Source organism: Lutra lutra, chromosome 6 (genome assembly GCF_902655055.1).
Source record: "Lutra lutra chromosome 6, mLutLut1.2, whole genome shotgun sequence".
NCBI classification, from domain to species: Eukaryota; Metazoa; Chordata; class Mammalia; order Carnivora; family Mustelidae; genus Lutra; species Lutra lutra.
This window is the reverse complement of record NC_062283.1, coordinates 129,477,226-129,609,424: the sequence shown is the minus strand read 5'-3', so window position 1 is coordinate 129,609,424 and position 132,199 is coordinate 129,477,226. Positions and strand designations below refer to the sequence as shown.

At 45.1% G+C, this 132,199-nt stretch overlaps 1 protein-coding gene across 8 annotated transcripts; it reads left to right on the top strand.

The window, feature by feature from the left end:
* The first annotated feature begins 15,202 nt into the window (after positions 1–15,202).
* Positions 15,203–125,343, top strand: SCML4 (Scm polycomb group protein like 4). 8 transcript variants are annotated; one of them, XM_047734001.1, is made up of 11 exons: positions 62,309–62,383; positions 63,704–63,758; positions 73,180–73,394; positions 74,352–74,450; positions 88,731–88,860; positions 90,530–90,730; positions 95,035–95,229; positions 110,810–111,100; positions 119,033–119,178; positions 119,894–119,965; positions 121,701–125,343. In XM_047734001.1, the coding sequence occupies exons 3-11, from the start codon at positions 73,239–73,241 to the stop codon at positions 121,824–121,826; spliced, it is 1,416 nt and encodes a 471-aa protein (XP_047589957.1). In that variant the 5' UTR covers positions 62,309–62,383; positions 63,704–63,758; positions 73,180–73,238; the 3' UTR covers positions 121,827–125,343. The 8 variants fall into 8 exon arrangements, with proteins under 8 accessions (XP_047589959.1, XP_047589961.1, XP_047589956.1 ...); XM_047734003.1 differs by lacking the exons at positions 62,309–62,383; positions 63,704–63,758 and adding an exon at positions 15,203–15,224; XM_047734000.1 differs by lacking the exons at positions 62,309–62,383; positions 63,704–63,758 and adding an exon at positions 26,057–26,242.
* The last annotated feature ends 6,856 nt before the right edge of the window (positions 125,344–132,199 follow it).

The window sequence follows — 132,199 nt, the reverse complement described above, 5'->3', positions numbered from 1 at the left end:
GAGGGCGATAGGGCTACAATTTTCATTAGCAAAGACTGGTTTAGCTTGTGGGACTAAACCAAAATTAAAGACATGCTTTGTAATTTATTCCTATTTCCACCTTCTAGGATTACCTCCTTCCCTTTACTCTTTTAGCTCTATCTAACCTTTGTCTTTCTTACATGTATCCTTTCATAGATTATATTTACTTCTCAGTTTTTTAGCTGGAAATGCTAGGTCCCTTTGCAACAAAATCCAGAAGACAATCTGTATTTATTCATTGTGCTGGAATTGTATTAGATCATTTGCGAGAGAGGTGGAAAATTAGGTCGGACTAAAAATCCTGTTCTATGAAATTTAAATTTGGGAGGTAGTTGGTATGAAGAACAATGAAGGGTCTGAGATGCCATGTGCAGCCTAATGAGTTCACCTGCCACAGTTAGGCTCCTCTCTCAGACAGGAAAGTCCGGGGTCAGGGGCACCGCAGGCTGTGTGAGCTTCACACTCCCCATCTGCTCTTCTTGTCTCCCCACTTCCGCGGGGCTACAGGAGCTGCCAGCCCAGGCAGATACTGCACATAAATATGCTTGAGTCACAGCTGAGGAATTTCTAGCTCAGGAAGCCTAGTCTTTTAAAGACTATACAAGCAAAGCTGTCCAAAAGGAAAATATTCTGTCCTCCAAGCTAGTTTCCTATATAAACATAAAAAGTCTGGTACAGGGGCACCTGGGTGGCTCAGTGGGTTAAAGCCTCTGCCTTCGACTCAGGTCATGAGCAGGGAGCCTGCTTCCTCCTCTCTCTCTGCCTGCCTCTCTGCCTACTTGTGATCTCTGTCAAATAAATAAATATTTTTTTAAAAGTCTGGAACAAAAGCTCAGTGCTTCTGCTCACAAGTTGTGCAGAAATAGGAGACCCCTGTGGAAAACTGTCTCTCAAAAGTTGGAATTCAAAATACATAGTACCTCTACCTACGGGGAGTCTTTGGACCTTTGGTTAAAATTGAGGAAGCTCTGAGATATTCTGGACAGTCGTGCTGGCATTTATGATCATCCTTTGAAGGAAGACTAATGTTTGGTTTTGACTGTGAAAAGTTGCCCAGAGATGTTGCAGATACATGGTGAGGGTCATCAAATTTGGTGATAGCCATTTTGATCAAGAATTAGGCATGTGACTAAAATTCAATGAGAGACTTTAAAAATCTTGATCCCTAACTGCATTTGAGGCGTCCAGTATTACCAGGATAACTAAAGCCTCCCCTCATGTATATGCATTAGTCTGCATCGATATCTTTGTAAAATTAGTCCACTTACTTTATAATCACATCCAAAGTTTCTCCAGCTTTTTCAAAAAATTCCAGTGTAATTTACATACAGTGTTATGTTAGTTTCTCTCTAGCTTTTAAATTTCTTGATTCTCTGCCACATTCTTAGGATTTCAGTCACTGGCTGTGCCCTATGTCACTTTCCAAATTTCTCCGAAAGCCTATAGTTCCTCTTCTTGATGTGACAATATACACAGAAAGAGGGGAGAGCACCAGAAGGGGCGCCCTAGCTGAAGGGAGGCAAGGAGCCCCTTCCAAGGGTCTTGGAGTTCCAGCTCGCCCCACAAGCCTCTCCTGTTTGGAACTCTGCAGCTACACTTCTTCCCACCATCCCAAGGAGCTCTTGCCCCACTACCCCAACACTTGATCTGGGCCCATCATCATGGAAGTTAAAAGGTTTAATGTGATTTTCATCAAAGTGCTTTTGAGAATTGGAGATCAAACTATAGTGTTCTGATTCACAGCATTATTTCTTTATACACCAAAAGCCCCCACATCTTTCAAGTCTGCCGACTTAATGACAGGGTATCTCAGTAAATGTCAGGAGTGACACGTCAGGCACAGCACATTTCATACGAAAACAGAGTTTTGAGTAAAATTTTGAATGTGTGTTAAAAAGAAAAACTTTCAGAGCAAGGAAAAAAAATCTTTAAGAAGCCTTCCTCCATCTCAGTAGGATTTGTCAACTTTACTTTGCATTGGATACCAGGGTACTGCCTCCCAAGCCCTCCACGGAAGCCAGAGCTGGAATGTAGGGCTGGGAGCGAAATCCCTGGAGTGCTGTGTGGCGGCATGGGCGTGGGAAGTTAGGGATGGTCTGCACGGAGGTGCTGGGACCTGGTGAGATGCCCTCTCTGCAGGGGGAGGAAATGGCACTCTCGGTTTGACCCACGCTGCTTCCTAGGGCAGAGCTGGCAGCGGGAGCCCCATCGCGGAGCTCCTTGCAGGTGCCAGCTCTAGGGGGGGCTAGGGCTGGAGAGAGGGGCTATTGCTTCCTGGCCCAGGTGCTTGGAACCCAGAGAGAACAGGAACAGTGGATAAAGATCCCTGTTCTACATTCTACAAGGGGGAAAAGAATGAACAAGAAACACTATCGATAAGAGGTGTGAATAGTACATTCGAGCCTGGTAGGTGGAATGGAAAAAAGGAGTAGAGAAAGGTAAAGAAGGTAGATAGAGGGCAGTCTTCAGGGTCAAGATGGAGACTCCTCTTAAAGCTGACACTGGGGTCGAGGCTGGAAGGGATGAAGTTAGTGGTGCAGGTACTTGGGGGCGAGTGTTCCGGACACGGGCTGTCAGGAGCTGTCTGGCCTGTTGGCAGATCACCAGCGGCGGCATCAGAGTGAATCAGGGGAGAGAGAATGAAGCCACAGCAGGCTGGGCCTTGTAGGTCCTTGTAAGGACATCCGCTTCTACTCTGAGGGAAGTGGGAGCCATTGCACGTTTTTGAGCAGGGGAGTGATGGGATCTATTCCTGTCTCAAAAGGATCCCTCCTGCTGTTGTGTTTAAAACAAAGACAGAGTGCCTGGGTTTCTCCGTTGGTTAGGCCACCACCTTCAGCTCAGGTCATGATCGTGGAGTCCTGGGATAGAGTCCTGCATGGGGCTCCCTGCTCAGTGGGGAACCTGCTTCTCCCTCTGACCTTCCCCCTTCTGGTGCTTTCTCTCTCTCTCAAATAAATAAAATCTTAAAAAAAAAAAAAAAAAAGAGAGAGAGACTGAACCAAAAACTAGACTAAAGAGAGAGGGGCTGAAGCAGGAAGACCCATTAAGAAGGTTATTGCAGAAATCTGGGAGTTTTTACCTATGTTAAAGGCAGCAGGTGCTGTGCGTTTGTCCATATGGAGGCTCTGAGAGGACGGCAGCTGGGGTGGTGGGGTGCGGTGTTTGGATTTGGGCCGCGCAGATTTGAAGGTAAAGCTGGCAGGATTTCCTAACGAATTGGATGTGGTTAAGAGAGAAAAGGAAGAGTAAGGATGCTGCTAAGAATGTTCCTGAGCAAGTGGAAGGATGGAATTTGCCACCAGCTGAGAAGGTAAAGGCAAGATATGGAACCAATCTGGGGGGAAAGATAGAAGTCGGTTTGACATTCTTCAAATGGAAAAGTTAGGGAGGCAGCTGGATGGACGAGTCTGGAGTTTGCCAACAAAATCTAGTTAGGAATACAAATTTGGGGCTAAATGACATTACCATGCTGAATGAGAACCCCAAAGAAATAAGGAGGTCTGGGCCCCGAGGGGGGTTGACATTATCAGACTGTGGGGGGAGGGGAGGCAAGGGCAGAGGAGTCAGAGAAAGAGCACACAGTGTGGTCACAGGAAAACCAAGCGTGTGGTGACCTGGAAGACGATGTGTCAGGAGAAGGGGTACCTCTGGTGTCACCTGCTGCAAGTGAGGTGACAAGTGAAGGCAAGTGAGATGAACATTGGCCTTACCCAGGAAGAAGTGTTGCTGATCTCCCTAAGAGGAATTGCAGGGGAACAGTTGGAGACAAAACCCCGTTCCAAATGGGCTTGAAAGAAAATGGGAATCAGGGCAGTGTGGTACTGGGACAAAAGCAAAGAGGTCAGTAACACAGAGTGGAAATCCAGAAACAGGCCCACACATGTGGACAGACTCACGCACAGGGTGTATATGACAAGTCGGCATTGTAGTACAGTGAAGGAAAAGAAGGCACTTTGAAAATATGGTCCTAGGAACAATGGGATACCCATTGGGAGGGGAATGGGAAAAAATGCACGGACCCCGTCTCATCCTTTATGCAACAATTAATTCCAGGTGGCTTGGAAGTCTAAATTTGAAAGGCAAAACAATAAAAGGTTTTAGAATATAGGAGATATTTATGACCTTAGGGTAGGCTACAAAGATCATGTCTAAAAAGGAAAAACATTTTTGAGAAATTGAATTACATCCAAATGAAGGACTTTGATTCTTCAAAGACACAATAAAGAGATGAAAAATGGAAGCTCTGGCGTGGGAGAAGAAATTTGCCACACACACAATTGACAAAGCACTTGAATCCATACTAAACAAAAGACTCCTACAAACCAGAGAGAGAGAGAGAAAAAAAAAAGACAACTCAATGGGAAAATTGGCACTAGGCTTAAAAAGACACTTGGTGTCACAGATTGGGTCCTTCAGAAGCAGACACTGAGAGGGGGTTTGCAGTGTCAGATGTTTATTAAGAACCAAGATGTTTATTGTGAACAAAAGAGGGAAGAAACAGGATGGGGCAGAGAAAGGAGCTCAACTTCAACGAACTTCGACGTAGACCTAGCAAAGCCTGGGCCAACCCAGGAGGGTTGCTCAGTAGTGAATATTGCTCATTAGTATATCCCGTGCTGGGCTGAAAAGGCTGTGTTTCTATAGTCCCACCTTGCTCAGTGAGCTTGGACTCCTCAGGAAGAGCATGACCTTGCCAAGGTGGCTCTCTGTATCAAGGTCAACCCTGAAGGAACCGTTGGCTGGAGGCTGTCTGGCGACCACGCTCCCTGCTGCCAGGCAACATGACCTTCCTCGAAGGAGGATCTGAGTGCCATATCTACCCCACAAAACACTACATCCGAAGGGCAAAACAAATACATGAAAAGCTGCTCAAGTTCTTTATCCATCAGGGAAATGCAAATTAAAGCCACAATGAGATATCACTGCCTGTTCACCAGAAGGCAGAAGTTGAAGAGTTGGCGATACCAAAGAGTGGACACATAGCACCTTAAACATCTTACCTGCTCCCAATAAAAATATAAATCCTAGACCGCTTTGTGAAGCAGTGTGCCTTTGTTACTCAAGCTGAAGTTACGCACAGGCAGGGGCATAATAATTGTAGTTTTGGGTATTTACTGGACAGAAATACATGCCCGTATATACCAGTAGACACGTATTAAGAATGCTCATAGAAACTCTATTCGTACCAGTAGAAACAACCCAAATGTGGACTGATAATAGACTGGATAAATAAATTTTTCTGTGTTTATACAAAGGTTATGATAGGTTTTCCAGTGATCCCCTGCCTCCCAGTGCTCACATCCTGGGCTGATCCCATCCCACACTGGACCAGCTTGGTCTGTGTGGTCATTAGCATACAGCAACAGTGGTGGTGTGTCACTTCTGAGATTCGGTTATAACAAAAATTGCAGCTTCCATCGTGAGATCCCTGCCTTATTTTCTCTTAGACTATTTGCTCTGGGGAATGTGTCACAAGCACTCCTACGGAGAGGCCCACATGGCGAGGACCTAATCTCCTGTCAACAGCCATGTGAGTGAATATGGAAGTGAGTTAAGGCTTCAGAGATTATGGTCTCGGGCAACCGCTTGACTGCCACCACTTTGAGAGACTATAAGCCAGAGCAGCCAGCTAAAACACAAAGGATTCCTGACTCTCAGAACGTAGGTGATATAATAAATATGAAAACAGATGAAATGCAGTTACATATGTCAACATGGGTGAATGTTACCAGCACAATATTATCCAATCACCGAAACCAATCACCGAAGACATTTTTCATCATCCCATTTTTTAAAGCTCAGGAAACAGGTAAAACCAAGGTACAATATTTAGGGATGCACGCCGACATGGTAAAACAATCAATCAGGAAAGTGGTTTTCCTAAAAGGATGATGGTTACCTTTGAGGGCAGAACGGGGTCAGAAGTGAGAGGCGGTGCGAGGAAGGCTTCCGTCCTCTGGATAATGTGCTGTTTCTCGACCTGGATGGTGATAGCAAGGGAATTTGTTGTGGATAAATCATTAAGTTGTATGCTTTTGTTTTTACCCTCCACTCCACCTTTTTGTCTGTGTGTCAGTTTCACAATGAATGGGCGAGCAAAGAGGATGAGAGAAATTAGGGACAGAGAGCACAGATAACTCGTTAGAGGATTGTTGCAAAAACGACCAAAGAAATGGGATGGTATCCAGAAGAGAACTTCTAAGATTTCCAAAGCGAGACTTTTTAGAAGATGAAACAACAGTATGTTTTATGCAGAAGGAAATCATCTACTGGAGAGGAAAAACTGGTAAGGCAGAAGGAGGGTATTGCTGGAGCCAAGTTGTGAAGTGGGTGAGCGACGGGTCTGGCCTGAGTTGGGGACACTGTGATAGAGTTCTCTAGAGATACAACCAAAAGAATGTATCTACTCACATCTATGTCTATTAATAAACCTATATCTCTATCTATCTATCTATCTTTAGATTTATTTTAAGGAGTTTATCGACAGTGTATTTTAAGACTCACGTGATGGTGAAGGCTGGCGAGTCCCAAATCTCCAGGGTGCGCTGGCAGGCTTGGCAAGTCTTACACTTGAAAAGATGGGATTCTCCTATCACACACACTCGAGGTGATCCCACGGCTGGGGCCGGCAAAGCATTAAGCTACCGAATCCCTGCAGAGGAGACAGGCAAAGATACCCTCGGGAGGAATGAGGATCTTCCCTGGGGGACATGCAAGAGAGAGCTTAGTTCCGCCAGCAGATGTGGGTGACAAGATAAGTCCTTTGGGGGAGTCTCAGCTGTTCCTAATCCGCGAAGACCCTGATAGAGGTGCCTTCGGTGGAAATGGTCCCTTTCTTTTTCCCTGTCCCGGGGGGGGGGGGCAGGAGCTGCCCCAGGACCCTGCCTACCCCACCCGTCTCTCGCCACCCACCCGACCCGGTCCCCACCCAACCCCCCACCCCGAACTCCCCAGTGCAGTCCGCGGGCGGGACTGCGGCGGGAGCGGGCGAGCCTGCTGTGGCCGCCAGGGGGCGCGAGCCGGCCGAGGAGGGCGGGGGATAGGCGGTGCCCCTTCCGGGAGGGTCCCAGCGGGGTGGCTGGAGCTCTGCGGCAGGGTCCCCGCACCCCAGCTCCGCCGGGCCCCCTCGGCCGCCGGCCAGGCCCCAGGCCCTCCGGAACCCAGGGAGGCCCCGGGCCTCCCCTGGTTGACCGACCACGGCCCCTGTGCCCGCTGCCAGCCCTGAGCTGCTCTCCTCGGACCCTGGGCGCCGAAGGGAGCTCGGGCCGCTGGCCCGTTTGACCTCTCAGATGCGTCGAGGTGTGCCCTGCTTCGTGCTGGGCCCTCCCCCTGTCCCCAGGCCACCGTGGGGGAAGGGGACAGCTACCTACGTTCAGGCCTCAGAGATGCCCACTGAGCTTTCGGGGTCTGTCTCTAGAGCAGGGTGGGGTACAGCTTCCCTCACCCAACAGACCCCCTCCTCCTTAGGACCCGCCGCACGCCCGGCCGAGCTGTCTCCCACTTGCTGGGCGACCGGAGCAGGGGTGCCGGTGCTCCGCTCCTACTGGAAGGACCCCGGGGTCCATTTGAATTTCGGATGAACAGCAAATTTTTTTAGCATAAGTGTGTCCCAATATTTGACACATACTTACGTACTTGGGACAATACTTAACACATATATCTATATATAGGTATCTCTCTCTATATAATAGATATATCTTATACATTAAATTATATTTAATTATATCTAATTATATATTATATAATAATTAATAAATTTAATTATTTAATATATCTATGATATATAATTGTGTTATATTTATTAATATATTATATATAATTATATGTTTATAATTATATACATATATATTATATAATTATAATTAAGTCTATAATATAGATATAGATATTTATATTATAGATATATGTCTAGTTAAAAAAATCCGACTTCTCTCTTTATTTCAGTTAAACAAAAGTACATTCCCCCCCCAAGGGCACCCGCTTTCTTAACAGATTTTAAAAAGAAGCAATTTATCCTTATAATCGTGGGATTCATTCAGCTAAAGCTGCTGCCCTTTATGTCTGTGGAACCTTGGCCTTCAAGGATCTTAATGTTTTAGTGTTAATTTATTTTTATGGGCAACTCTGTATTTTGCTGTTTTGGCATGGGTTTGCTTTCTGGCTGGAGTCCACTCTGAATAGGAACTGTTGGGTGGGACAGATTATGGAAATCGTGATAACATCTGTACATCACCCTGGACAAGGCCGGGTGAGAGCCTCCTGGGGACGTTACTTCTGGGTAACCATTTCATACCTACTCTCCTACGGGAATGGGACACACACACACACACACACACACACAGTCTGTGTGTCCATTACATTCAGATTTTGGGTCAAGAGACCACTACCTTGTAAGGAACCAAAGCCCTTACAATATTCCTAGTAACACTGCTTGGCCCTTGTTGAACTCATTTCCCTCATTCCACTGTGGAATGCCATCCCAAATCCAACTGGCTCAGATGTAGATATGCTCCCCCTTGGTCCTGCCTGACCTACTTGTCTGGGTGGATAGGAAGCCGAGGACATCAGTCTCCTGGGACCGCTGTGACAAAGTACCACAAAACTGGATGGCTTGAGCAACAGAAGTGTAGTGTCTCCCAGTTCTGGAGGCTAGATTTCCAGAATCAAGGTGTCAGCAGGTGATTTCCTTCTGAGGGCTGAGAAGGAGAGCCAGGAACTCTCCTTGGTTTGTAGATGTGTCTCTTCACATTTTGTTTTCTTCTGTGTATGTATGTCTCTCTAAATTTTTCCTTTTAATAAGGATACCAGTCATATTGGATTAGAGACCATCCGAATGGACCCTATCTCAAATAAGGTCATGTTCTGAGGTCCTGGGGGTTCAGATTTCAACATGTCTTTTTTGGTGGAGGGACATAATTCAACCCATACACCAAGGAAATCCTGATGTGAGGGAAGGTGCAATTCGTTGGTATCTGAGTATGACTCTTTGAGGGATCCTATCAATATCTCAGTAGACAAGAGTTTGGCCATCAGGCTGGAGTTTTGGTCAGGAAGTTTCTAGAACCAGGAAGTGCTGACTTCATGGGAGAGCCATGTTCTCGTTGGACACCTAAGCTTGGTCTGAGAGGCCGGCTGAGCTCCCAGTAGGAGAGATGGTTTCCTCTCTACAGGAGCCTCAGGGAGGGGTCCTTGTCTTCACCAGTGCAGAGGCCCACTTGCCTTCTCTCACAGCAGGTGGGAACAGGACTGTGAGCAGAGCATTCTCCACAGACGTGTCCAATCCATGTGGCACCCGAGTTCAATGGGGAGCTGGGAATTGGTCCAGGAAAGAAAAACAAGGGCAGGCATTTGGAGGATTTGAGGTAAAAATTTAATAACATGTGTGGTAAATGTTCATAGTAATTTGGGTCTCATAAAACCCTGCCTTCCCACACTGTATCCCCTTACTCGGACAATAAAACTCTCATGTTTTCACACATAATTAAAAGCTGAGGATTCAAAATAATACCTTGCCTATTTCTTTCTAAGGCAGCACAGTCACTGAAGAGTTTCAAACTCAGATTTTGGTCACCTTATCATTCTCATAAGTTTTGTTTTTGTTTTTGTTTTTTAAGAGAGAGAGCCAGTGCATGTGCACACAAGCAGGGGCCGGGAGGAGGAGCAAAAGTAGAGGAAGAGAGAGAATCTTAAGCAGGTTCCACATCCAGTGGGCAGCCCAATGGGGGATTCGATCTCACAAACCTGAGATCATGACCTAAGCCTAAATCAAGAGTTGGATGTTTAACCAAATGAGCCACCCAGGTGGCACTCTAATAAGATCTTATTTCTTTATTTTTAAAAGATTTTTTTTAATTCACTTGACAGAGAGAGAGAGAGCAGGCAGGGTGGTAGGCAGAGGGAAGGGAGAAGCAGGCTCCCCACTGAGCAGAGAGCCTGATGTAGGACTCGACCCCAGGATCCTAGGATCATGACCTAAGCCGAAGGCAGACACTTAATGCACTGAGCCACACAGGTGCCCCTCTCATAAGATTTTAATATTCTATTTTTTTTAAAGATTTTTATTTATTTATTTTACAGAGAGATAGAAAGAGCACAAGTAGGCAGAGAGGCAGGCAGAGAGGGAGAGGGAGAAGCAGACTCTCCACTGAGCAGGGAGCCCAATGCCGGTCTCAATCCCAGGGCCCTGGGATCATGACAGGAGCCGAAGGCAGCCGCTTAACCGACTGAGCCACCCAGGCGCCCCTAATATTCTATTGAGTAATAGGAAATCATGCAAGCAAGTGAGAAAATCCCAGTCCCTCTACTGATTCATGGAGAAGAAAGACTGAATCATTCTGTCATTTCCAGAGAACCATCACCTCTTCAACAGCTGCTAAGTCCAGTGTGAAAAGAGGCTAATAGCCCCTGTGATCTTTCAGCATTCCTGGCCCCATGGGAGAGAATATCCAGTCTCCGACAACACTAACCTGGCAGTCAGGGTCATCACGTCCTGCTGTGTTAGGACAGATTTTTTTGACAACCCTCATACCCCACCCTACCGGCCCGTCCCAAGCCTAATTTCAGACGGTCTTTTTTTGCCAAAGTGAGATCCCTTGAATCACTATGTTGGGGATATGATTTCTTAACCTCTCCAAAATATATGGTGTGTTGGAGGTGCGAAGTTTGGCACGTGAGCACATGGGATGGAGAATTGAGCACAGGGAGGGAGTCCCCCTACTGTGACTGCCCGTGCCATTTGGGGCTTCCGAGTTAGTTGCTTGGAAAATGAATTAGATTCTGTCCTTAAAAAATAAAGTTATTTAGCAAAGTGAGGAAACCTTGATCCAGCTGAGAGCCACGGGAGCAGCTGGGGGCTTAACACCCTTCCGCACACCTCTAAAGACATTTGAGGTGTGTGGCTGCTAGTCCGGACCTGCAAATCATTTTAATCATCAGCTTCTGGATACATGGTGGGCACATGAATAATTTTTTCTCAATGTCTTTAAGGGAAAAAGAGATTGCCAGGAGAAGCCTGTTTAATCTGATCACCTGCGTCCCTGGGCACCAGCACCCCTTCCTCTGCCTTCCTTCCCTGGCAGCCTCTGGCTACGACCGATATCCATCATGCACATGTGAGTCAACCTTGTGCCAGAAGGCCCGCTCGCCCTCCCGTACCCAAGTGGTGCTTTCTTTCTGCTCTTCCTTTCCTCTCCTCCTTGCACATGCTCACATCTGTTTCCCATCATTTAATTATTCTGTGTCGTGGTTTACATTTTATTTTTTCAATTTTCCTCCACCAGCCCACCTCCAGTTTTCCTTCAGCAAACACATACTCATTTCATTCTCTTACTGTGTCCTGGTAGTATTCCCTACTTGGTTCGCTTTTGTTGTTTCTTTTCTGTCTTTATTTTTTTTTTTAAGATTTTATTTATTTATTTGTCAGAGAGAGAGAGGGAGAGAGAGCGAGCACAGGCAGACAGAATGGCAGGCAGAGGCAGAGGGAGAAGCAGGCTCCCTGATGAGCAAGGAGCCCGATGTGGGACTCGATCCCAGGACGCTGGGATCATGACCTGAGCCGAAGGCAGCTGCTTAACCAACTGAGCCACCCAGGCGTCCCTTTTCTGTCTTTTTTTAATGTTTTTTGTTTTGTTTTGTTTTGTTCTCTTTTCTTTTGTTTTGTTTTTCTGTTGCTTTGGGTTTTTTTCTCTCTCTCAGGGCCAGGGAAACCAGGGTACAGATGCAGAAGCTGGTCAAGAGGGCATCACCAGCAGCCCCGGGGTTATACCTGCTCATCTCTGTATTGGTGGTCTCTCTACTGCTTGTGAAAGCAGAGTGTCATAAAGTCCCCTTCCCCCCACTTCCAGGCCAGTTCAGGAAGTTTGGGTGGGTCCTCCCCACTTGGCAATATATCCAATCTCCTTCTTCCCCAAGGTTGAGTGTGCCTGTGAGTACACTGTTTTCTACAATCTCCCTCTGCAATGTCTCCTGTGCTGGGGGCAACATCCCCGATGTCACTAGCAGGGTCTGTAGGCCGAGGAGGTGGGTGGATGAAGAAGTCAGTGAGTGACAGAAGGGTACTCGTGTAGAGGGAGTTGTTTTCCCATGTTTACTTTGAATAAGGTGCTTCTCTGTACTTTGGAATATCTGGTGGTCAAAGGGGCTGCTACTGAAAGTTTAAAGATTTCAGCAGAATAGAATGCTCTAAGTTTGGTGAAGTCAATTTTAGATTTCTTTTTTCTTTTGTTTTTAATTTTTGGATTGATGATCTTCTGAAAGGGCAGGAGAATGATGTTTCTCACGACTCTGTGAGAGTCTCTTGCCTTCCTCAGGGAATGTAATTTGCCTTTTCTCTTTGGCTGCCTTCAAGATTTCCTTTTAATATTTTATTTTCAGCAGTTTAAAAATGATATACCTCGGGGCGCCTGGGTGGCTCAGTGGGTTAAGCCGCTGCCTTCGGCTCAGGTCATGATCCCAGGTCCTGGGTTCAAGCCCGGCATCGGGCTTTCTGCTCAGCAGGGAGCCTGCTTCCTCCTCTCTCTCTGCCTGCCTCTCTGCCTACTTGTGATTTCTCTCTGTCAAATAAATAAATAAAATCTTTAAAAAAAAATGATATACCTCAGTGTGATTTTTTTAAAGATTTTACTTATTTATTTGTCAGAGAGAGAGAGAGAACGAGCTCAAGCATGAGGAACGGCAAGCTGAGGGAGAAGCAGGCTTCCCACTGAGCAAGGAGCCTGATGTGGGACTCAATCCCAGGACTCTGGGATCATGACCTGAGCCAAAGGCAGATGCTTCAGTGACTGAGCCACCCAGGTGCCCCATGTGTGTGATGTTTCTGCTCGTTTTCTGCTTCATGTTTTTGTGCTTCTTGGATTTGTAGTTTGGTATCTGTCATGAACTTTGGGAAATTCTCAGCCATTAGTTCTTCCACTATTTCTTCTGCCTCATTCTCTCTTTTCTCCTTCTGGTATTCTAATTGCATGTATATTAGACCATTTGACATTGTCTCACTTAAAATATAAGAACGTAGATTCATTATGGCTAAAAGGATGAAAAATAAATACCATGCAAACACTAAAGAAAGCTGGAGTAGCTGTATTATGTTAATATTTGAAAAAGTAGACTTCAGAATAAGGAATATTTTCAAGGATAAATAGTGACAGTGTATAATGATAAAGAGTTTAATCCTCCAGAAAGATCTAATGATCCTAAATGTGTACATACCTAAAAACAGTGCTTAAAAAAAAAACACAAAGCAGGGGCACCCGGGTGGCTCAGTGGGTTAAAGCCTCTGCCTTCGGCTCGGGTCATGATCTCAGGGTCCTGGGATCAAGCTCCATATCGGGCTCTCTGCTCAGCGGGGAGCCTGCTTCCCCCCACCCTCTCTCTGCCTGCCTCTCTGCCTACTTGTGATCTCTGTCTGTAAATAAATGAAGAGAATCTTCAAAAAAAAAAAAAAAACAAACCACAAAGCAAAAACTGCTAGAACTGAAAGGAGAAAGAGACACATCTAGTTAGAGATAGAGACTTCAATGATTCATAGAAAAAGGAGGGAAAATCAGTAGGCATAGAAGATCTGAATAATATCATTAACCAACTTGACCTAAGTGACAGAATACTGTACTCAACAATGGCAGAATACACATTCTTTTCAATTGCACACAGGAGAGTCACCAAGACAGACCATACTCTGGCCCATAAAGGAAACTGACCAACATCTGAAACTGGACATCTCTTCTTGACTCCTGGAGGTGCAACCTGTGGGTAAGCGTAGTGGGGCCTCCCAGAGAGAGGGCAGGGTACTCCTCCTGGGTTCAAGGGCAGAGGGCAAGAAGAAAGTTAAAAAAAAAAAAAGAAAGAAAGAAAGAAAAAAAAACTCTCAACAAAGCATGTTCTTAGAGCACAATGGAGTTAAACTAGAAATCAATAACTGTGAGATATCTGGAAAAATCCCCAAATAATCAGAAATTAAACAATACACTTTTATATAATCCATCGACAAAAAAAAAAAAGCTTCAAGACAAATTTAAAAATAGTTTGAACAATATAAATATGAAAATTTATTATATCTAATTTGCGGGTTGCAGCTAAAGAGGAAAATGCATGGCACTAAAATGTTTATATTAGAAAAGAAGCAATGTTTCCAATCAATAATCAAAGCTCCTACTCTAAGAAACTAGAAAAACAAGAGCAATTAAACCCAAAACAAGCAGAAGGAAGGAAATAATTAAGAACCTAAATTAATGAAATCGAAAAAAAGGGAAAATCTTCCTCCCACCCACCCACACACCCTCTAGAAGAGTCCTATGTCCGTATGTACATTACTGGGTGCAAACAGAGACGCGTGGAGGAGGAAGAATATATTGAATTACTCAGATCAGACTATGAGTCTTAGCCCTGTCCTACCTAGGACCTCTGTGAAAACTACATATTATGAATGTCTTTTAAAAATATTATAAGTGGGGCTCCTGGGTGGCTCAGTCGGTTAAGCATCTGCCTTGGGCTCAGGTCGAGATCTCACAGGCCCTGGGATCAAGGCAAAGCTCAGAGTTGGGCTCCCTGCTCAGCAGGAAGCCTGCTTCTTCCTCTCCCTCTGCCCCTCCCCCCATTTGTGCTCTCTCCCTCTGTCTCAAATAAATAAATAAAATCTTTTAAAAATATTATAAGCTGAGGCACCTGGGTGGCTCAGTGGGTTAAACCTCTGTCTTCCACTCAGGTCATGATCTCAGGGTCCTGGGATCAAGTCTCGCATCAGGATCTTTGCTCAGCGGGGAGCCTGCTCCCCGCCCCCACCCCGCCTGCCTCTCTGCCTACTTGTGATCTCTCTCTCTGTCAGATAAGTAAATAGAATCTTAAAAAAATTTAAAAATAAAAAAAAATATTATAAGCTATATATGTTATTTTAAAAGCTAGCACCTATTGGGAACTTATGACATCCCAGGTACTCTTGTAGGCACTTGAAATGTTAGTTTACATCATCCTTACAAGTTTTCTATTTTTACTTCCATTTTAGAGATGTGGAAACTGAAGCTCACAGAAGTTAAATAATCTGGTAAAGGTTACTCACCTAATGAATGACAGAGTCAAGATCTGAATCCAAGCAGTGTGTCTGTAGAACTCAGATGTCAAGGAGTGTTTTTGTTGGTATCTGGGACTGTGAGGTCCGTGATCCAAAAGGCCATCTTTGTTTCTCCCCTGTGCTTGGCATACAACAGCTCTGGGTAAGTGTCAGTTGGCTGATTTCCTGCTTGAGACCACTGTAGAATAAAAGGGAAACAGTAGTGACTTCTTAGAAAGGTAACTTCAAAATTGCTAAGAGACTAGGTCTTCAATGTTCTCACCTCAAAAAAAAAAAAAAGGATCAGCAGCAGAAGAAGTAACTATGTGACATGACAGAGGTGTTAACTAAAGCTCTCGTGGCAATCATTTTGCAATATATAAATGTATCAGATCAAGATGTCATACACCTTAAACTTTCCCCATGTTATAACTCAACTGTATCTCAAAAAACAAAAAAGGCGAGGACTACAACTCAACGTTTTAAACTGTATGTACTGATATTCATCAATATAGATGACTCTTTATTGTTTGATGCTATATAGTGGGGGAAAGAAGAGAGATGGTGTGTTTGTGGATTGAGTAGATCGGTGGGGAGTGCAGTTTCTCTGATAACATCACAAAAATCCAGAGGAGAGCAGATAAGTTCAGTCTCGAAAATCTTCATTTCTCTTCTTCAGGATAACTTCCATTATGGCCACTCTGAGGCGCCCAGACAGAGATCAGGTAACTTGTCCGGGGTTCCTCTGCCAACATGCAGTGGGTGAGGGTCCCCTAGAGCGGATCCCCCTGCTCGCCTTCTTTCCACTACGCATGGTAGTAGAGTTCTTGAATCTCACTGGGCTCTGCCCCACTGCCTGCTTTCAGGTCCATTACATATTTGTGGAATGAATGAATGAGTGAAGATTCCCTTGTCGTTTCACCTGTAAGTTAGGAGGACATTCTAAAGTCAAGACTCTGTGGACATCTGATAGGATAGGTAGCTCAAAAAGTGCCATGTTAATGAGAAAATCCCTGCTTATGACAAGGTGTGTGGTGGCACAGAGTGGCTCATGTTATTTCTCTCAAATCAGGACCCACAGATAAATCTGAAGCAGCCTCTGCCTTCAAGGAACTCTCTCCCACTCATTCAGAGTTCAAGCCAGGATATTAGATGTTCACAAGTATGAAACAAATTAGTATTTCTCATTCATTCATGATCATTTGAGCATGCATAAAACGTTTTATTTAAAGCTTTTTACAACCAAAATTATGTGTGCATATATGTACATGTGTAACTATTGAGAAAGATTTAAAAGGGAAATATTTCTATAAGATTTATATAAAAAATAGTTGTTTCCTGTTCCCCCATCTCTTCTCTCTAATGACAACCATGGTTTTAGCTGTTGCTTCTGGTATTTGCCTCTCAGTTTCTAATTAACCTGCATATATTGCAATTTCTTGATTATTTTTTGGTTTAGATATAGTCTATTGATTTCTTACTTTGAAGGTGTGGGTTTAGTTGAAAACCTCATCTCACCTTTTCCTCCTCCATCCTCCCAAAAAAGTTATAGCATAATTTTTAGTGAAATCAATACTTAGTGATAATATTATTTTGAAAATGTGCATTTTATTTAGACTTGAGTTTGTGTACTATGGTTATGTTTTCTCCTCCTCTGAGTTAATGTCTCATTCTCTTTTTTATTTGTTCACTTGCTTTTCCAAGTAACTTCCATAAATTTATCCCCAAATTATCCACCAGCACTGTAACACTTTCATTATGTTTAAACATTACTTTATCTCCTACTTTTGTTTTTTTCCTTTGGAGACATTCCTCTAGGATGGACAATTCACTAGGTCCATTGATAACTTTCATTCTGGAATTTCTCCTCACCCTTATTCTGGAATGAAGCACTACTACCAACTGCCCTCTGATGATTTCTCCATCTTCAAATACTCCTGAACCAAGCCTTAGAGGACCATGGGGAAGAATTAAAGATGAGCCAGATCTGACATCATGTTTCTCTTACCACCCCTGGTATATGAGTTCCTTGACCACCGTCGCAGGCATGGCTGAGCCAGAATGCCTGTTCTGAGCCACTGGCTTCACCTAAAACTTGTACATTTCTTGTTAAATTTTCTTTTTCATTTTAGTTTTTGCTATTTCTAGCCCCTTTAGTGTTCCTATAAGGATTGTACTCCTTCCTACAATCTGGGAAAATAGGGTCTCTCTCTCCGGAGAGTCCCTCAAACTCTCTGGGTTTTGTTCTTCGTCCAGAGAGGTCATTCCCGGTCTCCATCACTGGAAGGTCAGTAAAGGGCCCGCTTTTAGATGGTGCTGTCTTGTCCTGTTGCTACCGGAGTCCCCTCAGTGTCCCTGGAGCCCCAAGCTGTGTGATGCTTGCCCACCAGCTCCTTCAGTCACCATCCCCCCTCCCAACCCTGGCCATTTTCCTAAGGCTTGCCTGTACCCGCGAAACGGTCTAAGAGTCCAGAACCGACCGCCCCGCAATTCCCTTCAGGCAGGGCCTGGCTCTACCCTACTCCACTCCACACCACACCACACCACACCACACCACACCACACCACACCACACCACACCACACCACACCACACCACACAGGTACGCATGCGCAGACACGCCCTCGCGGCCAAGGGGCTGACTGCGAAGCCAGTATTCTCTTAAATAACTCATCCGGAGAGTACCAATTCCAGTCAAGCCTTCCCCTCCAGAAGATCCCTCCCCTTCATTAAAGGGCACAATATAGCTACATACACACTCCACTTATGTGGCTCTAGCCCCTTTGTCAGCTGGCTGCCTTTCTGCCCTTTAAATTTCTGATTTTCACATCCTGGAAAAGTCCAGAGTCCTCCTCGTATGGCCACCGACTCCCCCAGGCTTGATAGTTCCTAAATACCTTTGGTCTTGGCCTCTGGCTTCTCATGAGCTATTTGGTTTCACTTGCATCCACCCAGGATGCAAAACTCAGCCTCTTCCACAGTTTCTGCAAAAAAATTCAACAACATTAAGCACTTCACGATTCTTGTGGTCTTTCCCGAAGATCTGTGTCTGAGAGCACTGTAGGGGTGAGGGTCTCAGGCACAAAGCACAACATCCTACCATCTCCTCCCCACCCCCACCCTGTGCTCTTCTCTTCTTCTAGATCTCCCCGTCCCCACCTTCTAAGAGTCAGTAGCTTCTTGCTGATTTAAGTCTTTCAGCATCCATTTCTCTTCCTCTTTGCTAAGAGTACTGCAATTATTCAGGCATCAAGCCCTTTCTTAAATAACTCATTTTCCTGGGGGAAAGCAGAACTCTTCTCCTTCCAAAGGTGGACTTAAGCCAATCAGCATATCCTGGTGCACTGGTTGGTTCTAGGATAGGGCATCGTTCCCAGGAGATGAGAGAGATATTGGTAGGAGACTCTAGGAAGGAAACTTCCTAGCTCCTCTGCAGAAAAGTACCTGGAGAGGCTCTCCCTTGTGTTGGATGTCAGTGGGTAAGGATGGACGCCTGGAAGCAACTGGCAGCCATATTGTGACCATGAGGGAAGCCAGGCATAGAATGAGTCTGACCATTTCTTTGGTGACATCACTGAGTTGTTAGATCAGCCTCACCGTAAAACTCACTGGACACTCTGCCAATGACTGATTTTTATTTTTAAGCCATTTAGAGTTGTTTTTACTGTTACTTGCAGTCTTCCTTCTTCTTCTTTCCTCTTGGTCCAGACCTAGTTTTTTGGGGTTCAGTTTCTGCCCTAAGTGAGCTTATCAAAGACATGGTCCACACTAAAGTTGGTTGTCCTTAAGAATTCGTCAGCTGGTTGCTTTTTACTCACCAACCAGCTGCTTTTTGTTTTTTATTAAAGAGAGTGAAAAATTTCAGACTGTGTATAATCTGCATCCAGACTCAAGTTTTAGTAACTAAGAGGCTTATCTTGAGGCTTATCCCTCAAATAAAGGGAGACAGGGTGCCCGGATAGCTCAGACAGTTAAGCATCTGCCTTTGACTCAGGTCATAATCCCAGGGTTCTGGAATCAAGCCCCACATCAGGCTCTCTGCTCAATGGGGAGCCTGCTTCTCCCTCTCCCTCTGCCTGCCAGTCCCCCTGCTTGTACTCTCTTTCTCTGTAATAAATAAATAAAATCTTTTAATTAAGTAAAATAAAGGGAAACTAAGCCTCAGGTGATCCAGGTGACTTTATTCTAGAAACTAGAAGTGTAGGCAACCCTAACAGAAAATATCTAAGTGAAAAAAGAAAAAAAGTAGTCTCTCTTAGCTGTACCCCCTGCTATGTCCTTCCTACTTTCATGTGAGCGCGCGCGCACACACATACACACGTCTTTCTATAGAAATTTGGCCCAGGGGTGCCTGGATGGCTCAGTCAGTTGGGTGTCAAACTCCTGATTTTGGCTCAGGTCATGATTAGGTCATGATGTCAGGGCCATGGTTTCAAGCCCCACATCAGGCTCTGCCCCCCTCCCGCCCCCCTGCTCAGGTGCTTTCCCTCATGCTCTCTCTCTAAAATAAATAAATAAATCTTTAAAAAAAATAATTAGGGGCACCTAGGTGGCTCAGATAGTTAAGTGTCTGTTTTCAGCTCAGGTCATGATCCCAGGCTCCTGGGATCGAGTCTTGCATCCGGCTCCCTGCTTTGTGGAGAGCCTGCTTCTCCCTCTCCCTCTGCCTGCTGCTCACCTTGCTTGTGCATTCTCTCTTTGTCAAATAAATAAAATCTTTTAAAAAAATTTTTTTAAATTAAAAAAGTTAATTTGTTTCAAACAAACATGGCTCAGAGCAGAAGTAATCTGAAGGAAGTAACATTTTAAAAAGTATAAAGGAGGAAGAAGATAGGAACTAGAAATCATCCTTTCAATTTTAACAAATTAAGATTTTTTTCCCCTTTGACAGACATCCAAAGTCAATACTTTTATCAGGGAAAAGGACTAGTGTCTAAAAGCTTATATTAAAATTGATTAAGATTAGGTTATTGTCTTTAACCCCTAGTTTCCTTTATTCATCAGCAGTAATCCTTTGTTGACTTCCTCCTCTAGAACAGACACGTGTTACAAGCTCCAGACATAGTGGAGTGCAGGATTGGTGCCCTGCCATCTTGGAATTTACGGCCTAGTGACCAAAGAAAAAGCCCCTGCTGTTGTCCCCCTTAGATCTCCCAGTTGTCAACACATGCGCTCACCACATCACCCCTGTTAACAGATGCTGCCCCTGGGATGAGGGTCTCTGGGCTTTGCTGCTACCCGCACCGCCAGACCTTGAGACAAATATTTCCACTAAGTCAATCCCTGAATATCAGCCAGGGCTACAGGCCCAGAGCCACAAAGAGAGGAGGCCCCACCTGAACGGAACCATGTTTTAGGCCCAGGAGAACTTGAATGAGTCACTTTTTCCTTGGGCAGGAGTGATTTTCACTTTATTCCATCACCTTCCCCACTCCCCGTCCTCTGGCATCTTTAGTATGTGGCTTCGCTCTACAAGACTGAGTATTACCCGCCTGGAGAGGACCCCACAGACCGTGGGAGCCCTTGGGTGGGGAAGGGTAGGGAGCCCGTCACTGATTTTGTATAGGCTGTGCTGAGTACCCGGTGTGGCTTAAAGGTGCGAGGAGGTGGTAAGGCCCAGCGTGGAGGACAGCAAGGACAGCTTAGTGAGGTGGGACGGTCTCCATGATTGAAATACCACCTGAAGGCCATGGCTGAATGTGGCCCACAACCAAGCATGAAACAAAGGTTTTATTTTGATTCATCGCTTAAAAGAAAAAGAAATTTGAGACTTAAGATTCATGAGAATTATAAGAAAATATGTTTGTAGAGGTGATAGGAAAAATTCCGTTGCTAATCCGTTGATTCACATACATTTTTATTATCACCAAAACGTAGGTCTTCTGTTGTAGAAAATATAAAAAAGGAAGATTAAGGGCACCTGGGTGGCTTATTTGGTTAAGCAACTGCCTTCAGCTCAGGTCATGATCCTGGAGTCCCAGGATCGAGTCCCACATCCAGCTCCCTGCTCGGTGGGGAGTCTGCTTCTCCCTCTGACCTCTCCACTCTCATACTCTCTCTCTAAAATAAGATAAGATAAAATAAAATAAAATAAATCTTAAAAAAACGGAAAGATTAAGAAGGTACAAAGTACTCATAATCCAATCACCAAGAGAACATGACCGTTAACATATCTCCAACATTTTGCAAATTATTATTTTTTTCTAAGTGAAATTCCATTCTGCATATTACTTTGTAACCTACAATTTTTTTTTTAACAATTGTATATCAAGAACACTTTTTCCTGTCATTAAATGGTCTTCTATGAAGTCCTTTTTGGTAGTTACATTGTATATCTATGGTGTGGACACAGGATACACTTACTTAAACACTCTCTCTTTTTTAAAGATTCTTTTTAAGTAATCGTTATACTCAAAGTGGGCTTGAACTCACAACCCTGAGATTGAATCACATGCCCTACTGACTGAGCTAGCAGGTGCCCCATTAAGTAATCTCTTTTCATTGGACATTGAGGTTATTTCCCATTTACCTTCACTCCGAAGAATAATTCTGTTTTTAATTTCGAAAGATCCCTGCTTGCATTGTTTAGACTAAAATCTGGCCCTGTGGCAGGCGGGGCTTTGAGTTGAAAGAGACTCAGATTGGAGGAGTCAAGGAGGCTGGCGTCCCCTTTTTGTTCTGCCTCTCTTGGTCTGACTCATCAGGTTAATCATTTGCTGCCTTGATTTTTCCCTTTGGCAAAATGGTCACATAAGCCTCGTGACTTCCATAACCCTGAAACTTCTGAAACTCTTGAACCCTTAAGGAAAAGTCCATGTTGAATGATGGGAAGCCAAGTCTTGTGGCCACTGAATGTGGGAGACTGGTCTCCCTTTGCTACTTCAGGAATGGAATCTCAGACTTTACGAGTCCCCTGTTTTTTCTCCATGCTCTCTCCCTCTCCCTTCATCCCAAACTGGTGTTCCAAAGCAACAGTTTGCAGGCTCTTATTCTATTGAGAGAGAGGGTGCATTTTGTCCCATAGTCCTCACGGCCATAGCCACAAGCACAGCTGAGTTCTCCTCCAACCCAAAGCACTGGTCTGTCCCTGCAGATAAAGTAGTTCATCAGACTGTAGAAGGCCAGCACCATCAGGAACCACAAAGATGATAGTCACCTATGTAAGGACCTGTTTAGCCAGAGCGACTCCATCTTGGTTAAAAGCCATTTTGTTGTTTGTGCAGTAAAACTTAAACTGACCCTGCCACCCCCCACCCAGAGAAACTTACTTAAAAATAAGAAAGAAACCCGCAGAATGTGGCCAGCCAGTTCCTAATAACAGAGACCAGAATACAAGGCCAGGTGGGCCAGTTCCTGATAACAGAGCCCAGAATACAAGGACAAGTCAGGCCAGGTGGAGACATCCAATTAATAAAAAGTACACATATTGTCACCCTAACCACCAAAGAATGTAAACTCTGCCTTTTGGGCGCCAACCTTGAGCGCCAGTTCTGACCAGAGTAACAGGTTAATTCAAACAGCTACTATAGGGTAAATTGTAATTCAATTGGCCACCTGTGTGTGACCTAACATGACTACAATCTCGTTGGCCACCTATGTGTGGCCAAACTTTTGCTCTATAAAAGGTAGTCTGTAAGATGGGGAGGGGTCGCCCTCTTCGGAGGCGGCCCTGACCGATCAGTCAATCAATTCTTAAGCCTGTAAGCTGGGGGTGGTCACTCTCTTCAGAGACGGCCCTGGCCAATCAGTGTGACTTCTAATGCTAGTGTAGAATAGAACTTTGAATAACTTTAACTTTGTTTCAGTCTCATTCCCCTGGCCAATCAGTCTGACTTCTAATGCTTAGCATAAAATAGAGCTTTGCATAACTTTCACCTTGTCTGAGTCTCGTTCCCCTGGCCGATCAGTCTAACTTCTAATATTTATCATAAAATAAAGCTTTAAATAACTTTCACTTTGTCTCAGTCTCGTTTCGTTTAATAACGGACCTAACAACCTACCCCTGTACCTCTGTGCTGTGTAAGGACAGTGATTTGACCAATGGCTTTGGGCTAATGGCAGAGCTGGAACAGGGGCAGTGCCAGGAGACCATGTGGCGAAATGATTCATCATGTGTCTTTGGGGACAGACTGGCTGAGGCAATCCTCTCTATCCAGCACTTCTGAGCTGTGTGGGCAACTTAGCATCCCTGCCTCAGTTTCCTTATCTGTAAAATGGGGATGGTCCTCATAAGGCTTACTTCGGAGGGCTGTTACCGAAGAGGCAACATATGAAAAAGATTCCTACATAGTATTTCCCTAGTAAATGTTAGCTATTATTATGCGAATATGGTTGTTTTTTGCGGCTGCTTTCACCACCTGATGCTTGCGTTGGAACCACAGCTTTTTACCAGCAGCTGACAGGGATTACTCTTCAAATGGATACTCCTCTGAACAGGCTTGCATTTGGGATACCCCCAAATTCACCTGCTCCCTCTGGCCACCTCTTGCCAACCGCCAACCCAGAAGCATTGGTATGGAGAGAGCAGAGTGCGCTGCCTGTGGTTGGAGACAGAAATGTATCCACAGCGCCAAAGAAAATTGACAGCGTGGCACAACAAAGCGTCCTGACTCAGCGCAAGGGGCACAAGACTGAGAGGTGTGTTCGCTGGGAAGGGCCCCATTGCTGCGTAGCACACCCCTTAGCCGGTGTGCAGCCATCCCCCCCCCCCCAGATTTCTTTTCCCTTACATGTTTAACTTAATTTTTTCTTGGAATTAAAAACATTTAGGATTTTTACAAACATGGATTTCATTTCTTAAGGCCCACGTCCTGGTGCATAAAGAAAGAAATTCCAGGAGATATCTATCTGTCAATTATCCATCATCTATCTATCAATCATCTCTATCTATCTATCTATCATTTTTTAAGCAAGCCACCTTTTAGTTAACTTCCGTTTTAAGCCTCACTGCACCGCTGACATGTGAAGCCGATGCCTGTATTCCAGACACTCCCGACTTAAGGACAGGCCACAAAACAGCACGTCAGGGAGGAGGTGAGGAAGTGTGGGCTTCAAGGATCCTAATCCCAGACTCTCACAGAACTGGGTTGGAAAACTGGAAACTCCTTTCTTTCTTTCGGGCAGTTTCTGCCCAGCTCCTCCCTCCTTCCCTTCCTCCTTTCCTCTCTCTCTCTCTCCTCACTCCCTCTTTCCCTTCCTTCCTTCATTTTACAGGATTTGACAAATATTCTGATTATTTAAGAAAGATTTATTTTATTTATCTGAAGAAACATTTAAAAACGAACCCTGGTCTAACATCCCAGACCACTTGAGGCGTTTTGGCGATCGTGCTGTGGGATCATGCTGTAGGATGTGTCGTGAGGATCACACACAGCGGCTGGGACAGAGATCCAGGCAATAGAAATCCCCCTCTAGGTCCTGTTTTCTTTCCTCCACCTCTTCCTTTTCTTCCTGCTTCCTTTAATGAAATCAACTTATATTAAATAACCGATGTGAAAAACTACCAAACTTGCCTTCTCTCACACAAAACAAAACAACAAAATTAGAGGATTAAAAGAACTAAAGTAGTTGATTTCATTCTTTTTGTTAATTTAAGGATTTATTTATTTAATTAGAGAGAGAGAGAGCACAAGCAAGAGAAAGAGAGCACAAGTGGGGGAAGGGGCAGAGGGAGAAGGAGAGGGAGAAGCAGGCTCCCAGCTGAGCAGGGAGCCTCATCCAGGACCTGATCCCAGGACCCCAGGACCACAACCTGAGCTGAAGGCAGACCCTTGACCCACTGAGCCACCCAGGCGCCCCTATTTCTTGCTCAATAAGTACAGTGCTTTGTCTTAAAATTTTTTTAATTTTTTCCTATGTTCATAATTCGAGGAGAGAGATTTCTTATTTCTTTCTAAGGTGACTCTGTGTATATATTCAGAAAAACCTCAAACTGTAATTTCTTTTTTGTCACTCTCAGTAACTGTCCAAGTTGTGGCCTAAGCCTTTACTGGCCCAGGGTCATGGTTAGTCCTAAACATTTGCTAACTTTGCTTGTTGCTCATCCCCAGGAGCAAGCAAGCGGGTGACCCCATATTTGCTGAATGGATCTTTCATCTTGTAGGAAGGACTTGGGAATAATACCCCAGAACAGGTGGAATGAAATGGGTGATGTGGAGTTTTGCTGCACTTTCCTAAAAAAGAAGTGGGGGGAACAAGTCCCTTGGCCAGTGTAAATTGCTTTGCCACAAAGAAAACAATGGGGCACAGAGGCTGAACAGTAGCCTTTCTCCTGCATGAGGTCCATTCGAGCCCACGCACGCTCTGATCATGGTCACAAGTGGACATGGGCTTCTGTGCTTACACACGGATCTAGAGCCCAAGTCCTGGCTACGTCCTCTGACCACGTGCGCTGCACACAGCTGTCAAGTCCATCCGTGTGACTATGGTGTGTCCATCTGTGTAAGCAACACTGTCTGTGACAAACACATTCTCTCCCGCACAGTCATGTTATTAGAATATTTTTGTCGTTGTCGTTTTATTTGTTTAACGTCAAACACTCACTCATCCAGATCCCCACTATCTTAAAAGCCCAGCGCTGGCCCACACTGCTGCAGGACTGGGACAAAGAGATGATGTTACAGTCTGGTTTCTATGGCAACAGAGGAGGGGCAATGAAAACCGAAATGTTGGAAACACCCATTCTGACAATTGTGACATAATTCAGGTTATTACAAGGACGTAACTACTAAAGAAGCAGAAGTGTCATTACCCTGCAGCTCATGTCGGCAAACAGCTACACCACACATTTCTCTGAGTTGGGCTGCTAAGAGGAAGGAAACACGAAACACACACACACACACACACACCTCGTTTTCTGCATGTAAAATGTGTGTGTTCTTTAAAAGCCAGTGGTTGGCTGGTTTTCCGGACATGATGTGGTTGAAGCTGTCATCGTAATGGAAATTCATTGCTGTAGCTATGGTAAATCGAGTTTTCTGCCTGTGCTGAATGCATTAGTCTAATGAGATGTTTGCAGCCGGAGAGCGGGGCTGCTGGAGACTCACTGTGAGCTACTAACACACGGGTGGAAGATTAGCTTTTGTAATACTCGGTTTGCATGTACTGAAAGTCATCTGTCTTCTGAGTCAACATTCCCGGCCTGGTCAAGAATCTGATCAGGGCTCCGGTGAACCAGCCGTAGGTAAGGGAGATGCATAACTGGAGGGCGTGCCATTGACATGGGATCCTTCTCTTTCTACTGTCAACATGACAGGTGACCTGTTCCAGTGTGTCTGGCTTGCATGCCTCCCTCCATGGCAATGTCCGAGTGTCCTGCACTCAAACCACTGAGGCCAGCAGGTAACTTCAGTTCCTCCTACGCAAAACAAAAATGTTTGATTTCTTAACCAGATCGCAGAGAGGAAGAGGTAGTCTAGAATTATATAGTTTATAAATTTGGGGTACTTACACGTTCATTACTCTTTAACTCTGCATTGAAAGACATAGAAAGTTGTTTTTGTTTTCCCCAAATATGAACTCAAGTAACTGTTCTACTTTTTTGCATGATGATTTTGCTTTGCTTTTGTTTGGTTTGGTTCTAATTCAAAAAGTGTTCTGTCTTGGGATAAACATATTTACTAAAATTTAATTAGTAAAATTAATGTGTTGTGACTCACAAGAGTAATTTTTAAAATTGAGTTTTATTATTTCTATCCCAGGTGGAATATTTTACAATGTCTTTGTAAATGTAATTTTTTTTTCTTAATTTATCAAGATAGATGAGAATACTCTTACTGCTGGTAGTGGGTACTGGTTAGTTTTGGAGGGAAAAAAAAAAACCAGGTGTCTATGGAGCGTCAGGATCAGTTTTCCCAAGTTCAAATACAGAGTCACCTTCTTCCCAGGTGGGGTGTTGTGTGACTACGACCCGGTGCACAAATCTTCCTCTCCAGGTTGCTTGCTGAGTAGGACAGGACAGTGGACGAGGGTGGTCAGCTGTGTGGAAATCATTTGACCCATAATTGAGGCACTAAGTCCAAGTTCTTTCCGCTACCCCTAATAGTAATGGAGAAGCGCCTCATGGTGTTGTCTTGGTATCCTCTGACCATCTCAAGAGGGTCAGACAATCAGTAGCTTTCTGGAAAGTGGCTCTTGGTTGGTCTCAGACACTGTGGTACTTGAGAAAGTGATCCCGGCGACACGTCAGAGTCAGAATCGAGACGTTGTATACTCTCGTGTTTTTCTTTCTTTTCAACCAGAGGAACCATTTTTGAAGGGTGGAAGACATAGTTGTTTTTTTTTTTCTCAAGACTTAAAAAAAAAAAAAAACAAACGGAATATTTGGAGTGAAAGCACAAAAATAACTATGAAGGAATTTACAATGTGGTAAAGTAAACTACCTAGGGGCACAATATTTGTGTGGAGCATTTGTGTGTGTGTGTGTGTTGCTTGGTAGAACCAGACTGAGAAAATAAGGGGGTTAGTTACCGAGGAGTAGCAGTTGGGTGAAGATTACCTAGAAAGTCAGTAGTGATCAACTCAAACAAAACGTTAACATGGAAACTTTGGTTTTAGGGAAGTTGTTTGATGGCTTCAGATCTTTACCTTTTAAATCTATGCGTTTACGCAAATATATATATATTTTTTAATGTGAATATGTTTTCTTCAGCTCTTTAAATTGTGTATGTGGACAGTCTCTGTGATATTTTGGCAAATCTCTCAGTCGGTTTGCTTTGTCGAATCACAAGAGCAAATCCCACCCAAAAACCCAGTTCTTCCGTGCTTAACACGTTTACATTTCCTTGTGGCTCCAAAATGACTTTTATTTTACCGCAAAGGAAAAAAAAAAGTAAATGAATGATAATAGAAAGAAAACAATAAGAGAAACAGGAGTAACTTACTTGCTTTTGGTGGTGTGTTTTCAAGGCAAGTGAAACCAGCAGAAGCAGTTTCGCTTTCTGGTTCTCGGCTCCGGGGGGCTGGGGTCGCGCGGGGTGCTCGCCGGCAGCAGGTAGGACTCGCGGACCAGCTGCTGGGAAGCCAGCCAGCCCCACGTGCTGTCGTCCCGCCGCGGGAACTTTTCTATTGAAAATTCAAGAAAGTCATGACTTTTTCAACGTGGAGTCGTTCGTATTGGCTTATTCTAAAGATCCGAGCGATGCCCCAATGCACAAAGATCGAATTTAAACATTTTTTTTTTTTTTTTTAAACTTGCAATGATGTGAAAATCACAAGCAGATGGCATCCAGCCTCTCTTAACTTGGTGGATGTATTTTTGCCTCCACCTCGATCGTGGAGCTCACACACTTCCAACCCATTGAAGGCAACATCCCATCCCTGAAGTTCCCCGAAATCCGAAGGAGGCACGCTCGGGAGAGGAATACCCATTCGTACGGTTGGGGGAGTTCCCTTTCAGGCTGTTTTGCAGATCGGGGACGCATCACACACACACACAGACCTCGACACGCTTGGGTCCAGGCAGGGGTGGGGCGGGCGGAAGCCGGGAGCGGGCTCCCGGGGGCTCCCAGGCGCGGCTCGGCCGGGCGTCGTCCCTCCCCAGCCCGGTGCCCGCCGGCAGCCTTGGCCGCGCGCGGACGCCCGGGAGCCCGGGGCGCGCCCGCCGCAGCCCGCGCGTCCCCAGCCGAGCGGGAGGCGACGCTGGCCGGCGCCGGCCTGGGGCTTCCCCTGCCGAGTCCCCTCCAGGTTCAGCCTGCGCCTCTCCTCTTCCACCCAGCCACCTGCTTTGACTCGGGGACACCGAGGAGAGAAGAGAAACGAGGGGGCATCTCAGTGCGTCTCACCACCTCAGGGTGTAAAATTCGGTCTCACATTTTGGAGCCGAAGTTTGCGAAGGGACAAGCAGTCCCTTTGGGTGTGAGCGTCCGTGCTTCGTCGTGGGGGTGGGCGCCCTGGACCTATCTAGGAGGGAGCTTTGTTTAAGCGCCTCTTTGGACATCTTAATTCAACCAGCTCCCCAAAGGCTGGTTTGAGATTTACGCGTTTTTAATGTTTTTTGTTGTTGTTGTTGTTGCCTCCGAAGGCAGACAGGTGAGGAGAGATGAGGGGGATTAATAACAGCCCCCGGGAGAACAATCAAATTGTTTGGTGTGGAGATATATATATATATGCACACACACACATACAGAAGCCACCACTGTGTCTGGTAAACGACTCTAAATTTTAATTAATGAGTCACAAAAGCCACACCATAAGCTTTAAAAATTACCCCTTTATCAATAAGGTGATAATTAACTTTCTCTGGAATTAGCAATTCTCTCAGCCCCGGGCAGTATGCAGCCTAGTAAGTTCTCTGGAATGCTGCCAATTTTAAACAATCGGTCTTTTGGCAAATCTACTGGATTTTAATTCAAACATCTATTGTGACATTTTCCAATGAGGTTCGAAGACCATTCGGATCGAACCACGGTAACATTTCTGAGGTTGAAAGGAGTGGCTCAGACTGTTGGGATTGCATGGGAATTTGTCACTTTCTCTTTCTTCATTGTCCTTGTCTACCTCCGCTCCCCCCAACCCTCTGCATTTGCAAGAGTGCCACACTCTAGTCTCTGCTGTAAATCTCTGTGAGCTTTAAATCGCTGTGGCGAAGCCTGCATTTGTTGGTAGTCGCATGCTAGGTTCCAGGCTCTGGCTGCAAGCCCAGGAGGTTCCGAGTGCTTTTCTATTGTTGATTTCATCTCGGTTGGTTTCAGTTCTGGCAAGGGTTCCTCCCTAATATTTCTGCAAACTCTCACCCGTGGCTTGTCAAACGTTGAGATTTAGGTCGAGATTCAGGGAAGAGGAGCTGCGGGCAGAAGGGCCATTTTGGCTATGCTTGTGGCCAATTGAAATTTGGCTTCTTCTGACCTACACATGTTAGTGTCTGAAGAGGTACAGGAGCACTGGGCAGACAGAGCAGCTGGCTCCACAGTGAGCCCTTCCCCACAACGCACACAAGTACTCCTCAGTGCTGCTAGTCACTGCTGGGTGACATCCAGGGGAAGCCCGATGAGGGATGCTGCTATGTGGCCACAGTGGCCAGAAGGCAAGCAGCGATGAGTGCAAATCACTCCTCCGGAAGCCAAACCTCCCACTCCTCCTTCTGGGTCCTTCAAATGTTAGCATGGGTGGGCTTCTGCTTCTCTCAGCCAAGAGTCTGGCGAGGATGGCATGCTGGTGATAAAGTTTGCTGCTGGGTTCAGCTAGCAGCGTTGATGCGGTCAAGAACATCCTTCAGGAGGGTGGGATGGAGATGAGCAGCGGGCAGGAGTAGTGCATTTTGGGATAAATCAGCGCTTTTCAATCAAAAGAGGCACTTTGCCACCACCGAGGAGATGGAACACCTCTCGCTTCTTGCAATGATGACCTCGTGGACTACTGTTTTAGGACAGAAAGAAATTTATTACCCGGTGGCAATTCTCACTCTGTATTAAGCTGAAAAGCATTCCACTGGGTCTCTGGGACGCCCTGGACCAAGGGGGATATATTCAGAGACCCACACTTTAGGCTTCCCTGCGATGGCTGTTGTTATCCTTGGACCAGGTGTGTTTTAGAGAGAATCTAGTGGCACAGAACCATGGGAAACCCTCTTGACTCTCCCACGGATGCAGGCATGTTCCACCTAAATTTTCATTTGTGGGGAAGCATGTGTGCATTTCTTTTTCAGCAGCTGCCTTGATGGATGGGATAAACAGAACCTGGTCCTGGTGTTGCTAATTTTCAAGAACGATTGCGTACTCCTGCTGGCTGGCTGTGCCAGCCCTTTGAGGGAGGGGCTTGGCTGAGGAGTGGTGTCTTTACTTTCTCCAGAAGGCATCCAATACAGAAAGAGTGGAGTTGGCTGTTAGGAGAAAATTGACGTGCCAGGGAAAGAGAGTGTCAATGCTGTGTTTTGCAAGGTGGTGACGTTGTCTAGTTAGCCCCATGAGAGTGACTCAACTTTTGGGAGCTCAGTATTTGGTAACAAAAGCCTTTGCCCTTTTTCTCTCTCTCTACTGATCGTTACAGAGCAAAAGCCATCGTAGTTTCAAAACAGAAACATATGGCTTGAAATTAATCTTAAAGAAACATGGAAACTTTCATGAGGATGGTACTAAAACTTGGGAACAAATACTGGGCTGGCAGAGCAAAGAATTACCCTCACTGGGTCCCAGTCCAGCCATCGGAAAATGACCCTTAACAAAGAAGTAGTGAGATAAAACCCAAAGGAGAGATCCTGTTCTGTGGCCCTTCCAACGAGTTCTTGACCATCCCTGCCCACTGACCCTCCCACCCCTGGTACCCGCTGGTGCAGTTCAGACCAGACTCAGTAATGGCCAACAGGTAGCACAGGACTGTCAGCTTACAGGGTTATTTCCTTTTAGATGGAGGGAAAGGTTTTTTTCTTTTTCCTTTCCCATTTGTCCACAAGTCATCCTGGGACATCATCGTTCTGATGAGAAAACCAGGGTCAAACACCAAGACGTCTGCTTTTCCCTGGTGTGCGGAGCTGGGCCCGAGCCCTGCCTCCAGACCAAGGCTAAGATCACAGAGGCCTTAACTGAGGGTCTGCCCTGGATGCAGCCTTCGAGCTGGCTGGGGGGGCCGGGTGGCAGGATTTTATCCTGTCTGATAGGCAACTTTGAACAAGGAAAGTAAGAACCAGAGAGAAAACCACAGGCAAAAGATAGCTTTGGTGCATTTGAGCTTTTTGCTTTGGAGGTCACGTGAGGAACAATTCCTTTGGGCCTAGCCATTTCTACACTATCACAAGCCAACAGGAATTATTCTCTTTCTTTGCGGCCTTTTGAGAAAGAGCCTGACTGCTTTTCTTCACAGCCCATTGGGATTTGGTATCCTCACTTTTGGGAAATTATGGTGATAGCAAGACTTCATCTAACAATTAGCTATTAAGCTATGCTGTTCATCCCAAAGGGAATAACTCAAAAATGTTGTGGGAGGCACTAGGCTTATTGATCAGTAAAGAATGCCACTCCGGGAATAGATTTTGATCATTTTTCAGTCTTGAAAAATGTACGTCATTGGTTCATGTTGTTGCCATTGTTGCCTATGCTAGGGGAGTTTGCCATGAGATTTGGGGATCAGTACAGTATATGCCCATCTGTGCATTTCCCCTTATGTTGGGAATATAATATAATATAATATAATAAGATAATATAATCCCATTCAGATGTCGTGAGATGCTCCAGCATATTTGATTGTATCCCTCTTAAGAACTCATTTGTAAAAATGCTTCAAGAGGATACCTGTAGATAATTGACATTTGGGTGCACAAATTACAAAGCACAGAAAGAGTGGGAGAAAAAACCCCAACTAGTTCTAGTGTCTGAAATCACTACCCACAGTATGAAAATACAGCATTTGTTTTGAGTGTTTGTAACATAATTAACATTAAGGACTTGACATAAAGAAGGAGAGCAAATTGCACGGTGTAGTTATGTTGGTGTCTGATAGGGAAATAGTTAATTGGTCCCAGAGTGGGACCTTTACAGTTGTGTGTTGCCTTAATGAGACCAGGTGAATATAAACTCTCTCCAGGGAACTGAAGTTGTAAAGTCAAGTTGGGTGTGATGTGTGTGCCAATGTATGGGGCCAGTGATCTGAAATAGTATGGAGGACTGGCCTTTTCTTTCTATCGCCCTCCCTTTCAGTTAGAAGTCATTTGTCACAAACCTGGTAACAAATAAAGGGACTGAAATTCTCTGTTAGCAGAGTAAGGGAAAAGAACGTTTAGAAAAGTTTGTCTCACAGATGTTTCCAAATCAGCCCCAGCCTCTGCTAAGGTTAAGTGCTGAGTTTCTACTAATTGGATCGAGACCAGAGTGATGCAGAATAAACTGGAAATATAATCATTTAAAAATATATTTCTGGGCATAGGTTAGGTCACTGTTTTTAGGGACTATATTTCATATTTTCATGCTTGAAGAAAAAAAAAAATTCCATGGGACCAAAGACCTGGCTGGTCCTTATAGATTTCTAATAGTGGATAGTGTAGGTTACACAGCTTCCTGGACAAAGTCAAGCAAATCCAAGGCCTCCTTCAGCCAAGGTTTCCTGTATTCTGCTTGTGTACTTGGTAGATTATCAGTTTCCAGGGGGCTTTCTTTCTCTTCCCTGAGAATACAGATTTAGGGCAGGTTAAGAAGAATTTACATTGGGACCATGCAATTACATGTTCAAGTCCATTCACCCCTCTTTGGAAGCTGGAAGGTTAAAATGTAACCAAACTAATGAACTTGAGGGAAAAAAACGTTTATCTGACATTTGGAGGGATAAATTGAAAGCAAAACCCTATACTCTGAGAAGTGGTCTCGAAGTGATTCCTAGATTCTTAGATTGAATGGATTATAAAGGCCTTCCTCCCTCCCAGGGCAAGCTTCAGACTCTTCCCCAGGGTCTGCAAAGGATGCAGCCAACACAGACTCCATTCTTAAGAAGCCATCTCCTCTGCCATTGTTGGAAACTTCGATTTTTTAGCACGGACATTTTCCCCTCCAGAACTTCCCCTAGCTCTCTCATTCAGAAACTTCCTCCTGGGGGTACTTTTGTCCTCAGAGAGATAGAGAGTAAATATCCATGGAACAGCATGGATTCTGAGTGTGAAAAGTCAGGTGAACGGTCACCAGTGTGACCAGGGCCAATATGGTGGCCACCCTGGGCCTCCCTTCCTCCCTGGGAATGGTATTCCCTGTCGGTCCCCACTGCTGAGCCCCAGTGGTTTGAATGTGGCAAGTCCTCAGTAAACACTTGTTGCGTGAGCGATGGCATGAATGATAATGCCAGCCTTGGTGAAGACAGCAAGGTGTTGTGGAAAGAACATGCACCAATTTTGGTGTCACCCTGAGTTGATCAGATCATGGGATACAGTGCTCTGGAAGTTGTTAGGAAGGCTCTTTGGGTTAATGCAAATAAAATCCAAAGGAAGCAGTATATGGAAAAGGTCTTTGTAAACTGTAAAGTGCTGGAGAAATGGGAATAAATACGTTTTCCGTTTATTGAACCACGTATGCTCGGGGATGCCGAGAGAAGCACTTGCCATGCTTTATCTCATTTGCCTGACTTAAACCACACAGGAAGTCACTATGAGGCTTTTTTTTTTTCAATCTCCATTACACAGGTAGGGAAATTGAGGCTCACATTAAATAATTTTTGGAGGGTCACATGGCCGCGTGAGGCCTGCTGAGTCTTTCCTTCAGTGTTGAAAAGCCAGTGGGGCATCCATGTCTCTTCACCTGTGAGGGCTGAAGAGAAAGAGCTCTTTCATGCCCCAGACCCAGCTGCTGCTGCTCAGCCTGGCTGGGCTGCTCCCAGGTCCAGCAGGTTCCAGAAAGGAAATGATTCCCTGGTGTTTCCACTTGGAAAGGCATTTTGGATCCACAGCAAACTTCTTTTAAAGCAGTAGGCTCTCAGTCCTGTCAGACTCAACCCTCCCTTTCATTACAAATGTTTTTAATGCCCTGTTTACAATCCCAGAGTGAAGTTCCCAGATAACACAGCCCTCCTGCATCCCATATCGGAGAAAACCCAGTGTAATGTCATACCTGAACTATAAAGAGGAGTAAAAGCAAAGTAATTTATAATTACTTCCGGTGCAGGTGCTCTGCTCTGGGCGCCATAATGACGTGGTTCGGGGCTTGACACCCGCTGTCTACACTGAGGCCTCAAACAGGGCTCTCGGCAACTCGGTTAACACAAGCTGGTCCTCCTGCCAGTGACGTTTTATTGTAAACAACCCTTGAAATCCTAAACAAAATAGAGACCAGGCTTCCCTTGATCTATGTATTATTTGCATTCCTGGAAAATACAGTATATATTACAGCTAAGTAAAAATATATTTGTATGCAGAATGAGGTGAACTCTAGGCTCACCAAAACGAGGTTTTCACTCATGTGACCATATGGGGAGATAGTGCTCCATTGTGTGGGCAGCTCCATTTGTCCAGCATCCTTGGTCTCTGCCCTTAAAGGTCAGGAGTGCTCACAGCACCCCAACATGGTACCAGGTAAAACCATATCCAACACATTTCCAAAATGCCCCTCTGCGGGGAGTGTTGCCACCACCGCTGAGCACCTATGGGTCAGAGCATGCCAACCTGTCATGAATTTTGCTTTCTCCTACCTCCCCAAATGCCTGATTAATGGTAGTTTCAGAAAGATGGTGCTGTCCTGCCAGTTCCGTACGTGATTGCTAAGTAGAGCGTTTCGAATATCATGGCAGAAATTCGGGGGTAACTTGCACATTCCATGAAGATGCTTGTAGTGGATTTCCTCTAAAAACTGAAGCTTTGAGGGGCACCTGGGTGGCTTAGTGGGTTAAAGCCTCTGCCTTTGGCTCAGGTAATGATCCCAGGGTCCTGGGATCGAGCCCCGCATCGGGCTCTCTACTGAGCAGAGAGCCTGCTTCCCTTCCTCTCTCTCTGCCTGCCTCTCTGCCTACTTGTGATCTCTCTCTGTCAAATAAATAAATAAAATATTTAAAAAGAATAAAATAAAAACTGTAGCTTTGAGCCTGAGAAGATCTTTTCTGCACTTTTCATTCTCTTTCAGATTATGCAGAGGTTTTATTATAAATACAGTATTTTAAAAGCACGTTGGTGAAATCCTCACTATTCTCTGGGTCTGCTTAAAAGCATTAAAAGCCACTGAGGGACCTGGATGATGTAGGTTTTGTGCGAGTTATCCACACAATAGTCCTGGAATGTAGGGCTATTCTGCTTCACAGACAAAACTTCAGTCTTCAGTGAATTTAAGCAGTGAGTTTCAGTGCCTCAGGGTCATCCATTAAGTCCTATAACTGATTTCAAAGCCAAATCTATGCTTTTGCTCCTGTATCAGTTTGGGTATATGGTATACACGTTTCTCTGATGTGGAAATCCCATGTGTGAGAACTTTCTCCTTGTTGAGTATATAAAAATGCGGTAGAGGAATAAACAGGACCACAGATTCTTTGACATTCCTGCCATGAGGCTGTGGGGTCTCATTCTCCTCTCCTTGTCTCTGGGCTGTTCTAAGTGACTTGCTTGGTTCACAGAATGGCCGAAGTAATGTTCTAGGACTGACATCAGGAGTCTTGCCGTTCCCCTTGGGGCTCGGAATGCTCACGCTTGGATCCCTGAGCTGCCACAGAAGAGGTCAATGGCCCCAAGGCCGCTGCCAGGAGCCAAAGCTCTGTAGAAGACCCTGAACAAAAAGACATCAAGGTGGGGGTGAGGCGGGTAGAGAAAGAGGCAAGAAACATAGAACTACTCAGTGTGTGGATAAAGAAACCACCTTGGAAAGCGGATCCTTCCATCCCAGCCTCCCTAGCTGATGCTACACAGATCAGAGACAAACTGTCCAGTCCAGCCTTTCCTGAATTCCTGACTCACAAAATGGTGAGCCAAAATAAGCCACACACTTTGGAATAGTTTTACATGTGCTGATAACCCAAACACGTGTGAATGGCATTCTTTCTTTTGTAGTGTGCATTGTGGATTATTTTTGATGCCTAAGAGAGAAAGATTTCCCACTTCATTTTTTAAAAGATATTTATTTATTTATTTATTTATTTATTTATTTATTTATTTATTTATTTTAGAGAGAGAGCATGGATGGGGGCGGGGAGGACAGAGGGAGAGAGACAAGCAGACACCCTATTGAGTAGGGAGCCTGGTACAGGGCTTGATCCCAGGGCTCTGGGATCACAGACATGAGCTGAAGGCAGACATGTAACCAACTGAGCCACCCAGGCACCCCAAGATTTTCCACTTTAAAAAGGAAGGTAAGATTCACTATAAAATATAACTGATGTTGGGGTGCCTGGTTGGGTCAGTCTGTTAAACATCCAACTCTTGATGGTTTGGCCCATAAAATAAGTCTTAAAAAATAAGTCTTAAAATATATACAGTTGATCTCCATTTGCTAGGAATCAAAATGAGAGAAGTTTTATTCCATATAGAGTTACCATCAAAAGCATGTATTTTCAGGGGTACAAAGGCTGTACCTAAGGGATCTAAAGTTTGATTAAGCACTGCTTTGAGCCCTAGGCTGTCTGTGACTCCAGTCCAGGGGTTTAGAACTAAAATCCAAGGTGGTATAGTTCCTTCACCCATAGGGACATGGTCCTCTGAGTCCTTCCCATAAAGTCTCTTGAAGTTATCCTTTGGTTTGCAGAGCAGCTTTTAGAGAATGTCCCTGGAGGTGACTCTAATTCTGAGGAAGTTTGAGCTATCCTTTAGATTTCTGGCCGCCCTCTCAGGAGTGGCGGTTTCCCAGCATCCCACAGCTGGCCGCCATGTTTACTGTCAGTGCCTTGGGCGGCCCACAGTTCTACAGCTGCAGCTCAGGCTCCCTACAGGCTCCCATGCAGGGTTGTATGTCACAGCAGACTCAGTCCTCTAGTGAGAGAATGTCTGCCCTGAAAGTCCAGGTCACTGATAACCCTGTCTCACTACTTAGTGTTAAGTCCGGCTCAGTGGTGACAAGGAGCTCAGATGTGATGTATACAATATGACATCATAGGAGCTGTGATCGGTCTATGTCTCATGGCCATGAAGGCAGCTAGACATTTTCATGTCCCCCTCTGGCCCATGCTTGTTTAGATGATGTTATGCAGCACCATCAATTTCACTTACCTTCTGTCCTATCTCTGTGGATTTGTGTCCAAACTGCCCCCAGAAACGGGAAAAATCTTAAGGTCAGCAATTTCATCTCTGGCTTCTTTGGCTTAAAGTGTCATTGCAGAACAGAAAATCAGTGAGTCCTGCATCTGCATGAGGTAGTCAAGCTTCATGGCGAGGAGACTGAGGGGCTCTAGTTCAATGTCTTGCTCCAGGATCATTGGGACAAAAATCTTGCATTCTTGAATCGTCAGCCACAGTCATCGTCAACTGGCTCTGACTGTTTTCCTAAAACAGCTATTAGCAACGCATGGTGTCTGAGCATGGGGAAGCTTGAAAATATTTGCTTTTAAAATTCCAACACTTGGGGTGCCTGGGTGGCTCAGTGGGTTAAAGCCTCTGCCTTCGGCTCAGGTCATGATCCCAGGGTCTCAGGATCGAGCCCCATATCCAGCTCTTCGCTCAGCGGGGAGCCTGCTTCCCCCTCTCTCTCTGCCCTCTCTGCCTACTTGTGATCTCTGTCTGTCAAATAAACAAGTAAAATCTTAAAAAAAAAAAACTTAAAAAAAAAATTCCAACACTCTCCTCACTCACATTTGGTGATGTCCCAAGTGTCAAGAGAAAGCACAAATGAGAACTGCCTTGCCTAGGGGTCAATGGATTTCCTGGGGGCTTGGTTGGCAACTTTCTTTATCCATATGCCAGTGCCCCCACCTGAAGATTTCCAGTGGATTCTGGGTCCTGATGTGGCAGACAGTGTGGGGAAGGCTGTAGTGAGAGGAGTGAGAATGAGTGCCCTTGCCTTTGGGTTCCTCACCTGATGGAAATGATGGCATCAAGATCGTTGTGTCAACCTCCAGGACAGAGGCCAATGGCCAAGTAGCTAGTGCCAGGGATCAGCTTTTTCAGCCCAGAAATGGCCTCTGCTTGTTAACAGCCCTTGCCTGCTGACACGTGAGAATGGGGCCTCGCATAGAGAGGCACTCCTTGCGTTTTCTAGATGGACTGAAGGACACAGGGGGCAGAAAAGGAGATGGGTCCCCATGTAAGGGGGTTATGTACTCAAAGTCTTACTTGGCTAGTTCCTTGGGTTCCAGGCTGGAATTCCAACTGTTTCAGTGGCTACCTCCACCGACATGTTCTATAGGCACCCTAAACTCAACGTTTCCAAAGCTGGACTTCTCATTTGCCCTCTTCCCCATGGTTTCTCCTTTATTCTGTCTTCACAAAAGCTATCTCTGCTACTCCTCTGAACGTAACCGTTTCAGAATCCCAAACTTTCCTTACTTCCAACTGGAAGTCCTACCTGATGCTACTTTCCAAAAGAGTTTCCTGTACTTGCTCCTTTTCCGGCCTCCACCCTCTCTGTTGGCTTTGTCCAGGTTCTCACCAGCACCCTCCACCTGGACCATAGCTGTGGCCTCCAGCTCCACTTCTCTGCCTGCAGTCCTCCTCCCAACCCCACCTCATGCATCACACAAGGTTACTTTTGTAAGACACCCATATGCTCTAGCCACTCAGTTGCTTAGAAATCTCGGATAGATTCCCTTATGTCAATGGTTGCCAAATATTTGGATCGTGTTCCCTATTATAAATAATTCCTCGAGTGCACATCTCCAATGTATGTATCATAGATTATAAACATACTAATACCTTACTATGCTATATATAGCATAAAACATGCAAAAATAGAAATGAAAAAGGCCATGTGAGCCTTTTGCCCTTCCCCATTGATTCTTGAAGCCTCTGTGTTTCTCCACTTTCTATCCCCTGGCTCCTAGAATTCTCTTCCTTCACTTCTCCAGGTGATGAAATTCTTCGTGTCTTTCAGGACATTGCTTACACATGACTCCCCTGCCTTTGATTCTCCACACAGACGGCCTCCATGCCCCCTTTTTATATAATATTTACATTCCGCCTCTTCTCCTGCGGGATGACTTGAGAACATTTTTCTAGTGGGCAAGCGGAAAGAAGGAAGGTATCAGGATATATGTCCCTGTTGTTGCCAAGAACAAAATTGTAATGGTACATACTTTTCCTTCCTTGTCAGACATTCCAAAGAGGTGTTTTGTTTGGTATGGTTTTGTTTTCTCCCTTTTTTAACTTTCTTGTTACTCAGGGTAAAATACTTCTCCCCCAGAGGAGCGCAGACGCAGGCAGCCAGACAGACACAGAACCGGAGGGGGAGGAATTGAAAGTAAACTTAATTCTGCATATCAAGCAATTAGGCTAATGCGATTTAGAACAACGTGATGGGTGAAGTTTGTGTTTGTTTTCTCCTCAGTGTGTAATTAATTCATGGTAGTGTTGTAGGTTGGTACATTTTGGTAAACGAATAAAGAACTGTTCTTCGATGTAAAAGCGGTGAACAGCCTAGTCCTTTCACAGTAGAGTGAGTGGAAGATAATTACAGTTTGAGGGACCGTCCCCATCCAGCGTGAGAACTCTGGCGGCTTGTCTTGGGTGGAGGGGGGAGTTGCTGCCAGCTCGAGTTGCACGGTTGATGTGCTCCACGCCAAGGAGAGGGCTTAGCTCAATTTTTCGATATTCCGCCAGGGTCCTACAGGGAACTATGCTAATAAATATGACAATAACGCTGTAATGGGACAAGAAAGGCTGACACAGCATTTTGTTAATTTGTGTTCAGCATTAGCAGGGAGTTTGGCAACCCCTGGGCAATGAAACAGGAGCTACCGGTCGACTGTAGGCATTTTAATTAGAGGTCTTGGGAGTATCCGTGCGCTATGCCCGCGGAGTGAGACGTGGCCCTGCAAAGTTTAGCCAAAGCGAGCTTTCCTTCCTTGCCCTAGGCAGCCATCAAAAGGTCTTCAGGTGGCAGGGGCTGGGGAATGGCAAGAAAAAGTTCCTGAGAAGGGGAGGACTCCTGGTGGGCCGACGTCCGACACCAAGCAGCTACTTGGCTGTCAGCGCCCACAGTCCTTATTTTAACAGAGTGGTGGCAGAGATGGACAGAAATGGCTTGACCCAGTGATGGATCCAAAGCGTTTTTAAAAGGCTCTTTTTACTCTTGCTACCTTTCCACAGTTTGGTTTAAATACAATGCAAGAATAAGAACATCGTAAGTCAAAAGCTGTTACCGTATGTGACCCTTGAAATTTATGGGTATTAAGCAGAAAAAACTTAGGAACGTATCACCAAATAATTTTTCAATCCCCTAAGACTCCTTTAAACTTACCTCCTCTCCACCCACTGTTGCTGAAGTTTATTTACTCCAGGGAAGCCTCTGAGCGCCAGAGTGGGAGGAGCCCATAGTGGGAGGGGCCCATAGTGGGAGGGGCCATCTAACATTGGCACCGGAGGGGCAAAGAGCCAGGAAGCACGAGAAAGAAATGGCAAATGCCCTCGGTCAGTGATGCAGCCTTGGAAATGGCAGGGTATATCAGTGCCACTCTCCTTCCCATTTCTTTCACCTTCAGTTCTGGCACTGGTGGGGCGGGGGATCTTCGGTGGGAGATGGGAATAATTGGAGGTAAAGGGCCCACTGCCAAGCTAGGATGGGGACTTCGACGGAAAGCCGCCACTTCTGTGACCTTTCATGGGTTGGAGGCCCAGTGCTAAGGTCAGGAAGGCAAGATGCACAGCCGTGGGCCACCGGACACCAACACGAAGGGGCAGAACCACCAGGTTACGCCCTGGATGGTCGTTACCGGGTCTCACTGTGATCGTGGAGAAGTAGACACCCATTGGTGGCGTTACTTAAAATTGTCGGTCACCTTGACAAATAATCCTTGAGCCCCTCTGATGGGCAAGTCATTGCCTCTGGCCAAGCAGACAGACAAAGTCAGGTGAGTAGCCCCTAGGGCCAGAAGTGGTTCTCCAGCCCTCCAAGGATCACTTGTTCCAGAAAGCCTCGTAGCCTTCCTCCAGCCCCTGTCTTTACTCTTGGAGGGCCATTCAGGTCGTACCTCAATCCTGCTTCCTTACATTGGGGTTTCACTGGGGTGTGTTTGTGTGTGTGTGTGTGTGTGTGTGTGTGTGATTGTGTTTTCTTCTCAATTAAGGCAAACTCTGAGGACAGCTGCTGCCTCGGACACAAGGCTCTGTGGTTCACCATTGGTGTCAGGGCAGCCTAGGCTCTGCCCCTCAGTCCTGCCATTGCCTTATGGACACGTGGTCTCTTTTCACCTCTCTGAGCCTCAACCTTCCCACCGTGAAAATGCAAGACATTAACACCTGGATCACAGGTTGCCATTAGGAGCAAATGAGCTGGATCCAACACTTTGTATATTGCCTGGCCCATAGGGAATACACAGTAAACTGAAGCTAATAACATTATGTCATTGAGTACATGGAGTGTCGTCTGAGCCTCTCTGTTCATTGTCTAATAGGAACAAAATCTCATTTGACTGTCTTTCCTTCTCAAGATGAGAAGGGGCCCTCTAAGTTAAAAGCTGCCTAGGAAAACTAGAGAAGGTGGTGGGCATACGACTCCATTGTGTCACTTGGCCCTGTGACAAATCCTATTCTATTCCACGAGGAAAGGAAGAAAAAGGAGCCCATCCTTAGACATTTTTCTGAGGCTGGTGGGAATATACATGGTTATCTACCAAATAATCTTGGCCTTCTGCATATGAATCCCTGGGCTCTCATGCTCTCCGATCCCCCCACGAGTCCTGGTTCTCCCTGGAGATAACGTCTGTCCATTCCAATGCCATTGTTCTTCTTATAATTAGGAATATGATATTTCAGAACTGGGCTGATTTCTCATCAGGTCTCATGGCCAACATCAGAGCTGCCATGTGCTCTTAGATAAGAGGGCCTATAAAACAGCCCACCACATATGTGAAACTTTATGTCATTCTTCCTTGAGCTGAGTTGGAAAATTTATAGTTAGAAGAACAGAGTCAAGTTGAAAATGTGGCTCTGGCCACATTTCTCTGGGTATAATTGGAGTTTTCAGGTATAGTTAAAATCAGTCTGGTTTTAACTGAGGGTATCAAAATGGCAGGATACAATGCTTTAAAAAGGCCACAATCCCCATCTGCCTCACAATGAGTGAGAATAGCATGCTGTTGAAAAAGGTGCTGCCTGATGTTTTCCTATTTATTCATCTTTTCCTGATATCTATTGACCTCCCTGTATTTTAGGCAATTTCCTGTAATAGAAAAAAGAGTAGGACGTGTCCGAGTCCCCAGGCAGCTGAGGGAGTACTAGAAGGGTCAGCAAATATTTTCTGTAAAGGGCCACATAGATAGAATCTATTTTATCTTGGGGGCCATGTGGTTTGGATGGCAATACCCACCCCAGAAACTCCAGGTGTTTCCCACAGCCCTCCACTCTCCATTCCTCGTGCTCTCCCTCATGCCTGCTGAGCCCTCTCTTTTGTGCTGATACCCGTTGCTTTGACACCTGGAAGAGATACCCTAAGTCTTACAGCAAAAGCTGATTGTGAGGACAAACTGAGCTGACGTGTGCAAAGCCCTTGCTCAGGCTCTAGCTGTCACTGACAAATGTTAGTCTGCCTCCCTCCTGTCCTTCCAAAAGAATCTGAGAAAACAAAATCCCTCCTGCCTCTTCCAGGTTAAGCCATCTACTCATGTCCCAACTTGAACCCAGACATCTTCTCCAACACCTCCACTCTTTCTCTCAAACACCCAAACCACCTCTCTGTCTTGTTCTGCTTTGCCTGCAACACACTTAGTTATCTTCTATATAAAAGCCAGTTTTAAAGAGAAGGAGAAGGAAGAGGAGGAAGAAGTAGAGGAGGAGGCAGGAGGGAGGAGAAGAAGGTGAAGGGGAAGAGTAAAACTCTCTCTGACCTTACAACCTCCTCCAGCTACCATTCCTTTTCTCTTTTATTCCAGGGGTCTCCAACTGCCTTCATTTTCCCATTATTTCTCTTTGTTCATTTCTGCTCCTTCCTTATGTTTTTCCTTCCCAGAGGCATACTGGGCTGTGGAAAAGGAGTGCTCTAGGGTCAAGCACACATCTCCACGATTCTGTTTGTGGTGTCACAGACCCCAGGTAGCTTACACAGCACCAAGGTCCTCATCTGTGAAATGGGACCAGTGAGGCCGCTCCAGGAGAGGATTATGAGAGATCAGGGAGGTAATCGGTGAAAGGCACCTTGTCAGGGGTTGGCATGTGACAGGTGCCACTCAATGAATTCTGTTCTCTTTCTCTTCTACAAGCTATTTAGGATGGGCAGGGACCTCTGTCCTTAGGGAAATGAGGAGGGAGTGGATTGAGACTATTTTTTTGTTCCAAAAAGTACCCATTACAGTCCTTTGAGTTGGGAAAACTTGCCTAGACATATTCTTTTCCTTTTTCTTCATCTTTAATAAGACTTGCAAAAAAGTAATGTGGGATTCTAGTCACATAAGGGTGGGCAAGTGCCCAGGTTGATTTCATTTGTTAATTAATCACTCTACTCAACATGTATTTATTCAGCGTCAGCTGTATGCTCACCCCTATGAGAGGCCTGGTGGCTCCTGCCTCAGAGAAGCTCTCAATCTGACTGGGGTACAGAGAAGTGAGTCAAGCCAGTCACACAGAATTCCCGTGCTTTGGGGGATGAGCTATAGGAGTGCCATAGGGAAGGCAGGCAGGGAGAAGCCCTCTCTGCTGGACGAGGCAGGGAGTCTCATGAGGCAATGAGCCACGTGGAAGGATGTGGCAGGGCAGAGATGGCTGATGGCTGATGGATTCTAGGAGGCTGGACATCTCTTGTCTGTAGATCAGTGACAGCCGGTCCTCAGGCTGGACCAGAGAGAAATGAGGTGAGAAAGGCAGGCTGAAGGTGTGAGTCTTGTCTTGATCCTCCTCTAGAAATGTAGAGACTTCTCCTTCCGTAGGAGGAGAAGAATGGACTTTCCCATCCAGGAGGTAAAAGGTAAGGCCTGAGGAGAGTAGTTTCTGGGAGGCAGAGTTCAACTCAGGATTAGGAAGAATTTGTGATCAGTCGTCTTCAGCAATGGGGCAGGCATGTGCAAGCAGGAACCAAGGCATATGGGGGCAAGGAATGTGGGGAATCTAGTAATGGGACAGTCAGGAAAGATGAACTTGATTCGCAGCCCATGCCTGGGCCATGTCCACCCTACCCCAACCCACGCAGAGAGCTGATGCTGGCTCTTACACCACAGGTCTCCTTCCAGGAGAGGGCTCTGGGTCTAGCTCAGCTTGTGACGGCCTCAAGAACTCCAGCTTTGCCACACATTTTCCCCCTAAGGGATAACAAAAAGAAAGGGACAATTGGATAATACCTTCTGGTAGCAGGAGTTTACAGAGCTAGCCAATTTTTAAAATTAAATGGTTGTGTATGTGCATATGTGTGTGTGCAGACACACACGTATACACATTTACATAGGCATAGTATAAAATATACGATTTGATTCCAAATATTGTTATTCCAATAATACCAATCATTATTATAATAGCATAATTGTTTATTTTTACATATTTGTTGTTTTTATATTTCATTATATAAGAATAATGATTATTATTGATATTATTCCAAATTTTAAGTCTGTTTAGAATGTTTAAACAAATCACGATTTGCATCTGGCCCATATCTCCTCTGGACTCCCCTTTGTGTACGCTAAATCTAAAAGGTGGAAATTAACATGGAAAAATGGAACCCCAGATCCTATCTTGTCTTCCTGTGGGGCCTGGCCTCATGCAACTGTGACCGTTCTGCCAGGACTTAATTTTGTAGCATGCTGCTAGGGTTATTTATTTATTTTAAAATTATTTTTTCGAGTTATACAAGTTGTACACACACATATTCTTGTTTACAAAGAAAATTAGTAAATCAGGACAGAACCTCCAAAGTTGTGCTCTACTCCCAGCCACTAGAATAAGTTTTTTAAAATGTGAGTCAGATCATTTCTCTGCCAGGCTCCGAGAAAGAAGCAGTGATCTTAAGTGGCCTAAGGGCCCTCATGCTCTGCTGCACCCCCCACCCCCCGTCTTATCTCATTTTTCTCCCTCCCCTGCTCTGTCACACTCTGTTCCATATCCTTACTGTCTTGTCACACAGCTGTAGTTAAAATCAGTCACACACCCACCACAGGACTCCTGTAGTTGCTTTCTTCTCTGCCTGGAACATCCTTCTGCTCACCCTCCAAGCTCCTTGAGGTCTCTGCTCAAATATTCTTTAATGAGAGAGGTCTTCAGACCATCATTATGGAATAAGACCATCTCTACCATCACGCTTTAGCTCCCTTAACCTGATTTTGTCTTATTAACATTTATCATCACTTGGCATATTATATATTTGATTACTTATAGTCTGCCTCTCCTTACTAGAACATAAGTTCTGAGAGAATGTAAGTTCCTTGACTTTATGTTGTTGTTTCTACTATATTCTTAGTGCCTGAAACAGTGGCACACAGTAGGTGCTCAATAAATATTTATTGACTAAATGAATGAATCCATGAAGACTATAGTAAAAGGTAAGAATTTCTCTCTCTTATGTGCTCACTCCCTTTCCACATTTCTCAGTTCTTAGCACTGTAACTGTATCCTTCTAGAAATTTTCTTTGCATGTGAAGCATACCTAGAGGTATCTGCTTCTAGTCAGGATGTAGTAGGATGTGAAAAACTTCTGGTCATGGGAAGAAGCAGTGTTTTTCAATGGGACTAACAAAAAGTGGTGGGTGCAAGGAAATCCTGATGAATCATATCTAGAGAGAAATGATCCCTTCCCAGGTATAGCAGGAAACTCTAGCTTCCATACCTGGGGAATGGGCAGATACAGGTAGATGTAGAATTGGGGAGTTTTCCCAGATGCAGATGCCCATCTGGAAGGATGACTCTGAGTGAGGGAGGTGGGGAAGGGATTGCAGGAGTTGGGGATAGTGTGTGCAAGGATTGTGCTGCCTTGGGACCATTGAAGGTGTGACCTGGGTTTGGAATGGAGGAGTGGACCAGCAAAAGGCAGAGAACCGACAAGGAGAAATCAATTAGGCTTCATATACAGTGTGAGCTGGTAGGAGGGATCAGAATCTGAAAGACCCTTGGGTTCAGTCAGAAGATACTAGCCATAGGCAAAATTTGAACAAGGAAGATTTTTTTTTAAAGATTTTATTTATTTATTTGACCGACAGAGATCACAGGTAGACAGAGAGGCAGGCAGAGAGAGAGGAGGAGGAAGCAGGCTCCCTGCTGAGCAGAGAGCCCGATGCGGGGCTCCATCCCAGGACCCTGGGATCATGACCTGAGCCGAAGGCAGAGGCTTTAACCCACTGAGCCACCCAGGCGCCCCAAACAAGGAAGATTTAATATAAAGAATTGCTAACCACATGAAAGGTGGTTAACTACTGAAAGAGATAAAGGAGAACTCTAAAGTAGTAGCTACAGGGGTGCCTGAGTGGCTCAGTGGGCTAAGCCTCTGCCTTTGGCCCAGGTCATGATCCCAGGGTCCTGGGATCAAGCCCCACATGCGGCTTCCTGCTCAGCGGGGATCCTGCTTCCCCACCCACCCCACGCCCGCCTGCCTCTGCCTACTTGTGATCTCGCGCTCTCTCTCCCTCTCTGTCAAATAAATGATAAAATCTTTAAAAAAATAAAAATAAAGTAGTAACTACAGAAAGCAGTAACCAGTCCTAGAGCTGACAGAAAAGTTAATAATCAAGGAACTTAGACTGGGAACCACTGCCAGGGCCCTGGCATGCCTATCAATTTGCCACCAAGTAGAGAGACAAAACAGTGGAAGAAAAAAAAGTCCCTTCTTTCTCTTTCAGATTTGCGATGTCTCTCCAATGCTTTCTGTTGACAGGGCCTAACATCAACCCAACTGTCAAGGGAGAAATGTAGTCTGCAGAATCACCCCAGGATCCCAGAGTAGGGCAAAGAAAGATGGATATGCTGCTGAGCAGCAATAAATTAATAAATGGCATAAAAATACATATGTAAAAAAGACATAAAACCACCACAAATTCATCTCCTTTCTGATCTTTGCTGAGACAGTACCAGTGGAGGAGGGACTGGTGAGCAGAGAAAAATCATGTAGTTTCCAACATTCTCCTGGTTTTTGGATTCTGGGGGCCCTATAAGTGTTGAATTCAAAGATAAACAAAGAATAGAGGACACTGGCTAGGAGCTGGGCGAATCAGCAGTTAACTCGGTCTGCATAAAGGTACTGCTCAGCACCAGGCCAATTCGACTTTAGGTAAATGTATTCCATTTGCTACTGTTTTTCTATACACAATTCCTGGAGTACGGTTTTATTTTATTTCTTTTTTTTTAAAGATTTATGTATTTGAGAGAGAGAGAGACTGCACGTGTGCCCATGTGTGCACAATTGGGGGCAGAGGGAGAGAATATCCAAGCAGAAGACCCATGAGATCTTGACCTGAGCTGAAACCAAGAATTGGCTGCTTAACTGACTGAGCCACCCAAGTGCTCCTGGAGTACAATTTTTTAAAAGACCCATGTATAAATAAACAGGGAAATGTTACTCATGATTGAGAAAAAATGCAGACAATAGGAACATATCCACAGGTGGCCCAGGCATTGGACTTATCAGCTAAGTACTTGAAATTAACTATTATAAACATGTTAAATAATTGAAGAAAAAGAGATGGATATTAAGGAAGAGAAATGGAAACTCTAAAAATAAAAACAAGTGGAAACTGAAATTCTAGAACCAAAAAATAAAATACAAGACATAAAAAAAAAAATCCACTGGATAGGCTTAATAACAGAGTAGCCATTGGTGAACAATGGATAAGAGAACTTGAACACAACTAACAGCAAGAAGCCGAGAAGACAAAAGCAGAGATAAAAATGGAATTCTTAAAAAAAAAAAAAATCCACTCAGTTAATACAAAAGAAGGCAGGATAAGAGAAATAAAAGACAAGTAGTGAGCAAATAGCTCACTGGTAGGCTCAAAGTCAACTCTTTCAATAATTACATTAAATACAAATGGCCCAGGGTGCCTGGGTGACTCAGTCCGTCAAGCAGTTGCCTTGGGCTCAGGTTATGATCCCAGGGTCTTGGGATGGAGCTTGGAGTCAGGCTGTCTACTCAGCAGGGAGCCTGCTTCTCTCTTTCCCTCTGCTGCTCCCTGTGCTTGTGCGCGCATGCGCGCTCTCTCTCTGTCAAATAAATAAATAAAATCTTAAATAAATAAATAAATAAATACAAATGGACCAAATACTTCACTTAAAGGCAGTGATTTACAGACTGCATAACAACAACAAAAAACTTCACTCTGCTGGCTACAAGAGACGCATTTTAATTATAAAAATTAAACATAGGTCACAAGTAACAGATCAATAAAAGAAACCATGCAAACAGTAACTAAGAGAAAGATGGAGTGACTATATTAATGTCATTGAAATAGACTTAAAGACAAGTAGTTTTAACATAAATATAGAGAGTCACTCTTTTTTTTTTTCTTTAACATTTTATTTAAATAAAAGAGAGGGAACACGAGCAAGGGAAGGGGAGAGGAAGAAGCAGGCGCCCCATAGAGCAAGGCTCCATCCGGAGATCATGACCTGAGCCACCCAGCTGCCCCAGGAGAGTCACTCTTAATGATAAAAGAGTCAAATCATCAAGAAAGTATTAAAATATTAAATTTATTTGTACCACAATAACAAAGCTCAAAATACATGCAACAACAGCCATCGGAACTAAAGGGACAGATAGACAAATGCACAATTTTATAGTTAAAGTCACAATTAGAGTTGCAGATTTTAATATTACACATTCAGTAATTGATAGAACAGCTAGAAAAAATTTATAAAGATACAGAGAATTTAAACAGCACTATCAACCAACTTAACCTAACTAGTATTTCTATAACATTACATCCTACAACTGTGGGATACTCATTCTTTCCAAATATACGTGGAACATTCACCAAGATAGAACGAGATCTTGTCCATAAAACCAGTCTCAATAAATTTCGAAGGATTGAGAGCATACAGAATGTTCTAAAAGTCAATAACAGAAACATATCAGGAAAATGTCAAATATGTGAAAATTAAAAACAAGCCAGCAAATAACCCTTGGATTAAAGAAGAAATTATAAGGGGAATTAGAAAATACTTTAAACTGATGGAAAATGAAAAGAAGAAACCTAACATACTCAAAGTTGTTAGATGTGGCTAAAGGAGTTCTTAGACAGGAATTTATGTTTTTTAATATTCAAATTGGAAAAAGAAGAAAGGTCTAAAATCATTAAACTTCCACCTTAAGAAGCCAGAATAAGAAAAACAAATTAAACCCATAGTAAGTAGAATGAAGGAAACAATCAAGCAAAAATCAGACAGTGGAGAAATATTAGCAAAACCAAATGTTGGTCCTTCATAAAGATTAATGCAATTGATGCTCTCTAACAGGATTGATTAAGAAAAAGAAAGAAAAGTGAAAATTATCAGTAGAGGAAGGCAGAGAGGACAACTCTACAGATATTAAAAATATCAAAATTATAATACAGAAGTATTATGAATAATTTATGCTAATAGATTCAACAAATTCTTCAAAAAACCCAACTAACAAATCTAATGCGAGATGAAATAGAAAACCAAAATAATTCTCTTTTAAATAAATTGAATTTATAATTAACAACCTTAGAACTTCCCACTTAGATTACTTTACTGGTGAATTCTATCGAATATTTAATTAAGAAATAATACCAGTCTCACCCAAGTTCTTTGAGAAAAAAGAAGAGGAGAGATGACTTCCCATCTTGTTTTTTGAAGCCATTCACCATACCTGTTTCCAACCTCGACAAAGATATTATAGGAAAAGAACATTATAAATCAATATTCCTCACAATAACAGAATAAAAGAAATTTTATGATCATCTCAATAGATGGAGACAAAACATTTTACAAAACTTCATGTCCATTCATGGCAACAAAACAAAACAACAACTGCTAGGAAACTAAAAATAGAAGAAACGTTTTCAATCTCGTGTAAATACCTAAAGATAATACCACACTTAAAGATAAAATATTGGAAAATTTCCCCCTAGGGAATTGTTTTATTTATTTATTTATTTTATATATCATTGTTAATGTTCAGCATTCTCCCATAGGTTCAAGCCACTGTAGCAAGGAAAGGAGAAGAAATTAAAATAATTAAAAGGCAAAAAGATTGGAAAGAAATATAATTTTTAATTCACAGATCAGATTGTGCATATAGAAAATCTACAGATGTGTACAAAAAGCCTCACGAGGTCTGGTCGTTTAGAAGTAGTTTCATAGCAGAAGACAAAGTCGATGTACATATGTATTTCTATGTAAAAGCAACAGTTGGAAAATAGAGTAAAAGTACCTTTCCAATAGCATCAAAAAACAAAATATACTTAGTAATAAATTTAATAAGACATGTGCATGATATCTACACCAAAAACTACAAAATGTTTCTGACAAAAAACCAAAGTCATAAGTAAATAAAGAGATACACTACATCTATGGATTCTAAGACTCAGATTTCAATTCTGCCAAGTTGACTGTCAGCAGGTTCTTGGCACTTACGTGGAAATTCAAATTGTAAATTATGAAGTAATCATGAAAAAGGAAAACAAAGTTGGAGGACTCACATTACCTGTTTTTGAGACTTATTATAAAGTTATAGTAACTACAAGAGTTTGATATTGACATAAAGATAGACAAATACATCAATGAAATAGAATAAATAGTCCAGATAAAAAACTAAAACTCCTCTGGTTAATTGGTTTTGACAAAGGCACCAAAGTAATTAAATGGAGAGAGAAAAGTCTTTTCAACAAATTGTACTGGGTGACTGGATATCTGTGTGTAGGACTTTCTCACACCAAACACAACAGTTAATTTGAGATAAATCATAGGTGTTTTTTTTTTCTAATTTTTACATGGTGGGATTTAATTTAATTTAATTTTAATTCAAGTTAACAAATAATGTAGTATTGGTTTCAGGAGTAGAATTTCGTGATACATCACTTACATACAATACCCAGTGCTCATTACAAGTGCCCTGCTTAATGCCCATCACTCATTTTCCCCATCCCCCACCCACCTCCCTACACCAACCCTCCATTTGTTCTCTATAGTTAAGAGTCTTTTATGGTTTGCCTCCCTCTCAGTTTTTATCTTATTTTTCCTTCTCTAGCCCTATGTTCAACTGGTTTTTTTGTTTGTTTTGTTTTTAAAGATTTTATTTATTTATTTGTCAGGGAGAGAGAGAGACAGAGAGCACAAGCTGGGGGAGTGGCAGAGTGAAAAGCAGGCTCCCACTGGACAGAGAGCCCAATGTGGGACTTGATACCCGGAACTTGGGATCATGACCTGAGCCAAATGGCAGACGCCCAACCGACTGAGCCACGTAGGCATCCCTGTTCATCTGTTTTGTTTCTTAAATTCCACATATGAGTGAAATCTTATGCTATTTGTCTTTCTGATTGACTTATTTTGCTTAGCATAGTACACTCTGGCTCCATCCATGTTGTTGCAAATGGCAGGATTTCATTCTTTTTGATGGTAGAGTATTCCATTATATATTATATATGTATATCATTATTCCATTATATTCCATTATATATGTATATCACACCTTCTTTAGCCATTCATCAGTCAATGGACAAATATTTGGGCTCTTTCCATAATTTGGCTATCGTTGATAGTGCTGCCATAAACCTTAGGGTGTATGTGTCCCTTCACATCGACATTTTTGTATCCTTTGGATAAATGCTTAGCAGTACAATTTATGGGCCGTAGAGTAGCTCTATTTTTAACTTTTTGAGGAAGCTCCATACTGTTTCCCAGAGAGGTTGCACCAGTTTGCCTTCTCACCAACAGTGCAAGAGAGTTCCCCTTTCTCCCCATCCTCACCAACATCTGTTGTTTCCTGAGTTGTTGATTTTAGCCATTCTGACTGGTATGAGGTGGTATCTCACTGTGGTTTTGATTTGTATTTCCCTGATGCTGAGTGATATTGAGCATTTTTCATGTGTCTGTTAACCATCTGGATGTCTTCTTTGGAGAAATGTCTGTTCATGTCTTTTTCACATTTCTTAACTGGATCATTTACTTTGGGGTGTTGAGTTTGAGTTCTATACAGATTCTGGATACCAGCCCTTTATCTGATATGTCATTAGCAAATATCTTCTCCCATTCCATAGGTTGCCTCTTAGTTTTGTTGATTATTTCCTTTGCTGTGAAGAAATTTTTATCTTTAAGAGGGCCCAATGGTTCATTTTTGCTTTTGTTTCCCTTGCCTCCAGAGATGTGTCTAGTAGGAAGTTGCTGCGGCTAAGGTCAAAGAGGTTGCTGCCTATGTTCTCCTCTAGGATTTTGATTGTTTCCTACCTTACATTTATGTTTTTCATCCATTTTCAATTTATTTTTATGTATGGTGTAAGAAAGCAGCTCAGTTTCATTATTCTGCATGTTGCTGTCCAGAGTTCCCTGCACCATTTGTTGAAGAGACTGTCTTTTTTCCATTGGCTATTCTTCCCTGCTTTGTCGAAGATTAGTTGATCATACAGTTGTGTGCCCATTTCTGGGTTCTCTATTCTGTTCCATTGATCTATGTGTCTGTTTCTGTGCCAGTACCATACTGTCTTGATGACTACAGTAATACAGCTTGAAGTCTGGTATTGAGATGTCTCCTGCTTTGGTTTCCTTTTTCAATATTACTTTAGCTACTCAGGGTCTTTTCTGGTTCCATACCAATTTTTAGGATTATTTGTTCTAGTTCTGCGAAAAATGCTGGTGTTATTTTGATTGGGATTGCATTGAATGTGTGGATTGCTTTGGGTAGTATAGACATTTTAACAATATTTGTTCTTCCAATCCATGAGCATGGGATGTTTTTCAATTTCTTTGTGTCTTCTTCAAATTCTTTCATAAGTGTCCTATAGTTTTCAGAGTACAGGAATAAACTTCTGTGGTTTAGGTTTATTCCTAGGTATCTTATGGGTTTTGCTACACTTGTAAATGGGATGGATTCCTTGATTTCTCTTTCAGCTGCTTCATTATTAGTGTATAGAAATGCAACAGATTTCTGTACATTGATTTTATATCCTGTACTTTGCTGAATCCCAATAACAGTTCTAGCAATTTTTTTGGTGGAGTCTTTTGAAAAACCTTTGCTTATTAGCAGACACTACTTAGAGAGTGAAAAAGCAAGCCATGGACTGGAGAAGAAGTTTTGTAGTACATATATTTAACAAAGGAATTGGATCCAGATAAATAGATATAGAACTTCTATGGCTCAATAATAAAAAAGGTTAACAACCCAATAATAAATATTTGGGCAAAGGACTTGAACAGGCACTTTCTTTCTTTTTTTTTTTTTTTAAAGATTTCATTTTATTTATTTGACAGAGAGAGATCACAAGTAGACGGAGAGGCAGGCAGAGAGAGAGAGGGAAGCAGGCTTCTTGCCGAGCAGAGAGCCCGATGCGGGACTCGATCCCAGGACCCTGAGATCATGACCTGAGCCGAAGGCAGCGGCTTAACCCACTGAGCCACCCAGGCGCCCCTGAACAGGCACTTTCAACAGAAGATATGCAAATGGCCAATATACACATAAGTTGTTCAATGTCTTTAATCATCGAGGAAATGCAAATTAAATTCTACCTGGTAGAATAGCTAAAATGAAAGACTGACAGCACCAATGTTGTGATGATATGGAGCCCCTGGCCCTCTTCTATGCTGCTGGTACAGCAAAGACGGTACAACCATTGGGAAATTGTTAGGCAGTTCCTTACAAAGTTAGACTGAAACCTATCCTATGACCCAACATCTCCAGAAAATGAAAACGTATATCTGCAAAGGACTCATACATGAATGTTCCTAGCGGACTTATTCAAAATATCTTAAAACTGGAAACAATCCAAATGGCTATCAACAGGTAAATGAATGAACAGACTGTGGTGTAGTTATCCGACGGGATACTACTCAACAATAAAAAGAAATAAACTTCTGGTATATGCAAAAATAGGTTTATGGACTAATGAAGCCAGCTGTAAAAGAGTACAAATTGTATGATCCCATTATGAGGCTCAAGAACAGAGAAAACTAATGTATGGTGATAGAAATCAGAACAGTGGTTTCCTTTGAAGGAGTGGTGTTGACTAGAAAGGGGTGTAAAGGAATTTTCTGGGGTGATGAAAATAATCTATATTTGATAGGTGTATGAATTACATTAGTGTATACATGTATCAAAATTCATTTAACTCTACCTATAAGACCTGTGTATTTCACTGTATGTAAATTATACCCCAATTAAAACAAATATTTTTATTTGGACAATGTAGATTTAAATGGAAAACTTTATTTGCACAAATTAGTCTGGGGATAAAAAACTTAGAGTAGTATTACAAGAAAAGGCTATCACATTTTCTTCATTTTCCCAGGGGATACAGGAAGAAAAATGCCTTTATTTTATTACTATTTTTTAAAGATTTATTTATTTTTATTTGAGAGAGAGAGTACACATGCGTGCAAGCTGGGAGAGGGGTAAGAGGCTAAGGGAGAGGGAAAAAGAATCCTCAAGTAGACCCCCTGCTGAGCAGGGAGCCTGAAATCAGGCTCCATCCACAGACCCTGAGATCATGACCTGAACTGAAACCAAGAGTCTGATGCTTAACCAACTGCGCCACCCAGGTACCCTACAAAATGCCTTTAAATGATAGCAAAAGACTTCTGTAAAATTCATATTTGAGTTAACACAACCACCATAGCTGATAAGGTGAAAGACCGTATTCTCCCTAATTGAAAAGGCATTCCTGGGTGGCTCAGTCGGTTAAGCATCTGACTTCGGCTCAGGTCATGATCTCAGGGTCCTAGGATCGAGCCCTGCATCAGGCTCCCTGCTCAGCATGGAGCCTATTTCTTCTCCCTCTGCCCCCTGGCTTGTGCTCTCTCTTTTGCTCACTCTCTTTCTCTCAAATAAATAAGTAAAATTAAAAAAAAAAAAAGAGAGAAAGGTTGATGAATACTACTTGTGCTAGGTTGAATAGTGTCCCCCCCCATTCACGTCCATCTGGAACTCCAGAATGTGACTTTATTTGGAATTAGGATTTTTGTACATGGAATTAGTTAAGGCAAGGTCGTCCTGGATTACGGTAGGCCCCAAATCCGATGACTAGAGTCATTATGAGGAGGCCATGTAGAGATGCAGAGACGACAGAGTGGGGGGAAGGCTATGTGACAATGGAGGAAGAATCTGGGGAGATGTTGGATTGCTAGCTAGGGAATGCCAAGGATTTCTGGAACCACCAGAACCGAGAAAGAGGCATGCAACAAATTCTCCGATCTCCCTCGTGGCCCCAAGAAGGAATCAACCTTGCTTGAAATCTTGACTTCAGACCTCTAGCCTGCTGGACTCTGTGAGAATAACAGAATAATTTCTGTTGTAATCCACCGCGTTTGTGGTAATTAATTATGATAGCACTAGGAAGCGAATGTACTGCACATTAAGTTATCAAAGAATAAAGCTTGAAGTATTCAGCCATCTGTTTGTTGTGCTCAAGTAGACTTTAATCAATAAACTAAAAATATGCTCTGGAAAACATATGCTTTTTTTTAGTAGACATTCAGATGACACACACCTGAGATAAGTGTACCTATTTTTTGGCTACTTCATATTGTTATTTTCTAATGCTACAATAAATCCTGAAGGCCTGTCCCTGTTAGCACACAGAGAGAAGCCTGTCTATGCCTCTCTTGCTTGCCCTGGGACCAGGGAATTCGTCTTTCTAAAGACTGAGCTGTATTCCAGGATGTGGATTTGCCATGATTTACTTTGCTCCTCCTGAGATCTTCAATTTAAATCTGTTCGATTCACTCCCATCCCATGCAAGCCAATTCAATAAGCATCCACAGAGCAGCCTCTCTGTGCCAACCACTCTGCTACGATCCCATTCTGGTTTCATCTTGATTGACTACCTCTACCCTTCAGGTCTCATAGCAAAGATACTTCTTGAAAATCTATTACGAAATAAAACACAAGAGACTGATAATATAACCATAGTAGGGACACCTGGGTGGCTCAGCTGGCTGAGCGTCTGCCTTTGGCTTTGGTCATGATCCCAGGGTCCTGGATCGAGTCCCGCATTGGAATCCTTGCTCAGTGGGGAGTCTGCTTTCCCCTCTGCCTGCAGCTCACCCCTGCTTGTGTGCTGTGTCTGGCAAATAAATAAATAAAATCTTTTTAAAAAATCCTAAAAAAATAATACCATAGTAAAAGGGATTGATGTTTGGGATGGATAAAATATTTTTCTTTTCCTCTACCGACTTTCTTATTTTAATAGGCTCTGATGTCCTTACCTAATCAGGCTTCTTGGGATTTGGAATTTGTCCCAGATAGCAAGGTGCTCCTCAGCCTAGGAAGAAGTGACAGAACTGCAGAAAGTGTAAAAGAACGGGATCCGATCGGATTTACCTGAGAAAAACACAACCCTCGGAGCCGTGAGGACAAACCCAGATGATCTGCAGTTGCTCAGCATGTACTGGTCCTGTTCCAGGTGCAGGCACCGGCTTCCTGGCCTGTGCAATACACAGCCACTGGCTGTAACAGAGTATCTCATTTAGTTCTTGCTGCTGATGTCAGGAAGCACCTTAACTGTTGCTTTCCTGCTTTTGAGTTAGACTGGCCCTTACATAGTGAGCATTCGGAGTCATCATTCCTTTAATTAACAATTCTTTTTGAAAGATTTTATTTATTTACTTCAAAGAGAGAGAGAGAGAGAGAGCAAGCATGAGTGGGGGGAGGGGAGGGAGAAGCAGACTACGTGCTGATGTGGGACTCGATGCCAGGATTCTGGGATCATGTACTGAGCCAAAGGCAGGCGCATAACCGACTGAGCCAACAAGGCGTCCCCAATTTAAATCTTTGGCTCAGGGTGAGAAAGATGACCCAGGAGATGGGGATCACAGGGCACCGTCTAGGAGGCTGCCCTCCTAGGATGGGGTGATCCTGCTTCTGCCTTGCCGGGCCGCCTGGAATCATCGGTCTCTTCTCCAGGCCACATGTCCATCATTTCAACTGCTCCACAAAGGAAAGTCTCCATCTGCCTCCACTCTCCTCCCATTCTGGAGGCAATATTTCCTTTAATTCTTGCCCTGGAAACAAGTGTAAGACTCCAGATGATCTGGAGACAACAGAGTTGTTGTTTCTCTCGATCTGGACACCACGTGATCTATATTCCTGTGAATTTCTTGCTAAAATGGGTCTCCCCAGCGTCTAAAAAAGACTCGTTAATAACAACCATTCCTAGATGTTTTTCACGTGGGAGGCCTTTCCTGTCTAATCTCTCCTGTACATCTGTGAACGAGGTGTTAGCTATTTATCTTTCGAAACTTTCATTTGTCTGATTTGGTCCTTCCAATGAAAACATTTTGAATCTCAGTTCTGTAATCTGCGGGCATTAGCTGTCCCTCCTAGACTCGTGTCATCTGCTCACTCGCTAAGCCTGTCCTCTAAATCTTTAGCCATGTCACCAGGGAGAGTATAACAGAGACTAGAGACCTGGGGAGACCATTAGAGACAACCAGCAGATGGCTGCTATACCGTTAGTCATGCAACTTGGAAACTTGCTTATGATTTTCCCCCCAAAGTATTATCCCTCTGCTCATGTGGACTATTTGATCCATGAAATAATCTTGGGACATTGTGTCAAAGAGTTTATTATGGTAATCAACACAGGCCATGGTGATGGCAGTCCTCTGATTTCCAACCTAATTTCCACCCCCTCTCACATCTAGCTAGGGTAAGCCGTAAGTGTAAGGGGAATTTGCTCTGAGAAAGCCAGTGTTCTCAGATGACCACTTCCTTTGATAAGAGCATATTAATTTCCACATCCAGAATCTAACGTGCTCTGAAAACCGGGACAAAATAGGCACCTGTGTTCTTCTAGAGCTTCTCACCTGCCCGTGATTCTTGGAAATTTCCAACCACATCTCTGAGACCCTCTGTGTAAACTCCTGCTGCACCCAAGGGAGTGTTTTGTCTGAGCCTGGGGAGATCTGAGCTCACTGAAGCAATATGCGTCTTGTCCATTTCCCTGTCTCCCCTCTCTGTCCTCTGTTCGTGGCTTCCAGTTTGAGATTCTTTGCATTTTGGTGCTAAACACATAGAAACAAATCGTTCCTGGCATCTCACTGCCACTTGTGAACTCACCAGTCTATTTTGAGCCGTGGGTTAATTCTCTCCTTGTTCTTCTCGCTTCGAAAAAGAAAAATTAACCCAACAACAGCTCCTCACTTTCTTTAGTGTTTTTTGTGACTGTCAGCCCCTTCTGTGTTTTGACTTCTGCGGAGACTTTTCTTCCTTCCTCCTCCAGTTAAGTATGAAAGGTTGTCCCTAGATTAGGCATGCCTGGAGGCTGCAAGCATCCCCCTGTTTGCACGCTTCTCCCAATGCCCCCTTTCTATCTCCAGGGGCTGGCACAAATGTCTTGCACCTAGTAAGTGTTTAATAAATATTCATATATACAGATTTTCAAAAGGTAAACTTTGAAAGCTAATTAAGAATTGATTTCACTGTTGTTCCATGGCCACAGGAAACCTTTGGAGAGGGGATGGGGTTTGGAAGATGATGCTGGCGGCTAAGCCCCTGGAGAGGAGCAGGACAAAAGAGGGTTAGTTTTTCCTTTTTTGACCTTTCCTTTAGCAACCAAGAAGTGGAAGACCGCAAGTGCGTTGTTTCTAATGCACCCCTCCCTTTCTTTTTTATCAACCAAATTGTATTTGCTGAGGATTCACTGTGTGCAAGGCCCCTAAGAGGTCACAGAAGCTTTCATCCAGCCCAGAACCAGCGCTAACAACCTCATCCCCCCCATCTCAGGATGTGCGCATGGCTTCTCGCCTGGAGGAGTTCACTTTTAAAATGCAGCATCTCCCAGCCAGAAACAAAAGCCTTGGGAGATGAGCTCCTTGGGTCTCGGCAGCTAACATCTTGCTAACCACCTGCCTGTGGAGACAGGCTGGCCTGGCCTTAGCTGTGTGACCTCTGAGAAGACAAGGAGCCCTTCTGAGCCCTCATCCGTGTAGATCTGACGGACTCCTCATCTGTATAATGGGGGTACCTGATAATATTTGCCTTAAGGGCTTGTAGTGAGAATCTAACAAAACAATGTGGGCATGGGTATGTGCTTTATTAGCTCATTTGTTTATTTATTTACTATTCGTTGCCTTGTTGGTCCTGTCAGCAGGGCCCTCTGCCTAACGGTGTCCACCAGAGACAGCCCTGGAAGCAAGGGGGTGCGGGTGTGAGGCAAGTAGCCCATGAGGGCTGGAGCGATTGGGAAGCCTGTGTGTCCAATGTGCTCCGGGGGGAGAAGGGGTTGCCCAAGGGAGACCTGAAAGATACACTTGGCCGTTTTGCCATGGGCTGGTAGGCCTGGCCAGCAGAGGCTCTGTCTTTGTAGTCATTGCCCAGCCCTCCTTGTCTGGACTGAGCATGTGCTGTGACAGCTCTACCTTTTCGGGTGACCTGCCAGCATCACCAGGCTCAGAGCTATCCTGGGGAAGACTGAGACCGAGGAGCTGTGTGTTGACAACACAGGCACGGAGGACTCAACTGTGGGGTTCTCTTGGAAGGGGACACGTGGGCATGCGCATGCCCGTGGAGGTAGAGGGAGGCCTGCGTGTGGGGAAGGGCTGGAAGAAAGAAGGTGGGGTGACCTATGTGCTTTGCTTCCCTTCCCCCCTCCTGAGTGTGTCTGCAGAAGACATCATTCTGGGCTCATCTTCACGTCCCCGGTGGGCTCTGCACAGGGCCTGGCCCACAGCAGGTGCTCAGGAAATATTTTCCAAAGATTGAAGGGATGAGACAGGTGGGAAGAGTCCATTTCTGGCCAGCGGTTCCTTTTTGAGGGCCTCAGAAGTTGCTGTGGGGCCCGGGTCTTCTAGTGCCATGAAGCGTGTGGGGGCCACCAGGGGCCACTGGTCAGAGAAACAGCGACTTGTGCCTGCCGTGTCCATGATGGAATGATGCTGTGACCACACATCCCAGCATAACTGAGAAGACTCTGTGACGCTTGGTGGTCAGACGCAAATTAGGACCGCAGTTCGTTGTCCTTCCTTTAAGTGAGACAAAAAAACCATCGGGAGCTGAGTTTTCTGGTACTCCTTGTTCCAGCCCTCCCCTCCCTTTATCCCTTCTCTCCACAACCTTGGTGATAGTTGGCACTCCTAATGTTTGAAGGCCCTGGGATTTTATTTTGTGAAATAAAGGGGGAGAGTGAGACAGTGGGCAGGGACTGCGTGTGTAGGTGATGGATGGTGACCCACCCTGCCTCTCCTCCTCCTGGCTTTCCAGAGAGCTGTGGAAACTCCCCAGTGGCGATGGCGGCAGCTGCACCCTCATGGTGGGGGGAGGATCTAATCCACAGGGAAGGCAGCCCTCTGTGACGCCCCGAAGGAAGCAACGAGGAGTATGGTGTTCTCCGGTGCCTTTGGGATATTTCTTCAGTGTGGTAGACCAAAATGTGGACTTTTGTTGTGGGCCGTCTTTGGGGACCCTGCGAGCAAGTGGTTGGGAAACAGAGTTCCTATTGACAATCTGTTCTTTGCAGAAGGAACAAAAAAAAAAAAAAAAAAGAATTATTTGTCTGACAACAGCCATAATTTATGTCACGTAAGGCTTTGCAGATTATGATGGATTCTCGTGGCCATTTTTTCTTCGGATCCTCATGGCAGCCTGGTGGTTGGCGTGAACCTGGCGAGTCCTGGTGTCTCCGTTGGCCGGGTCAGGACACTGAGGCCCAGGAGTCACTCTGCTGCTCTAATTCCTTCCTGCCGTGACTCAAAGGTGGCTCTCCTCATCCTTGCTGGCTGATCCCTAACCACCTGCTCCCCTCACTGACCCCTCAATGGCGGGAACCTGCTCCTTCCTACTGGGGAAGCCAGGCTCTCAGTTACCAAGCACGGAGGACTAAAACTGGCATCGGGATGATCTGCTCTTGCTCTTGCCTTTTACTTCGGAAAGGTGTCTCTCTTGGACTTGCACCGGTGGTGAGGGTGTTAGTTCCGGGTTGTTTTCATGTTTGTTCTCTGCTGACCACTGTACCTTGCATCCGTGGGGCCAGAGCGCGCAATGTTCTTAGACGGTGTGTTCTTCGAGGGCAAATGCTAAGTCGCTGCACTCATCGCATGGCACTAACCCTGGGTCTAGGGTCTCTGCAAAACATCAAAGTTTTGCAGAGAGTATCCCAATGAAGATATTACAGTTACACGTTTCTGTGCTTCAGTATGAACGACCTCGTGCCTGGAAATCTGTGTGAAAATGTTTGGGCTTGGAAAGGTGACTGCGTCAAGAAGCCCTGGGGAATTCACTAATCCCCAAGGCTGGTGAATGGATTTCAGTTCCCTGAGGCATTGACTTGGAAAGATGAGACTTGTGCTGTTTGAATCTTCCTGTTTTATCGTTAAAGCTTGAAGAAGAATTTTTCTTAGCAAAGCCTTTGAAAAGAATCTAGGTCTACTGTTGGTTTACATTACAGAAAGTTATTTCAAAAAGAGAGTCAGCTTTGTAGATAAAGACCGAACTAGAAACAACCAAAACACCAAACCACCAGTGCTTTCTCAAAACTAAATGTAAAGTATAAATAGAGAACAAAACAGGAAATGGTGGTTTGCAAAAAAAAAAAAAAGGAGAGAGAGAGAGAAAGAAAGAAATATTTGTAGCTGCTCTAAAAAGTGCCTTTCCTTCCACTGTAGGACCTGAGTTCGGAGAAAGCCGCTGGCTCTAGCTCTGGCTCGTAGTAGAAACAAGAATCTTCCAGCAAGCAGTGCCCTCCTTTACCTGCGACTACTCCTTAACAAGCCCTTAGAAATACGTGGGTCGGTATCTATGTTGCAGGTGCTGATTCAGTAAATGTGCTCTTCTCTTCATCTGGTCATCGTGGACTGGGCAACTTGATTGGGTTGTCTCGCCCACCTACACTTTCACTTTGGATCAGTGCCTTCTCTTGATGTCCTAAAAGACGTGGAGGTGTGGCTTGAGGGTCAGGTTTCCCTCCTGTCCCCCTAACCAGCCCCATGGCCATCTCTTTATACGTTACCCAGAGCTGACCCTGGGAGGGAGCTGAAGGGATTTGGGCAAGGAGCCCAGGGCTGGAATCTGAGTTCTGCCCACTAATGAGCCATTTCATGCCACCTTTCTGGGCCTCAGAGCCTCATCTGTGCACCAAGGACAGTAATGCTTGTCTTTTTTTTTTTTTTTTTTAAAGATTTTATTTATTTATTTGTTAGAGAGAGAGAGGGAGCGAGCATGAGCACAGGCAGACAGAGTGGTAGGCAGAGGCAGAGGGAGAAGCAGGCTCCCCGCTGAGCAAGGAGCCCGATGTGGGACTCGATCCCAGGACGCTGGGATCATGACCTGAGCCGAAGGCAGCGGCTTAACCAACTGAGCCATCCAGGCATCCCAGTAATGCTTGTCTTAATAGAGATGATGGAGCTGAAGGTCTGTCTTGGTAGCATGTGGTGCCCTGTGTCTTGCTGGAGTGGCCTCGTTGGAAAGTGGCCCATGGGCTGATCCTGGGGAAGGCAAGTGCCCTGGGCTGGATCCTGCTGCCTCAGTGCTGGGGAATGAGAGGAGTCTGGGAAGAGGGGTTGAGTGGCTGATCATTCATTCATTCATTCTTCATTTATCTGATAAACACGTGTTAAGTCCCTAAGATGTTCCAGACACTGAAAAGGCAGATTATGTTGATCAAGACAGCGTCTCCTTCAAGGAGCTCGAGTATATTGGGAGAGACAGACAAGTATACGAACAAGTGGGATGCAGGTTGCTGTGGTAGAAATCATTCAGTCACAGCCACAGGGGAGGTTGTAGAACAGAAGCATTCACTGCAGGCAGAGAAGTGGGGAGGGACCCTTTGGGAAGCCACCTCCTTGAGGCACACAAGTCTTTGAAGGGGATTCCTTTCCATCTGGCCAAGAGGAAAGGCTTCACATTTTGGGTAGAAGTTGCTGCTTTTGGAAGAGAGGATAGAGATAGAGCTCTCTTGAAGAGCTGAGCAGAGCTCAGGTAACACCACTTTCCTGACTCTAGCCTTGGAGAAAACTGTGAGTGGAGGCACCAAAGTAGGGGTGTCTGAGGAGAACCTTCATGACTAACTTACCTTGAGTTCTCCTTCCTTCTACCTCTCCTTCCGATAGGAAGCAGGCCACTTTCATTGTCAAGTTCAAGCCCTTGAAAGCCTTCTGGAGTGGGGTAGGTAATGTGTGGTAATCTTCAGGGGCTGCACACAGGGGAGCACTTCTGCTTGGATATCTTCTAGGGTCTGGAGCAGATGGGGAGGATGGTGTACAAGATCCCTCAGGGAGTGCCAGGCTGCAAGGACCTGGTGAGGGTGGGGTGGAGAGGAGCCGGCAGTCTCCACACTCTGGCTTCCCCTTCATCATCCTGCGGCCCCGAGAACCTCAGGCCCAAAGGACCCCTCCTCTCCGAACATTCTGGGCTCTTGGGTCCTCACCCTGAGGATATGCATTGTTTCAGAGCTGTCCTCCTGGCAGATCACGTTCAACTGTCTCTTCTCCCCTTCTAAGGTAAGCTTCTCAAAGCCAGAGGGGAATGCAGCGGGCGGGCTCCACCGTGTTCCTCAGAGACAGGCTACTCAGGCAAGGCTTGATTGCAGCTGATCTAAGTCTTGGCAGAATCCCTGCGCCTCCAGGAAAAATCCCTCCCAGAGCAGGACAGCACGGGAGGCTGGTGAGGAGCTGCTTCCAGATCACCTGCCCATGACCGCACCTGCCTAGGACACATGTTGTAGGACAATTTCTCATTGCCTCCAGGATGCTGATACAGGCCCTCGCTTGGCTCTCCTTCAGGGCACAGCTGCAGACTCTAAGACTGCTTCTCTGCAGCCTGGTGGGAAGAGTGGTGCTGGTGGCTGCTTTGCAGGGGCTGTACCTCTTCCAGTGCAGTCATCTCGCCCCTTTTGTTTCTATGTTGTCCTGTGGGAACGAGGGGTGCCGGGGAGCTGATACTCCTCTTGCTTTTGCTGTCTATGTAAGCAACTGAACAAGGGCTTGTCCCTTTACTGATTGAACCTGTCAGTTTCCCTCCACAGGGAGGTTAGCGATCTAAACCTGTGCAGGGACCCAGAGAGGTGGAGAGACTCATTTCCTTTGCTCAGCTGATAAGGAGCAGAGCCAGGACTGGAGACCAGCCTTCTAAGTCTGGAGTCATCTCCACCAGTGCCCAATACTATGCTTTATGTCCTATGAACACCCACTCAAGTGGTAGCAGATCTGATCAGTCAAGTCTTCAGGGTTATGGGGTGTTGCGGTGCCCAGTGCAAATGCACACAACCGTGGCCCTGTGAAGAGGGCCATGCCCACGTGTTGGAGCACTGGCTCCTCCCACCTCCTCCCTGCTGGTGCAGCTGGTAGGGGCTGATCAGGGTCTGCACGTGACAGGGACACTTTCTCCTTTCTCTAGAGTAAGAGGTTGTAGATGGAGTTTATTTGTTTGTGTTTCTATTTTTGAATACACACCAGATATGAAACCAGAAACCGGCATGCAGAGCACAGTCCCTTTCCCTCTCCAGTCCCTGGAACCCAGCCCTCCCCCACCCCCACCACTGAGAGATGACTCCTACCATTATTAAAATTTTCCAGAGATTTCTGATGCATGTGGAAGGGTGTATGCCTGCCTCTGTGTGTATATACTTATGTGTCTTCCTCAGCCTCCATGTGATAGCGGCTGTACACGCGACTGTGTAAAATTCAACCTTTACCTTGAAGATCATTGGCTCTCACTTTATATAGCCACAAGTCTGCTGACCACGGCAGTGGCAGAGAGCATCCCCTCTCCTGCCTCCCCCCAGCTTCTTCTCACAGCCCATGGAGGTCTGCATGTAGGCATGGCCCCAGGTGTGTCAAACACGAGAGTCAATTCTCAAAGGAGCCTGAGTATTTAATGGAAACACTGAGTATTTACAGAGAAATGGTGATGGAAGAGCCAAAACAGGAGAACGGACAATTAACCCCAGTCCCTGTGGTTGCCACCCTCCCTGGGCTGGAGAGACAGAGGGAAGGGCTGCTATTGCCGAAGGCAAACTAGGTTACCCAGCCGGAGCCAGAACCATGGGAGAGAGGTTCCTGGCAGAGACACAGTGGAGCAAAGCAAGAGGGTGTTAGATTCCCTTGATTTTACCCCTGCCAACCACCACCCTTCAAACTCAGACAAGTGCCTTCCATTGGGCAATCCAGCCAGCAGCCAGCTGTCATGAAGCCTTGGAAAACCGCTGGGGGTGGCAATTAACTCCCATCACATAGAGAATTGCAGGGGCAGGGTGAGGGATGGAGCTGAGGAAGACAGGCCCAGGGCCAGCCACCAGGAACTCCAGAGTGCTGTCTTCTGGAAGGACGGCACCTGAAGGGGGAAGGCCTGTCAGTGTGCAGGACTTGATTAAAGGAAAGACATGGGCATCTGGACCAAGGAGGTGATGACTAGTCCCTCCCAGCCTAGTCCTCTCCCATGTTCCCCTTCTGAGGAGCCACCCCAAGTCCATGGGCCCAGAGGGGGGTGTTGGAGTTAAAAGCAGCCTCCCTCTTCTCCTGCCCACTGAGGGGACAGGCAGGTGCCAGAAAATGGGTAGATTCAGGCTCCAGCTGAACAGCTACCCCACCAGTGAATTATTCATACCTCTGGGGTGCCCATCTCTCACGTTTCAAATGCCCCAAAGTTTTTCCAAATCCTGCAGATCGGAATGGTGTTTTCCCCACATCCCTGTGTATATTCTGGGCTCTTGCTCGATGCAGCTTTCCTCCCTCCCCTTAAATATGCGAATCTTGGCTCTAGATCACCTTGGCGGCTGCACCCTTCCTGGATGTGGGCGAAGGTTCCAGTGAGATGGAAGGGAGGGGCTTTTGTAAGTTCAGCCAAGGGTGGAATGTATTTGATAGACTTTTAGAGTCGGCCCTCACTGCAGATGGCTGCCTACAGGGGACAGGAAGGCCTCCCACCCCACTCCACCCATTGCCACTGCACCCCAGCACCCCGCATCCCTTCAGCGCCCCCCACTCCCTACAGCAGATTTGGGAGACACCCATGTCCTGAAGTCTCCCTCTATGTGCTAAGGAGTTCCCTTCTATATCTAGAAGCTTGTTTTCCAGGGTTTGATGGAACAAGTCTGCACGTCACAACTACTCTTAAGACATTTAACAAACTCATCACCTTTGAACATTCTGTTCAACCTGCTTTCTACCTGGTTATTCTGTGGGACAACTGGGACTAACCCGTCCCTTTTGTTCCTGGACCAGTTCCTATTTTTCCAGGACAAGTTGGCTTATTTACAGTTTCTTTGTACTCACCCTTGTCTATTTCAACAGGTAGAGACAAGGGCATATCAGTATATAATGAATGGAATAAAATACCTACAGAAAAGCTCTCCCATATTTTAAAAAATCAACAAAAATTCATTATATGTTATACTATTCACCCTTCTATTGCAGTGGAACGATTGCTGGTAGAGTTTGGGCCACCTCAAAGGATGGCTGAATTTTAGAGAAATGCCAAGGCACATCCTTCTCCCTGGAAATGACCTCACGTAGAGGGGCTGCCTCACCTAGGCTGCCTGAGAAGCCGTGGGGATGAGGGTGTGTACGATGCTGTTTTTTCCCTTGATGAAGCCCCGTTAGCTAGGACCTAGGTTTATGTTTTGGATTTGCAAAGCTGACAGGTAAAATGCCCTTCCCAAGTTCATGGGCCAGATTTCAGTTTCTCTTGGTTGAGTTGTAACATTTCCAGCCAAGCCTTGTTTTGATAAGAAGAGGGAGATTTAAGAAACCAGCAGTAAATCACTTGATTTACTATGTCAAGCCAGGATTTGACAACTGTTGAAAGGTTTATAACTTGAAGATTTATAGACTTGAGGATGAGGCTGTTCTAGGGACAGAATCTTTTATGTTCACTAAAGCTCTTTGTTCCAAGATGGCTTCCAAATCTGACCTGAACTAGGCTGTCTGTATTCGCTGAAGTCTGCAGTCGGAAGCAGAGAAATTCAGATGTACCCTATAACACCTCCAGGATTTTGAGGGTTCTCAAGTGATATACATGTTGGTTGTATCAGTTCATGAGTCCATGGAAAGGATGATTTGGACCGCATTTGAGGTCTTTAAAGGTCTTTGGAGATGAGGGAAGTCATTGGGGGGAGGGGCAGTAACCTGACTGCCACCTGGTCCCTCAGTGGAAGGGGCAGGAGGGAGGTGGAATCAAGGAGGGGGCAGGCAGTGAGCTGTTTGTCTCTTGAGAGCTGGTTCTCTCTCCCTGTCTACCATCTGTTTATGACATTTGAAGTAATCTCTACGCCCAGTGAGGGGTTCAAACTCACAACCCAGACATCGAGGGCTGCACGTTCTACCGAATGAGCCAGTCAGTTGCCCCTTATTTACAGCATTCTTGTTAGCTCTGAAATAACCTTTTCCATTATTTTCAGTGATGAAGTCCTTTTTTTTTTTTTTTTTTTGGTCACAATTCGTTAGGATGTTAAAGCAGTGGCACTGATGTGTCTGGGTGGCTCAGTTGGTTAAGTGGTTGCCTTTGGCTTGGGTCATGATCTCAGGGTTCTGGATTGAGCCCCATGTCAGGCTCCCTGCTCAGCCAGGAGTTTGCTTCTCCTTCTCCCTCTTCTGTTCCCCTTGCTTGTGCTCTCTTACTCTCTCTCAAATAAATAAATAAACTCTTAAAAAAAAATAAAACAGTGGCCACTGATGTTCTATAGCTCAGGAACCAAAACCATGAGAAAACAAGAAAACAAAAGGCCATCTAAAGAAGCACAGATTTCAAAAAGAAAAACAACAACAACAACAAAAACACCAGAAAACCTTCCAGACAATGAGAATTATTCATTCATTGTTTATTTTTCTATTTATAGTGTTTTCTGCCTATGGTTTTAAAAATTCAAACGATGCAGAATGTTACAAAGACAGCAAAAACATCTTTCAATATCTTTCCGCCCAGAGACAACTACAATCAGCCTTTTGGTGATTATCTTTCCAAGACCTCTTTCTGTGCCTAATGCATGCAGATTTATCTATATCCATATACATAAAGAAGATAGGAATAGAATCATACTACATATGCTAGGAGCATATGTATACATATACACATACACATATTTAAATTTAGAACTTATGAATGTGAAATATCTTATTCATAAAATATCCATTTTATGAATGTGAAATAATTTACTTAACTAAAATGTTTCGAGAGACATTTTGATTATTTCAGTATTTCACTATTACAAACAACGTGCAAAGAACATCCTTGGTCATGTATCTTGGTGCTCATCTCAGATTATCTTCTTAGGATAAAGCCTTATCAGATTTATCCTAATACAGCCGGATTAGGAAGTGTGCATGTGAAAGTTTTTAAGTGATTTTCAATTGTTCCCCCAAAAGGTTAGCCAGTTTCCACCCCTCACCAACCTGAACTATTGATTGGGTTACTCACATTTAGCAATCCGATCAGCGATAAATGATACATCAGTATACTTTTGGGGGAGGTTACCAGTAAAGTTTAGAGTCTTTTCTTTTGATAATTGACCATTTATTTCCCTTCTGTCCCTCCCCCCGCTTGCTTCCTTTCTCTCTCTCTGAATTATCTGTGTCTTTTGTTCATTTTTTCTATTTCAGTGTTTATTCTTATTTTAATAATTTGAAGGAGTTTATTTTTAAGATTTTATTTATTTTAGAGACAGAGAGAGAGAAAGAGTGGAGGTAGGAGCAGAGGGAGAGGGACAAGCAAAGGCCCTGTGGTGGAAGGAATTGTGGCAACTATAAACACTGGAAAAAAAATAGTCACTATGGTGACTCCATTATTTTTGGACTAAAGATGCTATAGAGAGCTAGCTTGATTATTTTCCCCATTATAAATGATCTATTTGTTCTGCTGAAGTGCTTATTTTTTTCCTTTGCTTTTGAGTATATCATTTTCATTAGGATTTGTTGCTGTTGTCCATTCTTAAATAACTTTTCTTAAGACACGGTTGGTTAGGCTTCTAAGAAGATAGCCTCTTCTTATTTTCCTCTTCTATTAGTTTTGATATTTTCATTAAACATGTGATAAATGGTCATTGTCTATCTTCCATGGTTATGTTCTCCCTAAAAAAATCCCATGTCTTCTTTCTACTGTATTCCAAGACTGGGATCCTTCCTTATTTTTAGTATTAATCTTTGTTATTACTTTTTTTGAGGTTCGTATCTTAGTTTTGGAAAGGGAGGAAAGGGAGATTTTTGGGGACCTTGAACTTTTGTCACAATTTGTCACAATTTCCCAAGTGCATGGGTCTGTTATTAAAATACCACTTTGTAAGCATTTTCCCCCAACTCTTTAAAATTATTCCAAGGAGACTTCCAGAGAATTCTCCCATAATTAAAATAACTTCTTCAGTTTTTAAAAGTCTCTGTCTTGTTACTTACTTCTGTATTAAAATTGTATTGATGTGTGAGAAGGAATGGCAAAATAGTAACTTCTTGATCAATGTTAGAGCTATGTTCACGTCCCCCCAATTACTGTCTGCTCCAGATGCACCAATAAGAGCTCATTGCTGCTCCACCAGCATGAAATTCATTAATCATATTTAGTTTTTGGGAAAGTTCCTTTATACCCTAAGATAGATGTACTTCTCTGGAAGTGACGTAGAAAGTAGCCCCAGTCCTGTTCCTTCCTCACAGTAGAGAAAAAGAAGCAGAACAACAGAAAAGCCCAGTTTAAAAGATGACTAGTTTTCTAGGAAATATTTTTTCCTAACGCACTGAGAAATTTGGGGTAGTTCAGTATAATTTTGAGTGATACAAATTCCTAGGATAATATGTTAATTAATTTGTTACCTTTCCTTTACTCCCCAAAACCTATTCAACGAGAAGACTTTTGTGAGGGAGAATCTAGGTTAGCAGAGAATCACAATTCACCAGGGAAGGACAGCAACCAAATAAACCTTCACCTGCCAGAAACAGATTCGATGCCTTACTCTGGTCCTGGGTTTTCTCTTACTGACTTTTGATCTTCATGTTAGATACGGCGCTGACTCACTAGCAGCAAAGTAGAAAGTTAGAGAAACATGCCCTAGACTAGAAAAAAATCTTATTTCCCAGATAGCTAATAATACTAATTACAACTAATTAGTATTAGTATAGTACTAATACTAAACCTGCAGAAGCAGGGATGTGATCGTAATCATGAGAGTTCAGAATCTCAGATCAAGTTCTGCATAGCAAAAATAGTAACGAATAAGTGTTTGTGGGTTTTCGATGTTTTGCAAAGCCCTTTCTTTTTTTTTTTTTTTTTTTTTTTTTTTTGAAAATGAGGGTTTGGGGTAGTGGAGTCCTGACGCCAAGTCTAGAAATGGAATGATAGCTCTGTTCACATGTTGATGGGCTTATCTTCATTGATCATGATTCATTGACTCTAAGATGCCCTTGATAATAGCACTGTTTCATGTACCACAAGAAAGAAAAATTGCTCCTTATGGAATTCTTATGTGCTTACAGCACTTTATGGCGCATTGTGATTTCAGAGATGTTAATGAGTGATAAAGCATGCATCTTAGAATCAATGATACATGATATTTTTCTTACATAAAAAACAGGGAAAATTGACATCTCCAACAGCTTGTCTATCTACCTGAAATATTTAACAATAAATTCATGCTTTAAAACTCTGTGTACGAAGTGTGATATTTCCAAGAGTGATCAAGATTATTGAGAGAATAGTGTTACTATTTAGAGAATTAACAAAGTGAACTTTTGTAAAAGATGCCCCCAATTTTCCCTGTCATGTTTTCAGATCTTAAGTATCGACTATTCGTATTTTCCTTCTTGTGCAAAGCAATGTGGTTCCTGTAGTGTTGCCTAGGGTAGGGTAGGGAGGGTAGGGATGGTTCCTATCACCTTTCCCAACTCTTTCTGTAGCATTTTGAGCAAAACTTCTCATTTCCATTGTTGGCTACCACTTGGGCTCAGAAATAAATTTTATCACTTAACATCCCGCCCGCATTAGAGTCTAATGTTCTGTCCCACTTGTCACAATCCTGAATGTTCAAGGAAATCTGACCCCTGAGCTCGTGATACCATTGTGTTCTCTGGGCTGGAGACGATCGACTACCTTTTGCTGCAAGATTTAGGCATCTCTACCTGAAGAAGCTCATTATTAGTATTTTTTTTAAAGATTTTATTTATTTACTTGAGAGAGAGAGAAGGAGTGAGAGAGAAAGCATGAGAGGGCAGAGGGTCAGAGGGAGAAGCAGACTCCCTGATGAGCAGGGAGTCTGATGCGGTTTGAGATCCTGGGACTCCAGGATCATGACCTGAGCCAAAGGCAGTTGCTTAACCAACTGAGCCACCCAGGTGCCCCTCATTATTAGTATTTTTAATGCTATGAATATCATATGTGGGGTATCTGTGTGGGCGAAAGGATGTGTTCAGAGTGAACAATTACCCACAGTCCCACTGTCTTGGCCATTGGTGGCATTTTAGCATGTTTCCTTTCACTTTTTTACCACAGAAACTTTTGTGTAGTGGTGATAATTTTTATGTGTAATTTATGAGATGCTTTTTCACTCAACCTCATGTTATTGAAATAGTATTTTTTTCTTAAGATTTTATTTATTTATTTGACAGAGTGAGAGAGAGAGAGACAGTGAGAGATGGAACACAGCAGGGGGAGTAGAAGAGGGAGAAGCAGGCTCTCCACTGAGCAGGAAGCCCAATGTTGGGCTCTATCCCAGGACCCTGGGATCACCACCTGAGCCGAAGGCAGACGCTTAATGACTGAGCCACCTAGGTGGCCCTAGAAATAGTATTGTTAAAGGTTTTTAACTAGTTGATTGTTTTATTCCCCTGTTGCTTATTTTTTGGGCTCTATCCATCTTATTTTTGTAATTCTAAATCATGTTAAAATGAACATCTCTGTATATAAATCTCTCTCCATATTTTGATCAAGGGACATACTTTTTTTTTTTTTTTTTTTTTTTTTTTAGAGAGGGAGAGAGAGAGATTGAGGCAGGGAGGGGCACAAGGTAAGAGAGCGAGCCTTAAGTGGGCTCCATGCCCTGAAATCATGACCCATGCCGAAATCAAGAGTTAGATGCTTAACCCACTGAGTCACCCTGGCGCCCCAAGGGACAGAACTAATACAACTGATTTGTATTATTAAATATCTTTCACAGGAAACATAAAGGTCACAACCATTTACAACCCAGCCAAAGGGACAGGAGTGAATGTGGGAGGAGGGTTGTATTTATTTAATACTATTATTCTATTACTTCAAAGTTAAATTAACTGGGGAAACTTGAGACACACACTGATGAAGTCATCTCATGCTGGTGACACTTTCAGTTGTGTCTGGAGCTGGGAAGCTATTGTCCTCTCCCCTCTACTATCCTCCCTACTTCATCACAGCTCTGTGGAAATTCGTTCTCCTGGAAATTATTAAACCAGAAGCCCAACAGCCCTGTAAAAACTCCTCGAGGTGCCTGGTTCTCTCGTATTTGCCCCCCCCCCCCCCCCCCCCCCCCGTGAAGGGTAGGGTAGGTAAGGCTCCAAACGCCAAACTGGATACATGCTTACCTTGCAAACCAAACAAACCCCTCTGTTTTTGTTTTGCTTTGTGTCTGGACTAATCTTAGCACCTCTTCTGCCTGTGAGCGATTTGTCACTTCCTTCTGTAAGACTGGCACCGGCAGACATGCAGTCCCAGAGGATCCCGGGGAGAAAGCGAGGCCGACCCCCACTTCACTCAACACCTCTGAAGATGGCGGTTCGTAACCTTTATTCCGCTTCAGCTGGCGCTTTGCCAGCAGTGAAGATCCCCAAGAAAAGAGGGCGGAAGCCTGGGTACAAGGTACGGCTCCATCATCTCCTTTCTCCTCAGGGACGTTGGGCTGGGGCACTGGGGGCTTGGGCAGAGCGGCTGCTGCTCCCTGTGAGGAAAGGCTGGGAGCTGGGGGACAACGGGCGCAAAACAAGTTTCTCTCAGGGAAGCGCGTCACGGACAGGGCCTCATTCTCACGCCGCGGCCCACAATGCATGCTGTCCCCGTCGTGTGTGTTTTTACAAGTGAGAAAGCAAATTGCACCAGATGGGGAAAGCTGTGAGGCGAGCAGATTTTAGGGTCAGAGCTAAACACGCAATATGAAGGCTCGCATCTAAATTAGCGTTTCAGGCACCGAGTTTTCCCCTAACCGTGCCTGCTAGGGCGGCGCTCGAAGCCACTTTCCAGAACTTCTTCGTCACTTATTTTAGTAGAAGCAGATGATGTTCCTGAGACATTTAAATTAATACTAAGGGCAGGCTAGTGTCAAAGGACCCAGGAGCGTTTTCCCAAACAGAGGCCCAACAAGGGGACTCCTCAGGAAAATTCAGGGTGTTAATTCATAGATTCCTGCTTATAAAAAGTGCTGATGTCAAGTTTGGCTCCAAGGAGGCATAGCAGGCAGAATTCAAATCCTGTGACCCTTTGAAGACTTACCAGTTTGGAGTGGCGGGGGAGGGGGGGGGTGTGTGTGGAAAAGAAATTCTCTGATGTAATTGCAATCACATAAAGCAATCTGAACTGGGAGGAGGGAGAGCTTCTCCTCCAAGAGGTTTCTGAAGAGGCTTCTAGAGAAGAAAGACTATTGAGTCTGTTCTCCATGAGCCTTTTGGGCATTTAGAAAACGAGCTTCAGAAGTTTCCCTTCAGTTATTTTTCTTGAAATAAAGAGCTTATGTTTCCATCTTGAGACCTGAATACTTGAACCAAAATGCAAATTGGCAATTAACTCCCATATATTTAGGAAAATGTATGGAAATTATTTCAGGTCAGCAGAAAGACAGAGCTTCCGGAAGAATTGGTAATGAATTCAACCTTTATCCCTTTGGTTCTCTGCAGTTCCTCCAACTGCTGGAAAATAAAAATGGTAGGTGGGGTGGGGGAGGTGACTCCGAGTTATTTGGGGATCACGGGCTTTAGTAAAATAGGCTTTTACTCAGCCATCTCCTAAAGTAAAGTCTTCTGTCACTGGTTATTTTTCTAGCAAAGAGAGCCTCCTTTTTCTCATGGGCACGTCAGCTTTAGAACTGTGTCTCTGAAGCAGGCACAGGGCGGGTCTTCTGAGCTCGGCTACTTGCGCTATTGCTGAGGTGTGGGAGTTGCTTCTGGAAGCCTGGAGCAGGGCAGCCTTCTATCAACAGAGAGTTGATGGAGCCAGGAAGCAGATCCAGGATCTGAGGAAACACACTGAACATTCCTCTCTCCTAGTTGGCCTTTCTCCTACTCCCCTGGGAGCTGTGACCCAGGAATGAAAATTACCAACAGACATAGCATTTCTGGGGCCAGGAAAAATGGTAATTCAGTCCATGGAATGAGCCCAACTTGGCAATTGTCCTGTGTCCTAAAAAGGGCAGTTTTCAGGGTTCCTAACACGGGGCAGGAAGAAAGCTTTACGGTGTGGTTAGCTGACAGTCTGGGTCTTACAACACGGAAGACAGGCCTCATGCCCACGTCTCACAGGGGCAACAGGTCCCAGCTCTTGCTCGAGTCCACCTTCCACGTATTTGGGGAAATGTGTGGGAATTATCTCAGGCCTGCAGCTCCCAGACAGCTCCCCATGCAGTGGGTTTGGTGTTCGGGAATGGCTCCAAACCAGGTGTCATCTGCTGGAAGGGCTGACTCTCTTGTGGTAACGCAAGAAAAATAAGAACCAGGTGAAAATCTTCATAAAGCTAAAATGGTTCTGCCCAAAGGATCATCCTTTATTCTGAAATATCTGCTTCCTACTGTTTTGGTGTTAAAATTTATTTTATTTAAGTGTCATACGTGGTCAGGAACTTGGGGATTCTAAAAAGCATTTTATTAAATGTTGTATATTGTCAGGATTTGGTAATTCAAAAAATATCCTTACTTGGCAAAATAAATTTGGCAACCTGTTCGGTTTCTTCAGTTTTATTCTGACAATTTCTGAGACCCAGAAGCCCCATTTTACCATTAATGAAAAGATTTTAATCGTGGGGAGACCAGCAAGGAAAGTGTAGAGTTTCATTTAATTTACCAAATGGCCACTAATTTGGCAATTTTAACTATTTGAGACGCAGTTGGGGAGACAGAAGTTGTTAAAAAAGAAATCTTGAGCAAGCAAAATAAGATATTTCTATTTCTAATATAATTCGATATTTCTATATAATAAGAATTTTTGTTTTAACTAAATGGTATTTTATTAATCACATAGAATAAAAATACAATAACACGATCAATATCATACAATAGTAACAATTGTTATATCAATAATAGCATCATTATGGTATATTTATGCTAACAATATTGTCACAATAGAATAATCAGTATTTGAGTGTTCAGAAGGCTCTTTCCCAGGAGATTCTGAGGATGCCTGGTGGTGCTGATTATGTCAAGGTCTATGGTGGTGGCCGTTTGTTGTTTCTTGCCTGGTGCTCTCCCACACTGCACTGCCCATCACCTCTGTGTCAATCACATGTGGAAACTCCCTGGTCCAAATATGGGCACAAGGCTCTCCGTTGAAGACCCATGCACAGCTAACACGGGGTGTGATATTTAACCCCTTCTCTGGGTCTTGAGAATAATATGAGTGAATTACAAGCAGAAAAGGAAGAATTCAACCGGTAGTCAGATGTCAGCGCCCCAGAGTTCATAGGTCATGCCTCCTCCCGGGGCCCATCTGCCCATGTCTCTTGGCCCAGGCCAGTGGCCTCACTGCCAGGTCATGCTCACTGCTGTGAGAACACCATGTGATGGCCTTACGCCCCCTTCTCACCCCACTCGAAGGAAGCAGAAACCTCTTCACATCATATTTTCTTTGAAGAGCCATACGCTGACTGCAACGAAAACAGCCTTCTTCAACCTGGAACAGAATTTGTATCTCAGTTTGAAGCCTCTGCTATAGGTTTAGTTCATAGACAACTCAAGGTCAACAGAGAGATTTTCCTTATATCTCATGACTAAAAAGACCATTAAGCTCGTTTTAAAGAGATAAAGAGAGAGAGAGAGTCTACATCAAGGAGAAACTCTAGCTTCCATTCTGTAGATGCGGCTGATTATAATGTCACCGAACAGTGGGATTTCCAGCTCCTGTGCCTTTATGGTTGGGATTATGATTGAAGCGGGAAGAAAAAAGTGTTGAGTTTTGAAAATAGCTGTCTGTTCCCTCTACATAATTGTATTAATAATACTAGCAACAACAACAACAACAACAACGATAATAACAATAACAGTCATAGAACATTCATTGACCACTTCTGTGTTTGAGGATCTGGGCCAAAATATTGTGTATATTTTCTTATTTGACTCCTGATAGCAAGGGGAGTCAGAAAAACGGCAGGAATTAGGTATGAATGAACCAAGTCCCACAGCCTGAGGCCACTTACTGATGGGCCAGCAGCCCCCTAGACCTTGGCAATCTCTTTGTACTATTGTTCAGAATAGTAATTATGCTTTCCCATTTAGTCTTTCCAAAAAAGAGTAAATTATGTTCTGTCTGCTCTGTTTCATGAGCTCAGAAAATTGTAACATGTTTAGAAAGAATATTATCCCTAAAATACTAAAAACAAATGGTTAACATGTTCTAACATGTTGGTAATTATATTACTCAGAATACAGAAGCCAGCTGCTGTAACAAAGGCCAAACAACAGTGGCCTAAAGAAGGTAGAAGCTAACTCCCCTGTTGTGTTAAAGTCTGAGAAGCTCATCTGAGGATGTTATGATGTCTCCATGGTTTTGGGACCCAGGCTCCCTTTCCATTGCTCTGCTACTCTTTTTTTTTTAATTTATTTTTTAAATCTATTTTTATTATTATTTTCAGTTAGCCAGGATATAGTACATCATTAGTGTTCTGCTATTCTTAACACAAGTCTCTACCTCATACTCTAAAATAGCTTTCCACTTCCCACTACGGCGCTAGTCTAGGCAGCGGAATGGGGACAGAGGTAGTAGAGGCCTGTCTTTCCCCTTTAAGGACTCAACCCTCAAAGCTGCACACACCCCTTACAATTGGATCTCACTGGCCATAAACTAGTCCATTGGCCACAACCTAGTCCATTGGCCATACTTAGTGCCAAAGGAGATGGGGAAATGCAGTGCTAGGGGACTAGGGGATCAGGTGGCCAGCTAAGTCAATGAGTCCCATTGATAAAGAAAGAAGGGGGCATGGAAATTTGGGAATAGCCAGCAGCCTCTGCTAAGTTCTTAAAGAGCAGTCTTTTTCTTTTTCTTTTTTTTCTTCAGATCGTATTTATTTATTTGTCAGAGAGAGAGACTACAAGCAGGGGGAGCGGCAGGCAGTGGGAGAAGACTCCCCACTGAGCAAGGAGTGGGACTCGATCCCAGGACCCAGGGATCATGACCTGAGCCAAAGGCAGAGGCTTAACTAACTGAACTACCTGGGCATTGTAAAGAATAGTCTTCTTTTAACTAGAAGATTCACTCTATAAAGAGAGTGATTTTCTAATAAACATAAGTAATGCTACATTATGTTTAATTTCCTCTTTTTTATTGCCATCCTTTTCTTGCCACCCCCACCCCCCGCAAAGTATGTGTCCTTGGCATTGTGTAACAAGGAAATCAAATTCACAGAAATCTCAATTAAGAGAATGTTCGAACTTAAGCAGAAAGGGTTTTATTTGTTCCAACACTTGCTCAAAGCCTCTTTCTAAAATGTGTTTTCATTAGAACGGTTGAATTGGCTTCTACTATTCTTTGATTATCCAGATCTTGTATTGTCTTAGAGTCCTATTTACGAACGTCAAATGCAGCATGATATTGTATGCAAGGGAAGAATAGCTATCTAATGAGCCTTCCTGAGCTGATCTTCAAGGTCCCCCCCTGCTGATGGTGGGCATGGCATGCCCCTTGCATCCTTATTTTCCCATGGGGAAAATCATTACACAAGCACAAGTTGGCAGGAGTCATTCCCTTAGGATGAGTGGTGTGCAGAACTCAGGGTGGGGACTGTCTCTCCTATGGTTTTCTGTGATACCCCCACCCCCAGGGCTGGAGCAAGCGCCAAGGCTGAGGCTCAGTGGGAGGTGGGAGGCAGAGGTATGTTGGCTAATGTCCCCCCACCAGCTGAGAGTGAGTCCAACATGAATGCTAGTTGATATTTTCAATTATGTTAAGAAGTAAGAAAGTAAGAAAGGTAAACAGTGAAATCGTATGTTGGAAGTTTGCTCGTTTGTTGAGCACGTGATGAGCTTCTTCGCTGAACTGGGTGATAGTTTGTGAAAACCAAAAATAGTTCAGTTTTTTGTGCTATTCGTGGTGTAACAGTCGCAGAGAAGGCCCACTTTTAAGTTTAATTTGTGGGGGGTTTTTTGTTTTATTTATTTATTTATTTATTTATTTATTTATTTATTTATTTGACACAGAGAGAGAGAGAGAGATCACAAGTAGGCAGAGGGGCAGGCAGAGAGAGAGAGAGGAGGAAGCAGGCTCCCCGCTGAGCAGAGAGCCCTTTCAGGGCTCGATCCCAGGACCCTGGGACCATGACCTGAGCTGAAGGCAGAGGCTTTAACCCACTGAGCCACCCAGGTGACCCTAGGTGTAATTTAATTTGTGTTTTTAACATTTTCTCCATCACTTTCTCAAGTCTGTGAGTCAAAGAGTAAATTCGGCCCTAATTTGTAGCATTCAACAATTTCCAAGGCATATATTCCCAACATTTCCAGTTCCAAGATACCAAAATGGCAGCCCTGAGCGTGGAGTTGCTCAGACACACTCCTGCCTCTCTACTTCCCTAAGGGCATGATAACAAAATAATTAGAATAATTAGAAAGTGATGAGTTTTTGAGTATCAATTACCTTTGTTTTTAATGTTTTTTAAATTAATACTCTGTAAATATATATACTTCAATGTTCAATGATCACTGTGTTTAATGAACAACTTGCAATATTCCTGAAAATCTAAGTCATCCTTTATGGCCCAGTTTAAGCCAGCTCCAGCTTCCCACTGCCCTGAGTTCTGCTAAGCACACAGTCTTGTTCCTGGATGCACCCTGTTTCCTCTCCATCTGTAGGGTCGACCCCATGCAGGCTGATGCAGAGAACTTGGCCTCCTCACTAGTTTCTGTAAGAAACCCAATCACACCACACATTTCTTGAAATATGTGGTCTCTACTAAAGATTGTTGGGGGCACAGGGCGTCGTGAACAGCATTTCATTAAGTAATTCTCCCAAGTAGATCCATTTTTCTGAATTTCACTTTACCCAGTGATGGTGTTTTGTGTTTTCCCTTTTCTTTCTTCTCTCTCCTGGTACCCTGGAGTACTGGCTTCATCGTCTCCTCTCTCAGCTTCCCTCTGTCTAGGAGGAAACTAAGCCCTGTCCTTAGCAAAGCGGCAGCCCCCCTCCTCTCACCTCCACTCTTCACGGGTCTCAGGGATTCTCTGGGTCCAGAGGAAAATCTGAACCAAGCACAGAGATGGTGGGAGAAAGCTCCAGCATCCCTACCGTATCCCCACCCTGTCCGCACCCCTGAAAGGCATTAGTGAGCTGGTCCATTTCCGTCCCAGCTTCAAGCATTCCCTTCTGTCTTCATTGTCATGTAGGCAGTTTGTTGTACTGGGGTAATATTATTTTCCTAAAGAAGTTTTAGTTCAAAGAAAGCTTAGCTAGCATCTCAGATTTAACCAACGGGCCTGTTGCCAAAGAAGGCCTCAAGGCTGAAGGATAGCGGCCCCTCCATCCGTTAGGTGTTTCATCTCTCCTCTAAGTGTGGGGAGAAAAAGGTATGGGTGGACCCAAAAACAAGCTGACACCTAGGAATGGAATTAGGTCATTGGCTACAAACGTCTTGTTGTTGGAGCTGATATGCATTTTCAACAGGCACGTTTTTAGACTAAAGTCTGAGGTTAAACACAGTGAGGTATTCAATTTTTCCCTAACTCTGCTCCCCGCAGCATCTCCTCAGAACCCAGAGGAAGTTTTGTGTGGAGAAAGAGTGTGAGGCTAAGGGAGAATGTGCCCCCAAGAAAAGCTGTGGTAGGGAGATGAGCAAAACTATTGTCAAATACAGGTGGCGAGAGGAAGGAAGGGAGGGAGAACATGATTTCAAAAAATAAAAAAAGCATATTAGGTTCCTAGGGCTGCTGTAGTACACAAACTGGGTGGCTTAGACAACAGAAATTTATTGTCTCACAGTTCTGGAGGCTCAAAGTCCAAGTTCAAGGTGTATGCCTTGGGTTGGCAATGTTGTCCTTCCTGTGTCTTCATATTGTCTTTCCTCTGTACTTTTCTGTCTCTGTCCAAATTACTCCTTTTATAAGGATATATAGTCATATTGGATTAGGACCCATCCTAATGACCTCATTTTAACTTGATTATCAGCAAAAAAGATCTGGTTTCCAAATAAGGTCATATTCACAGGTCTTGGGAGTTAAGGCTTCCATATCATTTTGGGAGATACATTTCAACCCCTAATGTCCAGTATAATAATCTTTGTCTTTCAACCAGGCATTTAGTCCATTTATGTTTAAAGAAATTAGTGGTAATTTTTTTAAATTTTTAAAATTGTTTTTAAAAGATTTTATTTATTTATTTGACAGAGAGAGATCACAAGTAAGCAGAGAGGCAGGCAGAGAGTGAGGGGGAAGCAAGCTCCCCGCCAGGCAGAGGGCTCAAAGTGGGGCTCTATCCCAGGACCCTGGGATCATGACCTGAGCCAAAGGCAACCACTTAACTGACTGAGCCACCCAGATCCCCCTAAATTTGGGTTTAAATACATATCTTATTTTGTGTATTCTATTTGTCCCACTGATTCTGTTCATTTTACCCATCTCTCCTGCCTTCTTTTGGAATTTTTTTTTTTTTTTTTTTTTTTTTTTTTTTAGTATTTAATTTTTTTCTACTCCTTGAAAGTTAAGCACTCTGTTTTCTATTGTATTACTATCTGGCTTAAGGCAGTATCTTTTCAGAGAACTGCAGTCTCTCCTACCCCAACATTAGGGCAGCTTTCCTTATTGTCAGGGATGGGTGGAGGTCAGGTGGGACAAGTTTTCAACTGGCTCACCCTTCCTGGGTTTATGGCCCTTTGGATGAGCCCTGACCTCCATACCAATTCCCAAGGCCTAGATTTCACTTATATTTTGGCCTGATATTTTTTTAAAGATTTTATTTATTTATCTGAGAGAGGGATTTTATTTATTTATTTGAGAGAGAGGGGAAGATGGAGAAGGACAAGCAGACACCACACTGAGCATGAAGCCTAATGAAGGGCTCAATTCCACAACTCCCAGATCATGACCTGAGATGAAATCAAGAGTTGGGCATTTAACTGATGGAGCCACCCAGGCACCTCTGGCCTGATAATTCTTTATATATTGTCAGCTCCTCTATACTTTCATTAATCTTACATTTATTGTTCATGGCTGTTTTCAATTGATCCAAAGAACCTAGTTTTCTATATTTCCAGAAATAGAATTCCAAAGAAATTCAGGATGGCACGTTTCTTCTAATCAACATTCAAAATATGGCACTGACACTGGTTTTGTTTCAAATGCTTTCATGTTTTCAGACGTAGTCTAATATAGGGTATATATGTATTATGGATTGGAAGAGAATTTAGAAACCCACAATCTACTCAATCTCATGGCTTTGGAAGATGAAGCCTAGAAGCACTGAATGAGCTGCTCAGGGTCCCATGTGAGCTGGTGGCAGACCCAGGATTCAAACCCCAGCCCTGCCTCCAAGCCCTGTGTTCCAGCCCCTCCCCTGTGGGGCATCAGCGATGTATAGTTGATGACTGAAGTCATGCAAGTTCTCAGTGTCCATCTCCCGGGGGAGGAAATATGGGTCCATTTCTCCTTCTTGTCATGCCCTCCCCCAATACTATCAGCAAGAGTGATAATGAACATTTCCTGAGTCCTCATTTGCACTAGCCCTATGTTAGATGTTTACATTTAAATCTTGCCACATCCCTGTGAGGGGATATTATTATCTTCACACAGCTAAAGAAAGGCAGGCTCCAAAACCCTAAGTTACAAGAGCTCCTCACACTGAGTGGCTGAGCTGGACTTTGAGCTCAGATCCAAAAGCTATGTTCCAACGTATGTGCCCACTGGGACCCCGAACTTATTTTTAAAATTTGCTTTGTTCCTTCATCTCTGCTGATATGTATGTCGTCTCTACACATCATACTCTCTCAACAACATTCTCCGTCCTCAGATGACCAACCTATTGCTATCAGTGTATAGTTAGTACTTCTGTTCCTGCCACACTTGAAAATTTCTAGAATAATACTTCAATTTTTGGAGCAGTTAACCCCTTCTCCATTAGTGGCCCCTGGTCACACATCTCAGTTTGCAAACAGACCCTCCCCTTCCCCAACTCTTTCCAGTGGTTGTTTAGCAAATGTCTTAGAGAAGGTCTTCCCCGAAAGACAGCTGGAGTGAGAAACTCTCCAGGCTCTTATTTTGGATCTGTAAATGGAAAAGAAAGATGAGCTGCTCCCACATTCTCCAACCCCCTTTGGTGGAGACGCCAGCTGGCAGGGACCCACTCTCTACTTTTCTGCGTCACCCATCACGATACTCTACCCCAGCAAAGCACAGCCCCTTGGGCAGCTGCTGGCAACCACACCCTGTTGGAGGGGGTGACCACATCCTTTTGATTGAAGTTTTGAATTTCAGGTGAAGGTGCCAACTTTGCCAGCATCTGTACAGGGCTGTTGGCTTTGAAGGCCAAAGATTAGCTCCAGTATATGTCAGAGCATGGCGTCTCAGGCACCTAATCTCTCTCTAGACTTACGCTTCCAAGAAAGAAGCTTGCCTCCCTTCTTCCCTTCCATTTTATCCAGTGTATTCTGCCAGATCCTGTTTTTAATACTTTAAAAATAATCAATATTTTAGAATAGGTTTAGATTTACAGGCAAGTTGTGAAGCTAAAACAGAGAATTCTCACATACCCCATGCCTACTTTCCTCTATGGTTAACATTTTATATTACTATGATACATTTGTCTCAACTAGCGAACCAATAATAATACATCATTATTAAATCATGTCCGCATTTTATTCAGATTCATTAGTTTTTCCGTATTCTGTTCCAGGATCTAGCCAGGATATCATATTAACATTCAGTCATCTTGTCTCCTTAGGCTTCTCTGGGCTGTGAAAATTTCTCAGAGTTCCCTTGTTTTTTATGACTTTGGCAGTTTTGAGGAGTTTGGGTCAAGTGTTTTGTAAAATGTTCATAACTTGGGCTTGTCTGATGTTTTTCTAATGATTAGACTGGGGTTATGGGTTTTGGGGAAGAAGATTCCAGAGGTAAGGTGTCATTCCCATCATGCCATGTCAAGGGTATGTACTATCAATGTGGATTATCACTGTGGATGGTGACCTTGGTCACCTGTCTGAGGTGGTGTTTGATGGGTTTCTCCATGGTAAAGTCACTTTCCCCACATTTCCATGCTGTCCTTTTTGGAAGGAAGTCACTATGTGGAACTCACACTTAAGGAGTGGGAGGTTATGCTCCACAATAACTATTTGGAATATTTATGCATAAGAGTTTTGTCCATTCTCCTCCATGTATATAGTCAGTCATTCATTTATGTCAGAAGGGAGTCATGGATATTCATGGTATACTTTGAATCAGAATCCATTACTCATGATTTGTTGCTCATATTGTTCCAGATTTGGACACTGGAAGCTCTTTCCATTGACTCTTGTGTTCCTATGACCCACAGTCATCATTGTGTATGTGTGTGTTTAGTACTCTCACATTCTGAGACAAGATGTCGCAGGCTCATCTTGAATGTTTCCCTCACTTGTCCTTGAATCAGCCCTTTCTCCAAAAAGCCCTAGCTCCTTTTATTGAAGAATGGTATTAGATACCAAGATTGGACCCTTCTGTTTTATTTTGTGCATTTAAAAAACAAAATGCAACAAAAAAGCTATTTAAAAAAACAGCACTTTTTAATTTTGTCCATTTAAAAAAAATGCAACAACAACAAAAACAAACAAACAAACAAAAACACACAAAAAGCCAGCAATAGCAAAGGCAAATGACCTGCCAGAGAATAGCATCCCTGTATGTTGGGTCATACAGGGAGTTCCTCATTCCACATGTAGGAGAGGCACTGACAGAGGGGCCCCACATCACACCAAAGTACATTCCTAGCCACTGGACTCATTTCTATCTTAGAAGCCCTCCAAAATCGGATGTGACTCCCTTTCCTAGGCCAAGTTTTTTCCTTTAAGTGTTGAGATAGAAACTTCAGCATGCTAGGTCAAAGGTATGCTTCCTGATGGTCTATTCTCTTACCAAGAAGAATTTTTAAAAAGTCATGGACCACCCACAGGTGCATGAGATTTCTGCTTTGTTCAAAAGTCCCAGCAGTTGCTTGAAGGGTAGGATGAATGCCCATGGTTTGCCCTGCAACTGGCTGACTTATTCTAATTCCTTCAATTGCTTTATCTGACCAGAAATGGTGGGCAGTGGTAAGAGCCAACTCTATTTGTATTACTTCTTCAGAGGTGGATTCAACAAACAGACCCTTTTTTAATAAATATTAAAATTGCGAGCAAGCATTAGGTCTTAGGGTTATTATACACTCATGCAAACAGGAAACTCTCCACCATCACTATCCTCACCATCATCACCGTTGTCACATCACCATCCTTCTAGGGAAGGGTCACGAGGATCTTTGTGCGATTTGCTTAAAGACACAGAGGGAACATTGGTGACTTGCCAAATCTTACTTTTCCCCCACCAAAAGCATTATCTGTATGTTGGTTGGAGGGCTCTAAGCCTGTAATGGAGAATTTAACCAAGGTCCTTCTAGAGACCATTGCCCACCGTTGTTGGAGACTGCTACCACCAGCCTCTCCATCACAAGCCATGCAGCACAGCATATCATTCCTAGAAGGACTGTCAGGGGGACGCGTGGTGCACGACCTGGGAGGACAGGCAGGGTAACATGTAGCCCTTGTCACACTCAGCAGGTGAGGGAAACGTGCTAAAGTCACGGTCACTGAGTCACAGCTGGTTTCTGGTCCCCTCCTTTCCACCACTGAGTTGTCTTTGAGATTATTTCTATAGTATTTAGCACAGCATAACTAATTTTTCAAATGCTAAACACAGAATAAGATGATATCTCTGTTGACTGTAGCTTCTGACTAACATTGGGTCTCTTGCCAGAGCCCCAGATTCTGCATCCAGATAGCCCTGGGCAACCAGGGTGCTCACTTTTGACTGATTTCATTGTAAATTCATTTCAGTGAATTTAAATTCATTTCCACACGTCCCACTGCACCCTCAATGCCGCTCAGCAGCCACACCTTAGTTCATGAACACGGCCTCCTCTATCCTCACACTCAGGCTTCTGGCATCATGGAGAAATTAGAAGCCATCAGAAGAGACCTTTTGTAAGTTCCCATCTCCACATCCACCCCCCCCCCACACACACACACACCAGATCCGGGCCATTATACTCTGCTTTGCAATAAAATAGATGAAAGGTCTGAGTTTCCCTGCAGCCTTGACCCAACCCTCCCACCCACCCGCCTCCATTCACTAAATTCATCCCCTCTCACCTTCTAAAGTCCTGATGCTGCCAGCTCTCCAAGCATGCCCTGAATCATCCTTCTTTCCCTCTCTGCTGGATTATTTCCCTCAGCATTAAAGTATGTCTCTCCTGTCTCAAAATATATATATGTGTGAATGTGTGTGTGTGTGTGTGTGTATAAATATATATATATAATACATAAAATTATATAATATATATATAAAGAAGTATTTATATATATAAATACTTTTTAAAAAGCTTTAATTGTGGTAAGACACATGGCATAAAATGTACCATTATACCCACTTCTAAGTGTACAGCTCAGTAGCAAGTATATTCACATTGCTATGCATTCCATCTCTAGAACTTCACCTTGCAAAACAGAAACTCTGTCCCCATTAAACAACTCCCCATTCCCTCCTCCCTCCAACCCCTGGAGAACATTATTCCACTTTCTGGTTCAGTGATCTTGACTCTTCTAGGTACCTTAAATGAGTAGAATCATGCAATACTTGTCTTTTTGTGTCTGGCTTATCTCACTTAGCAAATATGTTCAAGACTCCTCCATGTTGTAGCATGGGCCAGAATTCCCTTCCTCTTCAAGGCTGAGTAATATTCCCTTGTGTGTACATATCACCTTATGTTTATCTATTCATCTGTCAATGGACCCTGGTAGTTGCTTCCTTGTGGACTATTGTGAGTTGTGTTGTTATGAGCATGAGTGGACAAATACCTCTTGGAGATCTTGCTTTCAATTCTTTTGGATATAGACCCAGAAGTGGAATTGCTGGGCAATTCTATTTTAAATTTCTTGGGGAACTGCTCTACTGCACCTTTTTACATTCCTGCCAATGGTGCACAAGAGTTCTGATTCTCCACATCCTTGCCACACTTATTATTTTTTTCATTTGTTTTTGATAGTAGCTATCCTGATGGGTGTGAGGTGATCTCCCATTGTGGGGCAAAAACTACTTGATTTGACTTTTCCTTCTTGCTATGGCTAATTTTTGGCTCCCCTTCCAGACAAGCCTCCTTGAAAGAGTTGACTTAAACTCCTGATCCCAGTTCTTCCCCTCCCTTTATTTCTTGAGCTAATCCAGTCAGGATCTCATCCCACTGACTGCACTACCCCCTCTTTGTTGAGAAGTTGCTACATCTAAAGGCCACTTCTAGTCTTCCTTGTGATCAGAGCTTTTGACATGGCTGACCACTCTCTCCTTCATGAAACACTTTCTCTGGCTCCTACAAGGACCCACTCTCTCAGTTTTCTTTCTACTCAACTGGATGTCTTTCCTGGTTTCTTTTGCTGGTTCCTCCTGGTCTTTCCAAGACTCTACATGTTGGAGTCTTGCAGAGCTCTGTGCTTGAATTTTTCTCTTCTCCATCTGTACTCCTTCTGTTCTTCTCTGATGAGCTCACCCATTACCATGGCCTTAAATATCAACTCCATATTGATGATTCAATATGGGGGGGGTCTGCATATATGGGTAGGGTCTGCAAATATATTAACAACAGAATACACACCCTTGCTACTAAAAATATGGCCAATGGACTAGCAACATCAGGACTGCCTAGAAGCTTGTTAGAAATGCAGAATCTCGGGCCCCACCCCAGACTTTCTGAATCAGAATTGATATTTTAATCAGATCCCCCAGGTGAGTGATTGCACCTTAAATTTGAAAAACAGTGGAGTAGTGGCCTCAACCTTAATTACATACTAGAATCATATGAGTACCTTTTAAAACTCCTGATGCCTTGGTCCCACTCCCAGAGAATGATTTAATTGGTCTTGAGTAGAGAACAGACACAGGTCAGTGGTGAAGAGGTGAAGTGACTGAATTATTCATTATAATGATGATGATTATATATATATATATATATATATATATATATATATATATATAATATAATGATGAATAATGATAATAATTATCATTAATTATTCATTATTTTTGGGTGGATTAGACAATTTTCTGTCAAACCTTGCTATGGAGAGTGACTTGTTGGCATTGACATAATCAACTGACCAGTCATCTCTATTTTATTCCATATCAACAAATTTCAGCTCCTCATTTTTTATTTCAAACAAGTCCTTCAAGGTGGCTGCTTCTCACCACCAGAGAATACACTCATGTCCACACTTGGGCTGCCCTTGACAGTTTCTGCTGTAGGAAATAAGCGCTGAGTAGTATGGCAGCCTCTTGGAGGAACGGTTTCTGGTCTCTTTTCCAGCGATCTTTGTGAGCTGATAGCTCAGCAGAGAGTGAGGAGAGCTTCCAAATTGGTCCCTGGGTACCTGTTGGGAAAGCTCTGTCCACAGGATTCTAGGGATTTGCAGCATGGGTACCGTCCCCTCCCCTAAATTCTGCACTCAGACGGCTCACAGGCTTCAACAGTCGTACCTCTTGTGTTCCCACACTCACTGCCTGACACCAGTCATTTCCTGGGTAGATCCACTCTAAGGGTAAGGTGCAGAGCTGATCTCTGAATTTGACCCCAGACATGAATCTCTATCACAAACTTGAATCTGAAGTTCAACCCCTTAGCTGCACAATAGAAAGTTGTGGAAACATGATAGAGTAGCAATTGGTAACCTGATGTCCATGAAAAATTGGGGGCAAGTGTAGAGTGTATTTCTAGATTTTCCTTGACCAAATGGGCTCTGTCTTGCAGCTCAAGTCTCGGGTTCTTATGACTCCTTTAGCCCTCTCACCTCCGCGGAGCACACCGGAGCCCGACCTCAGCTCCATCCCTCAGGATGCAGCCACCATACCCAGCTTGGCGGCCCCACAGGCTCTCACAGGTAGGTCAGTTGAATGACCTCTAAGGCTGTGATGGCCAGCCCGCTGTCTAGTAGATGCTTTGTGAACTGGAGAGCTGCCATTGAGATAGCTCTAATGAAGGATTTAGTCCTTAGCTAGACAGCAGGGAGGACGACCAAATTCTCTGAGAACATTAGCTTAAGTGTCTCACAAATAGGATTACTTGAAACTTGGTTTTCGGGGCGCCTGGGTGGCTCAGTGGGTTAAGCCGCTGCCTTCGGCTCGGGTCATGATCTCAGGGTCCTGGGATCGAGTCCCACATCGGGCTCTCTGCTCAGCGAGAAGCCTGCTTCCCTCTCTCTCTCTCTCTCTCTGCCTTCCTCTCCGTCTACTTGTGATCTCTCTCTGTCAAATAAATAAATAAAATCTTAAAAAAAAAAAAAAAAGAAAAAAAAAAAAAGAAACTTGGTTTTCAAGGCACCTCAAACTTGGTTTTCAAGGCACCTCAAATTCAACCCGGTTGCACTGGGATGGGACTAGAAAGGGTGGTTTGGTGGCCCAGTATTTTCTTTTCAGAGCCACGTTTACTTTTCACCCAGAGTGAATCTGCTTACCTTGAAGAGTTTCCAACCCTGTGTTTGTGATTCCAGATCTCCTAAGGATCCTAACCTCCCTTAGTCCTACCTGGTGTCTCCAATACAGTCAGAGTAGAATTCAGTCCAGTCTTTCTTATGGGGTGTCCAGCAACAAACATTTCTATTGTAAGAGTACCAGCAGTAGGATGGCATCTCTCTCTCTCTCTCTCTCTCTCTCTCTCTCTCTCACACACACACACACACACACACACATACACACAAACACACAAGTCCCTTTTGAATACTCCTTTGCCCTAGTGGTAAGATCTTCAAGGTAAGATCCTCATAACCTGGGATGGGGGGTGGAATAGAAGAGAAGTCATTGCCATGGGGAAGAAAATGTGACACCTGCCATTAATATTTATTTTTATCTCATCCTTTAAAATTTTCTATTTCTTGGTTATGTTTTAAGATGCATGCAATATATTAAAACAGTCCAGAATGTATATATCCTATGAATAAATAAGCACATTTTGGGCATGTGCTCAAATATACAGATGGGGTCTATGACTTTTAAAAGTGTGGGGACCATTGGTTGGGCTCACCTAAATGGGCAGCTGCGTATTTAATATCTCTGAGATTATAAATAACATTCTCTTTAGAACTTCTTTGAGTATATAGTCTTTGGAGTAATCAGCATCATTTGAATTTTTTTTTCAATGCAAGTTAACAACAACAAAAAAAAAATCAGCAAACATTATGTGTAGTTTAACAGCTCCTTTGGGGGGGGGAGATTTTGTATGTGTACCTGACCAGGATGGAAATACATTTATACACATGGTCCACGCTGATCTCCATAATTGTTTCAATCCCGACTTGAGTACATTGGAGGGGACCCACCTGCCTATCTGTTTCCAACCAAGAGGTTCTCTTGATAGTGAGCCCCGGAAGTTGGGGTTGATGGGCTCTTTTGCCTCTTGTTCATCTCAAGTTGGGAAGAATCAGTCCCACCTTTGTTTTTTCCAGCTTTTCCAAGGGCCAGGAGGGCACAGCTGAGGCATCCCTCATGCACACAGAAACAGCCCCCTGGCCTGACAACCGATGCTGAGGGCTTTGTGGGTCTCTGTTTCCACAGTCTGCCTCTACATCAATAAGCAAGCCAATGCAGGGCCGTACTTGGAGAGGAGGAAGCTGCAGCAGCTCCCCGAACACTTCGGGCCCGAGAGGCCATCGGCGGTCTTGCAGCAGGCTGTGCAAGCGTGCATCGACTGTGCCCACCAGCAGAAGTTGGTCTTCTCCCTGGTCAAACAGGGCTATGGCGGTGAGATGGTGTCAGGTAAGGCCCTGGGGCAGGTTTTGTGAGGAGGGTGTGGGTGTCTCTCTGAAGAGGGAAGAAGCCATAATCAGGCTTGGGGGACAGTGGTTGTAGCCAGGGTCTGTCTTCCATCTGCTGGGCTCTGGGGGCCTTAACAATAAGCCTGTGTGCTGGAGGTCTCTCTCTAGGCTCAAGGAGAAGATGCTTCCGGACCTGGACAAGAAGACTGAGCATCTGAATCCTCTTTCACTGCCCCCTACTTCCAGGTCATCAGTAAATCCTATTGCTCTTACTTCAAAATGTATCCAGAATCCAGCCACGTTTCACCACCTAGAGCAGCCACTCTGATTCTTTAAAAGTCAAAGTCAGATCATGGCCCTCCTCTGCCCTACACCTTCCGTGGTTCTCATGTCACTCCAAGAGAAAGCCCACGTCCTTTTGAGGACCCAGAGGTCCTAAGTGACCTGGCTCTGGCGATCTCTTTGATCTCCTAGTCAATTCACCTGAGTCCCCACTCTGCTGCAGCTACAGTGGCCTCCTTGCTGCTCCCTCTGCTATCTCCAGCCACGCTCTTGCCTCAGGGTGTTTGTCCCTGCTGATCTATCTGGAATGCTCTTCCATTGGCTGTCCACGTGTGACTTGCTCCCGGAATTTCTTCAGGTTTCAAATGGCGCCTTATCCAAGAGCCTTATTCTGACCACTCTGTCTAAAATATCAGCCCTTGTCACTATCTGTTCTGCTTTACTCTACCTCATTTTTTTCTTCCTGTCATGTATCACCACGCAGGGCGGTGGGGAAGCTCATGGTTCCAAGCACCTCTCAAGGGCTGGGTTGTTGGTTTTTTTAAAAGATGCTTCAAGGTCATTCTCTTCTCCCATTGTCACCACTGTCCTCCAGTTTCAGCCCCACCCAAGGCTCTCTACACAACTGTTGTCACCACCTGCCATTAAGCCCTAGAACACCGGGTCTTTGCAAGATGTCTTGGTTACAGACTGGTGTTGTCTTTGGCCCAGCCTCAAGGTCATGGCCTCCATATCACCAGGGAATAGGGAGAAGATTCCCCAGCAATTGGGGTGGTGCAGGTGACCCTGCCAACTGTCTAAGGGAAGGGGGGAGGGGTGACTTTAATGTCTCTGGGCATTTTATTTAACCCTAGATCTCCAGGGCTTTGGGGGCATGGAGGTTGTCCAACACAGCTTCCCCAGCTGTGATTGGTTCCGCCCACCTTCTGGCGCTCCCTCTGAGCAGGAAGCTGGGTCTGACTTGCTGGTAACTGATTAAAATAGAACTTGGCAAGGTTCAGGTGCCATGTGTCTTACCCAGGGTGACTTTTAAGAAACTTTAGCAGAAGCAGAGACAAGAGGAAGAAGTACTGCACTGGGAGAGGCCAGGAGGAGGGTCTTGTCAGCCTTCTGAGAACCCACTGGCCATTCTTCTCCAGATTCTTGTCTGAGAGCCAGGTTCACAAACCTGGGCTGCCCTCTGAGGTTGAAGGCCTTGTTCTTTTCCTTGATGAGTAGCAAGTGTCAAGACACAGACATGGTGCTAAGAGAAAGCTGTTCCTGTACCATGTGCCCATCCTCTTGAGCAAATCCCATCTAACTGAGCTCTTTGCAGCTCCTCTCCCTAAGCTGGGAGAGTCAACCCCATCTTCCCTGCTCTCCTGCTCAGTCTTTCTGTGGCCACAGGGGCCTTAGCACTGGGGGGCAGGTTCTGCAGTGCCTGGTGCCAACACAAGCCTGGACGGAGCCCTGCTGCCGACTTTTCCTTGGCTGAGGGATTCCCAGAGTCCAGAGCTCAGCACGTGGTCTTAGTGTCTTGGAGAATGCAGTAGCCCTGGGGAACTCCTTATGCTACCTCCTTGAGGTTGCAAAGTGGCAAGGTGGTCTTTCACATTACCAATGGTGGTATGGAAGCTCAGAGAGCCTATGATAGCCCCAAGATGGCTCAGGGAGGGACTCAAGGAGAAATAGTTAGACTCTCCCACTTTGTACTTATCCTTAGTACTCTCCCACTTTGTACTTAACCTAATCCTTAGGGCACTGCTTTCCCAATGTTCCCATGGCACAACACAGGAAATGGTGATGTTGGTGCTGGCACAGTGGGCAAAAGGAACCAGACTGCCATGGGTGGGCTTAGGGCCATCCCAAAGGCTAAAGGAGCAGTATTGCAGTTCCCCATAAGCCTCGTGCTTTGCCCGAGCCACACTGTCCCAGAGGGGTTGACCTCATGGTGTCATAAATGCCACTCTGCTTTTAGCAGGTGGCCCTTCCAGGCACTTCTGGGGTATATGCACACTGATCTATGGGACGGACCCAATGACCCCAGTCTCTCTTTTTGTGGGTTCAGTTTCCATCACGCTTGGTCTTCTAAAATATTGGAGGCCAACGGCAATGCTCACACTAAGAGGGAATTTCCAGAGTGTCTGAGTGGCTAGGATAAACCCGTTAGGTGGGCACATGGCAGCTCTTTGCTGGCTCTCCCAAATAGAGTCGCCCAGAGTGTTAATGTGACAGGCAAGTGCCACTTAGAGGCCATATGAGCCGGAAAAACCACTCTATGCCCTCTTCTCAATCTCCTCACCTGTAACATGAGGTAATAACCTCTCGTCTACTGTCCTCACAGGATAGTCAGGAGGGCTGAATTAGGGGATGAATATGAAGGCTCTTGTCAAACTATAAAGAGCTATACACACACACAAAAATGGATTCTTTTGATTTCCTAATTAAAATGGGCTGTTTTGTTTTAGTTCTAAAATCAAAACTAGTCCTAGTGTTACCCTGCCCCAGCCCCTGCCATGCTCCTGCCTTTGGGAGATACAACATGAAAAACAGGGCTGCCCTCTAGGTGTTGGCAATGAGTGGCCAAGGCCTGGCTGGGAGCAGAGTGTCCTCTTAGGGTCTGCTCTAGTGTTCCTCACCATGCAGCTGGTACACAAGCTTCATGGGGTGAGAGAGACCATGAGGACAATTACAGAAGTTAACATATTTCTTCTAAAGTTAAGTTGGAAGTAACATATTTCTTCTAAATCTGGAAGTTAACATATTTCTTCTAAATCCCAGTAACCCTGTAGACATCGAATTTCATCTAGATCACCATGGAAAGATTATTGTTCTTTTTGAAGACACCTTCCCAGAAGAGCAGAAAGAACCCTGAATTCTGTGTTGCTGGGTTAGATCTAGAGACCTCAGCATGGACTCAGGTTTATTTGGATATCTATCTATCTAGATCTAGACCTACCTATCAGTCTACTGACTGACCTAGCTCTCTCCATCTCTCTCTCTCTCTAAACATATATACAGAGAGAGACATAATCATAATAGGTTGTATACATGCATATATTTCTTAGCTCTCTCCATTGAAAAGAACCCAGAGTTACTGACACTCCTGTAACAATGAGCATATCCAGTGCCCAAATCTTGATTTCTAGATATCACACTTTCGTAACAAGGAATTGGAGCCATTGGAGAAATGGCTGGTTTTAGGGCAGGGGCAGGGAAATTGAAGATGAATCTGAAACATATTGAAGTTTCAGTAACCAACAAGTTGTTAAAAAAAAAAAAATGGGGGCATGTCATAGGGATACAGAGCACTGGAAGTCCCAAAGACAAAAGATGGAACAATTTGAGCAACAAAATAAATAACATAGTATTGTGTAACCTGGTACAAAATAAATATATGGGTCTATACTGATATCAATAAATGATTGAATAAATGAATGAGGGAATGGAGGAAAATGGGCAGTTCTTTCTTATAGAAGAATTCTGAATGGTAGAGAGACTCTTCCTTCCTCAGGAGGTAGAGCTTAATCCTCCACTACCCTTGAGTGTGGGCACAACCTTTTGTTGTTTGGAATGGAATATGGAAAGTACAGTGGAGAAGTGCAGCAAACCCCATCTGGCCAGGTGATGAAGGCTGACATCCCAGGGATGTCATGTGGACATCACGTATCTCTGATCTGATGCGATAAGAGGGGCACTTCCTGTCTTCCCCCAAAACATTAACCCCAGTCAGATCATGAAAAAACATCAGATAAACCCCAACTGAGGGACATTTTACAAAATACTGTCAAGGTAACTCGAAACAAGAAAAGACTGGGAACCAGTGCCAAACCAGAGGAGACTCAGGAGACATGACAACTAAATGCAGGGTAGGCTCCTGGGTGAGATCCTGGAACACAAACAGGGCAATGAGTGAAGAAACAGGTGAAATCTGAATAAAGCTTAGTTAAAGCCAAGGCACAACTGCACAAACAAAAACCTCCTCCCATGGCCCTGTGGCTTTCTTGTGCCCCACTCTGAGTGGCTGTCTCTGTGGCTTTCCAGTCTCAGCATCCTTCGATGGGAAACAGCACCTGAGGAGCCTGCCTGTGGTGAACAGTGTTGGGTATGTCCTTCGTTTCCTCACCAAGCTGTGCCGAAGCCTCCTGTGTGATGACCTCTTCAGCCACCAGCCCTTCTCCAGGGGCTCCAGTGGCTCTGAGGAAGCCCAGGAGAAGAAGGAAGGCAGGATGGAGTCAGGTAGGCTTTGTTTGTCTGTCTTCCCTGTCCCTGAGGTGGTCCCAGGTGTCCCTGCCTTCCTGGGAGCTGAAGGCTCCCAGACTGCCTATCTGCCATCCTCCACCCCGGGAGAGCTCAGGCATGGCCAGGACCCAGGGTATCTAGACAGTTCTCACCCAGGCTGCAGTGGGAAGAGATTGCCCCAGCTACTGAGAGCTGACGTTATAGCTTTCAGACTTATGTTGCTAGAATTTAGACAATGAGACCACATCACATATAATGAATTATTTTCTTCACTCTTCTCTAATTTAGACTCCTGGGCACTTATCCATCACTGTTGAGTCATGGAAAGACTATGACACTAAGGAACTCAGAAATCCTGAAAAAACTAGGGCTAAGAAATAGAGTCTTGCCTGGGGGCCTTGCCTGGGGGCCTCAGGTACCCACTCATGTCAATAAATAGAGTGATTGTTCCTGCAGGGATTGGACCAAGTCATGAATCAAATAAGTTTTTCAGTAAGAGTTAGTGTTTCTCTCTCATCACAGGATGGAAAGTGATCCAGGGGCTGAGTGCTTTTTGTTGCAGAGTAGCTTAGCATGGGAAAGTTGGAGGAAAGGATAGTAAGGGCATGTAGGGGCCACACATTATGTGCTAGATACCTCCACTTAGCAGCCCTGAGTTATGGGTTTGTGAAAAGTTGAACATGACTCTAGGCTCTGGATTTCAGTTTACCAAGAATGAGCCAAAATGTTGCCTTTCTTCTTTCTCTGGAAGCAGTATTGTTGATATATAAAGAACACATAGCCAGTGAAACTGGAATCTAGTCATTATGTCATTCTACAAACATTTGCTGAACACTCTTCTGTTCCACGCACCTTCTGTTCCAAAGTCTCTACAAGAGACCTCGTATTGTGTTAAGACAAATACATGAGCTAGGGAAAGTTTTTGAATTATAAAGTGACCACTACAGATAATGAAAAATAAATACATTTGCAGGTATGTGCTCACAGATAGACTTAGAGCCTTCAACAGAAAGATGCTTATAATAAGCATGGCTATATTTTGAGCTTAAGAGGACAGCAGGGAAGGATAAATCTAGATTCTTAGCATAGATTTTTTTTTTTTTTTAGATACTGTTAAGAACTCCATTTACAATTTTATCTGTCTGAGATCTGGGAAACAGGAAGAAATTTGGCCTTTGCAATGAAAGCTGGCTAATTAAATATAGTCTATGTGAGCCAATACCACATGCATTTGTGGTTTTTGTTTTTGCTTTGTTTTGTTTGTTTGTTTGATATCTCTATATGTGCAAGCTTGGGAAAATCTTTTCTTCTCTCTGGGCCTCCATTTCCTAAATGAGGTGTTGGGGTTGCTTGTGCACAGTGTTCCTTCTAGTTCTGACAGTAAGAATCTGGCCTCTCCTGTAAGTCTTAGCTGACTCAGGAACATATCCTAAAGCTAATGTATTTTCTAGTGAATCTTGTAATGAGAAGAGCAGAATGGTCTGATTTTGCTGTGCAATCCTTAAATCACTGTTACATTGAATAAGCAATGACCCATAAGATATAATCATAAAGCCATGTCTCTCATGCTTTAAATATATCCGGTGGGACCACTTTGTTCCTATCCATGGGTGAAATTTTGGACAAATCTTGTAACTTTTCTTGCTCCTTCAAGTAACAAGACATTCTCTAGTCAATAACTGATATATCTAGGTCAGTGTAATAATCAGTTCGGACCTGCTTAAGGACAATTGGCTTCTCTCTCCACCTCACACCTAACGTTGTGTTTTTGCCCCCTCCCACATCTAACTAATAATGATTTTGAATCCTTCATGACCAGAGTAAGGGAAAGAAGAGAGGCAAGAGGTAGGAGAGTTTTTACTCAACTAATCCTGCTGTGAGTTGGCATCATACTCCCAAGTTCTAGCAGGTGTTGAAAGCTGATTCTTCATCCTATGGGCTCTTACATGGACATTTTGGTGATCCTACCATCTCTCACCTGCACTTTCCCAGACATGGACAAATATAATTCTTCTCTGGTTGGGTACCTGCTCACTTACAGTTCCTTCCACAGCCCCAAATCTGCAGGTAGATCTCTAGCTTCTTTCTGCAGAAGCCCCCTTGTGCCACCAGACAGTCCCACAGAAAGAACCTCAGATGATCTTACTTTTTTTTAGAAAAAGGGGAGGGGGAGGGAAAGGCAGAGGAAGAGGGAGTGAGAGAATCCCAAACAGGCTCCACACTCAGTGCAGAGTCCCACATGGGGCTTAATCTCATACCCTGAGATCATGCCGGAGCCAAAACGAAGAGTCAGATGCTTAACCAACTGAGCCACCCAGGTGCCCCAAAATCTTACTTTAGATCTCTCTTCTGATGGCCGACATCTGGTCCCTGAAAAACACTACACATCCTTTGGCCAAACAAACTCTGGGCATGCAGACTGCCATCGGAGTTGCCAGATTTTTTGATTTCTCATGGGAATCAAAAATAATCCATTGTGTCTCTCAAGCTCCAGGGACAGAAATCAAGCTAGTCACATGGCCACACTGAAGCCCTTGGGAATACATTAGAAAGTTCTCTCCATAATTCATCTCCAAGTTAACGTGTTTCTCAACCTCTACATTTCTTTTGCAGGCTGGATGTAGGTGGTCACCTATAGGTATAAAACTGGCTTTCCACCATCTTTTTTTTTTTTTTTTTCAAGATCTGCACACTTCACTCTACCTTGGGGTGTCTGTTGTCTTGCAGCCTCAGCCAAAACTGAAACTAAAATAGTTTCATTTCAACATCCTGTCTCAGGAGCCTCCCTTCAACTTTCCTTACATGATTACTGAGGAAACTCTTGCCTTGGTTTCTACTATAGTCTCTCCCAAGTTCACCATGCTGGAGGAAGTTCCAGAGCTTTCCCCGGAGCAGTGTTGCTGCCTCACCTCTTCCCTTGATTGAAACAGTTATTTCTACCCCAAAGCTGCTTTCCTTCCTAATTGGTCTGGCTTTGGAAGCAATGACTCGAATTGTCTTCATGAGCTCTTCCCCAGCCCATGGCTGATTTGAAAAAAATGAATTGCTCCAAACGAGCCAACCTTGTGGACATTGTTTCTCATGCCCTAGGTGCTGCAGAACCGGAGTGTGTCTCACGTGTCTGGGAGCCTCAGGGAAGGTGGAAGAAGCAGCTATGTCACTATAGGCTCTAAATGGCCCCCTTTCCACATGTCTTTTCCACCAGTCAGCCTCAAATGACACCAGTAGAGAGTTTGCCTTTAGATTAAGACATTGCCTCTTTAGGACTGCCTTGTACAATTTCCTTTAAAGGATAACACATCAAATTATTATCACTTCAGATGAAGAATTAGCTTCTCACCCCCCCCCCCTTTCTCACTACTGTGGCAAGAAGCACACATATAAGAGGGGAAGGATGGAGGCCATAGTTGATTTTAGGCTCCACATCCCTCCAAAGGACCCCATTGTTCCTAAACACAACTGCACAGTCTTGAGTTCATTTGAACCAGGTGGTTCTCTGCCCCAGTGCGGTTCATTTAGAGCTGTAACCTATCAGGGTTTGTCCACGCTCATTAGAGCATTTCCAGAAGACAGTTAATCAGACGATAAGAAAAGGAAAAACCATGACAGCTAAGGAACTAACAAAGAAACAAGGTCTGTGGCCAAAAAATGGACAATTTGGTGGAAGCCATGATTTTCCGATACACTGTATGACAGCAGGTCATGCAGACCTGTTCTCGGTGGTTCTGCTGGTAGATTTAATCAAATGTAAGGTCTTGCCACTCAAACTCTGGTCAGTTCTCACCTGAGAAGGGCAAAAGCTCAGAGGTCCTCCTACACTCTTGGACAAGAAACCCCAGGTGTTTTGAAGATACATGATAGTTTGAGAAGCAAGGATTTAGGGTAATGCTCTCCCAGCTAGACAACGTGGCAGCTGAAAAGCCAGGTGGAACTCCTACCAGACGGCGCCCTAGGGGTCAGGTGCGGTTGTATTCGTAAGGAACTTGGCAAAGTCAAAGCCATTGAAGTAGAGATCTACTATTCTAGAGATCACTACCATTCAGTGAATGCTTGAATGGTAGTGATCTCCCCATTACTGGTGACAAGGGCAGAGGCCCACTTTTTAGGGCCATGAGGGGGAACGCCAGCAACCCAAAACAGAAGTAGGAGCAAGATGTCACTGCAGGAGTGTTAGAGGCTAGCTTTGGGCAGAAGGGGCCCCAGAAGCACCAGTGAGGGACACCCCACAGGTGAAAGTGAGGATACCAAGACAGAACAGCTCACATTGGAAGAGATAGAGGCCATCTTCCACATCTCTTTCTCAGAGAGTTCAAATAGAAACTTTCTCCTGTGATCTTTTTCTTATGTCTGAGGAAAAACCAGACTTCCTACTAGGCTGCCTGCATCCAGTCTGGAAGGTGTCAAGTTCTTGGCTTGAAATCAGGAACTTGGGTCATTTCCCTTAGTTCTATTACCTGACAGCCACACGTGGTGTGTGTTTTAGTAAGTAGAGCAGCTTTCTGGTGCTTTAGGAGAATGGAGGGAGAAACGCAGATTTGATAGCACTTGTGGTTCTGTCAAAAGCGTGGGATGATCACAGGGAAATTTTACCTTACCTCTGAATCCTGAAAAGAAAAGCCCGCAATTATAAATACACTTTCGCCAGTGTTTTCCAGACTTAGTGTGCTCAGGAACCACCTGGTGTTTTGTTAAAGTGTGGATTCTAGCCTCGGTGGGGCTGGCCTGGGGCCCGAGAGTCTGTGTATGTAACAGGTGTGCCCGTGGACTGGTGTTGCCGCCGGTCAGCGACCACGCTTGTAATGATAAAGCGTGGGCTGGCGGAGTTCTGGCTGCCTAGGGAAATGTATCATTTATTTCAGGTTTTTAGTAAAATAAGTCTATTTGCACTAGGACAATGACCACACACACACTGTACAACTGTTGCCACCAAAGATGAACCAAAGCCCATGGAAAGGAGAGGGACAGAGTGGTCAGGTGAGATGGCAGGGGAACAAATGCAGGTGAGAAAGAGGAGGTTTGCTGCACTGATGAGAAGGGTGAAAAGAGCTAAGAACCATGTCAGGCAAAGTCCTCAGTAGGGCCTAGCCACCTTCCACAGCAGGGTCCCTGCCGTCCTCTAGGCTTCCCCGAATCCTGAGAAGATGTCCACCTGTTCTCCCAGACCCTTGTTTACCTGTCCTCTGTGGCACTTAATTTTGCCTTATATTGCAAGCATCTGGGTCCAGATCTCATCTCCCTGCTGGATAGATTGGGGGGCAGAGCCTGAGATGGAACGAGTCTGCGGCAAATATTTATGACTTGAATTTCTGTGCAACACAATGGAATAAATCGTCCGCTCACCAAGAGTAGAGGAGATCTCTGGAAACCACAGATGTGATAGCTGAACTCTTCTGCAAGATCTAATTTAGTGATTGGTTTCCTGCCTTTTGAAGTTTTAACGCAATGGGAACAAACTGTTTACTTTTTCTCAAGAAGCTTTCTCGATACACAGATGGTAGGGGTGGGAGATGAGGAAGGACATTTGTTCTTGAAGCTTCGTGTTTTTGGCCTTGGCTGGTGGTCTTTGAGCCAGGCATCGCGCAACTAGCGGCAGAACAGCCATTCCCAGTGTGCTCCATTACGGTTCAACCTATGTACCCAGGCTTTAGAAATCAAATCAGCTTCCTTGTTAAGCTACAAATTCATCTAATATGATAGCTCTACAGAGAAAGACTATACATGGAATACTTACCTTTCCAAAAGATTCTAAAAGGAAAGAGAGTTTATCAAGAGCCATGAGTTAGATGACATAGAAACAGCCACTTTAGTCAGTCAGCACACATTTAGTGAGCTTTCTCATTTGGGATGCACTGAGGCCCGAAAGGTCAAGGCCACACTTGGCTCAGAGCCACAGAGAAAGGCTACAGCAGGGAGGAGATTGTGCCCAGGTCTTCTCTTCCCCGATCCTTTGCTTTCCTCCCAAGCCAGTTGTCGCTTGGGTCCTATTACCTGTCACTTGCCAGGGAGAGTGTACATCCCGTGTGCCCCCAGCTCAGAAGCCTGAATGCACACAGTGGTGCTCACACATGGCTTGGGGTACACCTGTGTCACTTCATCCCACGAAGATAGAACAAAACAAACCCCAATCGCCACTTAGCAAAATCCAGGCAGAAACTGTACTCCAGGTATATCAATTCGCTTTTCTCCTTCTGGGTTTCCTATCTTGGCCCCAAGGAGTGTTTCCTCCTTGTCCCCAGGCTCTGGGCACACCCTTGCTGGAGGACATCCACAGGACAGGCAGAGCCCATCACTCCAGACACCAGGAGAGCTCTCTCATCTTCACAAAACTCACACGGAGTGGCCTGCTCCACCAGACATTAGGCATCATTTGACCTGGTACTTTATTTTAAGGATGTACTCATTTATTTTGAGATAAAGAACACATGAGTGAGTGAGTGGGGGGGGTGGGGCAGAGGGGGAGAGAGAGAATCTCAAGCAAGCTCGCCGCTGACCCTAGAGCCAGACGTGGGACTCGATCTCATGACCCGGAGATCACGACCTGAACTGAAATCAAGAGTTGGAAACTTACCTGACTTAGCCACCCAGGCACCCCTCTACCTGTTATTTTATTATTTTTATTTTATTTGACAGAGATCACGGGTAGGCAGGGAGGAAGGCAGAGGGGAAAACACGCTCCCTGCCGAGCAGAGAACCTGACGTAGGGCTCCATCCCAGGACCCTGGGATCATGACCTGAGCTGAAGGCAGAGGCTTTAACCCACTGAGCCACCCAGGCGCCCCTTGACTTATTTTAAATAATATGTGGAATGAAGGAGGCAAACAAACAAAACAAACAACAACAAAAAACAAAGGAAGTTGTGTTACACCAGATTCCCTTGCAGCTGCTTATCTCCCAATGCAGGCTGGTGTCTGGAGCTATGTTCACCCTGTCCCAGACAGGGGGACCACGTGAGCAAAGCGAGCTGTTCTCTTCTCAAGCTCCGTGTTGGAAAGAGGGTCATTTGGGAGGAGAACAAAGTATCAGTACCAAGCTCAGGTGTTAAGAACCTTCTGAGAATAAATGGAACAAGATGGGATCAGGAGGGAGACAAACCATAAGAGACTCTTAATCTCACAAAACAAACTGAGGGTGACCGGAGGGAGGGGGTTATGGAGAGGGTGGTGGAGTTATGGACAATAGGGAGTGCATGTGCCATGGTAAGTGCTGTGAAGTGTGTAAACCTCGAGATACACATACCTGTACCCCTGGGGTTAATAGTACATGATATGTTAATTAAAAAAAAAAATCCTCTGAGTAAGTTTTGTTGGAAAGGTTCAAAGAGGAGTGTCCACAGGTCTGCAGCAAATACAAAGGCCTTCCTATATTTTCAGACAGCTAGGTTCATGGGAAGCCTGGCCAGTGCTCCCACGGCAAAACATGGGGAGTGTTTGTCAGAGCAGGACTCCTAATCTTAGCTCTGGCCCTGGGCGTCAGTATGAGTTCATTTAGGGAAATTTATGTATTGTGCTTCCAATTATATCATTCATTAAATGATAATGTCTGTACACATTTTAAAAAAACCGCACTAGGAACGCCTGGCTGGCTCGGTCAGTAGAGCATGCGACTCTTGATCTCAGAGTTGGAAGTTTGAGTTCCACATGGGGTGTGAGATCGCTTTAAAAAAATATATGTATTTTTTTAAATTGAGCTAAAGGGGAAAAATAGAACCTCATGAAAAAGGCCTGAGTTCTGTGGAGTTTAAAATTGATTTTTTTCAATGTCCAGCAACTTACTGAACCTCTTTGCATTGCAAGCCTTTTGTTCTCTTTTGAGTCCTGTAGATACGGAGGAAGCACGAGATAAGTGTTCAATAATGATAGTTCAATGCACAAATGTTCCAGGTAAGCCAGGATACAACCCTCTGAGATAAACTTCACGAACTCTCTTCTATTACCGGGTAGTGTGTTGGTCTCATATGTAAGCGTAAACCGTTGGCTGAAAAAAAATCCCATCAACTTTCTGGCAGAGAACTGAACAAGCATTCTGAGGCCGATACATCATAGCTGTGACTGAATTAATCATTATAATTTCCAAACTGACATGCGGAGTCAAGAGCAATGAAGCAAATGCCCTTTTCTCATCTGTATTAATTATCTATTGGTGTGCAGCAAATTACCCCAAAACTTAGTGGCGAAGAATAACATTTACTACCTCAGTTTCCATGAATCAAAAGTTCAGGTGCAGCTTAATTGGGTCCCCTGGCTCTGGGACTTCCACCAGGCCATATCTCAAAGCTCAACCAGGAAAAAGGTCAGCTTCCCAGCTTATTCCTGTGGTTACTGATTTCCCATGAGCTGCTGGTTTCTTGCCACAGGGTCTTTCCACAGAGCATCTCACAACGCGGCAGCTTGCTTTACTAGCGTTAGGAATACTGGAAAGTGTCATGAGCCATCCTGAAAGTCAGGATGTCTATTCAAAACCAAAACTTACAAGGTGTCCTGTATTCTGCTGACTCCAACCTTTTCCTAATCGAAGACCATTTTTAATTTCCGAAAGTTCTAGAAAGACCAAAAAGTGTGGGGGTGTTGAGGAAACATAAGGTTACTGTGGAGGGTGCCCCCCCACCTGTTCTCCCTCCCCCACCTGTTAGGAGTTGCCCTAAGAACTTGGGGTACAGATGTGGCAAAGCTGCAAGACCGTAGGGAAAATATTCTGGAATCTGCTCTCCTCTTGAGACAGGAAGGGCATTCATTATCCCGAATGGCTGACTGTGGGCAAAATTGCCTTTGGGCAAAATTTCCACAGGAGGAAATCAACCCACAGACTTAGAACAAAGTCTTAGGCACACCAGAAACATTTGAGAGGACTGTTGAAGTGCAGGTGTCAGGCATTAAAATTATGGCTGGTTTCTGTGTGTCTCATTAGGGGAGAATAAATAAATGTACTTAAATGGACCGGAGGGGAGTCATAAGGTTGATTCTGAGGGCTGAGTGATTTGAACTTAGAGACAGGCTTAAAGGGAAAAATCTATACTGGCCCTAGACCAAGTTAATGGAAAATTTAATTGAAGCGAATGAAACGCTAAGCGTCCTAGGTGGCGTGGCCTGGTGCCCTTTGAACCGGGAAGGCTGGGACAGGAGGCCACTGAGGGCCCGGAGGGAAAACGTGATGAGCTTATCTGAGCAAGAATAAGGGCGGGACTGGGCCTGAGCAAAGAAAGTCCTCAGACCTCCACCGGGAGCCTCGGTGAGAGGCAGCCTTCAGGGCTGAGAGGAAATCTGCTGATTTCTGCCACCGAGAAGTCCTCCCAGGGCCGCTGCCTCCCACAGCAGCACTGGGCCCTGAGGAGCCTGCCGGCCCGCCCGAGGTAGGAAACAATGGCCCCTCAGCTGGGGAAGGGCAGCCCTTCTGGGGACCTGCTATTGTTTTCCAGGGTCTCCTCCCTCCTGCCCACTTCTGCTCTCTGCTTCTCTCCTGGCAGCTCTTTCTCTGCCGCCCAGAGCTCCTTGGCTGCACCCCCGGGGTGGGGGGGTGGGCGCCTGGTCCGCCATCGGGCAATCGTCCTTCCTCAGCTCTTGGGGCAGCAGCCTGTGGGGCCCACAGAGCCACTTCCTTTTCAAATCTGGGTACCGGAGCTGGGATCTGGGGAGCTGCCCTCTCTTCTAGCCGTAGAGCCAAGCTGCTCACGCATGGAGCCCTCCAGACCCTGCTGCAGGGAGGGGTTGGCCTTTCGTGCCAGCCTGGGCAGCGGTGCATGGCCGCTGGCCTGCACAGTCGCTCCCGAGCAAGGCAGCGGCTCCCAGCCCCGGGGAAGGGGGCGGCGATGATTATAGGAAGGGTTCACTGTGTGCAGCAGGTGCCGCTTCAATGGAGAAGTTACGACTGATGTGGGGAAACAAGGCGGGAGTGGAGGGGTGTGTGGGTGGGTGTGGGAGCGTGTGCACGCAAGAGAGAGCGGGTGGAAAGAACTATTTGTACTGAAAAAGAATCGTTTCTAAGGCTCTGGGATTTGGGGGTTATTATTGCATGAAGAGGTATTATTTGAGACTCATTTTGCAGATGGCGGTATTGTGGCTTTGCAGGGACTTCATTTGGTTAAAGAATCCAAGTAAAGTGCCGGCTTCACTTTTTTGGTAAAATAAAGAGGCAAGTTCACTTAACTAGGAGCAGCTCGGGCTTGTGTCCTAAATGACAAGGAGTCAACCCCAGCCTGAGCTAAAAGTCTGTCAGGAGTGTCTGCACGTTTATACATGCGAGTCCCTTTTTCCTCTCTGTGCTGCTCCTGCTGCTTCGGAACTTTCTTTTATTGTTGTTGTTGTTATTATTCTCAGTTAGCCACGGTATGGTACATCATTAGTTTTTGATGTAGTATTCAATGATTCATCGTTCCATTGGCTTTTTTCTTACTGCTTTTCTTTGGACGTTCTCTGCCTTCTGAGCACCCTTCCCCGACACTTCAGGAATGGGGCTGCATCGGGCGGGCGATCTGGAAGGCTCTGCAGGGGTGAGGGAGGAGGGAGGTGCCCACACACGCCTGGCCCTCGGATTTGTTTCCTGGACAGCGAGGCTTAGACACAGTTCAAACTCAGAAGCAAATGGCCATCCCTTGAGGCTCGAGTGGGGTTGAACTCTTCCAGAGTGTTCTTTGGCTTCAGTAATGGACAGGTTTTCTATACAGCAGTGGGGCGACAACGTGGTTCACAGATCATATTGGTGAAAAAGGAACACTGGGCTCTCCTGAAAGTTCCTGAGACATGAAACCCTGAACGTGCGGCAGATGTCTTTGATGGCACCTTTGGTGTGTTTGCCATTCTGTGTAAGACTGGCAAGAGTGGATTATTCCTTTTCCTGGAGGAAAGATATAATGATTTTCCAAGCAGCGTCCTTTGTCTCTTGGATAGAGGCAGGGAGGTTCAGAAAAAAGTACAGGAGTCCCCTCTCCCTTATCCCTCTTTTCTGAGTTGATGTTCTCCACAGAGATCTCCGCCTTGCCGGGGAGACAAGCTCATTGCATATGGGAAGGGATTTTCTAAGAAACCAGGGAGAAAAGGACGGGGGAACATCTTAACCTGTCAGCTCCCTGGTCGGCTCCAAGTCTCTGTTCCAGAGCTGGGTCTGCGCGGGGCCATCCCAGGACTGCTGGCCCCATCTGGTGTTCACTCACCAGTCAGCCACAAAACCGCTAAAAAGTGTCATTCTCTGCACAGGATCTGGTCCTTCTTTTTACCAGCTTTAAAGAGCGGTTTTAGGTAACCAATAATCCATGCATCGCACAATGAAAATTCTTAGTTACTGAGAGTTCCGCATACCCACAGTTTCTCTCCCTGTATGTTGATGACTTTGTGGTTTTGAGTAGTAGAAAGGTGATATATCCAGTAGTCATCTTTTCAAAGAAAGCAAGATGAATGGGGATAAGATGTAAGGAGGAACTTTTAGGCCACGAGATTTGCAGTACAATGAGCTAATTGTGAGGGAGATTGTAAAATTTCTTGCAGGAAGCTTTTAAATAAGAAGCTCATTTGTTTTCCTTATTTACCACCCAGCCGGAAAAGAGGGAATGTACTAACTCAGCATTTATTCTACTATTAACACACCACCTTTCACAATTTCTGCTATGTCCATACAACAGTTGTGAAAGTGTTTACTCAAGATATTCCTTTAAACGGATTCATTTCCTTTAACTTTAGCTCTGTTAGTCACTTTAAGCAATGATACTGTATCAGTGAAATCAGAGTTTGATGGGCTAATTATATTTTATTGCTATACACTAAAATACATGACTGTAAGAAAACAATGTTCACCTGTTGCTCTGTCTTCCAAAAAGATACAGGTTCAAGTCCTAACTTTCAGTGCCTGTGAATAGAAATGTTCTTTAGAAATAGGATTTTTGGGGTGTCTGGGTGGCTTAGTCGGTTCAGCATCTGAGTCTTGATCTCTGCTTGGGTCATGATCTCAGTGTGGTGAGATAGAGCCCTGTGTCTGGCTCTGCATCTGACATGGAGCCTGCTTAAGATTTTCTCTCTCCCTCTCCCTCTGCTCCCACCCCTCCCACCACTCTCTCTAAATTAAAAAAAAAAAAAAAGAAAGAAAGAAATAGGGGTTTTGCAGATGTAATCAAGATGAGGTTACACTGGATTATGGGCCCTAATCCAATGACTGATGTCTTCCTAAGACATTTGGACACAGACACACAGGGAAGATGCCATGTGACAACAGAGGTGGATAGGAGGGATATATCTATAGTGGAAGACTGTTGGCTACCACCAGCAACTAGGTGGACAAGTAGGGATACTACACTTGAACCTTAGGAAAGAACATGGCTCTGGGGTACCTGAGTGGTATAGTCAGTAAGCCTCCCACTCTTGGTTTCAGCTCAGGTTGTGATCTCAGGGTCATGAGATCGAGACCCACATCAGGCTCCACGCTCAGCATGGAATTTGCTTGAGTTTCTTTCTCCCTCTGCTCCTCCCCCCACTCCCCTTCTCTCCAAAATAAAAAATAAATCTAAAAAAAAAAAAAAGAGGAAGAAGAAGAAAGAAAGAAAGAACATGTCCCTGCCAACACCTTGGTTTCATACCTCTAGCCTCCAGAATTATGAGACAATGCATTTCTGCTGTTTTAGGCCACTAAGTTTACGTTTTTTTCTATAGCCGTAGAAAGCAAATATACCAAAGTCCCAACTAAAATCATGCCCTGTCCCGCCAGTGGGACACACCTAACACTTGCAGAAATGCTGGGCTGGTTGCTCTGTGCAGCCCCTTTTCAGTCCTGGGGGTGAATGATGAGGGCCTGCCTGGTATCAGTCATTTTCACACTTCGCTATGATGTAAGTGTCAGCACCCCTATTTACAAAGGTGAGGAAAAGGCTGTTGTAACCAGGTTTGAGCAGATGTGACTCATCAATTCTGAACGACACCCTCGTGTGTGCACCTGAACATACTGCTCACTCCCAGGCTGCCTGGGAGCTACAGGCTAGGCAGAGCTGTGGTGGGGGGTTTGCGGAGCTATCTCCATGGTTGTTCACCCGCTGTCTCCGGGATAACTGGTATACCCTGTGCCGGCCTGAGGGCTATTGCCTAAGGGTCTCTCAAGTCAGTTTTACTTTTTGATGAATTCGTTTGGATCCTAGCCCAGAAGCTGGCTTTTATTACCTTTGATCTCACCCATGGTCGTCAGCAGTTTCTCAACCAATAAAGTCCATGTTCCCTTGTTCCCCATTTCTGCACGTCATCACAGGGGGACAATCTTTCATCCGCATCTGTATTTTCCAGTGGAAAATACGGATATAGATTGGAGAATTATCTGCGTTCTCTACCTTATCACTATCAGAACTATGTAGATATATTTAGTCTCAATTTAAAATATTGAATAAACAGAATAAATGTTTTAGTTCTGTCTTTTTTATCACTGTCTATCATGCATCCACATGACGAATTTATATATAGACCTTTGAATCTGTATTGTAATGTGTATTCTGTGTAATGGCTGCCTCACTGCTAATAGTGGCCCAAATGTCTACTCAATAAATATTTATTGAGTGCCTTCTGTATGCCAGACACTACGAGTAGCTTCCTCACATATACCAAGGCACCTGCCACTAGGGACACGGAAAGGATTAGTAGCTCAGATACTGAGAACATTCTAATAAAAGGAATATAATGACAGCTTTACTGCTAACTGGCTTGGATTGGTACTAGCCCATAGTAGGTGCTCAGTGTTTGTCTTCTTCTTCCTCACTCCATTCAGGAGGCAGCCTCGTACATAGCTCTGTAGCCTGGTCCTTTTTAGAATCTTCCTACTGCTGTCTTCTGATTCAGGCGGAAGAGATTCAATAGAGGTCATCCGTGTGAAGGTGTGGAGTTCCAGCTTCCTGAAGACATCTTGCAGCCCTCCACTGGCCACGAAGCAGAAAGCACAGAGCATGTGTACACTGAGGCCACCCAGCTGGCTTGTGTCGTGGTGGCCAGAGCCGTGGTGGCCAGGCTTGCCTGTGTAACAACACTCTTGAGAATGTGTTCACACCTAATACCAGACTTTGGCAATGAATTATTTAAGTAGCTTTATTGAGATGTATAAGTCATAGATTGTACAAGAATGCAACATAGTGGCTTTTAGTATATTCACAGAAATGTGCAGCCACAATGGCAGAACACTTTCAACACCTCAAAAAGCCCATACCCGTTAGCTAGCACTCTCTCCACACCCCGCCACCTCTCCTGCCCTCAGCAACACTAATCTACTTTTGGTCTCTATAGAGTTGCCTATCCCAGACATTTCATAGAAGTAGAATCACTTCATCTGTGGCCTTTTGTGATTCGATTATTTCACTTAGCAGAATATTTCAAGGCTCATTCACACTGTTGCAGTATCAGTATTCATTTCTTTTTATGCCCAAATAATAGTCCATTGTGTGGATATGCCTTGTTTTGGGGATCCATTCATCAGTTGATCGCCTTTTGGGTTAGTTCCACCTTTGGGCTATTATGAATAGTGCTTCTGTAAATATTCATGTGCCAATTTTTGTGTGGATGTATGTTTTTATTTCAGGTAAATACCTTGGAGTGGAATCGCTGGGTTGTAGAGTGACTCTAGTTTGAACCATTTTACATTCGCACCAGCTGTGTATGAGGGTTCCACTCTCTCTACAGCATCATCGACACTTATTATTATCTGACTTTTTATTGTAATCATCCTAGTGAGTAGGAAGTTCTCCTTCTTTGTGGTTTTGATTTGCATTCCCCAATGACTAATATTGGGGAACATGTTTTTGTGTGTTTATTGGCCATTTGTATATCTTCTTTGGAGAAAGATCTCATCAAGTTCTTTGTCCATCTTTAAATTAGGTTGTCTTTTTATTGACATTTATTGAGTTACTCTGGAAACAAGTCCCTGATGAGATATATGATTTGTAAGTATTTTCTCCCATTCTGTGGGTAATCTCTTCACTTTTTTGATGCTATCTTTCAAGGCACAGAAGTTTTACCTTTATGGATATGTGATAACCAACGTTATCACAACTGTAGGGATGACCAGATCAGCATTGGTTTCCCCAGTTTATTAGCTTTGGAGGAAGGGCAGTACCCTCATGTGTTTTGAGATTGAAGGTGGGGAGGAAGTACCATTGCCCTTGTGTCACCACCCAGATCAGATTGTTATCTCAGGGACATTGTGACTCCTGTCTGAGCTCTCAAGCATCCCAGGCTGGGTGAGGAGGGCAGTGTTGGTGGGCAAAGAGAAAAGAGAGCAGGGAGATTCAGACAAGCTGGTAGAGACTGCCGGAGGGGCAACACCATGAAAGGAAAAAGACCTTTGAATTTTACTTTCAAGTCATCAATAGCCGGAATAATCTCTTTTTTCCTCTGAACAGAGAGGGCCACATCTCTCATCCCTACTATAATATGCTTTGTTGGTGAGGCAAGTGTCTTAATCTGTTGAGAGGTGAACTATTTGGGATTATGATGTGGGGTCCATTCTTCCTCATCTCTCATCCCCACAGATAGTGGCACTGGTGCTGCAGGGGAAACATTTGCCAAGACTGTCAGGTAGCCTCTTGGCTTGCTCTCTGATCTCTGCTTCTCTGTCCTGCCTTCTTGCTTAGCAAAAACAGCCACCACTGAGGAGTGCCTGGTGAACCCTGTAGGCATGAACCGCTACAGCGTGGACCCCTCCACCTCCGCCTTTAGCCACAGGGGCTCCTTCCCCACCTCCTCCTCACTGTACTGCAAGAGGCAGAACTCTGGAGATGGCCATCTTGGGGGAGGCCTGGCCACCACTGCCAATGGTCCCCGTTCCAGCCCCATGTCCTCTGGAGGCCCCTTGGCACCTGGGCTGAGGCCCCCAGGCTCCAGCCCCAAGAGAAACGGGACCTCTCTCGAAGGAAACAGATGTGGTAATGTAATGCATGTTCTGGCTTCCCCATGTTTTAACCTCCTCAGCCATTGCTCTGGGATCACTGCATGTAGGGGTTGGGGGTGGGGAGGGGAGGGAAACCATGCTGTCTGAACACGGGAACACTGGGAAAGCAGAAGCCCTTCGTGGGTTTTTGTTGTTCTTAAAGGCAGCTAACTTCAACCTTTGACCACAGTATTTTTTTCTAAGAAAGTGGTGTATTAGAGTAGGCTAGGCTGTAGGAGTAAGTAGACTCCAAAATGTACAGTGGTTCAAATGCAATAGAAATTCATTTATTGTTCAAGAGTCCAAGGTGGTGTTCTCAGTTGGTAGATGCACCCCAATTCAGGGACTCAGGCTTTGTCCATTTTGTGGCCCAGCTATCCCCTGTGGTCTCTGTGCCTCCAGTACCCAGTGAGTAGAAAGGGAAAGAGTGAGTACGGAAGGCACACACTTCCCTGGAGCCCGGAAACGATGCATGTCACTTCCGCTCATATTTCATTGGCAAGAACTGGCCATTTTGCCACACTTAACTCTAAGGGAGTCTGAAAGGCGTAGATCAACGCTATGCCAGGAAAAAGAAGATGAGATGTCAGTAAAGCATCGTCTCTTGTTTGGTGGGTGACCTTTGCAGCATACAAATACATGGGCAGAGTCAGAGTTACACATTTCTACAATTATAACCATATAATCTGTCTATGGTTTCATTAGACAGAATGAGCTTCAGTCTCATCCGTTAAAGATCCCTCGTTGGGATGCAGTGCACAAAAGGGCTCTCATTCTAGGGGTAGCTTGGTATCCATTATGGATTATGGTTTTTTAAAAAATCATTTTCAAGCGTCAGTATTGCGTTAATGAACAAAGGCTGTAGAGCATAGTAGATAATCACGTGGACTGTGGAACCAGATGCACGGGCTAGAATCCTGGACCCACCACTTCCCGACCTTATGACCTTCTGCAAGTCTGGACTGCTCTGTGCCTCAGTTTCCTCACCTGTAAAATTGGAATGTTAACAATAGCATCTACCTCATAGGTTTGTTGGGAGGATTAAATAAGTTCATATGTGTATTTAGTGCAAGATGTACACATGGTAAGAGCTCAATAAACATTAGCAGTCACAGATCATGTGAGCACACCTCTCAAGACATCACAGCCCAGCAGCTCTGCGCCTGAAAACTGCCGAAGAGAGGAGGCCTCAGGCCAAGGAGGAGTCAGGAGTCTCCATCTTGCCTTCTAGAGCCTCCAAGTGGGTTGGCTGTCTTCCCTGGTGAGCCACATCTTTGTTCTGAGTCGCAGCTCTCTCTACCAGTAGCCCTGAGAAGCCAAGTGAAGAGCTGTTTTGTACAGTCCAACATCCTTCATGTGCTCCCCTCAAGAACCTCCCCATCCTGCACAAGCCTCTCCTGGCTGAGGATAGAAAGGTGTGCAGGAAATGCTGGAAGGAAGGGCAGTTTTGGGGGCAGAGCGCAGAATCTCTCAGCCATGGGGGCTCTTGGCAAATGTAGAGGCGTCCTGCAGACTACTTCCCAATGTTATCACATAGAGCCATCAGCTAGGCAAGATTTGACTGGACAGAGCCCATTTTCCAAAGAGGAGAGACACTTTCCACCTGATTTTTAAGAACAAGAGAAGAGAACAAGATCTGGCACAAATCAACATTGGAATGTAAAGGAGGGGCCCCGGCTGTTTCCTAGGCTTGTCCCCAGAGTTTGTAACATCTGGTATACAGTAGTTCAGTAAATGTTCATTATCTCTGTGCCCCTATCATGATGCCAGTGCCCTCACGGTTTGCCCCTGGTTGTCAAAACCCTTATCTTGGTGTCCCTCTGCCCTTCACGTGTCTCTTCCTCTCCACCTCTTCTCCTCAACCCAGTTCCCATTTTCTCAGGGCAGTGATCATAGGACATCACCTGATTGAATTGACTCATAATCCTAAGAGTGTTAACACTTTTTCAAAAGGAGGTATTTACTCTCTCTTCCATTCAAGTTGGTGGAGTATCAAGCCTTAGGTCCTACATGTAGGATTCAAGCAGTAAGAAGAAGGCACGATTTCGATGAAGAGAACTTCTATCACTAGGTGAATAATTGTCTGCTCCATTCCGGTCTATCTGGTACCCCCAGATGAGGGGAATCTTGGACCCCCTGAAAAGGATCTCAAGGTAGTTTCCCTCCCATCCCAGCTTCAACAACCCTCTTGTCTTTCATATTCATCCCTACCTCAGCCCTTTGTTCTCCTGGAATGACACCCTGGTTAGCTATCTGAGGAGTCTTCCTTGAGGAGAGGCCCAGACTCTCCCCAGGAACCAGCTCTGAGAGAGAGCCCTTTCTGTTGGAGCTCAGGTTGCTCCCTGAGAAAGCCCCACTCAGGGCTCAGGTAAAATCAGAGAGATGGAGCCCACCTGCTACTTTCCACTCCAAGCAAATCACTAACTCTATCCTGAATACTGGTTGTCTCTTAAACAACTTAGAAATATTAGTGGGAACTTTGATACCCAGCAAATCAGAGTGGTTCATAATTAGCAGGACCCCTCTGGACTGTGGGATATTAAAAAATCACAGCTTCCTCAGAGTAAAGCGGCTGCAGGTTGTAGCAGCTGAAGTCCATTGTTGAGCCTCTGTGTTACACTGCAGAAAAATAAAAGTATTCACCCTTTATAGGTACACTAACTCTCAAATGCCCCAAGGATTCCTTTAACCAGTATGTTAAATGGAACCACAGATACCAGAAAGCCAACCAGCTATGCTCGTTCTAGCATCAAGGTGAAGGAAGGGGATGGGGAGAATAAGGGGATGGAGGGCAGTGCCGACCCCTCTGAAACAGGGTTCCGCTCTGCTTACATCTTACTGGCCGGAACACAGTCACGTGACCACCAGCTGCAAGGGAAACTGGGAAATATGGTTTTATTCTAAGCAACATGATCCCAGCTGGAAATCGGGGATTCTGTTACAAAAGAAGTGGAAAAAAGATATTGGGGAGACAATTGACAGTCTCATCCACACCTCCCAATTAAAAATATTCATTCCGTTGATTTCCTTCTGTAGCACTTTGTTCCCTTATCTCTAGCATGTCCTCCTTCTTGTCCCACAGTAGGAACCAGACCCTCAGCTTCGTGAGGTCCCTCGCTCATCTCTCCGTCCTCCACAGTCCCAGAAAAGGGGACTGCTTGTTTGAGGCATTTACTAAATAGCTATTTAGTAAATATGAGCCAGACACTTTCCATACATTATTTATGACTTCCTATAAGTTATATTTTACAATTTATTATTATAGTATGTATATATTATTATAGTAGGTATTATATACAATACAGATAAAGAAAGTGAAGATCAAGATAAAATTCAAGTGTTAAGTCAGGATTTTACTTTAACTGGTTCCAAAGCCTGCTTCTTTCAAAATTACCCCAGGGATTTTCAAACTATGTTCAGTGGGCTTCAAGGAATCCCTCTGAGGCTTTAGGGGCTAGGGAAGGTGGGATGGGAACAGAGAGGATTCCAGCACTACCCGCCCCCCCAACCAGGACCTCTTCACTTTTGCATACTGGGGTTCTACAGATGCTTTGCTTGAACCAAGTTTGCACAGTTAAACACATTTGGAATCCATAGAGATAAGCCGTGCTGAATTGAGTCATTGGCCTCCTTGCCCATTTGTCACCTATCAGGCTGGGTCCTTGCTGTGGGCCCTCTGGAGGCTTAGTATGTTTTCCCTCCACCCAAGGAATTGCCCCATTTTTGCTCTGGAATTGCATCCCAGGTGTAAGTAGTTGGTGGTAAGAAACTGTACCTCTTCAGGAGGGTTTGACCTGAGTCATAAGCCCTAGAAGGGACCTAAAAATGGATTTTCCCCTGTGGTGATAATCAAAATGGTTTAAAACACAGAAGCCAGAAAACTGCATGGGGCTGCAGACAGGGGGGTAGGCATGGATGACATGACAAACCGTGAGGACTCACCCTGGCTTCCTGCTACCTATGGCCTCTGCCAGTGAGCTCTGAGGGGACATACTGACATCTCCCTGGTTTTTCCTGATACTTGGGTAAAAATTTGAAAGCTCTTCCCCGTCTCTCATCCTAGATATAAGCACCAAGAGCTATAAGGTTTTCAAATAACAAAAGCTTCCTAACTTTTGCATTAAATAGGCCATGTTATAGAATTCCCAACCACAATTAGTCCAAGCTTCAGAATCAAGAAAGGAAGTAAATATGACATTGTTATTGCCGCCCAAATGCTTCCTGTGGATTAGAGTTTGCTTCTTCGGGGGTGAGGTGTTGGGTGATGGACAGAGAGACTGACCACCCAGTCAGAAAAAGGAGAATGGGGCCCACACTCCATGGGAAGGGGCCGAAGTGAGCGAAGGCTTGGCAAGGGCTCCTTCATCCTGGGGGAAGAACTTTTCTTTGAATGATGAATGAGCAAAAGGAGATTATGTATGTGGTTGTGGGCATGTGTGAGACACAGAGACTCAACAGGCAGCAGTGCAAGGACCTGGGCTGTGACAATGCCAGAGGTTGCTCTAAGCACTGACGCACAGGCATTCTGACCCTGGTGCATGTGGAACAACTTTAGAAACAACCGCCGCCATCTTTAATTATACACCCAGTCACAACTGGGTTTCCCTCTTCACTGTCTCCGGCAGCTCCAGGGAAGGCACACGACACACACAGAGTGCCCTGAGCTGGAGAATGCTGCCTTCCCAGAAAGGCCTTTGGTGAGCACTCTGCATGACCTGGGCCTTTAGGAGAGAGATTTTTTTCACATTCTTTTCACTGCTGTCCAGTCTCCTCCACCTGGCCCGGCTGTGTCAGGCCGGACCCATCTGTCTTCCTGACACCTTCACATCCACTGAAGGGGGGAAGTGGGGGGCTAGCGTATTTATTATCTTTGTGAGCACACACCACTGCAAAGGCTTTACAAAGCTGCCTCTGGAAAGTTCCATTTCTCTTCCTTCTACAGCGACCTTATGTGCTTTGGGTCTTGAGCGACTCCTGAGGTGTGACAGGCTTCCTGATGCTCTCAGTCTTGTATGACTAAGAGGCCCCCCTCGGCCAGGCTCCCAAGCCAGGCCCGGCTGCTGCCATTCCATCCTGGAAAAGTGAAAAACACCCACAGCAAACACTGGGCACCAGGAGTGGAGCCACTTTCCAACTGGTCTGCCTCCCTCCACAGCCAGCACTGGAGAGCCTCCTCAGTAAAGACAAGCCCCCCCACCCTCTTGCTCAGCATCCTGCCGCCCCCAAAGGGGCCCCTGGCAAAGGAGTGCCCTGACCTTGCTCGAGGAGCTTAGGCTCCCCAGGACAGTGCCCTGAATCGGTCTGGGGTTCTCCCTTTTTCTATCAGATACAGGAAACTCGATTTGACCTCTGCTCTGATCACTCTAAAATCATTCTTGGCACCGAAAGACTTCCAGCCTTTGTAATCAGAACATCTATTATCACCGCAATTAACGCCGAAGCTCCAATGGGGCGGATTCCGAGGCGAATGCGATTTCCGTGGTTTCCGTGATTCATCTCCATGTTGTGTGCAGATGTCTTTAAGTGCAGTGAAATCAACTCTAATAAGCATGCATCAGCATTCAGACGGCCCCAGGGTGCCTTAACAGTTTCCCGGCAAAATGCCCCGTGCCAACCCACCTTAGGGGACCCTTCCAGGTCCAGCAAGGAAAAGGCAGGGGAAATCCCAAAGTAAATCCAATCCTCGAGCAAACCATTATGATTTTAGGGCAGACTTGGAAATGCGATGCCGTACTTCGCTCAGCACTGATGGAGAACCGAGCCCTTCTCAAGCGCACTAAAAAGAGGAGCAAGAAAGAGACAGCAGGGAACCACTGCACCCTGGGACTGGAGGAGGGAAATGGAAGCCGAAGCGTCTGGATGTGGAATTATTCTGTAGGGAAACCACTTCATTGTTCAGAGCTTCCGCTTTCTTCTGGCCTGAAAATAGGATTAAGAATTACCTGCTCAAGGCTTTTGAATGAGTTATTTATACTGTTTCCACAAAGTATATCAAACCCGTATTTACCAGCATATTTACTTAGAACTAGGGAGGAGTCAGTGATTATAAACCCTGTAATGAGAGGGTCCCGTTTTTTACCAAACACTTTGCCCCGGACCTGGCAGAGAAGAGATGCTCAGTAGATGTTTCTGGAATGAATGGGGTAGGGATGGGGTTGGGGAAGATGAAAATGATCATCCTCAAGAAACTTGAACCTAACTGGAGGTTACAGACATGCACACGTGCAGTATAAGGCAATTGTGGAAAGCATCTTAGAACAAAGGTGTGGTGGTTAGAAGCAGAGGAAGGGCACATCCAGATGGCAGGATACAGACATGCTGCCTGGGAAGGGTCGGCCTGGGCTTTGATGGCTGGTGGAATGTCTGTGGAAAGGCGGGAGTGTAAATGCTTCTAGAGGGAAGCAAAAAGCACCAGCTGAAGATGGAGAAGGGAAGCCGGGGAGATACGTGTTGGGAGTGCCTGGATGGGAGGGTGCATGAGGGCACCGGGCGCCTCCTTCCCTTTGGGGAGCACATGATGCACAAGACCTCTAGGACCATGCCTGATCCCATTCCAGTCCTGACACTTGCCCTTCCTGGAGGACAGCGTTGCCACTTTACAGTTAATGAGCTGAGTCATGGTCAAATTGCTAGCAGTGGGCGCTCCAGCACTTGTCCCTAGGTCTCTCTGGCACCAAAGCTCTTCCCCTCTGTCTCAGAAGGAAAGAAATTATTAAGACCAAAGAGAGTCCTTGACCTTGAGCTAGAGTGTGCACTCTGGAGCCAGCACATAGGCTAGGGACATTCATAAGGGGCACAGACAGAGCCGGGTCTGGGGAAAGCGTTGAGGCAGTACACAGGTGTGCTCTGGAAGAAAGAGATCCCAGGGCAAGGATGCCCACAGGAAAGGGTTGCAGTGGTTTGGTAAGAGGTTTCCAGCTAGGGGAAGCAGGATACAAGGGAGGATCTGGGGTGAGAGGCATCCTTCTAAGAGTTTTAGAATAATTCACTGTGGGGACTGACTTAGGGATGCTAGAGACAGAGGTAGCAGTAGAGACGTCACTATGGTTCCAGAAACCTGAGAGGCTGGAGGAGAAGCTGGTGCGGAGGAAGGAGGATGAGTTAGTCTGGGACATACCAGAAAGAGTCCCTAAATAGTGCTCGGCATCTGATTCACTCCACTCCACTCATCCCGTACCTTTTAACCTGCCGTCCGGGAGATGCATTGTCCCATCGGTGCAGCTCGCACAGTCATCATTTATCGAGGACCAGCTATGTATCAGGCACGGGAGTAGGCCCTGTGCTGTCGAGGGGTTCCCCCAGCTGGTGGGGTAGACTGGAGCAAGCGCTCTGAAGAGCAGGGGTTTGTGAAGGCACGCGGGGCACGCCCAGAGTGGTAAGACCACGTCTACTTTCTGCCCGTGGCCCTCACAGACAGGGGGTCCAAGCTTTGGTGGCAGAGACCCCGAACACGCACCCAAATGCACCTCAGTTCTGCCATGTCTCTATTGTCTCCAGTGGGGGCGGAGGGGATCTGCATTCATTTGGGACCCCTAGCACTTATAGGGCCCAGCAGGATGTTGATCTTGGCAAGCTTTCTCTGGTCACCAAGGGACCCAGCTGCAGGAGGTCGAGGGCTCCCTGAGATAGGGCTGAGCAGGAGGGGTTTTTAAAACTTGAATGTGGCGCAGAATGTCAGCCTGCTGAAGGAGATCTATTTTCTAGCACATTACTCCCTGGGAGGACAGAGGGCTTTTGCCCAGATGGAGCCTTTGCTTCTAGAAGCGGCCTCCCGGTGCTCCAGGCTCCCCACGAGCCGCTCCCAGCCTTTCTCTGTCGCAGAAGATCACTCAGGCCGGGATGGGGTGGGGGGCGCGGGCAGGCCGCCCAGGGAGGCAAGGAGGCCCTCGTCCCCTTGTCTCATGCTCTTCTCTGTCCACCCATCCAGCCTCGAGCCCTTCCCCCGATGGGCCAGACGCCAGGCAGCCACGGAGCAGGAACCCTTCCACCTGGACTGTGGAGGATGTGGTCTGGTTCGTGAAAGACGCTGACCCGCAGGCTCTGGGTCCACACGTGGAGCTCTTCAGAAAGCACGTAGGCGCGGGGCGGGCAGGGTGGGGGGGGTATGGTGGGGGGCTGGCCCCAGAGAGGGCGGGAGGGCTGGGGGAGGGACGAAGGAAGGTGGAGGGTCAGGGAGCCAGGGCTGCAGGAGCGGGTGGGCTAAACCCAGCACCCGGACTCCGCTCAGAGGGAGGCCAGATGGAGCCACAGGCTTCTCAGAGCAGAACAACCACTTAGTTTTGTTTTTAAGAAGGGATATTTCTCCCATCTGTTCCCTCCTTTTGGCCTTTATTAAGTATGCCTGTTTTCCTGCCCATCCATCCGTCTGTCTGTGCATTCAACAAACATTTATAGCACACCTACAGTGTGCCCGGGCACCGGGATAGCGCCGATTCCTGAGCCGCCGGGAGGATTCGATGAGAAAATGCACGTCAGGGCTTGAGCACGGTGCCCCGCTTATAGTTAGCCTTCAGTTGGCATGGACTCTTAAAACTAGGAGAGTCTGAAATATATAAAGTGGTAAGTTGGGCGGGGGGGACCAGGTAATAATTACTGCTGCATGAGCCATCTTAATCCGCTCCCGATGTCAGCCCTTTATTGCTGCTCTCCCCGGGTACTGCACACATCTAGCTTAGAACAACACAGGTTTATTATCTTCTGGTTCAGAGGGTCACAAGTCTGGCCGGGCTCTCAGTGGGCTGAGGTCAAGGCATCTGCAGGGCTGACAGTTCCTTTCTGGAAACTCTAGGGAGAATTCGCTTCCCTGCCTTTTCCAACATCTGGATGGCTCGGCCCTCGTCCTCCAGTGCAGCAGCCTCAGGCGACTCCTTCCCCGGCGGCCAGCTCCGGTGCTCTCTTCCGATTTCTTCTTCCACTTTTAGGGATCCTAGTGATTACAACTGGCTCTCCCACCCAGCAATCCAGAATACTCCCCCTATTTTTTAAGCCAGCTCTTTAGCAACCTTAATTCCCTTTTGCTAGGGTAACTTAACATCCTCTCAGGTCCAGGGGGCAGGCTGGAGACGTCTTGGGTGGGGAGGAGAGGGAGCGTCATTTCTGGCCAAGCCCAGTTACCATGATATTCTCCTCCTGTTTCTCACTTTGATTTGGTGATTCCGTCATAGAAACCGTATTCTCAGATCTGGGGAGACTCTCACCCGACACTCACATTTCATGAGGGTGTATTTGAGCTCACTGGACAGCCAGGCCTTGACAGCAAGGATCCCAGAGTGGGTTATGTTGAGCGGGATCTGAGTGGGAGCAGTCTGGCTCGCCTCCAGAGTTGTAGGGCATGGTGGAAGGCCAGGAGATGGGGTAAGAGAGAAGATTAGGCCCAAGGATGAGAATTTGTCCACTCTGCCATTTTGCCAGCGACAGAGAGTGAGTGATCTGGAGTGGATGCTTCTGGCTGGCTGGCTGGATGCACGAGAAGGGCGGGGGTCCTCAGCTGTATGACTCCTGTCACTGCCTCTTTCCCCAGTCGGAGCACTCAAACTCTCTTTGTCTCTTGTGACCTGAAGATAACAATGTAGCTGAGCGAGGAAACCGAGCGTTACTAGGTTCGCGAATTCTACAAGCATTCTGGAGGGTTACCATTTTCAGAGACAAATGGGAAACAATACCATGACCTCACCCTTGAGGTTGGCATCCCCTTAGTAGTTCTTTTTGCTAAACCCTGAGATGAAGCAGGTGCATTATTTACTTGTATGCCCCCTGGTATTGTTAACAGGGCCAAACACCTAAAATCCCTCGTCAAGTGTAATTAGCAATTTGGTAATCAGCTCAAGGTCGGTGGGCTTACTGCCAAGGAAAGAAGCAAGAGATTAGGGTGATGGACGGAATACCAGGGCCTCATACCAGCACCTGAAATGGAGGGGTAACTGCTAGTTTCTGGGTCTAACTGATGGATGACACTTTGTCTTAGTCTGTTCCGGCTGCTGTAACAAAATGCCACAGACCGGCTGGCTTAGGAACGAGAGCAATGTATTCCTCAGCTCAGGAGGCTGCAAGTCCAAGGTCAGGACGAGAAGCCCCCTTCCGAGTTGCAGATTGCCATCTTGCTGTAGAAGAATACTAATCCTGTTCCTGAGGGCTCCACCATCATGACCTCCTTGCCTCCCAAAGTCCCCACCTCCAAATACCATGCCATCGGGGGTTAGGATTTCAAGATTTGAATTTGGGTGGGGGACACAAACATTAAGTCCACTGCAAACTTTTTGCTCCTTTAGCCCTAGAGCAGATAAGGAGAGAAATATCACATGGGGGCTATTGGGAACAAAACTGGGTTTATGTTTGGCTCCTTCAATCAGGGGAGTAGGAATTTGAAAGATCCAGTGTCATATGACCTCAGGGAGAGTATGGGAAGAGGAACAAATCGTATCTTTTTGCTTTAATTTATTTTTTAAAAGAAGATATTGCCTTGGGACTAAGAGAATGTGTGCCTGAGTGAACCCATATTCCCTTACCTCGTGCCCTGACCCCATGTTAACCATAGCCACTGTCTGATCGATCTCACCATCATCTGGATTTTCTTGTTTCTGATCCTGTCCCATCAGGAGATTGACGGCAATGCTCTCTTGTTGCTGAAGAGTGATATGATCATGAAGTACTTGGGTCTGAAGCTGGGACCCGCACTGAAACTCTGCTACCATATCGATAAACTGAAGCAAGCCAAATTCTGAAGGTTTCTCAAAAGATGGAAGCGAAGTCCAGACAAGCAGGTCTCAGGATCGTCTTCTGCCTTACCAACATCCAGCCGCCACGACAAAATGGCTTCTCTCCTGAAAAATAACATCCACAAAGACTGGGTCTTTTTCTAAAACTTGTGCATCTCTGCCTTTTAAAAAATTCAACATGGCCCTTTCGAAAGGCTCCTCTGTGTTAATGATTTGCCAAAAATTAATGGAAAAGCCTATTATTTTAGCATTCCTGGTAGGTCGGTTGCTGTGAGTAGGGGTTCTGTCTTTATGATGAGAGATCAGGGACCCCAATGCTACTGCCCAAGGAGAACCCTGGAGGGTTCCACGGATGTGAGAAGAAAGACCTTTGTCTCTACGGGAACTCCACCATAGCACCACCTGTTGTAAACGTTTTTAACTCTGCCCCAGGGGACCTGTCATTGTGAGCCTTTCTTAATTCAGCTCTGGAAGCTGTCTTCTGAGGAAACATGCCTCCTCACCTTGCACTATCTGGAAAACTTGAATTCTTTTGCTCTCTGAAAGAGAAGAAAAAAAAAATCTTTTCTATTCCGAGTTAATTGAAGTACTGTGTTGTCCCACTAGAGGGCAGACTGCTAATGAAGTTTCAAGACCCTCCCAGCAGCAGCCTGCTGATTTAGTACTCACTGGGCGGGTTAGGGTCTTTGTGGACTAGATCTAGCCTACACAGATATGGGGAATTTCTTCCACAGTCAGCACCACAGATTGCAACATGGGGAAGAAACTATCTTCTAGAACGTTCTAGTTCATATCCAGTCATTATTGACTGACTGAGATGCACAAGCAGCAAAGGCAAAAATTTAGGAGTATGTTCCTCCCAGATGGGGCTTTGGAGTTCCCTCCCTTTCAGAGTCCTCACTGGGGTGTTGACGTGTTGGCGAGCTGAAGAGTCTTACTGACATTTAGCCATGGGTGTTTCTTTAAAAAAGAAGAAAAATGTCTCAGATAAGCTTTGAAATGGGAGAGTGTTGATTTCTCGTTACGTTGCTGGATTATGTAGTTGTACCGCTGGCTAATTTTTCTAGCTCTCAACAAATACACAGACATGCTCTCATTGGATTTAATTCCATTTACAAATAGGTTTTCCCTCCTCATCGTGGAGTAATAGGAAAAAATTGATTTTTTACCCCTTTGCAGCTGTGTCCAAGGAAGGACGATGATGAGTCCCCGATTTACGAGGCAGAGGGCAACCTCATCTCCATTCTTCTTTTTATCCTTCTCCTTTCTCTCTTTCCCTCTCTCTTTTATTCGTCCTCCCACGCTGAAGAGTAAACATATTTACAAAATGAATTCACCTTTGCCATGGGTATATCCTCTACCTTAAAAACATCTACAGTGTCCGGTTGGAGGTAAGGAGATGAAGACTAGATTCCACAATCTCTGGGAGGGTGAGGATCAAGGAAAACTCAGGGCCTCCCTGGGTCCAAGTGCAAATTAGAAAAAGCACACCTTGCTCTGGGATGTGGGGGCGGGCGGGAGGGTGGTCTCAGGCGATGAACAGAGAAGGGGGGATTTCCTCCCCCTCCCCCTCAACCAGGTGCCCTTGCGCAGGACAGATGTTCACCCTTGGGGCCAGCCAAGCTAGATTTGCATATTGATCTTCTATAAATCAGTTAGAACTTAGAGGAGGACGACCCACTTTGATGAGAAGAGAAAAAAAAAATCCTAGCGAAATCCTTTTTTAGACACACAAACGGAGGCTGGACTGAAAGCAAGACAGAGACAGGATGGAGGACGATGTCCTAAAGCTGCCCACAAACTGAGTCTGGGTCATCAGGTTGTGGAGGGGCTTAGTGTGGTTTGCTTTGGGCACCTGACGGTACTACCCTGAATCGGGCCTCGAGATGGGGTCGTCCAGAATTCTAACGTGACTGATGACTCTGCCCCTCCAAGTTTGTTCATTGCTAGTATTTGTGGCTGGTCTGGAGTTAGCTAAATCCCCTCAAAAGGCCTTGGCCAGTTTATGTACTCAGAACTGCCCTGTGAAAACGGTGAGAGGCAGAAAGCCCCCCAACAACCCAGATGAGCTGGGTTTTTTTGCTCAGTCCTCTGAAACTTGTCCTGCCTCTTCCATCAACATACATATACCTCGTTGAGAGACTTTCACAACTTCCCACCCACCCCCACCAGTGCCTCCCTCACTACAAAAGCATGAACGTTGGTGCCCCCAGATTCAAGTCATCCCCAAACAATGTCAAAGAGATCCTTTGAGTAGGTTTCCAGGGGGAGAGAGATTTTAATTATCTCAAGCCTTGGAGCAAACTGGATCCACGTTCACGTGTAACTGCTCTCGCGGAGGTGCGATCTCATTTTGCATTAAACTTTAAGCAGTACAGATTGCTGAAGCCATGATATTTAAGGTTTGACTTTTTAAAAATCTCATTACTCTTAAAATGAATGCTGCCATATCAGAAAATAACCCAGGGAGGAAATTCCTCCTTGCCTGTTTTTGCACTGAGATGCAATTAGCCAACCAAATTATTGTAGCAATACTGCAATGATAATTAATTTTCACCCCTTTCAAAAATCTTGTCAAACCAAGCAGCTAAATAGCTCAGCAAATGTAAAACATGCCAGGCCATTTCCTCTAAATGGACCTTAAAGAGTCAGGCCACGTGTGTCACTCTTGTCCAAACGGGAGCTTATTTCGGGAGCCTCACACTTGTACAGACATGGTCCTTGTTATTCCATTGCCGTAGCTTTGCTTCAGGTTGTAGTGAATAATGACATAGTTTTGCATAATTCCAAATTAGAGTGTGTGAGTGTGTGTGTGTTCATGTCCAGACATTTCCAATCACCCGTGTCTGTTAAACACTTAAAAAAAAAATCTAGGGACAATTCTATTGCCTAACTCATTTTAATTATTTCATAAGTGCATGGATCCCTTTGTGAAGACATCAGGTAAAAAAATGTAGGGGGTGTGTGTGGGGGGGGGTGTGTCCTGACACAGTGGTTGGAAGAGCCTAAGGAAGAGGCTGAGAGCGTGTCAGCTATTTTGTTCTTTCGGTGTAAAATGTCTCTCCCAGCTTCGGGAACTTGGAGGCAGAACCTTCTCTCTGCCTTTGGGACGAGGTATCCCCACTAATGCCAGCAGGGGGCGCCCTGAAGGCAGCTGGGGACGGTGCCGGGTTCTCGTCAGCTTCCCTCAGGCTCTGACCAGCCCAGCGGAGCCAGCCAGCCCAGGTTCCCTGGGACTGAGGCGGGACACCTAGCCGGGGACCTCGCGGGGAGGGGACAGACATTTTAAGGGCCTTGTTTAGTGCCCACCAGAGGGTTCACCTGGCTCCCCCCATTGCTCTTCAGCAGGGCTGCCAAGGTTTTCTCCTTTCATCAGGAAGAAAGAATGAAGAGCTCCTCAAAACCAAATACGCTATTTAAATCGATTGGGAAGGAGTCCTGAGCTAGGGTTGGTTTGCTTGAGAAGGAAACCAGCGAGAGAGAGAGAGAGCGAGAGAAGACACCACTCTAAATTTCTTAAGAAAACGATAAAAGAGCACCTCCTCTCACAGTCCTAACCCCTGAAGCCGCAATATATTTTTGTATTTACGTGCTGTATGGAATCTTTCCTTTCTAACTTTTTTCCATTAAAATCATTTTTAAATTATTTTTTGAGATTGCTTAAGGAGAATGTTGTCATATTTCTGAAGATAATCAGAAATGCCCAGAGGGGACCAAGGACTTGAGCTTAGTCATTGTCGGAGGGTCTTGAAAGATGGAAATATTCTGCTTTATTTCTGCCTAGCCAGGTTTTCATTAAGTGTGAGCAAGTGACGAACGTTCTGACAGGGCACTTCTTCAGCTCTTCCCTAGCGAGGTTACAGGGTGAAGAGACTGGACTCACCTTTTTTTTAAACCTCAGACAACAAAACATGGGATTGTGAGGGAGTAGATGACCTTTGTAAAGCCACAATGTTCTGTTAAGAAGAGGGGTGAAAACCCGTTGGTGGATTATTTTTTGTCATAAACACACTCCAAGAACTGAGTGGTTGCCCAGCCCTGCTGTGGTCTTGCCATGTCCTCTATCCCCAGTGGCATGAGAAGGCCACTTGAGAACCCCAGAGGAGAATCTGGCAGATGGTCAGACGTCTAGAGATGCCATCATTCCTGTTTCCATCTTGTGATGTCACCTCAGGGCCGACGCCCCGCTGCACTCACAGGCGGCCACTCGGCTTCCAGAACCACTGTGCTGTGCTGTCAAGGGAAGAGCACTGGGAGCCTCATGCTTCCAAGGAGTCCTTCCCTCCCGTGGTTACCCTAATCGAAGATGATTCCTTCATGGACAATTGGAAGCTGGATTTTTGAAAATCTAACATTTACTTGAAAGAGAATTTCTCTTATTTATTGCCACCAGTTAAATATTATGGAAACATGTCTGCTAACAATTTGCTTTGTGTAATTTGTTCTAATGCTAATAAGCAACAGCTGGGATACTTCCTGTGGTAAATTCCTTTGTGGTTACAGTGGTATTATATCACACATGGACTTCACCAAAACGCTGAACTTAAGAAGAACGTTCACTCTGGCTCTCTCAAACTTCAGGAAATTCCCCTGACTTAGAAGCAGTTCTGAGCAAAAGCCCATTTTTAGAGGAAGGTTTGCTCTTCTTCACTCCCTGCTCTCTCCAGCAGGGCCCAGACCTGTGCTTTTCAATCCTATGTACAGAGTCTGAGGGCGGTTCTCCTCCCTTAGCACTGAGTTTGAGTTCCTCCAGAGGAAAAGACAGGAAGTAGAACTGAAGAATGACACCTTCCTCCAGGTGAGGATGCCGTGCCCAGAGCCCACATGAAGAGGATATGGACAGGAGAGGAGGGGATACCCATCCAAAGGGGAAGAGGTGGCTCAGAAATCGAGCGAATAATGACGTCACCCAGTGGGGGGACAACAGGATCTTTCTGTCCAAAGGGTCTCAGGAGACCATTCAGACTTGCTCTGGGCTGCCAGCCCGCCATGCTCAGCTTTGTTGCTCCACCGTCTCACCTGAGCCTTCTAGTCGGTTCCATGCACCGATGCTTGATTCAAAAGGCCAACACAAACGTCTTCCATTCGTTCCTACTTTGGAACACACCCGGCGCCTTGCTTTTTCAAACAGCTCACTATGAAAGCACAGACCCGAATGGAGTGCCCTTGCACTGTCACCTGTGTGACAGGACGCCGCTGCCATCATAAACGTAGCATCCTCAAATTTCGGGAAGGTTCTGCCTCCCCACCCAGCGCTGGATCGCCTTCCCCACAGCCCTGAGAAACAGCTGTGCGCAACCACTTCCCATTAGGGGGAGTTCGCGCCCATAGGAAGTGGCTTGTTTCTCCGTTGGGCAGCTCTGGTGTGAAAAAGTTATTTCTCGGGGAGACACGGATGTCTGTGAATCACACACAGACGTTGGAGATGAAGCCAACTCTGCAATCTTTCTCTTTTTAACAGAGCTCGTCCATGCAGTAACCACACCTCTAATACAAATCGACATTGGCAAGGAGATCCCAGCTCTGCTACCCCCTATTTCAGGATAGAGGAGCAGACGTTTTATATAAACGTAGAACTTAGCTAGGTCATGGCCATCAGATTCATCAGACCTGTCATGAAGAACTAGCAAAATTCTTGTGGCCTCACACACACACAAAGGAGTGTCCTGGGGGAATCCTCTATGTAGCTATGAGTCTGGCCGTGGTTAGAGAAGCGTGGTGTGAGTTACGTGGGCCTTGTGTGAATGGATCTGTAAGGCCGTGCGTTTCATTAACTGTGAAAAAATGCTATGGGACGCTGAGGGCCTATCTCTTAATTGTACTCATTAGTGATATAATGAACTAAGAAGGCTTTCGTTTAGATAAAAATAAGATATAATTGATGATAGAAAAGTAAATATGGTCTGTTGTGACCATGTTTGTGACCCCGGGCCCAAGTCACACTTTGTGCTTATGTGTGCATGCGCCAGTGAGTGTGCATTTGTGAGTTCATGCGCAAGAAGTGGGCATTGGGGGATATTAGAAGGGATCGCAAAGGGAGATTTTGCTTTCTAGAGCGTTTTGTCTTAATCAGAACAACTATCTAGCAATGATTTAGAAATCAGACCCCAAACTAAATAAAACATGTAGTTTATGTAGCTTACTTGGGTAAAATTCTGGATGATGGAGCAGATTCTCTGTGAAAATATTTGAATCTTGGTGCTTGGCAAACATAGATACTAGCTAGCCCCTTGCATGGCACTTGCCACGTAAAAGGCAGCTTGTCAATGAACTGAATGAACGCATGCGTGACCAGTTTTCATATTTTTGTCGAAAAGCCACTGGTTTCTCTTTGACCCCCATCATCTTTATTGAAAAGAGAATTGCCAAAGCAGAGCACGCGGCCTCTTAACTTCCAGGCTCTCCCAACCTCCACGGTCACCGACCTGAATTTCATCTGCCTCCCTTTGTCTTAAGATCTCACATTCCGATTGGCCTTGTGGTCTACTGCAAGCATTAGGAGTAGTATTTACAGCTTTACTTCTGAAACATCTTTTCTTTCTCCTTCATAATCTGTGACGCCTCTCACAAATGAGTGGAGTTTCCATCTATGGGTAAACTACACAGGGAGGTAAACATCTCTCTGGGAGGGCCGGGGAGTTCTCTCCATGACCCCTGCCCTGCCAGGACCTCGCTCACCTTGGAGAGGGCAGGCCCACCAAACTGGGCCTCCCGCACAAGCCACTCTGTCATACGTGCAGATGGCAGCAAGCCTGTTCAAGAAGACAAGGCCAAGGGGCACCTGGGTGGCTCAGTGGGTTAAAGCCCTGCCTTTGGCTCAGGTCATGATCCCAGGGTCCTGGGATCGAGCCCTGCGTCGAACTCTCTGCTTAGCAGGGAGCCTGCTTCTTCCTCTCTCTCTGCCTGCCTCTCTGTCTACTTGTGATCTCTGTCAAATAAATAAATAAAATCTTTTTAAAAAAAAGAAGACACAGCCTGTAGGAGATGGATAGAAGAGAACCTTCTCCTGTCCTCTGCCATTCTTAGCCCATCTCTGTCCTTGAGAACAGATTCAGAAGTATATGGGGCTTCTCTCTCTCACTCTCTCTCTTTTTAAGATTTTACTTATTTATTTGTGTGTGAGAGAGAGAGTGCATACACCTAAGCAGGGGAAGCAGCAGGCAGAGGGAGAAGTAGGCTCTCCACCAAGCAAGGAGCCCAGCATAGGGCTCAGTCCCAGGACCCTGGGATCATGACCTGAGCCGAAGGCAGACGCTTAACCGACTGAGGCACCCAGGTGTCCCTGTGGCTTCTCTCTTTTCCCTAGCGGTCACACAGAACAGAATCATAGGACTGAATTTTTTCATAACCACACCGAAACTTAAGAGTGTTCTGCCTTCAAGAATATTGCCTTTAAAAGCCTGGGCACGTGTTCCAAGGATGTTGTCACTGCCCAGATATTTTTTAGTTCATCTCTTCTGGGTTCCTCTTTAGAAGCCAGAACACTTTCTTTCAAAGTGTGGTTGGAACAGTACCATCATCCCTTGGGAGTGGATTTTTTTGTTTTTTTTTTTTTCTTTTTGAAACAAGCCAAAGCCACTGGGGTGGTGTCTGGTGAAAACACAGGTAATCAATCCATTTGAGATTCTGAGTGGCGTGTGTCCATACTCATTAGTTTGTCTTGTCCTTGTGTGTTTCCTCAGTTGGTCCAAAACGTCAAGCAAGAGCAGTCACAATTCGTTTCTTAACTGAAATATATCAGGCAGGCGTTAGTAGAAGGAGCTGCGGTGCATAGACAACTTGGAAGGGCAGCCTCGTCTGGATGTATACCATCCACCACGGTTCATTTTAAACTAATCCGCTCACCGTATCTTTGAACATGGTAAGCTCAAGATACCATGAGTGTACGCAAGTACACAGACCCTGCTGTCATACCCAGAGTCCCCAAATCCCGGAGGAATTGGAAAGAAGAAGCTTTAGGGGTACCTGGACAGCTCATCTCCAGTGTAGAACTTTCTCTGCATCATCTCCTGTGGGTCCCACACAACTCTGTGAGTGCAGATGATAGGGCAGTGCAAAAGAAACACGCTTTCTCAGTTACCCACCGCACACCCCCAATCCTGTCAGCTGGAAAAGGAAGGGGCATCCAGGTGACTTTGAAATCAGTGACAGTAGTCACTCCCAGCAAAGACCAGGGTGGCTACTGGTTCCTCACTCTTCTGTTTTATGGCTTGTAGCTTCTGCTTCTCCCCCTGTCTGACCTCGTCTAGATATTTTCTTATCCTCTTCTCTCGTGGACCCATAACTTTTCCTCAAAGCCCCTTAAGCATGGTTTTGCCATCCTCCCTCATTTGTTTCTACCCTTTCTTTTTTCCTTTCTTTCCCCTTAAGTCCTTCTCTCCCTCCTCTCCTTCCTTCCTTCCTTCCTTCCTTCCTTCCTTCATTCCTTCCTTCGTTCCTTCCTGTCTCTGTGATTCTTCATCTCCCCCTTTCTGTTTTCCTCCATTCCACTAGCTCAAGTGCTTTTTGGGAAGAAGACAGGAGTTGAGACAGAAATAAAGAACAGGTAGTCTCCTCCCTCCCTAACCCCACAGTCCTGACCCATGCCTGCCTTCCACTGTCCTCTCATCACCGGCCCACAGCATTCCTCTGCTCTGTCATGTTCCAGGCCTGACCTCCACTTGCTCTTTCCATTTCTCAAGGTCTAGCCCTCTTGGTCGGTCCTTGAGTTTGGGAACAAGCATCCTGTTCCTTTTACTTCTATTTTTATTTGAGTCCTATCCTTTTTAAATGCTTCATTCTATGAGTCACCTGGATGTCTCCCTAATACAACTCATCAGCCTTCCTCAAGCACAGGCCCAAATGCCCATCTCTCTAGGGGTTCCTTCTCATTCAGTCCTGAAGGTCAAGAGCCAAGTGACCTGGAGACAATCTGCCATACCTCTTGAGAAGCAGGAGTTGTTTTCTCCTAGCTGCGCTGCCTCCTGCAGTCTGCATGGAGTCACTCTGCCATCCAGTAGCAATTCCAATCGTTCCACAGTTCCTTATGGAACATGGAGCTTTGTCCAGACCCACTTAACTCTGACTGCGCCCCCTGTGGCCAAAGGCAGGTCAGTGCCTCAGTGTAAATGAGGGGGGCCAGCCCAGATCAGAGATGAGGCACAATGACCTATCTCAGAAGAATTCTGGGGTAAGGTTGTGTTTTTAGATGTTCACAAGTCTGCTGAGAAGTGTGCAATAGCAAGTCTGGATAGGGAAAGACGATATATTTCTCAAAGGAAAATGTGGTTTAAAAGAGAGAGAAAGGCAGCAAAACTCTAGAAAGGGGATGTTCTATTCCTGGACTTTAGCCAGCACAATTACATGCCCTCAAGGTCTTTCTAGAAGTCACATTTGTTTCCACCACAGTATCTGAAAGTGTTTCTGCATAGCTGTGAGAACTTGGAGGACTTAATTTCTGAAACCACAATATTTAATTTGCTATCATCTTCCAGCCATACCTTTGATCACTTGAGGATTAAAAAACAAAAACAACAACAACAAAAAACGAGCTCCTCTCATCTCATCCTCCAGAAATTCAGTTGCCTTATATAGCAAATATTTCCATTTTATAGACATTGGTTGATTACAGCTTTTCTCTCTGGCATATACCTAGATGTAATTTTATTAATGTAAAGATTTTCTCCTCTAAGTACGTTTGCAGATAAACTTGCTTCTTGTTCTATACACATAAAGTAAAACTAAATAAAAATGGGAGAAACGAAATCATTTCATGGTAATTGTCTTCTGTTGCCATTTTTTCTTTACACTAACGGCAAAAATTTTTGTTACAATTAAGTGCCATTGTACTATCACAAAGTGTCACTGGGCCAAAAGGTTTGTGTTTTCCTAGCTAAGCCAGGCTGTAATTATCTGACAAGGCTCTTGCTAAGTAACAAGGGCAAGTGGAAATCCATATTCTCTAAGCTTGTGAGATTGAATGATGATGATTGAAATGTTATGCCTTTTGTTTTGTAAGTTGAGGGGTTTATTGTTAGATTATTTCTTTCAACTCAAGCTCAGTTGATCTCGTGTTTCCACCTCTTTATTGTGCTTCTCTACCCCACTATGCCCACACAGGAGGCTTTCTGATCTCTCTCCACCTGGGAGAGGAGCAGCCAAACCCTTTTTCTGGTAAACCTTCTGTCCATAACCATGCACTGCATGGAAGAGCCAGAAACCAAGGGTACGAACAGGTCATCTCCCCATTTCGGTAAAAGAAAAATAGGGTTGATTGCATTGTCTTTTCTCTACCTAGATGGTCTTCCTCCCTTCTAATTATTAGAGGTTTTAAAAGGGTGTGTGTATGTATATTCATGTGTGTATTTACGATTGGGTTTGGCAATTTGAGATAAAGGTCA

Coding starts and splice junctions, on each gene's coding strand:
- SCML4 (XM_047733997.1), top strand. CDS start 26,343: ATGCCTCCCTCCATGGCAATGTCCGAGTGTCCTGCACTCAAACCACTG. Junction 73,395..74,351: donor GGCGGAAGCCTGGGTACAAG/GTACGGCTCCAT, acceptor AAATTATTTCAG/GTCAGCAGAAAGACAGAGCT. Junction 88,861..90,529: donor GGCCCCACAGGCTCTCACAG/GTAGGTCAGTTG, acceptor CTGTTTCCACAG/TCTGCCTCTACATCAATAAG.